Raw genomic sequence first — 126022 nt, 5'->3', positions numbered from 1 at the left:
ACTTTCTCCGGTGGGAAAAAGTGGTTGAAGGTGATGGTAAGGTAGCCCTATGTTCAAAATGTTCTTAGGCAAAAGGTGGAGCATTGCGACTCTGGTCATCAAGCAGCACGGTGTCAAGCTGTCCCTGCTTCTGGCAACACGACTCGACGGGCTTCGAGCAGTGACGGAAATCCTCTGAACCCCTGTCGACGACGATGGACTTCAATGGCCTCGATGTCTTGGTGCTTTACTTCAAGACTTCTCGGTGGAACCCGTCTCGGGTCGCCTGCCTTTCGGGACTGACTTCCACAGTGCCTTGATTAAGATCAGCTTCTGCACAATGTTCCCTCATAGCTTGGGGAGGAGGGTATCCTAGCCAGGTCCTCTCTCAGATCAGTCCTTGACAGACTCGACAGCCTTTAGATTTTGTCAAAGGAAAGCAGCAGCAATTCTTTTTCCAGCTGGGCTTCAAGGATAAGCAGCTTCAAGTTTCAACTTCAGCTTCTGAGCAAATTGGGAAGTGAGAGGTCCCCAGATATACACATCTGTCCCTCATTCACACGGCTGAGTCAAGCTCAGTTAGCCAATCAGACAGAAGGGCATTCATGCAGGCAAGCAGCCAATCAGTCTCACAGTGCATTCAGGCCATTCACTTCCACCCAGACACCCATAAAAAGGAATGTGGATTGGGGCAAGCACCTAGCCTTTCAGCACACCACACTGCATTCATGTCAGTTTCAGGCAGGGCTGTCTCATTCTTTGTGTCACACACACATATACCAGACACCCATAACATAGAATGCATATTGGTCACACGCACTATTCACACAGGTCCTACGCCAAGGGTGTACCCACAACATACAGTCACTGGGAAGGCTCCAGCCAGTCTGACCTGGACTTCCCCACAATACCATATCTGGTTCTTCCACCCAACAGCCAGTCGTGGGGAAGGGACAGAGTCAGGGCTTCCCAGAATTTTTGGAAAACAAGGTAACCGGTAATAGAAACCAAGGGGCCACAGGGGCCATCTTGCCTTCTATCAGCAATCCACTGATTCCTATGGCAGGGTCTGGGTATCCCAAAATGGAGGATACTTAGAGCACCTGTCGAATTAGCATGGAGCTGCCACCAGCCCATACCCTGTTCTGTGGGCCACACACAGGTGCTCAAAAACATAGACTAGTGGTATAGGGTTGTACCCCCACCCATGGGTGCTGTAAGGATATCCCAAGGGTCTCTGTTCACCACAACAAAAAAGAGGAAGAGCTGCACTGCCAGGAGTACCAACTGGACTCCTGTGCAGAAAACAACACAGAACACACATAATAAGGGAGTAAAGGACAAGGACTTGGACGCTCTGTCCCTCCAATGCATTTCCATCATCACACTCTGGCAGATCTGAAAAGCAAGAGGGTAGAGTGAGTTAGTAGGACTGAGCGGAAAGAGCGCAAATGAGCTGTGATGTGCTTTTGGCAGCTTTAGTTCGGTATACACTGTTCGCTGAGCCTAGGTGTACTTTTCATTCGGTAGCCGTCATGTGCTGTTGTGCGGTTTGTTTTGTTGTTGCAGTATAGTGAAGTGCGTGTGGTTTGTTGTGCTTCAGAGGTATAGTTTGAGAGGTGTATGCAGAGGGTGAGTTTTTTTTAGTAGGGTTGGTTAGTGACATCACTATCTAGATGTGACTCACGCTGTACTCTGCAATTCTATCTAGATGTGACGTAAGGATAATCTTCACAATTCTATCTAGATGTGATGCATGATTATCTTGACAATTCTGTCTAGATGTGACGCAAGGCTAATCTTCACTTTCTATCTAGATGTGACACATGATTATCTTCACAATTCTTTCTAGATGTGATGTAAAAAATGTTTGGTGTCAGAAGCGGCCTCTGTTCCTGTGTTTGTTTCTGGAGGTGCGGCTTGACATTCGCATTACGTTGCAGAGGGTCCTTTCATCTGACGCTGACCAGATTCTGTGCGGATTCGGACGAGCGCGAAACTGAGGAGGGCGGCTGTGGAGGCTGCCACACATTTTTCCGTGCTGTTGGCGTTGACTGGCGTTGACTGCTGGTACACCAAGGTCCGGAGTAGAGACCTGTCTGGTGAGTCACGGAGGGTCACAGAGTCATGGAGGGTAAGAATACTTGGAGTGTTCAGCCGTAGTGGCATAGTGCAGCCCGTGACAGGAAGCCGCAGTCCCCTCTTTCAACTTAACATTACTTAAAACATTTGACCTTATCCGCTCTTGCCCTGGACGCCAACGCTGTGAGAGAACTCTATTGAGAGATCGGGAAAAGTCTCTCGTAGCCTCAGACGGAACAGTGTGGCTAAGAACGGGAAAGAGTTTAACTCTAACTTGGCTGTTGATTTTTTTGTGATCAGGAGACTACTGGGGTTTTATCCCCTTTGATCCTTAATCACATAATCACTTGCAGAATAATACTCGAACACTGCGACCCTTGTTGCCCGCTTGGAGCCTCTGCAGAGGAACCACTATAAGTAGTGGGCTCTTGGAGTGGGCTAGAGTTTATCTCCAACTCGGCTGTTGACCTTTTTTCCGCTGTGACCGGGGGGACTGTTGGGGTCTTGAGCCCTTTATCACCTGCAACATATCATCCTGAGTACTGTGTACTGACATCCATTTTTTTCGGAGTCTTCAAAGAGGATCCATTGGAAGGAGCGTAACAAATATTTTTTTTTTTTAGAGGGGGAAAGGAACAAAAGTAAAGGCTATCATGACGGAGCCATAACCTTTGAATATAGAACTAGAACAGGCACAACTGAGCAGCGAACGAGTAGGTTCGGTAGGCTCAGGTAACCTTTTGGAGCTCACAGAGCGGGAACAGGAGCCAGAGCGGATGCAGAAGACGGACCTCCCCTCAGGGGATGTGCCTCTGACCGACGTTTCTGATGCTCTTGACGTCCTAAAAAAAGCAGCCTCTTTGAATGTGGACTTTGATTTGGGTATGGCTGTCCCTAACAGCCCGATAGAAATCCGGGTTGACATAGGTGCTAAAACGATGTTACCCGGAAATACTCTACAAAAGGCTACACCACCCAACCAGGAGAGCTATGATAACACGGTGACTCAGGACAAGACCATTAGAACACCGAGCAACATAAATAAAAGAAAGTCCCCTGCCAAAATTGCTTTGGACTCACATGATGTTGAAAACATGGAGCTTGATCCTAAAAACATGGGAATGGGTGGCCCGTCAGACGTGCTATGCCTCTCCTTTTCAGAAACACCTAATCTGAAAGTGTACAATTTTGGAAGATCGGATTCAATCAGCAGACCACGGCAAAAAAAGTGATCCGGAAACAATGGAAACCCACAACCTTTACATTAGACATACTGTTGAATAGGAGGAAAGGTCTGCCAGCGCATTACTCAGCACAAGCAGCAGAGCTAGTAGCACTCATTGAAGCACTACATGCTGCTAAGGGATGTGCAGTAACAATTTATACAGACTCAGCATACATGACCACAACAGTTCATGGGGGTTTGGCCAGGTGGGGAAGAAGGGGGTTCCACCGAGCAGACGGATCCCCAGTACAGCATGCTGAATTACTAAAGGAGTTGATAGAAGCATTAAAGGAACCTACAGTCGCGGCCATAGTGAAATGCCAGGCCCATACAAATAATAATGACGTCATCTCTTTAGGTAACGCAACAGCGCACCCTGCAGCGAAAGAAGCATCATATTTTACAAAAGGGAAAACAGGTGAGTACCTATTACAGAAACATGTGGAAGAAGATCGCCTGGATGGGTATAATTATATGCCCATCTCCCAGATACTAGAGTTACAAAGAGAGGCGTCAGATGATGAAAAAGCATTGTGGGAAAAAAGAGGGTGCAGCCAGTCGTCCACTGATCTCCTTTGGCACCAAAACAACACAGGTAAGGTGGTAATGCCCCACAAATTGCTAGATATAGCATTCCAACAGCTCCACTTCCGAGCCCACAATACAAAACAACACATCGCAGCAGAAATACTAGAAAATTGGTTCACCCCAGGGTTGCAGGAACAGATTTCAAATTGGCCATGGAATGTACAACGTGTCAGATATATAACTCAGGAATGACTTTAAGAACACTGCGAGGAACACTGCCAAAACCAACAGGCCCTTTCAGAGAACTGCATATTGATTATGCAGACATGGGAGAAAGGTGCAATTGGTCGCGGTACATGATAGTAGTGGTTTGTCCCTTTTCAAGATGGGTGGAGGCAGGACTGTGCGCCCCCCCGGATGCAAAGTGCACCACAAAGTTCTTAGTGCGGGAGGTGTTCCTGCGCTGGGGAATTTGCAATGTAATTCGCTCCGACAACGGCACACATTTTGTTAATGACTTGTTTAAAGAAGTAACAGCCATGCTGGGAATAACACATAAATTATGTACTATTTTATCACCCGCAATCGAATGGCGTAGTTGAGAAAAAAAACGCCCTTCTGAAAGGGAGATTGTCAAAATTGTGCTTCACATTAAAAAGAAACTGGGTGCACTGCTTACCCCTGGCTTTGTTAGAGCTCAAAAACCAACCCAGCAAGGACCACCACTTGTCTCCCCATGAAATAGTGACGGGAAGACGTATGCACACAGCACACTCTCCGCTCCGCAGACAATCAGATGCCCATAGAAGTGCCACAGTACAATGGGGAAGAATTTAACAAATATTTGACAAAGCTCACAAGAGTGGCTCGTATGATAGCAAGACAGCTAGCCCCACCATTTACACGTGAAGAACCATGTGACACTGTAGCACCGGCAGCAGATAGTCCAACAGGTCAGCTAATGCCAGGGGAGATGGTGTATGTGAGGAGTTCCGTTCGTCGGTGGAACTCTCCAAGATTTCATGGCTCTTAAGAAGTGGTGTATTGCACACCCACAGCCATCAAGGTAAAGGGTCTGAGATATTGTATACATTTGACAGACGTACGGAAAGCGTATGATAGCGTAATACAGGACACAGAAGAGGGGGCGAACAACGGAGAAACACAAACTGGATAAATGAAAAGCGTGAATTACATGATGCACATGTGACAGTGAAAAGGGGGGTGAAATGTGTATCAATATTCTGATGTATATAATAATGGTACTGAAATAAAGAAATTATATTGTTCTTTCCTTCTCTCTTTTTCTCTTTCTCTCTTTCAAAGTTATTTTGTTGCTTTAAAAATACACATGATCATAATATAATCGTTGTAAGAAAAAAGTGGAAGGAAAAAATAACAAAATGTATTTCTGGGTTGCTTAACTCACTTTTATGTCTCATCATGTAGGAGAAACCATGGCACCAGAGGGGGCCCCCGTCGCAAACAACGTTAGAATAGATAGGAACGGCAATATTCATTTTGACTTGCGTAGATATTCTTATGAGTGTGGTTTGGCTGTGTTTGTTATAATATTTGCTGCAATAATGTTTGGCCTAGTGATATACTGGGCAGTAGCATTTATATCTATCGATATAAATGAGGGGGGAGGGAATGGAACAAGCATGATAAACAGGGTACACACCTTATATGGGATGGCGTCAGGCTCATATGGGAGCAAGGTACCCATCATGATGGCACAAGGCAACCAAATGGCACAAGTAATAAAGAAGCTGCCCCGTACAATTCCTCTGAGTACAATGTTTATGAACTAAATGACCCAAACTCGTCTGCATTTTCCTGGCTATATGATGACACCACCACTGCAGTAACACCAACATTTGAGACACCCATAGGTTATGAATCACCTACAAGTGTAAAGGAAGAAAATGCAGAAACAGCCAGGAGATTTATGGCCTTGTATAATGAATGGGAAAAGAGGGGAGAGGGGGGAACACCTCAAATACTACAGGGTGATCAGAAAGAGAAAGAGGGCACCAGAACCAACAGAAGGAAAAGGGAGGTTGGGAGGAGGAAGTATGATGAATATTCTGGGTTAGGATTAGAGACAATAGAGGATCCCAGGCACCCCCACCAGTCCAACAAATGGCATGCAGACATGAGCTCCACTGGCAAACAAACTACAAATGAGAGCTGCTATGTGTGTTCTCTAATACCCCACGCCTCGGGCACCCCCAAGGTGCTCCTGCCACAGGAATTACCTCTTGCAGATGCCCAGTGTCTCCTTCATCTCACCTTATGCAAAATAAAGAACACCTTCCAGGCACACACAGTTTCTTTTGAAATTCTGGAAAACGAAAAAACATGCCACTCAAGAACCCAAGAAGTGGTGTGCTTGAAGGAACCATTCCTAGTAATTAAAGGGACATTGTATTCGGACAACAAATGGAAAGAAGAACACATTTCATGCAATGCAGAAGCGTTACGAGGGTTAGCTGCAGAAAAATTGCAATGGGTCCAGAAGACGTGTGCTCCAGTATGGGCCGAACACATCACAAAGCTCACGTGGGTTACAGCTCTGGAGAAGCCCATCAAACTACAAAAAGAAATCACATATGAACTATGCTTCCTTGGCGAAGGGAAAATTCACATGGGCACTGTTAGGGAGAATTCTCTGTTTAGGCTGAATTTCCTAACCTAATGAGTCCCCCAGGAGCTTTGCTGGATTTCTTGGGTTTATTTTTTTCTCCTGCCAAGAGTGAGCCTCTTTTACCCTCACTCTTGGACATGATTTGAGTGTTCCTTTGAATCTATATGTGTTTAATGGGCTATGGGGTCTTTTACTCCATAGGGCTTCATGTGTTTTTGTGATGTGTGTTACACAGCACCCTCAGTGCAGTAACACAGGAGTGTCCTAGTGACCCCCAAACATAGACTCCATACCCTGGGACTGACTACTGTCTCCCAGGGCATGTAAAGTCACCATTGACTTTACTAGTCACAAATCCTGAACAGAACCAGTACCAACCATCATATTGTGGACGTACTGGCCGGGGCAATTCGATTGCCCCGGGGTCTGTTAGTCGAGGGGGCACGTCTCCGTCCCCCCTGATCGAGTTTTGGCTGGTGGCAGTGGATATTACTTGAAATATTCCACCGCAAATATTTCTCTATGGGATTTCCCATTGTTTTTGGCTACAACCTTTATTTAATTATTTATGGTAGCCTCAAACTTACCACCGGTTTATTTATTTATTATTAATTCTCCGGTTGGTATTTTTTGCCAAGACTTGATTCGAAAATGGCGTAGATGTTCGCTTCTGTGACTCTGACCCAACGTTGAGCCCTTTGTTCCACTTTTGGCGGGCTTCTCCACAGAAGCCCTCCAAAGTGGTGCCATTCTGTCTGGGTACCACAGGGGGTGTGGGAGGGGGTTTAGGCACCCTGGACTGAGTTGCCTTGCCAACTCATGTCGCACTCTGGTGTGATTGGCCCAAGTGGTGAGCCACCCCGCTCACCACTTAGCATGTTTGAGTGACAGCTAGGCTGAATGAATGGGGGTTTGCTGCATAAAAGCAGGGTCTTTGGACTGGTTCTTCAGAAGTCGCCACTGGACCTAAGAATCCGACGAGGGAGCTGCTGAGCCGACCTGCCAAGACGACACCACCGGTGGAGCCCTGCTGAACCGACTCTTCACTCCCAACGACAGAGAAGATCTCCAATCCGGAGAGTCTTCTTCCTTTGACTGGTGGGGATAACCAGTTTCTGTCTTCCTTTTTCGCTCCTGGAACCTTTCGTGTCCGACCTACCTGTGCCAAGCACTTTTCGTAGCCGGAATACCGCATTTTACCATGACCGCGAAGAAAGGGTTGTATCCTGTGGCTGGGTAACTCCACGGCTGGCCTCATCCCTGGCAGTGCAACGACCTTCATCTTCCCTCTTCGTTGAGACCTTCTCTTCCTCGAGACGACGCTGCGACTTGCACCCACTGCCAGGAACATCTGCCCCGCTGGAGGATCCTTTCCACTTAAGGTACTGTGTTCCGCCCGGCTTCCCTTGCAACCGATTGTACGAGGTAGATTTAGGCCTCGGCTTTCGACCCTGGTTGGCCTGGAACACCCTAACTAATCTTTTTCTAAAGTTCACTTCTGTCTTTAAGAACTCTATGCAAGACTTTTGACTTTGTCTAACCGTGTGATCCTGGACACATTTGTGCCTAACTCTCTCTAAGAGCGGGCCCGGTCTATGGACTTTGGCCCACCGATAGACTCGACCTTTTCTTGCCTTGCCTTTGCGTTCTAAAGCCTGTGTGTTGTGTGCTTTCCTAAATCTCTGCCTTTTTCCCCTCCCAATTTCGTTAACATATCAGAGTGCCATCTTAAGTTAAGCGCTCACCTCTGTCTGGAAATAAGTGGTGTTAACTCAGACTTGTCTGATAGGGAATTTGTGGAGTACCTAGTAATAGTAACAGTGTTTTTTTTTAAGTGGTTCCTAATCTTGTGCTGGAGTGTTTCTCAAAGTGTGTCTTTTTAAATAAATAATTATATACCTTTTGATACCAAAAGCTCTGGTCCGTGTTTTGCTTGTGCTATTGTGTCTGAGTGCCTATTGTGTATACATTGCATACTGCCTAACTCTTCTTGAGGGAAGTCTGACTGCTCAGCCACAGCTACCAACAGTTAATCTGTGTGGTGCAGACTGCTACCAAGTGGGTTTACTGCCAACACCTGTAGTCCTAAATCTTTTGCAGTGTTCCCAAAGGGAACTGCACAGGTTTCTGCCTAACACTGGTGTACAGCGGTGGGATTTGTATTGAGTGTACATTTTAGTGTGCTTTAGGATACCTTAGTGCAACTAACCACAAAGCTTAGCACTGAAAAAGTAACCTTCTAAATCTGTTAACTATGGAAAGTTATAGTCAAGATTCCCTTGCTACAAAAACTGCTGATTGTTTAAGAGTTCTCTGTAAGCATAAGAATCTCCTGACTAAGGGCACAAAAATGGAGTTGATAGAAAGATTGTTAGCTGACAAAAGTCTGGGTGGTGGTGCAGAGGAATCTGCCCCCCCCCCCAGCAAATGTAGATCACAGTGAAGAGATTGATAATGACCCAAGTATTGATAATCTTGAATCAGGATCAGAAGGGGAGGAGAATAATGAACCTATCTCTCCAGATCCTTTATCTGCTCTACCTACTGTACCTACTGGGCCTATACCTGGTCCCACATGTGATCCTGCCTATTATGAGCTAGAAAAAATGAAGCTGGAATTAGAATACAAACGTTTTATTGCTCAATCTGAACGAAACCAAGAACTAGAGTTCAGGAGAATCAATGCACAAACTGAGCAGAAGCAAACTGAGTTGAGGCTCAGAGAAATGGAGCTAAATCATGAACTTGAAATGAAAAAGTTATCTGTGGACAATGCTTCTCTCTCCTCTGGTTCCTCTAGGAGTTCCAGTCCCAAAAGACCCCGGATGCCTAAAGAATTAGCGGGTATGTATGAACCGAAGTTGGATGTGTTGGATTGGTTGAAAATGTTTGAATATAATCATGGGCTCCAGGACATCACAGGGAATGCTTTGCTTACCTGGTTGTTCTCTAGGCTCCCCCCTGTTGCAACTGATGCGGTAATGGAGTTGGGGGAGGAGGATAGGAAGGATTATGAAAGTGTGAAACTAGCTTTAATAGCTAGGTTTGGGAAGACCCCTTCCCAGTATCTTAAGAGGTTTAGAACCCTCAAAAAGCAAGATGGTACTCCTTGGGCTACCTGGGTGAGTGAAGGGTTGAAAAACTTAGAAGGATGGATTAAGGGTTACAAAGTGAACACTTATGAAGGTATGAGACATCTGTTTATGTTGGAGTCTATTTATGATGCCTGCTCTCCTGAGCTCAGACAACACTTGGCTGATTCCAAGGAACTAGATTCCGGGAAACTAGCTAAGGCTGCTGACTTGTGGGTTGCCAACAGGGCTACTCACAAGGATTCTGGGGTAACTCAGAAAAAGGATGGGGAGAAACAGCCTAAAAGAGAATTCTAATACTGCAAATTCCAAAGAGGGCCCCAAACAAAACCATAAGGGTAAGCCACAGGGAAAACCGAATCAGGCTAGTGTACCTTCTGGTCCAAGACCAGAAGGAGGTCAGAACGAGCCTCCATTCCAGCGAGCCTTTGGCTCATGCTATGTTTGTAAGGCCACTGACCATGTGAAAGGAGATCCCAGATGTAAGGGTAAACCTTCAGGGGTCCAACTTGTCTCCTTAGCCTTCGCTCAAGAAGAGGAAGTCCAAATGGCAAGTGGAAACTTTCTATTACTGGCTGATGAACCCATTGGAGTCTCAGCCAGTGTTTCTTTAGTCTCTCTGGGGTTGTGGGAACAACAGAATTTAGATGTGTATAATTCTATCCCAGATAACACTAAAGAGTATTATAAGGACAGTGTCGAGGTGAATGGTCAGGAGACTCCTGCCATTAGGGACACTGGAGCCAGCATAACTGTGGTGGATGAATCATTTTTCAAGGCAAAGGAGGTTGCTAAGGCCCCCAAATGCCTCACCAAGTTAGCTGGAGGGCCTGTGCAGATGTGTCCCCAGTTACCAGTTCTCATCCAGTGCAATGATATGACTGTCAAGATACCTGTCAGTGTACAATGTGAGGTGCCTGAGAGGGTACTGTTGGGAAATTACTTAAAAGCTCTTGGAGTTGTGTCACATACCCCCAGACCCCCTAGTAAACGGTTAAGGGAGTTAACTCAGACTGCCAGAGAGAAAACCTTAAGAGGTTGTTCTGAGGAGATGATGAAGAGAGAGATCACTCCTTCTCCACTGGAAAAAACTTCTGCAGTCGTGACCAGATCAGGAGCCAAGGGGCAACCCAAGACTCCAAGGAAACAGCCAGCAGCAAGCACTCCAGTGCTTCCAACAAGGACTTCCCCTAGGTTGTCCACAGTTACACCAGTAACTCCCCCTCCAGCTGAGGCTGAGAGGGTGGTCCAACCTTGTGTGGTTGAACTAGACTCTGAAGAAGAGCTAGTAGGAGGCCCAGACCTTATTGGAGATTTGGATCCAGCTGACCATCCTGAGCTGCAGTCTTTACTGGCAGAAGGTGGGCCCAGCAGATCAGCTTTTCGTAAGGGGCAAAGAGAATGTCCAACTCTAGAGGGTCTCCGCCACCAAGCAGCTTCTCAGGCTGATGGGCAAGAGCCTGGGAAGTACAGGTTGCACTGGGAAGATGGCCTCTTCTACAGTGAACCAACTGAGTCTGAACCTGGAGACTACAAGCGCCTTGTAGTACCTCAAGAAAACAGACCACAGTTCTTACAACTAGCCCATGAGATACCTTTGGCTGGTCACTTAAGTTTTAAGAAGACCAAGCAAAGGATCTCACTCTACTTTTATTGGCCAAAGATGGGGGCTGAAGTAGATAAGTATTGTAAGAGCTGCCATACCTGCCGGACTTCTGGTAAGGTAGGTTCCAAGAATGTGGCACCTTTAGTGCCTCTCCCCATTGTGGGAGTCCCATTTGAGAGGGTAGGGATTGACATTGTTGGTCCCCTTGATCCTCCAACTTCCTCAGGCAACAGGTTTATACTTGTTGTAGTAGACCATGCTACTAGATACCCTGAGGCAATTCCTATGAGGACTGTTACAGCTCCGGCTGTAGCTAAGGCCCTTCTTGGTATTTTTACCAGGGTTGGGTTTCCTAAGGAAGTAATCTCTGACAGAGGATCTAACTTTATGTCCAACTACATGAAAGCCATGTGGAAAACCTGTGGAGTTACTTATAAGTTCTCAACTGCTTACCACCCTCAAACCAATGAGTTGGTTGAACGGTTCAACAGAACCATGAAGAGCATGATAGGTGCTTTAGAAGAGCCCCTCAAAAGAAAGTGGGACCTTCTACTGCCATGCCTTCTCTTTGCTTATAGAGAAGTCCCTCAGGAGGGAGTAGGTTATTCTCCCTTTGAACTTCTCTATGGTCATCCGGTCAGAGGTCCATTGGCCCTGATCAAGGAGGGGTTGGAGAGTGCTCCTTCCCCCAAGCCAGTCAGAGTGACTGACTATGTGATAGGTCTCCGGAGGAGAATGTCACACATGATGGCAGAAGCAAGTGACAACTTGAAAGCTGGACAAGCCCTGGTCAAACATTGGCATGATCAGAAGGCTAACATGGTTGAGTTTACTCAGGACCAGCTAGCTCTAGTTATGCTTCCAACAAGGCAGAGGGCCTTGCAAGATAAATGGATGGGACCCTTCAAGGTTGTGGGAAAACTTGGAGAGGTCAACTATCTGGTGGATCTGGGCAAACCCAGGGAAGCTCCCAGAGTCTTCCACACCAACCACCTCAAAGCCTATGTCTCTAGACCAGAAGTAGGAGCCTTGCTTCTAGCTTCATCGGAAGAGGAGGAGGAGAGTGAAGCTCTACCTGACCTCCTCAGAGGCTTACCTTTGGACGAAAAGGTTGAAGGAGCAAATCTCTCTTTAGATCTGACCCCTGAGCAACAAGAGGAGTGCAAATCCATGTTAAATCAGTTTGCCTCCCTGTTCTCACTATCACCAGGCTTGACCCCTAGGGGACAGCATGATATTCTCACTGGTGACTGTCTGCCAGTCAAAAGCAGAGGGTACAGGATGTCAGAACATGTCAGAACCCACATCAAAGGTGAGGTCAAGAAGATGCTTGATCTCGGGGTAATAGAGCCCTCTACTAGTCCATGGTCTAGCCCAGTGGTGTTAGTACCAAAGGCAGGATCCAAGGAGTTGAGATTCTGCGTGGACTATAGAGCTCTTAATGCAGTCACCAAGACTGATGCCCACCCTTTGCCAAGGACAGATGAGCTGGTGGATAGACCTGGCTCAGCCAAGTACCTCAGCACATTTGACCTTACATCAGGCTATTGGCAAATAGCCCTGGCCGACCATGCCAAGGAGAAAACTGCATTTTCTACCCCAGTTGGCTTATACCAATTTAAGGTAATGCCTTTTGGACTGAAGAATGCACCTGCTACATTTCAGAGGATGGTGAACCAAGTTCTAACTGGGATGGAGGACTTCTGCATGGCATACTTGGATGACATTGCAGTCTTCAGCCACTCCTGGGAGGAACATGTGAACCACCTAGGTCATGTTTTGCAGGCTCTGGAGCAGGCCCATCTGACCATAAAGGCTAGTAAATGCCAGATTGGACAGAGCAAAGTGGTCTACCTTGGGCATGAGGTAGGAGGTGGAGAAATAAGGCCTCTGCTCAGCAAGATTGAAGCTGTGCAGAATTGGACAACACCTACTACTCAAACCCAGGTGAGAGCCTTCCTAGGCCTCACTGGATACTATAGGAATTTCATAGAGAACTATGGAACCATAGCTTCTCCCCTGAATGTCATCTCCTCTCCAAAATTCCCCAAAAAGGTAAAATGGAATGAGGAATGCAAACAGGCATTTGAAAGCCTAAAGAAAGCTCTGTGCCAAGCACCAGTACTGAGAGCTCCTGACTATCACCAAACTTTCATTGTACAAACTGATGCTTCCAATGTAGGTATAGGTGCAGTCCTTAGCCAACTGGATGAGAAAGGTAGGGAGCACCCCATTTGCTTCATCAGCAGAAAGCTGAAGGATCCTGAGACAAGGTGGGCAACAATCGAAAGAGAATGCTTTGCTATTGTGTGGGCTCTGAAGAAGTTTAGGCCATACTTGTATGGTTCTACTTTTGTCATTCAGACAGACCACCAACCCTTGAGATGGTTAATGCAAATGAAGGGAGAAAATTCAAAACTATTGAGATGGTCAATCTGCCTACAAGGGTTTGATTTCACCATTGAGCACAGGTCAGGGTGTCACCACCAAAATGCTGATGGTCTCTCTAGGATGTATGTCATCGACTAGAGGTATGAGATTCATCCAGGAGTGGATTAAATCCTCCTGTCCCTTAGTCTGGGGGGGGGGCGAGTGTTAGGGAGAATTCTCTGTTTAGGCTGAATTTCCTAACCTAGTGAGTCCCCCAGCAGCTTTGCTGGATTTCTTGGGTTTATTTGTTTCTCCTGCCAAGAGTGAGCCTCTTTTACCCTCACTCTTGGACATGATTTGAGTGTTCCTTTGAATCTATATGTGTTTAATGGGCTATGGGGTCTTTTACTCCATAGGGCTTCATGTGTTTTTGTGATGTGTGTTACACAGCACCCTCAGTGCAGTAACACAGGAGTGTCCTAGTGACCCCCAAACATAGACTCCATACCCTGGGACTGACTACTGTCTCCCAGGGCATGTAAAGTCACCATTGACTTTACTAGTCACAAATCCTGAACAGAACCAGTACCAACCATCATATTGTGGACGTACTGGCCGGGGCAATTCGATTGCCCCGGGGTCTGTTAGTCGAGGGGGCACGTCTCCGTCCCCCCTGATCGAGTTTTGGCTGGTGGCAGTGGATACTACTTGAAATATTCCACCGAGAATATTTCTCTATGGGATTTCCCATTGTTTTTGGCTACAACCTTTATTTAATTATTTACGGTAGCCTCAAACTTACCGCCGGTTTATTTATTTATTATTAATTCTCCGGTTGGTATTTTTTGCCAAGACATGATTCGAAAATGCCGTAGGTGTTTGCTTCTGTGACTCTGACCCAACGTTGAGCCCTTTGTTCCACTTTTGGCGGGTTTCTCCACAGAAGCCCTCCAAAGTGGTGCCATTCTGTCTGGGTACCACAGGGGGTGTGGGAGGGGGTTTAGGCACCCTGGACTGAGTTGCCTTGCCAACTCATGTCGCACTCTGGTGTGATTGGCCCAAGTGGTGAGCCGCCCCGCTCACCACTTAGCATGTTTGAGTGACAGCTAGGCTGAATGAATGGGGGTTTGCTGCATAAAAGCAGGGTCTTTGGGACTGGTTCTTCAGAAGTCGCCACTGGACCTAAGAATCCGACGAGGGAGCTGCTGAGCCGACCTGCCAAGACGACACCACCGGTGGAGCCCTGCTGAACCGACTCTTCACTCCCAACGACTGAGAAGATCTCCAGTCCGGAGAGTCTTCTTCCTTTGACTGGTGGGGATAACCAGTTTCTGTCTTCCTTTTTCGCTCCTGGAACCTTTCGTGTCCGACCTACCTGTGCCAAGCACTTTTGGTAGCCGGAATACCGCATTTTACCACGACCGCGAAGAAAGGGTTGTACCCTGTGGCTGGGTAACTCCACGGCTGGCCTCATCCCTGGCAGTGCAACGACCTTCATCTTCCCTCTTCGTTGAGACCTTCTCTTCCTCGAGACGACGCTGCGACTTGCACCCACTGCCAGGAACATATGCCCCCGCTGGAGGATCCTTTCCACTTAAGGTACTGTGTTCCGCCCGGCTTCCCTTGCAACCGATTGTACGAGGTAGATTTAGCCCTCGGCTTTCGACCCTGGTTGGCCTGGAACACCCTAACTAATCTTTTTCTAAAGTTCACTTCTGTCTTTAAGAACTCTATGCAAGACTTTTGACTTTGTCTAACCGTATGATCCTGGACACATTTGTGCCTAACTCTCTCTAAGAGCGGGCCCGGCCTATGGACTTTGGCCCACCGATAGACTCGACCTTTTCTTGCCTTGCCTTTGCGTTCTAAAGCCTGTGTGTTGTGTGCTTTCCTAAATCTCTGCCTTTTTCACTCCCAATTTCGTTAACCTATCAGAGTGCCATCTTAAGTTAAGCGCTCACCTCTGTCTGGAAATAAGTGGTGTTAACTCAGACTTGTCTGATAGGGAATTTGCGGAGTACCTAGTAATAGTAACAGTGTTTTTTTTTAAGTGTTTCCTAATCTTGTGCTGGAGTGTTTCTCAAAGTGTGTGTTTTTAAATAAATAATTATATACCTTTTGATACCAAAAGCTCTGGTCCGTGTTTTGCTTGTGCTATTGTGTCTGAGTGCCTATTGTGTATACTTTGCATACTGCCTAACTCTTCTTGAGGGAAGTCTGACTGCTCAGCCACAGCTACCAACAGTGAATCTGTGTGGTGCAGACTGCTACCAAGTGGGTTTACTGCCAACACCTGTAGTCCTAAATCTTTTGCAGTGTTCCCAAAGGGAACTGCACAGGTTTCTGCCTAACAGGCACAAATAAGAACTGCAACAAAACGCTCATCATCCAGGCCAAGAAGAAAGGGACAGCGGCCCTAATGGACACTTACTGGGCTTGCAGCAAACAGGCATACTTGCACCTCCCACAGTCATGGAGGGGCACATGTTCTCTGGAAACGATGCACTCCGCCCTGATGGTGGTTCCAGAGAGTCATATCGAAGGGGGAAAGGGACTGCGAGCTATCCAAGATCCTGAGGACGAACAACCGACAGCCGAGACACCAGTGTATGCCTTGTACGCAGATAACTTGCAAAGTTTGCTCTCCAGAACCAGGAGATTGTCTAATTACATATCGAAAGCATCAACAGAACTTTTGGCGCAAATCCCAGACAGGTTCTGGTTGTTTAACTCTGCTGAAACATTCTTCGGCTTCCTTATCCCAAGCATCCAGGCGAGAGCAAACGCAAAATGCCTTCAGATCACACGTTGGGAGCTGATCCAACTGGCCAACGACACAGAAGAAGGATTAAACGTGATCAAGGTGGAGCTAAGGGCCCTGCGGCTAATGACAATGCAGAACAGGTATGTCCTAGACCTGTTGACGGCCATAGATGGAGGTGTTTGCCGAAAAATCGGGAGCGCATGCTGCACTTTCGTACCTTCTGCAGACGCAGACAATGGAACACTGTCCCACGTTATCACAGCCGTACACAACCTGTGCGAACGGATGAAGAAAGAAGGTGGAGTGGAGCCCAGCTTTTGGTTCGCCGAAATTCTTTCTTGGGTACCTTCCTGGCTAGGAATGACTGTCAAACTATTGATACCCATCATCGTCTTTTTACTTTTGATTTTTTGTGTGTGCCAGCTGGGTCTTCGGTGCTGCGCAAACGCAGTTCCTAATGGTGCAATGATGATGGTGACAGTGGGCAACGATAGAGGAGCGGCACAACTGACACAAGAGGCACAAGTACAAACAGGTGAGGACCCTGGCCCCAAATATAGAATGATAGCATTATACTATGATGGGGACATAGTGGACAGATTATATCACACCACAATAAAGGAACCCCGTACATTGGAATGGTATAAGGAGGTATGGGTGGATCTGGAGGGTGATGGGGGATGTATATACATGACCTGTACCCCTGATGAGTATGCTAGAGCAGGACAGAGCCTCTGGGGAGTATGTAGAGCATGGATGCCAATTAATGGGACGCCGGCCTGGGATGAAGCAGTAGCAGAGGATAAAGAACGAAGAAGGTTGGGTGAGTTACAATATTCGTTACTTAAGTAACGAAAGGGGGAATGAATGGGAGGAAAGGTCTTTAGGACCCCCCTCACCTCCGTTTCTCACCTACGTGCGGCCTATGACTCGTCCGGCAGCCACCTATGCACCTGGGGCCGGGATGCGGGATGGCTGCAGGTCGACGCATGGGGCTGCACGGCTCATCCTGTAGTCTGATACAGACTCCATTTTGTTACACATAGACTCCATTTTAGAGACACCAACTTAGGCCTCACAGGAACATACAGCCTGCAGGGCTGCAGCTCTCCCCTCCTGACCACGCACAGCAAGCCCAGCGCTTCCCTCACCCTCATCCCCTTGGCAGCACTGCTGAAGGTCTTTTCTCACGGGAGACTAGGTGCGAACAAGCTACATTATAAACATTGTATCTTTCACCTTCCGCAGTACATCATTGACCTACCCATGACCAGATCAAGAGCTGGGGTCTGAGAAAAACAATCCTGTCTCAATAAAGCATGTCCTGTCCCCTCACCGACCCCTGCATCTATAATATATGTTGTGCGGAACCTCTAACCCTGTAACCCATTTTGAATTGCCAGATAGGAATGCCAAGCCTGTGTGCCACCCCGATTCACCCATGCAGCTCAGCCACCTGAAAGAACGATAAATTCGTTTTAAGCCTATGAAATTGATTGTACAGATTCGAGCAAGATGACGTGCGCCCACCCAGATTGCACCTAGACCCACACACTGAATGTTTAAACCTTTTCATTATTGGTCAATGGTTACAGTTGTTGCACAACACATGAAACGATATATAAATTCAATGTGTATTTAACGAAGTTCTTAAGAAATAGATTATTCAAAATGCGTCCACACTGAATGTAATAGGTGCCCACTGTATAATAGAATGTCCCTATAAGTAGCCATTTGATTCCTGAGCATTGAATTATGTATTATATATTGTAAGCAAAGCATTGTCGACTACCCACACACACACACACACACACACTAACCAGTTCCTAGCTCATTTATTTGACGTAAGCTTTTATCACGTGTGTCTAGCTCTCCAATGTGAAATCGCAGTTATGTGATGCTAAACAAGAGAGCAAACGCAAAATGGCTTCAAATCACACGTTGGGAGCTGATCCAACTGGCCAACGACACAGAAGAAGGATGCTGTAAACATGGTACCCATGATAAACGAAAATATGAATTGCATAAATGTTCATACTTTTGCATAATCTTTGATGTATCTGTAACTGTGCTGGCTCGCTCCTACCCCTCGTTTATGTGATATGTATGCAACCCCATAATGCAGACAAAGTAGGAGCACCAGGGCCCTCTCTCCCCTCTCCGGCTGGACTGCATATTCAGCCCCTACCCTTTGCCCTCCACAGGCCGGGTCGACAGCTGAAGGCCAGTGCTTTACTCATGTTGGAATAATACAGATAACCCTCCTTGCCTTCCTGCCGTGCCTACACTAAGTGTTTACCTTCCCCTCTGCCCCCTGACACACGATGCCACCATAAAAACTGCTTTGGACAAAGAATCACGGGCAACGAGCCCCTCACATACCGCCGCCCTTTTGATGTACCTGCTATGTGCCCAATGACCTAGTTCACCCCAACCCGACTAACCATGCTGGTCATATATTTACTCTTGTACTAAGATACAATAAATATGTCCCCTTTAGATCTAGCAGACCCGATTGTTGGATGTATCCCAGACATGTGCCCCCTGACCGAGCACCTGAGCTCCTAAGCAGCCTCTTTATCATACAGTGTTTTTATAATGATGCATTACGAGAATTTAGAATTATGTGCCGTATTCTGTGTGATGTTAGATTAACAACCTTTATTCTTTACAGGGTAGAATAAATTAGAATGATTAGTGGATTAGTATGTGTGGCCACAAGGGCAAATGCTAGAGTAGTTCACGATGTATCAACTTGGACATCTCCTGACCGGACACTCCACCCCCATGAGCCCAGCTGACCCACACGCCTCATCTCAACACCATGCAGAGACTCACCAATCAGAGAGAGCCATCACTACATCTTCTATATGTGCCATCGTCTTTGCTCAATCCCCTTGATGCATGTAATGCCTAGTTCCCACGTCATGAATGACGTGGTTTTGTAATATAATGTAGATGGTTTCTAATTTTCATCAGAGCGCTCTCGAAGCTATGCAGAGTTCTTTGCTTGCCCTATATTGGTTTAGATAAAGACGTTTTTACTTTCACCTGCACTTAGTCTTGGTCTTGGCCTCATTCCTTTCAGGGGTGTGTCCATTATTGACTCTCATTGGGGAGTGTTAAATACCTTTTTGGGTGACGCTCACTTTCACTGTTATCGAACCAAAGGTTCTTTTTCCAAAAACAGGATCACAAACTTAATGGAAATAAGGAAATTGTGGCAGGACTGTCAAAGTTGAACTTACCTAGATCGCTCCCGGTAAATTACAACGAAAACCAACCCTCGAGGAACCGAGCAGATAGTGGGCCCCTAGTGAGGGAAAATAGGAGGGTCTCATCGCCGAAGCGGAACCCTCCTTCAAGCTTGATTGGTGTTCCTAGCACTGAAAGCATGGAAACACAAACCTCACAAGGTTTGATAGAGTGCGCCTCCAATAGAAATCCTCTCAATGAAACACCTTTAGCAGATGAGGATCTATTGGCAGCTATGGAGTCTACCAGTATGGAACAAACTTCAGATAAAAAGCCAGTCGCAATCAATACCGATCTGATTGCCGTGCTCACCCTAACTTTAACACCATACATGAAACTCCATGAAACACTTAATGATCAAAAGAGGGACCAATCAACCCTAATTGCAATGCTTCCCTCTAAGCTCATATTTATTGAAGGCTTTGTATTGTATTGTTTGTATTGTTTATTTATTTGTAGAGCGCGCCTGGCCGTTAAGCAACTGGGCGCTTGAAGTGAAATAAATCTTGGGTTACATGTACATGAATACGTTACATTTCTTAGGTTACAGGATCATATATTACAGTTACATTACATTTCTTAGGTTACAGTATCATATATTACAGGCTCATATGTCGAGCATTATTTACAGGGCATTTTTACTTACAAGAGAGATATGTTACATTTATCAGAGTCTTTTGTGTAGCACTGTCAGATGACTTACAGGGTAGATAAGTTACAGTTACAGTGTTTGCAATGAATATACATAGTTTTTGGTATAGTTGGGGTATTTAGCGGTTGTTATTTTTAAGCCAGAGTTTAGCGTTGGCTTTGAACACATGGAAGGAGGGGGTGGCTCTAAGTGCATCTGGGATGGAGTTCCAGAGCTGCACTGCTCGAACCGGGAAGCTAGACCCACCGGTTCTTTTTAGTTTAAAGTTAGGGACTTTGATGTTCAGGGTTTTGAGTTTGATACGGTCATTGATGGCCAGCCAGTTGACGGCTCTTCTGTGGGTAGATATGTGTTGTCCTTTGGGTATGCCTAGGGCTGTTCTGAGGGCATTGTTCTGCAGGGTTTGGAGTTTGTTAGTGTTATGTTTACTGGTGCCTGGGTACAGTGCATTACAGTAATCTAATTTGGAGAGGATGAGGGCTCGCGCAATGGTGGTGCAGCTATCTGTCGAAAGGTATGGTTTGCAGGCATGGATGAGTTTGCAGGTGTAGCTGGTTGCTGAGGCTGTAGCATTTACTTGCTTGTCGAGGGTGAGAGCTGAGTCTAGGTAGAAGCCTAAGGTTTTTACTTCTTTGGCTACCTTTATTTTGATGTCGTTGATCGTGATGGAATTGTAAAGCTGGGTTAGTTTGTTCAGTTTATTGGTAGAACCAATGATTAAGAGCTCGGTCTTATCATCGTTAAGACATAGGCCATGAGTGGCCATCCAGGTTTGGATGATTTGGTAATTTTTTTTTATGAGTCTGGTGTCTTTTTCATAGTCACCTTGGATTGGGATAAGGATTTGGGTATCATCGGCGTAATTGGTATATGAGACCCCTAGCTTGTCCAATATATCAAAGCGAGGCTTTGTAAAGATATTGTAAAGCGTGGGGGAAACACATGACCCTTGAGGGACTCTGCAGGTGATGGGGACTGGATCCGCTGCTGATGAAGGGGAGAAGACTCTTATAGTTCTCTGGTCCAGGAATGAATTTATCCATGCCGTGGCTTTTGTGGAGAAGTTGGCTGCCGATTTGAGGTGATTGCACAGTACCTTGTGATCTACCAGGTCGAAAGCAGCTAATAGGTCTAGGAGTAGGAGAATAGACACATCTCCTCTGTCTTTACGCTTGTCTAGCTGGTTTTTAAGATCAAGGAGAGCCGTTTCGGTTCCATGTCTAGGCCTAAATCCAGATCGTCTTGACCCTAGTAGATTGTTGCTCTCCAGATAATCTTGGATCTGAAGGTATGCGGCTTTATCTAAGATTTTAAGAAGGAACGGGACAGTTGTTATTGGCCTATAGTTAGTTGGGACGTTGGGGTCCAGGTTAACTTTTTTTAGTAGAGGTAGTATCCATGCGTCTTTAAGGTTTGTTGGCACAGAGCATGATTTAAATGGAGTTAATGAATGATGTGACGAAGGGGGCTAGTTCATGTGCAGCCTCTTTAATAATTGGGGCTGGACAGGTATCCCCGAGGCATCGGGACGGTTTCAAGGACAGGATGATGTTCTTAGTTTCTGCAGTAGAGATGGCTCTAAAGCTGAATTGGTTGGGCGGTTTAGTTTGGTTAGTGGCAAGTTCCTGGAGGATGGTTTCTTGCGTAGAGAGGGCGATGTTGTGGAGGGCAGATTTTTTAGCTCGTATTTTGTCTTGTAGCATTGTGATTTTGTTGCATAGGGCATTTTGAATGTTAGTGCACCAGACTTTGTCTTTCGTGCATGAGTCTATGGGTGCAATTGGGGATTCTAATTCTCTCAGAATGGAGAAGATTTCCCTGGTGTTCGAATTGGCTTTTTTGATTCTGTCATTGAAGGTCTCTTTTTTTAGCCTGAATGATTTGTTTTTTGTAGCTGTTAGAGAGGGCAGTGAGAAGGTCTTTGTTGTGAGAGGAGGGGTTTTTTCTTCAGCAGGCTTCTGCATGTCGTTTCTCTTTGCATAAGGCTTTTAGCGCAGGTGTGAACCAAGTGTTCACATGGGCAATAGGTTTTGATTTAGTGGGTTTCAGCGGCGCAATGGCGTCGATCGCCGAGTTGATGGTGTTATTGTACAGGTCGACTAGATCGTTAGAGAACTGGCTGGAGTGATTAGTGATGGGTTGGAGCAGGGGGAGAAGGTTAGCGAGTGTTATATTTTTTTGCAACGGGTGAGGGCAGGTGGAGCATGGAGTTTGGTAGATTTAGGTTGTGGGAGGTCCGAGATAGTCAAGGAGATCAGATGGTGATCTGTCCAGATACAGGGTTCAATTGCCGTTATGAGGGAGATGCAATTGATGTCTGCGACCCAGTCCAGTGTGCGGCCTTTAGAATGAGTAGGGCCGTTATTTCGAATAGTGAGGCCTGCCTCCTCAATAGTGTTAGCTATAGTGGAGGCATTAGAGTCGTTTGGGTCTTTGTAGCCTAAGTTGAAATCGCCTAATAGGAAGATTTGTGTTCCCGGTTTGGCATTAGTATTTAGTAGGGTGGTTAAGTCCTCTTCAAAGGTGCCTATTGGACCAGGGGGTCTGTAGATCAGGTGTATTGTGATGGTACGTGTGGCCGAGATTTCTAGTTTAAGGGAGAGTAGTTCATCTGACGGCATAGTGAGGCTGTCTATTTCTTTGGTAGTGAGATTGGCTCTGCAAATAAAAGCTATGCCTCCTCCTTTGGAGGTTTCCCTGTCTTTTCTGAAAATGGTGAAGTTAGGGGGTATGGCTATCATGAGGGCAGGGCCAGCGGCTTTGTGAAGCCATGTTTCGGTAACTGCTAGGAAGTCAAGTTGGTTACAGGTGATGATGTCAGCAATTTCCGAGGCGTGAGCTATTAGGGATCTGTCATTGATAAGACCACTCTTGAGGTTTTGAGTTATTTGCGTATTATTGCTAATGTGGACCTTGTTAGGCAGAGTTTCAGAGGAATTGGTGCAAAGGGTTAGATTGCAGCTAGGTTTCCTTGTGTGCCTGATTCGGCTGGTGTGTTTGAGCTCCTTCTTAACGTGGCTAAGGGGTATGTGAGTGCTAGGTGGTTTGGGAAGTCTGTAGCCTAGTCTGAGGTTCCGTAGTTCGGTAGGGTAGGCTTGGCTCTGTAGGGCCTGGGAGAGGGGCGCAGGCTGTTTAGGTAGTCTAGTGCCTAGTCTAGAGTTCCTTAGTGCAATACGATCAGCCTGTCTCAGTTGGGTCTGGGATAGGGGGGCAGGCTGTTTGGATAGTCTAGTACCTAGTCTAGAGTTCCTTAGTCTGGTGGGACAAGCCTGATTCAGCTGGGTCCAGGTCGGGGGAGCATACTGTTTGGGTGGTGGCTGTGTATACATCTTTCTGATAGGTTGCCTTTCTGTAGTCAGAATGTGGTGAGGAGCTGTTGTAAAAGGTAAGGCAGAGAGTGTAGAGAGTATGGCTAGGTAGCCAATGGATGTGTTGGACGTGAAGGATGTCATAACAGTGTTTGTGAGCCGGTTATCTTGTGGTAGTCAGATGTTTTAATATTCTAGAAGTCTAAAGTATAGATAGGTTCCCCTAGATTCGAGATTCACTATAATGATTAGAATACATGACTTGCGAGTTGTTAACAACTGGCATGCGACCAGAAGGTCTAGAATGGGTCACTGGTTGACCTATTAGCGACCATAAGGCACAACATAGATCAAATGTGGTCCATTGTAACAGCCATACAAACTTATTTGGACAAAAATGAGGAAAGAACTACTAATATTTTACACACCATTATTGACTCTGCTATAAAGGACAAAAACAAACGAAAAAATGAAATTGGGAAAACAGACCTTACTCTCCAGGACTCGGATCAGGTCCCGAAAGAGACAAAAAACGTAGGAACCGAGACGTCCGAGCAATGGGGAACTGTAAACATAGAAGATATCGCCACGACTAAACCCGTCCCATTTATTAAAGGGAGAGTGGACCCTAAAAATAACCATTGAGAAATGGAAGCAGAAATAGTAAACATGGAAAAATCAGGTTAAGTAAAACCGCAACTAACGCACAACCATGATGAAATAATAGAACTTTCTTGCTCTGAGTTAGTGGTGGATATCGCCCCAGCCGGATGTCCTATACAGATACAAAACAGGATAAAGATCCCAGTTCCACCGACTAAGGCAGCTGAGGATTTAGACCATGGGCCTCCAAAGAAAAGGAAATATGACATCTTTGTAAAGATGAACGAAGTAGAAAGAAATCTAAACTCTCCAAACACAAAAAGGCAGCTTTTAAAAGCTTTGTTGACAAAACAAATAAAGCAACAAAAATTACAGGATACTATTACTAGATCCTTCAACAGAATTAACACTAATGAGAACCAAATACATTTTGTCAAAAATAAAGAAACTGAGATCAGAAGGCCAGGAATAAAAGCTCCTACAGGTAATGCCACCTTGGTGACCTCGTTTTTTTGTACAAATCTACTGACAGATGATTTGGCTAAAGGTCACTGCGTTCAGGGGAAGGCTACAAAGGAACATGATGGGGACGAGGACACAGCAGTATTTCTGGACATATCTACTTACTTGATAACGGACGAAGGAGAATCGGAAGGTGAGGAAGAAGCGACCGACTACCAACTAAGAAAGTCTGTTCATATACAAGTCACCCTAGATCGAGAAGAGGAAGGCTGTTACGAGGATGCCGCGGCTGAGGATGTTATGGAGACTGGTCCAACAACTTCGGCAGACATTAACTCCTCTGAAAAGATGAGGATTATGTATCCCTTAAATGGAGAACTGAGGGAATAAATGTAGAGGACGAAGAAACCTCAGTCCCTCCCTCTGCAGGATTGTGATGCTGGAAATGCATCGGAGGGACAGGGCCTCCGTATCCTTGTCCTTTACTGGTTTTTACCGTGTGTTCTGTCGTGTCTTCCGCACAGGAGTTCATGTGGGACTCCTTGTAACGCTCACCTGATTCCCGTAGAGGCGCCGGTCTTGACTGGGCGTATACCGTAGCTGCAAAGGTGATGTGTAACACACGGCTGGCTCTTTGGGCTGGACCTCTGTGCACTGTATGTCTGACTTGAAGGGTAAGATGTCTGCAGATAGAAAATATGGGATTAAGGAACTGGGTTATTGAATGTCTCTCTCTTCTTCCCTTTCTCTTCTCCTGTAGAACCCCAAAGGTTAACGCTCTCACCTTAGGTAAGTGAACGCCGTGCTCTCCATCTGCCTCGGGGCAGGGTGCTGTAACCAGTTTCTTCACTGGATAAGGGGAGCAGGCCTCTTGACTTCAGAGGACTGCTGTCCGTCGTTCACTGCACGAACGGTAAGTTTCGAGTAATTCTAATGTCTTTAAAGTCTTTAGTAATGGTGTTTCTTGTTTTGCAGGGTTCCGGCGATGGCGGATGACGGGCTGAAGTGAGTTGAAGATGGAGCCCGTGTGATGAATAGAAGCGCCTTTAAGCACGTAAGTAAGCGCTTGTTGCCTGCTTCACGATGCGCTCTAACTGTCTTTTTATTTTGCAGGTACAAGTTCGGAGCGGCTGCAGGGTGCCGGAATACCCACTGGGTTAGATGTGGAAAGGAGTAATGGCACGTGAGTATTAAAGTTCCCCAATGTCTTTAAACGCACCTTGTTTTGTCTTTCAGATGCGGGATGCAGCGCCGAAGGCCTCCGGAGCGTGCGAAGAGTTGGTAAGCTTTTGTCTTTCAGATGCCGGAATGCAGCGCGAGGCGTTGGTAACAGCCGATGGACCAGGTAAGTGAAGAGCTGTCACTGAAGACCGTAATGCTAACCTGTTCTTTCTTGTCTTTATAGGTGTTGCTGAAGACTGGATTCAGGATGGTAAGCCTTTTCCCTTAGGCCCAGGATCAGATGCAGAAGACACGATGAGCGTTCTGCTGCAGAGGATGCAGAATAACGCAAAGCAAGATTCATCCATCGGGTGTGGTTTAAATAGCCTCCTGTAGTGCTTAGGTGTCTCCTTCCACAGCCACGCCTAGGTAAGAAAAGAGTTCCTGCTTTCCAGAAGAGTTCCAGTGTTCTGAATCTAGGGAGTGGCTCCTGCCCCACCCAACAGGAAAAGTAGTTCCAAACAGAAGAGGATCAGAGGCTCAACTGGCAGGCAAGTAAGCAGCATGGTCTGCTGCAGGTAAGTCCACCCAAGCATTATGAGCCTGGCGCTTCCAGCGCTGGGACTGGGCATATTTATGAGCCTGGTGCCACTGGCGCCAGGACTGGGTCCAAAAGGTCCCAATTGGGACTGGTTGGCACTCGGAACCTGGGCTATGGATCTGCTTCCAAGGGAGTTGGGAAAACCCTGACCTTTTGGAAGCAGAGATCATGACACTCCTGGCGGTGCAGCTCTCTTTTGGTTTGGTGTACAGACCCATGGGATACCCTTATGGCACCCATGAGTGGGGGTACAACCCTGTGCCCCTAGTGTATGTTTTTGGGCACCATTTTGGGATACCCAGGCCCTGGCATTGGAATCAGTTGATTCTTGATAGGAAACAAGATGGCCCCTGTGGCCTCTTGCTTTGTATCGTCTGTTACCTTGTTTTCCCAAAGTCCTGGGAAGCTCTGACTCTGTCCCTTCCCCCTGACTGGCTGTTTGGTGTAAATTCCATATATGGTGTTGTTGTGAAGTCCGGGCCAGACTGGCTGGAGCCTCCCCAGTGACTGTATGTTGTGGGTACACCCTGTGGGTGTGACCTGGGTGAATGCAGTGTGTGACGAATATGCACTTCTTGTTGTGGATGTCTGGTTTCTGGTGTTTGACACAATGACTGAGACAGCCCTGCCCGAAACTGGTATGAATGCAGTGTGTAGTGTTGAATGGCGGGGTACTTGTCCGAATCCACATTCTGTGTTGTGAGTGTCTGGATGGAGAAGAATGGCCTGAATGCACCGTGCGCCTGATTGGCTGACAGACTGCTGAATGCCCTTCGTAGTGATTAGATGCTCAAGTGTGACCCAGCGGAATGAATGGGAGATCAACAGTATATCTGGGGATCTCTCACTGCTAGGAATCGTGTTCAGAAGTGTTCAGTGTCTAAACTACGAAGAGTAACTGGAGTGAAACTGATGCTTAACCTTGAAGCCCTGCTGGAAGAGAAAAATTGCTGTTGCTCTTCTTCATCGATCTGAAAGCTGCTGTGTCTCCAAGGACTGACCCAGAGATGAACTGGTAAGGCGCCCTCTTCCCAAGCTACGAGGGACCATCGTGCACCAGCTGATCTTTGCCAAAGCTCCCTGGTAGACAGACCTACGACAGGCTGCCGACCGGAGACGGGGACTGCCGCGGAATCCCAAAGAGAATCGCCCGGACTGTTGTCCACCACCGTCGACGACCGCCATCACCGACCGGAGCTGCGTGCTCCCGTTGCCTAAGAACTCTTGACCCAAGGACGCTCTCGTCTGCATCATCTCCCGTCTGATCCCGCTGGAGAAGGCCAGGCCATCGACGCGCCGAGGAGTATCCGCCGGTGGGTTTCCCGCCACCCAAAGACCACAGAGACGCCGACGTCTCGACGCCCTTGCTGGGTCACAGTTCTTCAAACTCTTTGCGGTCCAGAACTATCGACATCGAGGTGCCCCGCACGCCTCTTCCTTGCAGGACGTTTACGCTTCCCCGTCGATGAGCACTACTAGGAAAGAAGCTGCCACTTCACCGCCGTAGTTCACCCTGTTCTCCATCAGACGTTCAACGCCCCTTGACTCCTGCTTTAACGGGAGGGCACTCAAGAAGGGCTGTCGATTCCCCGGCGAGAAACGCTACAACGCTACAACGCTACAACGCTAGCTATTTTGGGGTTGCTGAACTATTCAAAAGACTATTGTGAACAATATATGGACTTGGCTTGTGATATATCTTTATTCTACAGGTTGCCCAGGTGGGGGGATCTCCACACAGAACGGTGTCTAGGTAGCAGGGCCAGTATTCTGCCAATTGTTCTAACCAACTGCTTTCCTCTTATATCTATTGTTGGTTTCCCTTACAAACTTATTTGTGTGACATTTAACCGTACAGTTGATGCACTTTAAAGAGATCTAATAGTAATTGTGGTACCACGTAGAACTGTATATTTGCCATTATAGATAACTGAGTACTAAGTGAGTTATCATGATATTGTACATAACCTTGAATATTAATTATATAAAGACTGTGTTTTAACTAATACAGTGTATGGACATTCCTTTGTGGGTGCTTGGGGACTACACTGTACTTAAGAACCAGCCTGCATCACCTCCTGAGAAGCCAGGCCTTGATTGCTCGACCACGTACCAATAATAGAGAATCTTGGCTGGGGTCCTCATTGCATCTCCTCGGCCATATAGAGAGCAGAAGTACAGGCACCCCCCTCCAGTCTTTACAAAGATCAGTCACATTTAAACCCTCACTTCCTCTGCAAAACAAGGATGTACTTAGAAAAACGAAGCAAAAGTATATACCACGGAAATCACAGCTCTTAGGGTCCTACTAAGTTTCAACCTCTACCAGTAAAAGAGCCGCTGCAATTTACCTCGAGGTAGAACGATGAAATTGATATACAAGATGACGAATGGCCAGCAAACTGTGTCCCAATAAACCTAAAGCATGTTTTAAAAAAAACATAACCCTGTTTTTAACAATGGAGGAGAAAAGAGCTAATGTTGACAAAACAAACATGAAAGGCTTTAGGGAGGAGAAACGATCAAACAGAATCGAAACTACCACCGGCAAAGACAATTTCACCTATCAGTTACTATTAGAAAATGTGCACAGAAAAAAAGATAGGTTGGTGTTTAACCGAGGCAACATACTGCGATTGCTTCACTGCTTCCCGTGATTGAGATATATTGATTCCAGTGACTTCCATTTGATTGAATTTCTGGAGGAGGAGAGAGCAGATAAAGTTATAATCTATGTCACCTCTAGAGACAAAAAAAACAGAATTATGGAAGTAGCTGGTAATCTCATAACGATGGGGTTTGAGTTGTTTGAATATGATACGGAAGTGCTACCAGTGGTAAGATATAAAGAGACCCAACACTGGACGTCCAAGGCATCTAAAAGCCTAAAACATGGCTTTTGGAACCCCGAATACCATCAGAAGGCAACAGAGCCGAGGGATGAAGACCATCAACCTTGTAAAAAATGTTTTAAGAGAACAGTGGAATACAGAACAAAGAGTAGCGAAATAGAAGAGAGGAGACGCCTAGATGGTATCAAAAAAATGTAATGTTAAAATTGGTCATGATTGGCTGGGACACTGGCTGGTGGGCACTCGACCTCATAGCCAATGGCTCCCGGAGTACAAACACAAGCGACTAGCTGGAAAAAAAAGGTCTCACTTGCTTCTTGGAATATGCAAGGTTTCGCTCATTTGTTCTGCACAGGTGACTTGGACTTTAGCCTTTTTGAGATAATATGTCTCCAAGATGCATGGCTGTCAGAAGCACCATTACTAGATGGCTATGATGTCTTTATCAACTGTGCAGTAAAAGGTAACAAGGGACGCCCAATGGCGGGTCTCTTAATCACCCTGAAAAATATCTTAAAATTTAGGATGGACAAAGAGTTTTGCCCTATCTCTGGGATCCTAGCTCTCCTTATTTCGACAGGTCTAAAAGAGCAAAACCTGCTGAGGAACCTTTTACTCATCAAACTTTACTGGAACCCTGTGGGGGCCAAAGCCAAAGAGTATGTTGCAGCTGTAATGGACATTATCGATATTGCCGGGGAGGTGACTCCAAATTTTGAAATTCTTATCTGTGGTGACCTGAATATTCATTGTTTTGATGAGGAAGCTAAAATTATATTAAACCCACCAATAATACCAACTCTACAAATAGCCAGAGGATTCATCTGGAGAGATGAGATGAACGAAAGGAAAATCCACATGGCTAATGGTCATATACAGGGAGATATTCCGGCAAAACCAACCTGGAAAAGAGGCATAGAAAAACAAATCCTGGACTATCTGTTTGCCTCTGAGAATTTGTTTGGGAATCTGACAGATTTCCGGGTGAGGAAGTCGAACAGGAGTGACCATTATATATTAATCACGTCAATTGGTATCTGGCCCTTTGTCAATCAGACCATACCAAGACCCAACCTAAACATCCAGTCTGGGCATAACAGACTCGCAATTGAGGAAGAAGGTGAGATCGGTGAACGAGAGACCTGCAGATTGAAGGCGTATAAGGAAATATTCAGAGGCAACACTATACGTAGCTATAAACAAAAGCACGTATTTGATATTGAGATTATGAGGGGGGAAAAAAATCTTAAAATGGCCTTGACTAAAGCTAAGAAGGAATGTTGCGACCTGAAGATTGCCAGGAAATTGAAGAAACAATACAAAAATTGGCTAAAGAATCACAAATGGCTTTTGCATGAAAGAGACGCTCAGAGGATGTTGAGCATGATTGCCACGAAGAACACCACTGGAATATGGAAGATTTTAAATCATCTAAATGCACGACAAATCTCTATAATGCTGAATGGGGTTCCTGCAGCAGTGTGGAAAAAGCATTTCGAAAAATGGTGTAATTCCAGTGGCGTTGTGGCCTCCAAGCTCAGTCTATCTAAAACACCTTGGTAATTTTTGACAGAGAAATCTGAAATCAGGGCTCTGATACTGTCAGCGAGCAATTCAAGGGCCCTAGGGCCTGATGGCTTGTCAAATTGTAACCTGAAGGAGGACCCAGATAGATGGACAGAGGCCCTGTATTCCCTGTTCGCAAAAATTAAAAGGACTAAGCAGATTCCTGTTTCTTTTTAACTCTTCTATTGTTGTGCACATATTCAAGAAGGGCGATAGGGCTGAACCATCAAATTACAGACCTATCGCCCTTCTTGATGTTATGGGCCAGATCTTTGGCACCCTGATCTTACGAGCCCTTAACTTGTGGAGGATGAGTATGGGACATTTTGACTAGTGGCAGGCAGGGTTTGAGAAGGGAATAAGAACTGCCCTTAATCTTTTCCTAATTAGTCACATCAAGCCGCGTGCAAAAGCGCAATCACAGAACAAGGTAAAACCAGGCATCCTGAGCGGGTCCGGCGAGCGGACCTCGTAATGGAGCGGTAAGGGGTTAACGGCTCCGGCACCTTTACCAGCGCCGTTAACTCCTTACTGCCCGCCTCGTAATGAGGCCCAATGTTGCAAAAACAAAAATTCAGACATTCTCCGTGAAAATCGCCCACAAACCTTTAGGGAAACACACATGGTTTTTCAAAAGGGAAAATATTGAGGAAGTAGTAAGCCTTGTGTATCTGGGAATCTGTATTAACAACAGTGCAGTGGAAGCAGCTCAGGAGACCAGATTAAGACTAAAAATGAGAAACCTCGCAAGGAAAGATAATTGCGAAGAAATATTGCAAGTACACATTACAGCCGGTCATTGATTTTTACACCATGAAGGTCGTGCCAATCATGACCTACGACTCGGAAACTATGCTACTACTCCCAATAGACCTTGGGCCAAAACTGGAGGGTATCTACTGGAGACACATTGTGGCTCTCCCTTTGGGTACCCCTATTGATCTAGTGAGAGAAGAACTGGGAATCAATTCACTTTGGTCAATTATGCAATGGAAAATACTGTCATTCTTCCGCAAATGCCTCCTGAACACTTGAGAAGGAGGTTTTAAGGTCTTCAACCAGGCACTCGCAGAAGAACTTGATCCGAAGTTAAACACCAGGAAAAATCGTTGTCTGTCCATTCTGAAAGAACTGAACACTTCGGAAGAAACTCTAATGACCAATCCTGTCAAAGTTAAAGAAAAACCTTTGGATTTGGACTGGATTTATACTAGAGACAATGGGCCTCATTAGTAAAAGGCTGTGGCGCCGTTAACCCATTAGCGCCTAATTACAAGGTCCCTTTGCGGGACCCGACCTTAACGGCTGGTTTTACCAGCCGTTAAAGTAGGGACCCGCAAAGGGACCTTGGTGCTAAGTACGGTGCCGCAATTTGCGGCACCGTACTTACCGCCTTCCCCATTCCCATTGAGCCCTATGGGCCAAAAATGGGAATGGGGAAGGGCCATGGAGGAAGGGGGAATTACCGCCCCGCCAACCTTGTAATGGGGTGGTAATTCCCCCTTTCTCCATGGCGGAGTCGGTAAGTTAACGGCATGGACCATGGTGCTAATAGCACCATGGTTTTCCGCCAGGGTCGTAATGAGGCCCAATGTGCGATTGCTAAAGTTGTATGGTCAGAAAGACCCTAAAGAACGAGCAAGAGGAAAACCCCAGGAGTATTTGAAAAAATGTCCATGCAGCAGGCTACGGAGTTCATGAGACTACGGATGAATCTAATGCCTACCAAAGAAGTAATGGAAGCTAGAAAACCCAGAGATCAGAGAGATTACGTATGTAGGTGGTGTGGAGAGCAAATGGAAACTCTACAACACCTGATTATGTTTTGCCCTACCTTGAACAGTCAGAGGACTAGATGGATGGGAAAAGCTGTTCAAAAATCAACAGCTAGAACAGCAGTTGATTGGTGGGGAGTTATCCTTTCTCGAGAGATTATCTCTCTGATCATAGCTGTCCTCGACTTTTTAAAAGAATTAGCTATGTGGACAGACGAAGTTGCTGCAACTACCACTGGTGGAGATAACATCGTACCTCCTTAAAGACATATGACTTCTTTTCTTTATTTCAGTACCTTGATTGCTCCCTTGCTTTCTTATGTTTTCGCATATATTGTTCTTTCTGTTTCTGTTTTTATTGTTTTGCCTTTTCTTCTCTTTTTAATCTGTTCGTTTAAATGAATTGTTAGCTGTAAAACCAAATGCTAATAAAAAAAAAAAAAGGTGTGACGTATGGCTAATCTTCACAATTCTGTCTAGATGTGACGTATGGCTAATCTTCACAATTCTGTCTAGATGTGACGCATGATTATTTTCACAATTCTGTCTAGATGTGACGCAAGGCCAATCTTCACTATTCTATCTAGATGTGACGCATGATTATCTTCACAATTCTTTCTAGATGTGATGTATGGCTAATCTTCACAATTCTATCTAGATGTAACGCAAGATTATCTTCACAATTCTGTCTAGATGTGACGCAAGGCCAATCTTCACTATTCTATGTAGATGTGACGCATGATTATCTTCACAATTCTTTCTAGATGTGACACAAGGCTAATCTTCACAATTCTATCTAGATGTAACACATGATTATCTTCACAATTCTGTCTAGAGGTGACGCAAGGCTAATCTGCACTATTCTATCTAGATGTGACGCATTATTATCTTCACATTTCTGTCTAGTCGGGACGCATGTTGATCTTCACAATTCTACACCATCCATACCTGCCGAAATGCAAACTGAGGCTAACTAACACAATTGGCTTGCTGCACATTGAGGCTAGTTTCACAATGGCTGCCTTGTATAAGTGCGGTTAATGCTGACTATGGCTAATAGGCATATGTAGGCTGAGTGCCTGGGGGAGTAGGATACTGCGTAATGAGATGGGTGTGGTAGTTAATGGGTCATCCCGATATGGCTAACTAACACAAGAGGCCTCATTACGACCCTGGCGGAACGGGTTAAACGGCGCCGTAATAGGCTGTGGCGCCGTTCAACCCGTTCCGCCACATTACGAGGTCCCCTCGCGGGACACGTTAAGCACGCCTGGGAAAACCAGGCGTGCTTACCGGGTCCCGCGAGGGGACCAGGGAGCTAATAACGGGCCCGTTATTAACAGGCCCGTTATTAGCTCCCTCCCCATTCCCATTCAGCCCTATGGGGGCTGAAATGGGAATGGGGATGAACCGTGTCCGTGTCCTCGAGTGAGGAATTACCGGGCCATCCGAACTCGGAATGGCCCGGTAAGTCCTCATTCCGAGGACACGGACACGGATGCGGTTTTGCCGGCAGCCATGCCGCCAATAGCGGCATGGCTACCGGCATACCTCGTAATGAGGCCCAATGGCTTAAGTGTTAGATATGACTACCATAAAACTGTGGGTTAGGTGCATCAGACTACACAAGCTATAAGTAATAAGAGTGGTGGGATAGTTTAATAGGGAGCAGTAATGGCTGTTCCCCCTGCCCGCACCTTTCTTACCTTGTCTGACGCTGGTGGTTGACAGCTGCACGGCCTGCTCCACCGGTGAACACTAGCAAACGCGCTCTGGAGCTGCTTCTGCAGGATCTGCCTTTGCCTCGGGGCCCTTAGCCAGAGGGGATGCATGGGCAGTGGGGCTGCCCTAGAGTAATGACTTAAAGAGGCACTAGGCCCAATCAGGGGTCGGGCGGCTGTGAGGCGGAAACACGGAAGAGGGCTGGGAGCAGGGATAAGAACACACCCCGCACACTGCAAAATTAGTTCTAAAACAAACGAAAAGCACCTATTTTAGGCTCAAAGACCTGGGGACAGAGCTTACCACGAGAGAAGGCTGCAGGTGGAAAAGCGCGCTGATCCTCCAACATGCAGCAAGACTAACACAGAATTCAATGGAGGGCACCAGGCCCAATCGGGGAGGTGGAAACACAGAAAAGGGCTTGGAGCAGGGATATGCATTTGTCGTACACCGCAAAATTAGTTCCATGATAAATGAAAAGCAACTATTTTAGGCTCAGAAGCTGGGAACAGAGCTTACCACGAGAGGAGGCTGCAGGTGGAAATGCAGGCCGATCCTCCAACATGCAGCAAGAATATCAGAGAATTCAATGGAGGGCACCAGGCCCAATCAGGGGTCGGGCAGGCAGGGAAGTGGAAACACGGAAGAGGGCTGCTAGCAGGGATAGGCACACACCTTAGCCCCTTAAAAGAAAGTGGGGCCTTCTACTGCCATGCCTTCTCTTTGTTTATAGGGAAGTCCCTCAGGAGGGAGTTGGTTACAGTCCCTTCAAACTTCTCTATGGCCATCCAGTCAGAGGTCCATTGGCCCTGATTAAGGAGGGGTTGGAGAGTGCTCCTTCCCCCAAGCCAGTCAGAGTGACGGACTATGTGATATGTCTCCGGAGGAGAATGTCACACATGATGGCAGAAGCTAGTGATAACTTAAAAGCAGGTCAGGCTCTAGTCAAACATTGGCATGACCAGAAGGCCAGCATGGTTGAGTTTACTCAAGACCAGCTTGTATTAGTTATGGTGCCAACAAGTCAGAGGGCCTTGCAGGACAAATGGACAGGACCCTTCAAGGTTGTGGGCAAACATGGAGAGGTGAACTATTTGGTGGACTTAGGCAGACCTAGGGAGGCTCCCAGAGTCTTTCACACCAACCGTTTGAAGGCATATGTCTCAAGACCAGAAGTGGGAGCTTTGATTCTAGCTTCAGCTAAAGAGGAGGAGGAGAGTGTACCTCTACCTGACCTCCTCAGAGGCCAACCTTTGGATGAGAAAATAGAAGGAGTCAATGGGCCTCCATACCGTGTTCCAGCACCGGGTTCCTTCAATGAGTAATAACCGGGTCATTCCAACATTGGAGGGCCCGGTAATTCCTCCTGGAAGGAACCGATCCCCATTCGAGCCCCCATAGGGCTCAATGGGAATGGGGATGGAGCTAATAAAAAGCCCGTTAATAACGGGCCCGTTATTATCTCCTTGGTCCCCTCGCGGGACCCGGAAAGGACGTCTGCTTTTACCCGCAAGGGAACCTCGTAATTGCGCATCCCGTAATGAACGGTGCCGGTCCCGTATCGGCACCCTTCATTACGGGAGCGCAAGCCTCGTAATGAGGCCCAATCTCTCTTCTCAACTGACATCTGAACAAAAGGGGGAGTGCAAAATTCTGTTAAATCAGTTTGCCTCCCTGTTTTCACTTTCACCAGGCTTGACCCCTTGGGGCCAGCATGAAATTCTCACTGGTGACTGTTTACCTGTGAAAAGCAGAGGTTACAGAATGTCAGAACATGTGAGATTCCCACATCAGAGGAGAGGTCAACAAGATGCTTGATCTCGGGGTTATAGAGCCCTCTACAAGTCCATGGTCTAGTCCAGTTGTTCTAGTACCAAAGGCGGGATCAGGAGTTGAGATTCTGTGTGGACTATAGAGCTCTAAATGCAGTCACTAAGGGCCTCATCACGAGTTGGGCTGTATTCCCGGCTGTAATACCGCCGACTGTAATAGCCCTAGCGCCGACCGGTCCGGCGGTATTACCACCTGATCACGGGTTGGGCCTTAACGGTAAATCCCCATTCCTGAATGGGTCCATTGGATCCAATGGGGAATTTTCGGTGCTAATACTGCGGGCTAATGCAACCGGCTGTAATACAGCCGAAAACAGGGATTTTCACCTCCAGAAAAAAGCTGGAGGTAAAACAGCTGATTTAGCGCCCAACTCGTGATAGGGCCAGCCCTCACATGCGGTGGTAATACCGTTACCACCGCATTTAAGGGCTACAGCCCAACTCGTGATGAGGCCCTAAGACTGATGCCCATCCTTTGCCAAGGACAGATGAACTGGTGGATAGACTTGGTTCAGCCAAGTACCTCATTACATTTGACCTAACGTCAGGCTATTAGCAAATAGCCCTGACAGACCATGCCAAGGAGAAAACAGCATTCTCAAACCCAGCAGGCCTCTACCAGTTTAAGGTTATGCATTTTGGATTAAAGATAGCACCTGCGACATTCCAGAGGATGGTCAATCAAGTTCTGAATGGGCGGAGACTTCTGCATGGCATACTTGGATGACATTGCAGTGTTCAGCCCTACATGCAAAGAACATGTTGACCACCTAGGATATGTTTTGCAGGCTCTTGAGCAGGCCCATCCGACCATAAAGGCAAGCAAATGTCAAATTGGTAAGAGCAAAGTGGTCTACCTTGGTCATGAGGTAGGAGGAGGTGAAATAAGGCCATTGGCTAGCAAAGTACGAGCTGTACAAAACTGGGCCACCCCTACTACTCAAACCCAAGCGAGAGCTTTTCTAGGTCTAACTGGGTACTACAGGAATTTCATAGAGAACTATGGGACCATAGCTTCTCCTTTGAATGTGATCTCCTCTCCAAAATTCCCTAAAAAGTTTAGATGGAATGAGGAGTGCACTCAAGCCTTTGAAAACCTGAAGAAAGCCATTTTTCAAGCTCCAGTCCTAAGAGCTCCTGATTATCACCAACCCTTCATTGTACAGACAGATGCCTCCAATACAGGTATAGGTGCAGTCCTTAGTCAACTGGATGAGAAAGGTAGGGAGCACCCCATTTGCTTCATCAGTAGGAAACTGAAGGAACCAGAAACAAGGTGGGCAACCATAGAGCGTGAATATTTTGCTATTGTGTGGTATGATATGATATGATAGGTTATTTATAACGCGCCTAATACCCAGAGGTTTCTAAGCATGGACCCGGGGATCAAACCCGTGTTGGTCCGTGTCGTCTTGCTTCCAAGGCAAGCACGTTGCCGCTGAGCTATCCTCCCGAGACAGAAGTTTAGACCATACTTGTATGGATCTACTTTTGTGATTCAGACAGACCACCAACCCTTGAGATGGTTAATGCAAATGAAAGGTGAAAACCCAAAACTTCTGAGATGGTCAATCTGTCTGCAAGGGTTTGATTTCCCCATTGAACACAGAGCAGGATGTCACCACCAAAATGCTGATGGTCTCTCTAGGATGTTTGTAACCGACTAGAGGTAGAATTTCAGCCAGGAGTGGATTAAATTCTCCTGTCCCTTAGTCTGGGGGGGGGGGGGGGGCGGAGTGAGTGTTAGGGAGAATTTGCTGGATTTCTAGGATTTATTTTTTTCACCTGGTAAGAGTGTGAGGGCCTCATTACACGGTAGGTGGTAAGGGTTTACCGGTACCGGTAAGGGCACTGGTACCGCTAAACCCTTACCACCTTACTACGAGGTCCCTTTGCGGGACCCGACCTTAACGGCTGGTGTAGACCAGCTGTTAAAGTTGGGACCCGCAAAGGGACCATGGTGCTAATTACGGTACCGCAATTTGCGGTACCGTAATTAGCCCCTTCCCCATTCCCATTGAGCCCTATGAGGAAAAAATAGGAACGGGGAAGGGCCATGGAGGAAGGGGGAATTACCGCCCCGCCAACCTTGGAATGGGGGTGGTAATTCCCCTTTCCTCCATGGTGGTACCGGTATGGTACCGGCGGTAACCATGGTGCTAAAAGCACCATGGTTTACTTCCTACCATGTAATGAGGCCCTGAGTCTTTTTTCCACTCTTACATGTGTTTTGCTGTGTGTGTTTAACATTTTTGTGTTCATAGACTGTGGAGCCTTCAGTGCAGTGACACAGGGTTGTCTTTTAGACTTCCCAACTCAGACTCCATTTTCTGGGACTGACTACTGTCTCCCAGAACATGTAAAGTTGCCATTGACTTTATTAGTCTTTTTAAAATCCACAGACCCAGTAGAAACCATCTTCCATGGAGTACTGGAAAGGGTTAATACTTATCCCTTTTTGTCTGTTTCTCTTGGAGCATTGTTTTACTCCCTTTTCATCAAGACTTGGCTGGTTGCATTGGTAACTACCCTATTTTTCCTACCGCGGTTATCTTAAATAACCTTGGTATTGTTTTAGGCTATCTTGGTAGCCTCGAACTTAAACCCGCTAGACCATATACGTCTTTATACGGTTCCGGCTGGGTTTATTCGCCATTTCTTTTTGAAAATGTCTTTCTCGTGTTTTACTCTGTGTGCCAAACCAGGTTTGGTTCCTTTGTTCACCGTCTTTTCGCAGGCTTCTCCACAGAAGCCCTCCTTAGGCACCAGAAAGTCTGGGTAGGCAGGATGTGAGGGAGGGGTTTTAGGACCCCTGCCATGGGTTCCCTTGGTAACCCAAGTCGCACTCCTGTTTGATTGGCTAGGTGACTGTCCTGCCAGGACAGCCACCCTGCTGTGTGTTTGACAGCCAGGCTGTGTGAATGGGGGAAAACTGCATACAAAGCAGGTCTCTGGGATTGGAAAGGCAGAGTCGCCACTGGAACAAAAGAACCGATGAGGAGCTGACAGAAGAGGACCCCTACCACGACTGAACCACCCGGTGAAGCCCTGCTGCAGGTCTAAATCTTCAAACTCCAACGAGAGAGGAGATCCTCCAGGAGTCTTCTTCCCCTGAGCTGGTGGGACCAACCAGTTCACCCAAACTGCAAGCCAGGACTCCCTCCTCTGGTCGAATTTGCTGTACAGAGCTACAGTGAACCGGATAGCCAGGAAGGTCAGACCCTACTTGGGTTTTAAGGAGCACACCTTTTAATTTGTTGCTTTGCTCTGCTGCTGGTTTCTTCCCTGGGCAGTGCAGGACCCTCCAGTCTTCCTACTTCATGTCAGTCCGAAAGTCGCTTCAGGAACCGTGAGCCTGCAGGAACTACCAGGAACGTCCGCCTCAGCTACACCTTCTTCTCCATTTAAAGGTACTGTGCAAAACCGGTTGTTCGTTTCGTTCAGCCGCGGGGAAAGTGTGTGAAATCTTTCTCCAATCCGAGGGCTTGTCCTTCTCTACTCTTTGAACTAACTTTTCTGCCAACCAACCTCGTCCGGAACTCCTGGCAACGACTTAACCTCAAACTACGCTGAACTGTGTGATCTTGATCAAAAGACTTTTGTCCTATTGACTTTGGCCCTAAGCCTTTTTGATTTGATTCCACCACTGTAGTTCCTCTTTCTAGACTGCCTTGCTTACTTACCTGTTGGTGCTGCTCAATTTCTGCCTAACTTTGTCTTTCCCTCCCTTTTAAATGACTAGAGTGCCATTTTGCTCCCACTTCATTTTGTGAGCTTAACTTGTTTGGAAACTATTGGGTGTTGTGTAGTGTATTAAGAGTGTGATTTTTTAACTGCTTTACTTTAGTGAGATGTTATACAACTGATGTGTAAATAAATGTATATTCTTTTACGCAGAAACCTTGAGTCAGTGTTTGTTTGAATCATAGTAATTGCTGTCCTTTGTGTAACTATTTGATACTGCTCACTTACTCTTGAGATACGTATGGCTGCTCAGCCATCACTACCACTTTACTGTGTAGTACAGGCTTGTACCAAAGGTGAATTTGTACTGTCACTTGTAGTCTTAATTGTGTGTGGTGTTCCCAAAGGGGACTGCATATAATTCTGCCTAACAAGCTGACCTAGACAAAAAAGTAGCCTTACTCCACGCCTGGATCGTAACAACCCTAAACGACATCGCCAAAGAAAAACCTTTCACCCCCTCACGTAAAAAAACAGTAGCAAAATGGTTCACCCCGCTACTCAGCACCATGAAAAGAAAAAAAAGAAAACTAGAATTAGAATGGAGGAACAACAACACTGCAAGCAAACAGAAATTTCTGCAACAGATCCGCTCACACAAAAAGGAAATCCAAAATGTGAAGAGGAAACACTACGACAACCGAATCTTCAAAGCACCAAACACCCAAAAAGAACTCTTCATAATCATAATGTTAATGTTAATGTTAAAGGATATTTGTACCGTGCACTATCACCACCGGAGTGGTCCCCTGGCGCTCTGGCGCCTCTGAAATAAAAGCAGGGGTGGGGGGGATTAGTGGGGATGAGCTGGAGAAGTGCAAGAGAGCAGTGATGTGCTGTTGGCGACCTCAGCCCGGAATTCCGTTGGACTTGGGGTGTTATACTGTCAGAAGACGTTGTGTGCTGTTGTGCGGGTCTATGTGTGCTTTGTTTTGTTGTTGCAGTGTAGTGAAGTTTGTGCGGATTCTTGTGTTGTAGGTCTGTAGTTGTGTTTGGTTAAAATTTGAGAGGTGTATGCAGAGGGTGAAGTTGTTAGTGGGTTGGTTAATTGGCATTGCTGTCTTGAAGTGAGGCACAAAATTTCCGTATTTCTAATCAGGTGGGGTGTGTGGACGTCTCCGTGTCTACGTCCAGATCAGGGCTGTACGACAATCACGGTCCCTTTCCCATATGGTATCCGTTCATATGCATAACCTTGCCCAAGTTGGGCATCGGCTGCCTACGTGGCCCCTGTTTGTATGCAGGGCGGGAAGGCGTTTGTGAGTCCCTTGCAGTCTAGCCCAGAAAGCATTCCCAATCTAGTAGGAGGGTGGCATCGGTAAGCCCGAGTTTACTCCCTCCATGTGTTGGGGCTGCTCGGCATTCATCATCTTATTCGGTTGCTTATTCATGTTACCGCTCCAACCCCCTTTGGAATGTGGCAATGCTAAAACCTGCAATTATGTCCAGGGGCGGCATCTGCCTTCATTCACAACTCTCTTCGATTCCATGCCCCTGCCAATATCCACGCTTAGTTAGTGTGGCAAGTGCTAATTGTTAGGGAGAATTCTCAACATGTGCTAATTTCCCTTACCTTTTGAGAACCCCAGCGACTTTGCTGGATTTCTAGGATTTTATTTTTTTACCTGGGAAGAGTGTGATCCTTTTTTTCCGACTCTTCCATGTATTTTGTGTGTGTTTTACTTTTGTGTTCTTTGGTTTAAAACAACTCCATAGGCATCATCTTTTTCTGTGTGTCACACAGCACCTTCAGTGTAGTAACACAGGGATGTCTTTCAGATTTCCCAAGGTTTAAATACCTTCTCTAAGACTGGCTACCGTCTCCCAGAGCATGTAAAGTTAAATTGACTTTACTAGCCTCTTTACATTTTCTGACCCAGCACACACTGGGCCTCATTACGACCCTGGCGGTAGGGGATTAACAGGGCCGGTAGAGCTGCCGGCCCCGTTATTCCCCTACCGCCTCATTACGAGGTCTGCTCGCGGGACCCGCTAAGGACGCCTGGTAAAACCAGGCGTCCTTAGCGGGTCCTGCGAGCAGTCCAGGATGCTAACAACGGGCCCGTCATTAACGGGCCCGTTGTTAGCATCATCCCCATTCCCATTGAGCCCTATGGGGGCTGAAATGGGAATGGGGATTTACCGGGTCGAGGTTCCCCGAATGGGGAAATACCGGGCCCTCCAAGGTCGGAATGGTCCGGTATTTCCCCATTCAGGGATCCGGACCCGGTACCCGGAATGGGGGTAGCCATGCCGCAAAAAGCGGCATGGTTACCTCCAGGGTCGTAATGAGGCCCACTATTTACTATAGAGTGCTGGAGGGGTTGCCTAGCTTCCCCTGAGTAAAAACACTCATGTAACTGTCAAATGTTACCTGTTTGTACTTTAAATGGCTGGTGGCGGTGGTTTAGATCAACTACCGTGATTTTTCCTGACTGCTAACAACTGTAGCTAAAAATCGGGTCAGCCATGTTTTTCAATATGGCATCCTAGACCTGTCTGTAAAAACAGACTCTGGTCATCTTTTTTCGCCATTTCTTTTAGGAAAAGTCTGTCTTGTGTTTAACTCTGCGCGCCAAACCAGGTTTGGTCCCCTTGTTCATTGGCCTTTGGCAGGCTTCAGTGCTGAAGCCCTCCTCTGGCGCCTGAGTGACTGGGGTGGACAGGGTGTGAGGGAGGTGCCCGAAACTCCCTGTGCTTAGTCTCCTAGGAGACCTAAATGCACTCTGGCGTGATTGGCCAGCTGGCTGTCCGGCAAGGACAGCCACCCTGCTGTGTGAGTGACAGAACTACCTATCTGCACCAACTAAAGGTTCCTAAATTCAATCTAAAAACAGCAGGAGGCTCCAGTTTCCCTGTTCTTGCAGCTCAAAGCTGGAATACTCCCCTCTTGCTATCAGATCGGAAGCTTCCTTCTGGCCATCCAGAGCGATGGTGAAATCTTGGCTCTCTACCTAACATTTTGCCACCTTCTCTACGCACCATCCTTGTCTTCACCAATTTCTACCATACGACTTAACCATATTTTGAAACGGACCACTATGTAACCCGGTCCTCATGCTCTACTGTATTTGCTCCTCTCACTGTACCCCTATTTTTTACATTGAATGTATGTACCCTTTATTGTTTCGTGCAACGCTATGTAACTATGTTGTCCACATGACTATGCGCCCAGCTACCTGAGGGTTCGGCCGCGCTCTATAAATAAACAAACAAACAGCCAGGCTGAAATGAATGGGGGAAAACTGTTTAAAAGCAGGTCTCTGGGACTTGGAAAGCAGAGGCGACCACTGGAATGAAAGAATCGAAGACGAGCTGAAGGAAGAGGACTGCTGCAACTCCTGAACGACCGGTGAAGCCCTGCTGCAGATCCGAATTGCCTGAAACTCCATCGACAGAGAAGTCCTTCAAGGTTATCTTCTTCCTTTGAGTTTGGTGGGAACAACCAACTCACAAGCAACCTGGACACCGTCCCCATCTGGTCAAATTTTCATCAGAGTGCTGCTTGAAAACCGGATAGCCAGAGGGAAGGATACCAGCTTGTGGACTTTAAGGCACTCATACCTTAAACCAACGTTTTGCCAAGCTTGTGGCCTCTTCGTTGGGCAGTGCAGGAACTTCCCTACGTCCTCCTTCTTGTCCCCACGACTGAAGCTCAGGAACAGCGAGATCTGCTCGAACTGCCAGGAACAACTGCCTCAGCTACAGCTCTTCTTCATTAACAAGGTACTGTGCAAACGCGGTTCGCTAATCTTTTCGGCCATCGACAAAGTGTGTGAAACTTTGCTCAACCACAAAGGCTTGTCCTGCCCTAAACATTCATCAAACTTTTCGCCTAGCCAAATCCTTTAAAATCTGTGGCAAAGACTTACCCGTTATATACCAGAACTGTGCTATCCTATACAAAGACTCTGAAGAATTGCTGGTTATAGTTAACTGAAACCTTTTGCCCTGCCTATGAATGTATTTGGGCTGTCTATTTTTATAACCTTGTCTTTGTACCCCTTTATTAAGTATCTGAAGTGCCATTTTGCCCCCACTTCAGGGGAGCTAAACTTGCTCATTTACTTATCGGTTGTATTTTTGTGGTTTATTAGTGTGTGATATTGAGCTGCTTATGCTAGTGTAATGTTTTCTAACTGACTGAATAAATAAATGGATATTCTTTTACCAAGAAACCTTGAGTAAGTGTTTGTTTGAATCACTGTATTAGGTTGTCCTTTGTGTAACTTGCTCTACTGCTCACTTAAACTCTTGAGATAAGTCTGGCTGCTCAGCCATCGCTACCACTTTACTGTGTAGTACAGGCTTGTACCAAAGATGAAATTATGCTTACACTTGTAGTCTTAATTGCCTGTAGTGTTCCCAAAGGGTACTGCAGGTGATTATGCCTAACACCCCCCACCATGCTGACAGTTGCTCAATGTATCTTCCTACGTGAATCAGAACTTGTCGTTACTGAAGAAGACATCACATCTCTCATTGCTGAAAACTCTAAGCCTTCAGCACAAATTATTATCCTAGGTGACCTCAACCTTGGTTACAGCGACCCAAATGATGCTCCTGCTGCATCGTTAGCCAATGCACTAACAGAACATGGTTTTGCACTACTCATTGTCCTCCCCACCCACCAGAAAGGTCGAACTATCGACTGGGTAGCGACCTACAACTGCGACACAACCTGCAAGGACCCCCAACCTCTAGCCTGGACGGATCACCATCTCATACCTCTTGAGATCAACATTACTCATGTAACACCCGAAAAATGCCCTTCAGCACCAGCCTGCCCTACCAGAAACAAATGCAACATTACTGCTCAGGCCTTACTACCCTTGGTCTTACCCACCCTTAACGCACTCCCAGCCAACGCTGACTTAAACCTTCTGAATGACACCTTCAATGACTCCATGGCCAAGGCTATGGACACCATTGCCCCTCTGAAATGGCGCAAAGATAAACTAAGAGCGCACCTGAACACATGGTACACCCCCGAACTCAAGCAACTCAGAAAAAAGAAAGCTAAGGCTCAAAGCACATGGAAAACCAATCCATCTGCGGAAAACAAGCTTAACCTTACGAATATAACCACTTTATATAAAAACGAAATAATTCGCACCAAAAAAGACGCATACAACGTCAGAATCGATCAGGCAGGATCCTCCACTAAAGAATTATTTAAAATTATAAAAGAACTAGAAAATACCAATCCACCTACAGACACATGTCTGAAAGACAAACCTTGGTGCACTAGCATCCAAAAACGCCCTCAACAATAAAATCACAGGACTTCAAACTAAAATCAAGGACAAACGCCAACAACTGTCCAACAACAAGTCTACTAGCCCTGGCCCACCAAAGCCCATTAACACCAAATTAAACTTCACCTTCAAGAAAGTAACTACGGCAGAAGTTCAAAAAATCATCACCTCCTTAAAACCCTCGAACTGCAAAGGGGACAGCTGCCCCGCCCAGATCATAAAAGACGCAGCCAGAGATCTATCCCCCTTCATCACCAAACTTATTAACCTATCATTCACCAACAATTCAGTCCCCAGCAACCTAAAACAATCCTGGTTCCTCCCACTCCTGAAAAAACAATCATTAGACCCAACCATACCCACCAACTACAGACCCCTCACCACAGTCCCATTCCTATTAAAAATACTGGACAGAGTCGCCTACCTCCAAATTCAAGAATACCTGGAATCCAACCAATTGCTATGATTACGTCAATCTGGCTTTAGACCTCAACATGGTACAGAGACTGCCCTTGTTGATCTTAAAAGTCAGATTGATGAAATCAAAGACAAAGGCAAAACTGCGCTCCTACTCCTCTTAGACCTCTCAGCGGCCTTCGACCTGGTCGACCACAAAATCCTCTGCAACCACTTAGCCACCACAGCTCACTTCTCCTCCCCTGCCATCGCATGGATACAATCATTTCTGGCTAACAGAACCATGCGAGTCTTCTCTACAACAGCTGCAGCAGACCCCATTCCTATCTCATGCGGGGTCCCACAAGGCTCCCGTGTCTCCCCCACTTCGTATAACATATTTACAAAGCCACTCTTTGACCAATAGGACCGTCTGGGTGTCACCTACACAAACTACGCAGATGACACCCAGATACTCCTCACCATCACAGGCAATTACCACACAGACGTTACCCGGATTAACGAAATATTCTCCATCATTCAGGCTTGGATGGCCTCGCATGGCCTCTGCCTGAATGATGAGAAGACAGAGCTCCTCCTTGTCGGCTCTCCCGGTAACCTATCTAAACTTAATCCCGACTATAACAACATCACCATCGATGGTCATACCATCCCTATTGCCAAAAGTGTGAAAACCCTCTGCTTTTATCTCGATGCCAATTCCAACCTCTGCAAACAAACCAACATGATCGCCTCTGCCGCCGCCTACACCGGCAAACTTTTTAGGGCTAGTAGACCCTTCCTATCCACTAACAGTTGTCTCATGCTAGCCAGAGCCCTCATACAGTCTAAACTGGACTATTGCAATAGTCTTTACCTAGGTGCTAACCAAACCATAATTAACAAATTACAGGTACTTCAAAACAACGCTCTTCGTGCAGCACTCAACAGTCCCAGGCGAGAACACAACTCCAATGCTAGGAAATCATGCAAATGGCTTTCCGTTCGACAAAAAATTGACTTGAAAATCATCTGCCTCACGTACAAGGCCTTAAACCACCTAGCCCCCCCCCCTATCTCACCAACAAGTTTACCATGAAACCTGCCCCAAGAACCACCAGATCCTCCAACAATCTATGCTTAACAGTGCCTAAATTCTCATTAAAAAGAGCGGGAGGAACTAGCTTCACAGTACTTGCCTCCCAACTCTGGAACACCTTACCCCTCAACATTAAAACTATTGAGTCCTTCCAGATCTTTAGGAAACATGTTATCGGTTGGCTCCTGAACAAAGAGCAACACCCTTGATAGGAGGTCTACTTAACCATGTCCGTGAAATTTGCTAACTGCTGTATCTTGTATCTCAAAAATGGCATCAAAATGTGACACTAGTAGAGCTGTCAATCTCGAGGTTCTGAAGCACGATGTATGTTCGATGAGCCTTTTTTTGACAGGTCTCATTGTCATGCCCACATACTGCAAACTGTGACCACAAAAGTGATGGGTGGAAGGTTTCGAATGAATCTGAACCACTGGCATTGCTCTGGGCAACCTTCCACACCACCGTTTTTTAGCCCGTCTGCGCCATTGCAAAAGGGGTCCAGCCATACGCAAATCAGTCAGCTGCCGCCACCAATGGTAGCAGCCCAGCCCGAACTGCTAGGCCAGGTCCCCTCTGCACAGAAACACAAGCAACCCCAGACATGTTTCGGCCTTGTTGGACCTCCTCAGTGAGGTGCAGCTTGGTTCCCTATGGCGCAGCGAGCAAGGGACCCACGTCTGGGCATACCCTCTCTCACATGGTGAGACAAACTGTGATCACAAAAGTGGTGGATGGAAGGTTTCAAATGAATCTGAACCACTGGCATTGCTCTGGGCAACCTTCCACACCACCAATTTTTTTTCCTGTCTGTGCCATTGCAAAAGGGGTCCAGCCATATGCAAATCAGTCAGCTGCCGCCACCAATGGTAGCAGCCCAGCCCGAACTGCTAGGCCAGGTCCCCTCTGCACAGAAACACAAGCAACCCCAGACATGTTTCGGCCTTGTTGGACCTCCTCAGTGAGGTGCAGCTTGGTTCCCAATGGCGCAGCGAGCAAGGGACCCACGTGTGGGCATACCCTCTCTCACATGGTGAGACAAACTGTGACCGCAAAAGTGATGGGTGGAAGGTTTCGAATGAATCTGAACCACTGGCATTGCTCTGGGAAACCTTCCACACCACCGTTTTTTAGCCCGTCTGCGCCATTGCAAAAGGGGTCCAGCCATATGCAAATCAGTCAGCTGCCGCCACCAATGGTAGCAGCCCAGCCCGAACTGCTAGGCCAGGTCCCCTCTGCACAGAAACACAAGCAACCCCAGACATGTTTCGGCCTTGTTGGACATCCTCAATGAGGTGCAGCTTGGTTCCCTATGGCGCAGCGAGCAAGGGACCCACGTCTGGGCATACCCTCTCTCATATGGTGAGACAAACTGTGACCACAAAAGTGATGGGTAGAAGGTTTTGAATGAATCTGAACCACTGGCATTGATCTGGGCAACCTTCCACAACACCGTTTTTTAGCCCGTCTGCGCCATTGTAAAAGGGGTCCAGCCATATGCAAATCAGTCAGCTGCTGCCACCAATGGTAGCAGCCCAGCCCGAACTGCTAGGCCAGGTCCCCTCTGCACAGAAACACAAGCAACCCCAGACATGTTTCGGCCTTGTTGGACCTCCTCAGTGAGCTACAGCATACTGCAAAGAGCACGAGCAGGTTAATAAGTACACCCTTGTCAAATTAAATATGTGTTTGCTTCAGTTTGAAGTTCTCATTTAAAGTCTGTTATTGATCAATTATCCAACCGCCCTTTGGCTGTATAAGCTTGGACTGCTTTGAAAAAATTACATTAAATCTACCTACCAAGTAGTAAATTCTTTAACAGGGCGTATGCCTGCTGGGAGTGCAAGAAGGTTTCCCTGTTGGCAACAATGGGCTTTTGTGTGGTCTAGTTCTTGTTGTTGGTCTCTGGTGGCCTAGAGACATTCTCCTTCCTGCACCTGAAATACTATTTATACACCATATCAATAAGGATCATTACTGATAAAGGGTTCATGAATGAAGCCTGTAAGTACTTTATCATTAACCAGGTAGTGCCCCTCTTCCCTCTCTATCCCAGGTTAAAAAGTATACCACACACATGCTGTTACAGTTGGTAAACGTTCTTTGTTGCCAGGGTTTCTTCCATCCGACATCAATATCGGTCCTACATGTGGTTTGGGTACACATGGTACAGCTGCTCGTTGCAGCACCAAACTCTGTCATCGAGGTGCACCGCACGCCTCGTCGACGCAGGACGACCACGATCGATCGTCGACGAGCATTGCAAAATTCGAAGCTGCTGTCCCAACAACGGTGTTCACATTTTCTTCACGGAATCTTTACTACCGTGGCTCCTGCATTAAAGGGAGTCCACTCACGAGGAACCCGTCAACGAGCCATCGAAGAAACTCTGGTAAACTCGGGAACATTGGGGTAGTAGAACATTTTTGACCAGGAAAAAAGACTATTTTAAACATTAATTGACTGGGCTTGTTAATACACTTTATTACAGGTTGCCTAGTGGGCAGATCCTCACACAGAACTGTGTCTTAGTAGCTAAAGTACCATTCTGCCATTGCTTAACCCAACTTGTCTTCCTTCCCATGATCTATACTGATACACATTGATACATACTGATACACATTGTTATATGATTTGTATGCCATTATAACTGTCAATAGCTAAGTGTGGTACCACAGAGAGATTGTATATATTTGCCATATTAGAATTGCCAGAGTACAAAGGGCCTCATTACGACCCAGGCGGTAAGTTACCGCCTGGGCCGTGACTTTACCACCATGGCGTAAACTACGTTTACGCCATGGTGGTTGGCGGACTTACCGCCCCATTCCGACCTAGGCGGGGCGGTAAGTCCCCAATCCCCATTTACCCTTCCCCATTCCCATTTTTGCCCCATAGGGCATAATGGGAGTGGGGAAGGCGTTATTACGCCACCGTAAATTACGGTGGCGTAATTAACTCCATGGTCCCTTAGCGCCATGGATTTTAACACCTGCTAAAAGCAGGTGTTAAAAGCACCATGGCGCTAGGGGACCTCGTAATCAGGCGGTAAGGGTCGGCGCTGTTAACGCTGCCGTAAACCCCTTACCGCCTGAGTTGTAATGAGGCCCAAAGTGTGTTATTAATTGATGTATATATCTTGAACCTTATTTATGTAAAGAACTGTGTTAGCACATAACATAGTGTATGGACATTCCTTTGTTGGTGCTTGGGGACTACACTGTACTTAAAAACCAGCCTGCCTCACCTCCTTAGAGCTTAAGCCTTGGTTGCTCATCCACAGCTACCATATAGAGAATCTGTGCTGGGGTGCTCTGTGCTTCTGCTCTGCCATATAGAGGGCAGGAGTACAGATAACCCCTCTCCAGTCTTTACAGGAGTCACGAGTTGAGCTTTCACTCATACGCCGATGACACTCAAACCTATATTGAGGCAAATACCATCGAAGACGCGCTTAGGAGAGTTAATCAGTGTATGGCTGACATTGATAAGTGGATGGCCGATAACCAACTACAACTCAATCCAACAAAGACCAAGATTATCCTGTTTGGGCCCATGGGGAGAGTTACGGACGAGAAGCAATTATTTTTCCCACGTATTCTTGGTGAAAGGCTACAGTTTGCTCCAAAAATTAAAAACTTGGGCTGTGGCTGGCAGCAGAATCTCGGCAGTGAAGCCCAGATGGGGGCTAAGGTCAAGTCAGTGTACTACTCACTGCGGATGTTTAGGAATGTGCTTCCCTTCCTACCATCAGAAGATCATGCAGGAGTTGTAGGGGCTATGACGAACACCCACCTGGACTATTGCAGCAGCCAGATGGCAGGCATACCAACTAAACAGATATGCAGACTGTAGAAAGCCCAGAATGCAGCCGTCAGATTGGTGGGGCAGCTGGGAAAATGGGACCAGGTTTCATCGCTTCGTAGATCCCTGTACTGGCTGGCGGTCGAGGAACTAATCAAATCCAAGCCTGTTTGATCTACAAATGCAGTATTGGGCTTGCCCCAGAGTATCTCAGTGTTAAAGTCCGTCGTTACTATCCTGCAAAAGCATGGCGCTAAGGAGACAAGCATTTGCTGAAGGTACCACACTCTAAATTTTTCTCCAGAGGGGATAGGAGATTTGGAATTACAATCTCCCATGGAGATCAGAGATTGTCAGTCATTAGTCCAGTTTAGGAGGGCATTAAAAACCCACTTGTTTAATTAGACAATTTTAGCTCAGAGATAGCATGTGTTCGTGATCTGCTCAGTACCTCACTTGAGGCCTTTTATCCAACTGCGCCCGGATACAGTTAAGTGCAATATAAATAATCAAATGAAATCAAATCAAATCATTGACCTATAAATGTTCTAACAAGGACTCTGTGCAATATCTATGTGATTGGCTGACTCCTCTGGTGTCCAGGCGTCCCCTACGCTCATTTGATACTACAAAACGTACACAGCCAAGATTCAAGCTTACGAGATTTGGTGGTACAACATTTGATATACAAGCACCAGCAGCCTGGAACAAGTTACCCCTTCATCTCGGGCAGGAACCTTAACTCACCTCTTTTAAAAAGGGTGTTAAGACCTTTCTCTTTAATTTAGCTCCTGATTAAATCTTAGGTTGGCCTTTCCTCCATGCCGGTCCTGCTCTTTATGTCTTAAGTCTTGTACGTAACTATGTGCGCTTTGAGTCTCACGTGCCATTTAGCACGTTACAAAAATTATAAATACATAAAATCAAATAAATACATAAGTGCAGGAGGTGGAGAGAAAGAAGTGCGGGAGTGGGGTGCATAAAGGGAGGGGTGAGCAAGTGCTGGCGGGGGCAAGACCACAAGTTCAAGGGGAAATAGTGGGGAAGGGAGGATGAGTGCAGTGGTCAAGGTGGACCAGGTTAAGGCTAGTCTGGGGAAGGGTGCCCGAAGGCTAGTGCTGGCAAGGGATGCTGGGAGGACTGGTAGGGGGGTGGTCTGGCCCCTGTATGACTTTGAAGGGACCAGGCCCCAGTCGCAGCCGCAGGGGGAGGGGGAGAGGGAAGGAAGCAGAGAAAAGGAAAGTCTTGAAAAGTTTCCAGAACTTAAGAAGATCTGGCGCAAGTCTGAGAGGGGCAGGGAGGCCGTTCCAGAGGGAGGAACCAGCCGAGGAAAGGGATCTACCTCCCAATCTCTGCTTGAAGAAACGTTTGACCTGCAGAGCGTTGGAGCTAGAGGACGGAAGTACTCTAACTGGGCAGTATTTAGGGAGGAAAGGCTCGATGTGGAGAGGTCCCAGGCCACAGACAGCTTTGTGGATGATGCAAATGGTCTAGAATTTTATCCCTATGGTCACCGGGAGCCAGTGGATAGATTTTAGGGCTGGAGAGATGCGGTCGACTGTTGAACTTATAATGTCATGTTTCTATATTGTTGGCAGAGCGCTCTCGGAGCTGCAGAGTCCTTTGCATGTCTCGCATTACTTTTATATGAAGCATCCTTTGATTTTACTTGCAGTCTATCTCCTGGTCTCATTCCCTACTGGGGTGTGTCCATCAGTGTCAATTTATTCTAAGGTTTAATTATAATTGTGGGGAGTGACCATTTTCAGCAGCTTCTCCAAAACTATGCTGCACGGATCTGTACTGGTACCCTATGTTATGTTACTTTATTTGTATCGCGCCAAAGCCCGTAGGCATCCAGGCGCCGAGAGATAGGAGTATGAGGCTCAAACTATGGTGCCTGCAGTTCTCACTGCAATGATTCCCGGTTCTTCAACTGGTGCAATTTAAATCACTGGTCGTAATGCATCAGGCTTTTTATGGTTTGGGGGCTGGTTATCTCCAGGATAAATTCTGACCCTATGTGTTCTCCTGCAAACTGCATTTGAAGGGCTCTTGTCTTCTTGTGATTCCTCGCTATTAGTTTGAGCGGGTGGGGGGGCGCTCTTTTTCTGTGGCGGCCGCCAAATTGTGGAATTCTCTGCCAGCTCCACTTGGGGCTACGAAAAATTTCCTGGCTTTCCGTCGGCTGTTAAAAACTTACCTGTTCTAATACTTTATCTTGCTATTAGTTGGTTCCTAAATCCTTCCGGTCTACCCTAGCGCCAAGATTCTTTGGCGTACATGCGCTTTACAAAATTTAATAACATAACATAACAATTGATTATTATTTAAGATGTTCAACCCCAAAACTTAACAAATAGTTATATCAACTAAAGGTGGGAACATATCTGATCAAATGCTGCTTACATCGCACACTGAGCCGAAATCCTGGTTTAACCACTTAACCAAAGTTTGTGATCCTGGGCAAATATTTAATCTCACGGTTATCTGGCAAAATCGGCAGACCTTGGAAGTGATTCAGTTTGCAATTTTTTCTACATAAGAAAATCTGCTCTCATATTGTTTGCTAGACTTTAGAGTTGCTATATGTACAATGACAGTGACCATTTATGTATTGCGCACCAGTTGTTTGTCTCTTGGCTTACACATGGACACGTCTTTTAAATTCGCTAACATCGATGTGCTTGTGTAGTAATGAATCCCGTCCTGTTTGCGCGCTCCACTCCGCGGCATGGAGCGCAAGCGGGGCGGCACACAGAGACAGGCTGCTCCCATGCAGGTCCCCTGATGAATAAACTAATTAAATACCCCCTTGCACCCCCAGACGGGTCACTGCCATGGATATACTTTATGACAATTAATAAAGTCGAATTTCCAGATAGAATAGACTCATGACTATTCTTTAGTCCCATATTATGGCGTACAATTGAATGAATGCACTTTTCTACAGCAAGTTTATCAAAGTCTGATAAAACACCTTGGGCCTCATTACGACCCTGGCGGAGTGGGTTTACGCCAGCGTTATTCGCGGCGGACCCGTCCGCCCTACTACGAGTTCCCGTAGCGCCATGGAGCGTTTTCCGCCTGGTTTTTCCGGGCGGAGAAATCCATGGCGCTACGGGACCTTGTTGTTAATTACGCCACCGTATTTTACGGTGGCGCAATTAACGCCTTCCCCACTCCCATTATACCCTATGGGGCAAAAATGGGAATGGGGAAGGGTAAAATGGGGAATGGGGATTTACCGCCCCGCCAAGGTCGGAATGGGGCGGTAAATCCGCCAACCCCCATGGCGCTATCGGCAGCTTTCCGCCGTGCTCCATGGTGCATATTGCGCCACGATTTCCGCCAGGGTCGTAATGAGGGCCCTTGTAACGTTGAGTTCTGTAATTTCCCTTTTGATGATGTAAATACAGATGCAGAATATGGGGGTGCAGGGCTCCTGCTGCACAGAGCCTTGATGCTTCTAATCTAACAGGTCAGTTCCCTGTGTGCAGAACAGCCTTACAGGCTGGTACTAGGGTTAGTTACGTGTTGCAAGCATGCACATGTGTGTGTGTGCGTGTGTTATCATAAACGTGGAAATGGGGGGGGGACACAAGTGCGCAAAGGACGCTGCGCGGAACCAGGCAAAGCGCGAAGTGCTGTGGATGCGCGTCCACGTCTGAAGCCTCCTGGGAACTAAGGTGTAAAGTTGCGCCCCCCCGCCCCGATCTCCCCTATTCCCATTGCTTTATTGATTGCAGGGAACCCCGCAGCATTTGCTCCCACCTCCTGTGATGGTGGGGGGGCGGGGGTCAAACGTGATGTCAATTAAAGTGACATCATTAAATGTGCGCACTAGTGCACCCCTGTGTATCACGCGTCCTGATTGGTCATTACTGACGGACCGGCGCGCGCAGGAAAGCAAGCGCATGCGTAGAGTGGAGGACGGGTCTCGTAGTCTAGCAGCATGCGCAGAGTGGAGGGCGTCCTCTCTAGTCTAGGAGCATGCGCATATGCGCACAGTGGAGTCATGCCCTCTCCTGGGCTAGGAGCATGCGCAGAGTGGAGTGGTGCCCTCTCCTGGGCTAGGAGCATGCGCAGAGTGGAGTGGTGCCCTCTCTTGGGCTAGGAGCATGCGCAGAGTGGAGCCTTCTCTCGGGCTAGGAGTATGCGCAGACTAGGCGCATACGCAGAGTGGGGAGACGGCCTCTCATAGGGTAGGCGCATGCGCAGTGCGAAGTGTCAGCTTCTGAGCATTCGCACTGGAGGCTCTGCCTCGTGTCGCGCCCTTGTCCTGCGGGGGGTCAGAGGCCCGGATTCTCCTTCTCTGTGAGTCGGAGGTGTGACGTTTAATTATTCCCCGTTCTAGCGTTTATTCTTAGGTCTGGGCTAATATGTCCCCTTCCCGTTCCCCGAGGTTTAGGACAGAGGGTGTCTGCCCCACATGGCTCTTGCTCATATGTTCACACTCCTGCTCCCCCCTGGCCACTCCTGCCCCCCCACTCCTGCTGCCCCCCCCGCCGCCCCTGCTCCTCCCTGGCCACGCCTGCTCCTCCCTGCCACGCCTGCTCCCCCCTGCCACTCCTGCCACCCCATGCAAATCCTGACCCTGCCCCGGGCACTCCTGCTCTCCCCTGGCCGTGCCTGATTTCCCCTGGCACTCCTGCCCCCCCCTGGCCACTCCTGAACCCCCCCTGGCCGCTCCTGCCCCCTACCCGACAACGCCTGCTCCCCTCTGGCCACGACTGCCCCCCTGGCCGCTCCTGCCCCCTCCCTGGCCACGCCTGCTCTCCCGGCCGCTCCTGCCCCCCCCCAGCCGCCACTCCTGGCCGCTCCTGTGCCCCCTCCCCCCTCCCGGCTGCTCCTGTGCGCTCTCTCTCCCCACCCCTGGCTGCTCCTGCGCTCTCCCCTCTCCCACCCCCTCTTGGCTGCTCCTGCGCTCTCTCTCCCCTCTCCCACCCCCCCTGGCTGCTCCTGCGCTCTCTCTCCCGCCCCCCGGCTGCTCCTGCGCTCTCTCTCCCCCACCCCCCACCCCCTTGGCTGCTCCTGTGCTCTCTCTCTCCCACGCCCCCCCTCTGGCTGCTCCTGCTCTCTGTCTCCCCCGCCCTCTGGCGGCTCCTGCTCTCTCTGTCCTCCCCCCCTCTGGCTGCTCCTGCTCTGTCTCTCCCCCCCTCTGGCTGCTACTGCGCTCTCTCGCCCCTCTCCCACTCCCCCCCCCCTCTGGCTGCTCCTGCGCTCTCTCTCCCCCCTGGCTGCTCCTGCGCTCTCTCCCCCCCCCCCCTGGCTGCTACTGCACTCTCTCTCTCTTCCCCCCCCCTCTTGCTGCTCCTGCGCTCTCTCTCCCCCCCCTCTGGCTGTTCCTGTGCTCTCTCTCCCCCCCCTCTGGCTGCTCCTGCGCTCTTTCTCTCTCTCCCCCCCTCTTGCTGCTCCTGCGCTCTCTCTCTCTCCCCCCCCCTCTGGCTGCTCCTGCGCTCTCTCTCTTTCCCCCCCTCTGGCTGCTCCTGCGCTCTCTCTCTTTCCCCCCCTCTGGCTGCTCCTGCGCTCTCTCTCTTTCCCCCCCTCTGGCTGCTCCTGCGCTCTCTCTCTTTCCCCCCCTCTGGCTGCTCCTGCGCTCTCTCTCTTTCCCCCCCTCTGGCTGCTCCTGCGCTCTCTCTCTTTCCCCCCCTCTGGCTGCTCCTGCGCTCTCTCTCTCTCCCCCCCCTGGCTGCTCCTGCGCTCCCTCTCTCTCCCCCCCCCCTCTGGCCGCTCCTGCTCTCCGCCTGCCTGCTGCTGCCGCCACGCCCCCCCTGGCTGCTCCTGCGCGCTCTCTCTCCCCCCCCCGGCTGCTCCTGCGCGCTCTCTCTCTCTTCCCCCACACCCCCTGGCTGCTCCTGCGCTCTCTCTCTTCCCCCCAACCCCCCTGGCTGCTCCTGCGCTCTATCTCTCTCCTCCCCCTCTAGCTGCTCCTGCGCTCTCTCCCCTCTCCCACCCCCCCACCCCCCTCTGGCTGCTCCTGAGCTCTCTCTCCGCTCTCCCCCCCTGTCTGCTCCTGCTCTCTCCCCCTCTCCCACCCCCCCTCTGGCTGCTCCTGCTCTTGCTCTCCCACCCCCCCCGCTGCTCCTGCTCTCCCCCCACCTCTGGCTGCTCCTGCGCTCTCTCTCTCTTCCCCCCCCACCTCTGGCTGCTCCTGCTCTCCGCCTGCCCCCACGCCCACCCTGGCTGCTCCTGCGCTCTCTCTCTCTCTCTCTCCCCCCCTCTGGCTGCTCCTGCGCTCCCTCTCTCTTCCCCCCCCTGGCTGCTCCTGCTCTCCGCCTGCCCCCACGCTCCCCCTGGCTGCTCCTGCGCTCTCTTTCTCTCTTCCCCCCACCCCCTGGCTGCTCCTGCGCTGTATCTCTCCCCCCCTCTAGCTGCTCCTGCGCTCTCTCCCCTCTCCCACCCCCCCACCCCCCTCTGGCTGCTCCTGAGCTCTCTCTCCACTCCCCCCCCCTGTCTGCTCCTGCTCTCTCTCCCCCTCTCCCACCCCCCCTCTGGCTGCTCCTGCTCTTGCTCTCCCACCCCCCCTGCTGCTCCTGCTCTCCCCTCCCATCTGGCTGCTCCTGCTCTCTCCCCCCCCGCACCCCCCTCTGGCTGCTCCTGCGCTCTCTTCCCCACCCCCCCTCCCCTCTGGCTGCTCCTGCTCACACTTTCCTGCCTCTGGGCGCTCATCTGTTGCCACTTCCTGCCCATAGGAGCCATCTCTTGGGTCAATGAAGAACCCTCACATTTAAGGGGCCTGGAACCCATTTATTGCACCCATAGATGGGTGCAGCTTATTTATCATTTACCAGCGTAACTGCTTGAATATCTTGTTGTTGTTGATAAATATTCCCAGCTACATATGTTCATCTACTACTTGGAAGTGCTCTTTTCCAATTCTCCACCTGGAACTAGCAGGACCTGATCTTTATTATGGAACAGCATCATTTTTGTTTTGTGTACATGTATTTCCTTTCATTGTCAGCACTATAAGTAGACCCCGTATTCTGCCGCCACTGTAGGCGGCTCTGGGTCTAGTCCATTAGTACTAAACCCACTACATCACCCGGCAGCGCAAGGAGTGATCCCAGCTGTGGTGGAGACGCTGTGTAGCCTCCAGTCCGCCAGGTAAATATTAAATAACAGGAGCCCTAGGACACCCCCTGAGTCCATCTCAAGATTCCCAGTCCACATTTCCTCTAAATCCAAACGCACCCTCATTTTTATGATAGTAGCAGGTCCCTTAATGTTTTGCTACCATTTTAACCCAAAGGTGCCCTATCGAATGCAGACCTAAAAACTCTGAAAGCCCAGTTCTGTTTGCTAAAAATCTCAGAATCATAATGTTAGTATATTTGGATAAACCCTTTTTAAATCCAACATGACACTGGAGCAATACTTATTCTCTTTCCTCTTGATTTAATTTAGCAATTAAAATATATGCAATAATCTTGCTGGAAATGTCCAAAAGTACTTCCAGATGGTACATTGCATGGTCCAGCCACTCTCCCTTTTCTCGTATAGGGGCTTGTCTACTCTCTCGCTATCAGATGGTAGATTGCATGTGAAGGCAAGGGTCCCCAAAGTGCACCCACCCCCCAAAAGGAGAGGCAGTGAAGGACACACCCCAGAAGGAAATGAGACCAAGACAAGTGCGGGTGATAGTAAAGGGTTTTTATTTAAGTCAAAATAGGGCATGCAAAGAACTCTGCAAACTCCGAGAGCGCTCTGTCTGACAATAGCAAAGACAGTCCTACTTATTACAAAACTACGTCATACATGACTCACGCTATAGGGGGCACATAATTTCAGGGATTGGGTGGCGTCGACTAGCTACTATATAACATATAGGTTTACAGCTCCGGGATTGGCTGACGTCTGTGCAGTGCCACGAGGGGTGGATGGTCAGCTGGGCTCATCAGGGTGGAGCGCTGGGCTGGCTCTGTCTTGTAGTGATGATTGGTGCCTTGTCTAACAATTTGCCCTTGTGGCTTACACACTTTCATTCATCCACACCATCCTGTTGTTATCAACTATCTTATGACTTATGGGGGTATTACGACCTTGTTTGAAGAAGAGACAATGGGGTTGATATATACACAGTGAGGGCTGGTGCTTATCTGCCGCAATGGTACCTTGAAAATAAGATGGCCCCACAGGTTCACTCATGGGGCAGGGATGCAGGAGGCAGGAGGGGTTATCTTATTGCCCTGCCATGGTGCTGTAGAGAGGGAAGGTATTTACAATCTATTGGTACAAGGGCAGGCGCCCCCTTCATCTTAGGCCATTACTCTGGGGTTAGCGGAGATGCCAATGGGTGGTGGGGTGCCTGGGGCTGGTGCTCTGTAGTTGGTGGGATTTAGGACCAGGTGGCTCATTACTCATAAAACCGGCAGTGGCAGCCTCTTGTCATGGGGGAGGTGAATGTCTGGATCGGGTCCAGTGAGAAAGGGAGGGGAGGCCTGGCTGCACTGTTCAAGCACCAGCTATCCCTGGAGGGCCTGGGCGGGGGAAGGGAAAGATGGCCTTGTAGCTCGGGGCCTGTCTCCGCGCTTGCCCGTGTACCATGGCTGGGGTGGGGGAAGAATACCAACACGGGGATCATATACTACTTATGCATACATTTCTACAATAATGAGATTATATGTTTGAGAGTTATATCATGTTACACAAATTTACATATTGGCAGTCAACATACGAACATGAGGTAGCATTAGGCTGGCGTGTGTGCCAAGAGGCCGAGATGTAGCATATCCTAATGGGTGTAAGAGGTTTCATAAGTTTCTTGTACATTTCAAATGAACATCGAATCAAGCACTTTCTAATCAAAAGCGATCGCACAATACTCTTGGTCCACACATCTCCATTTTAGCAGCAAACGTTAGTCGACAATGCACAGGTTACAGGAGTATATATATATATATTTATATCACAGCATAGGAGGTCTGGGGGCCTATCTACGAGGGAGATGCCATATATTTTCTCTGGGCAGGGTACAGGGTCAGGTCATACAGGACTGAGCTGGTTTTCGTTTCTTGCTCACCCTGCCTGGTGACGGCTGGGACAATGATGTGCTGCGGAAGGTTAAAGAGTTACAGTGTCTATTTTGTTGTTGTTCGTGTCTAGTTTCTCGTGAGAACGGGCCTGTGGAAGATTTACCAAGGGATGGAGGCTGGGGAAGGGTGGCACGGTCAAGTAAGGGTCAGGCTGCAGTTTCATGTGTATGCGAGTTGTTCTAACTGCGGGGAATCAGAGTGCCGTTTACAAAATGGAGTCGGTTCAGTGTAAAATGGAGTCTATCCTTGCCACGTCATTCTAGGCGAGCAGCCTTATGTGTCGGTCTGCAGCGGCCCCGTCACCTGGGCCCTGGGACAGGGGGGGCCGCCGACGAGTCACAAGTCTCCTCCAAGGTGGGAGATGTGTGCGAGGGGGGGGTCTTATCGACCTGCCCTCCCCTACACATGTTCCAGCCGCTCTCCCTTTCCTTATATAGGGCCTTGTCTACTCTCTCGCTATCTCTTGGCAGTTTGCTTTGTTCGGCCGCTCTCCCTTTTCTCGTATAGGGGATTGTCTACTCTCTCGCTAGCGGATGATAGTTTGCAGGGTTGAGCTGCTCTCCCTTTTCTTGTATAGGGACTTATATACTGTCTCTCTATCAAATGGTACATTGCAGGGTTTAGCCGCTCTACCTTTTCTTGTATAGGGATTTGAATACTCTCCCAATACATAAAAAGGGTGACAGATCCAATCTGGCTAATTATAGGCCTATTGCCCTTTTGGATGCCCTTGGAAAGATTTTCAATCGAATTGTTCTTAGGGACCTAAATAAGTGGGCAAATGCTCAAGGGAAACGAGACCCATTCCAAACAGGCTTTGTCTCGGGATTGGGAACAGCTCCAAATATAATGACACTTAACATGTTAAAATTACAATTTGCCACCCGGAATCAGCCATTGTATCTTGCATTCGTTGACTTCCGGGTGGCCTTCGACTCTGTTGATCGTGAGCTGTTGTATAAAAAAAATGACTTAATACGGTTGTCCGCTTTCCTTAGTTTCTATCGTCAGACAATTACATACCAACACAACACTTCAAATCAGGCTTACGTTTGAAGGATTGCTATCTGCAAATATCTCAACTGAGCGAGGGCTTAAGCAAGGTTGCATTCTGGCGTCCTCTTTGTTCAATCTGTTTATCCTTGATTTAGGTGAACGATTCTTAAACATCATCAGTGATGCGCCAAAATTGGGTGCTCAACAGATCGCTTGGATGTTATATGCAGATGACCTAATTTTGTTATCTCAAACACCGAGTGGCCTGCAGAATCTATTGAACATTTTATCTACATACTCAATAGAAAACAATCTTCTTATCAATCTGGAAAAGACACAAATTGTCACATGCCATCGAACAAAGTCTTTATTGCAAAAAAGTTATAACTGGCACTTGCAGAATGTGGCGCTGTCTAGTGTCAGCAAATTTAAATACTTAGGGTGAATGATGTATAACTCTTTGTCTGACGTCCCATATGTTTCATCATTGAACTTGAAATTACAAACTTTAAAATCTCAAGCAAACATTCTGTCATTCAAATACGGCAAATTTTCATGCAAACACGTTATGATGTTTTATCAAGCTAAAGTAGTGCTGATTCTGTTTTATGGGGCAGAGACTAAGCTACCATTGAAATCTAACATCTGGGACCTATATGAAGGTCGTTTTTGGAAATCTGTGTTGAACCTACCATCGTGCACCACTTTACCCATCATACGTTTCGAACTGGGGTTGATATCATTACACTCACAACTTTCATGGAAAATGTGTAACCTCTTTCGTAAATGCTTGTTGGGTCTTGCGGAAAACAACATTCTAAGTGCTCTTGCTCACTATCTAGTCAATTCGGAGCAGGTGTTTCCACTTAAATGGAAACATAATTTGCTGGATGTGTTATCAGAGGCATGTATGTCAATAGAACTTTTACTAACGAATCCAACTCGAGCCAAACTAAAATTACTACAACATGACTGGATCTGTAATAGAGCTAAATGTTGCATCTACAAAGATTTCGATAGCCGATTGTTTGGGTCAAAAAAAAGTCAGGGTAATGGCAGATTACTTGTTAAAGTTCCCATCACCATATATCAGGCAACGGTATATGCGATTCAGACTCAACCTATTACCAACTGTGGAAGTTTTGGCAAGAAGGGTAATTCTTCCATATGAGTTGAGTCACTGTGGCTTTTGTCAAGATAAAGAATGTGTTGAGACACTGCAGCACCTAATTGTCGTTTGTCCAGCCTTGACGTTGAAAAGGAAAATTCATTTCTATAACCTTTTATCCATGTACACCCCAATGTCCCAAGACGAAATCTGGTTTGCAATCTTTACTAGTCAAAACACGACAATTAGGATTGCTATAATACAATATTTAGACTCCTGTTTTGTCAATGGTCGATGATCAATTGTATTAGCACGTGGGCAAAAAAAATATCACATAGTTGATGTATGTCTGCAAAAGATGTGTTTTCTTTTCCTCTTATTTTTTTAGCATGAGAATGAAATTCTATGGATGATTAATTTTGAGAAAGTATGTTGAGAAATTCTGTTAGGACATCTATCAAATTAACATTTTTTTATGTTACATTCTGACACTTATGTAAATGTTTGTATTTGTTTATGATCATGTGTAAGTATTTTCTATAAAAATATTTGAAAGGTTGTTTATCAGCCAAACAAATACATTTTTTTTTAAAAAAATACTCTCGCTATCATATGTTAGTTTGCAGGGTTCAGCCGCTCTCCCTTTTCTTGTATAGGGACTTGTATACTCTTTCGCTATTAGATGGTAGTTTGCAGGGTTCAGCCGCTCTCCCTTTTATTGTATAGGGGCTTGTATACTCTCTTGCTATCAGATGATAGTTCGCAGGGTTCAGCCGCTCTCCCTTTTCTTGTATAGGGACTTGTATACTCTCTCGCTATTAGATGGTAGTTTGCAGGGTCCAGCCGCTCTCCCTTTTATTGTATAGGGCCTTGTATACTCTCTTGCTATCAGATGATAGTTCGCAGGGTTCAGCCGCTCTCCCTTTTCTTGTATAGGGACTTGTATACTCTCTCGCTATTAGATGGTAGTTCGCAGGGTTCAGCTGCTCTCCCTTCTCTTGTATAGGGATTTATATACTGTCTCTCTACAGATGGTACATTGCAGGGTTTAGCTGCTCTACCTTTTCTTGTATAGGGATTTGAATACTCTCGCTATCATATGGTAGTTTGCAGGGTTGAGCCGCTCTCCTTTTTCTTGTATAGGGACTTGTATTCTCTCTCGCTATTAGATGGTAGTTTGCAGGGTTCGGCTGCTCTCCCTTTTCTTGTATAGGGGCTTGTATACACTCTTGCTATCAGATGGTACATTGCAGGGTTTAGCTGCTCTCCCTTTTCTTGTATAGGGACTTATATACTGTCTCTCTACAGATGGAACATTGCAGGGTTGAGCCGCTCTCCCTTTTCTTGTATAGGGGCTTGTATACCCTCTCGCTATCAGATGATAGTTCGCAGGGTTCAGCTGCTCTCCCTTTTCTTGTATAGGGACTTAAATACTGTCTCTCTACAGATGGAACATTGCAGGGTTGAGCCGCTCTCCCTTTTCTTGTATAGGGGCTTGCATACTGTTAGGGAGGATTCTCAAAATGTGCTAATTTCCCTTACCTTTGAGACCCCGAGCAACTTTGCTGGATTTCTAGGATTTGATTTTTTTTACCTGGGACGAGTGTGAGCCTTTTTCCCCACTCTTCCATGTATTTTGTGTGTGTTCTTTGGTTATGGAGTTTTAAAACAACTCCAGTGGCATCATCTTTTTCTGTTTGTCACACAGCACCTTCAGTGCAGTGGCACAGGGGTGTCTTTCAGACTCCCCAAGGTTTAAATACCTTCTCTGGGACTGACTACCGTCTCCCAGAGAGTGTAAAGTTAAATTGGCTTTACTAGTCTGTTTAAATTTACTGACCCAGCACACACTGGCCCTCATTACAACACCGGCGCTAAACCATGGCGCTATTAGCACCATGGTTGCTGCCGGTATTGTAACGAGTCCGCCATGGTGAAATGGGGAAGTACCACCCCATTCCAAGGTTGGCGGGGCGGTACTTCCCCATTTCACCATGGCCCTTCCCCATTCCCATTTTTGCCCCATAGGGCATAATGGGAATGGGGAAGGCGGTAATTACGGTACCGCAAATTGCGGTACCGTAATTAGCACCAAGGTCCCTTTGCGGGCCCATTCCTTAACGGCTGGTAAAACCAGCCGTTAAGATGGGAACCCCCAAAGGGATCTCGTAATCAGGCGCTAAGGGATTACCGGTTACGGTAGCCTTACCGGTACCGGTAATCCCTTAGTGCCAGGGTCGTAATGAGGCCCATTATCTTCCTATAGAGTGCTGGAGGGGTTGTTTAGCTTCCCCCCCGAGTCAAAACACTCACGTAATAGTAAAATGTTACCTTTTCATACTTTAAATGGCTGGTGGCAATGGTTTAGATCAACCACTGTGATTTTTCCCGACCGCTAACGACGGTAGCTAAAAATCGGGTCAGCCATGTTTTTCAATATGGCGCCCCAGACCATCTGTAAAAACAGACTCCGGTCATCTTTTTTCGCCATTTCTTTTAGGAAAAGTCCTTCTTGTGTTTGTCTCTGCGCGCCAAATCAGGTTTGGTCCCTTTGTCCGTTGGCCTTTGGCGAGCTTCAGTGCTGAAGCCCTCCTCTGGCGCCTGAGTGTCTGGGTGGACAGGATGTGAGTTAGGTGGCCGAAACTCCCTGTGCTTAGTCTCCTAGGAGACCTGAATGCACTCTGGTGTGATTGGCTGGCTGACTGTCCGGCAAGGACAGACACCCTGCTGTGTGAGTGACAGCCAGGCTGGAATGAATGGGGGAAAACTGTTGAAAAGCAGGTCTCTGGGACTTGGAAAGCACCCCCAAACTCCAGGGAAGAAGTTAACCTTGAAGGGCTTCTCTGTCATCCGAGTTTGAGGCAATTCAGACTTGCAGCAGGGCTTCACCGGACGTCCAGGAGTTGCAGCAGTCCTCTTCCTTCCTCTCCTCTTCGATTCTTTCATTCCAGTGGTCGACTCTGCTTTCCAAGTCCCAGAGACCTGCTTTTAAACAGTTTTCCCCCATTCATTCCAGCCTGGCTGCCTCTCACACAGCAGGGTGGCTGTCCTTGCCGGACAGCCAGCCTGCCAATCACGCCTGAGTGGATTCAGGTCTCCTAGGAGACTAAGCACAGGGAGTTTCGGGCACCTCCCTCACATCCTGTCCACCCCAGACAACCTGGTGCCAGAGGAGGGCTTCAGCACTGAAGCCCACCAAAGGCCAACGAACAAAAGGCCGGGTTTGGAGCACAGAGACAAACACAAGAAGGACCTTTCCTAAAAGAAATGGTGAAAAAAGATGACCAGAGTCTGTTTTTACAGATAAGTCTTGGGCGCCATATTGAAAAACATGGCTGACCCGATTTTTAGCTACCGTTGTTAGCGGTCTTGAAAAATCACGGTAGTTGCTCTAAACCACTGCCACAAGCCATTTAAAGTAGGAAAGGGTAACATTTTACTGTTACAGGAGTGTTTTGACTCGGGGGAAGCCAGGCAACCCCTCCAGCACTCTATAGGAAGATAGTGTGCGCTGGGTCAGTAAATTTAAAAAGACTAGTAAAGCCAATTTAACTGTACATACTCTGGGAGACAGTAGTCAGTCCCAGGGAAGGTATTTAAACCTTGGGGAGTCTGAAAGACACCCTGTGCCACTGCACTGAAGGTGCTGTGTGACACACAGAAAAAGATGATGCCGTGGAGTTTGTTTTAAAAACTCCATTACCAAAGAACACAAAAGTAAAAAACACACAAAATACATGGAAGAGTGGGAAAAAAAAGGCTCACACTCTTCCCAGGTGAAAAATCAAATCTTAGAAATCCAGCAAAGTTGCTGGGGGTCTCAAAAGGTAAGGGAAATTAGCACATTTGGAGAATTCTCCCTAACAACTCTGTCTTCAGTTCAAGAAGCCTCGCCTTTTATGCAGGTTTCTCCCATTCATGCACAGCCAAGCTGTCACTCGCACAGCAAGGTGGCTGTCCTGCAAGGCCCCACCCACCCACCCTCTGCTCTCTTGTTACCCGCCCACCGCTCTCTTGACCCCCACCCACCCTCCGACATTCTTGACCCCCAAGCAACCAACCGCTCTCTTGACCACCACCCCGCACCCGCCCTCTGCTCTCTTGACCCCCGCACCCACCCTCTGCTCTCTTTACCCCCACCCGCTCTCCTCTCTCTTTACCCCCACCCACCCTCCCGCTCTCCTCTCTTTACCCCCACCCGCCTTCCTCTCTCTTGACCCCCACCTGCTCTCCTCTCTCTTGACCCCCAAGCAAACAACCACCTTCTGCTCTCTTGACCCCCAAGCAACCAACCACCCTCCTCTCTCTTTACCCCCACCCGCTCTCCTCTCTCTTTACCCCCACCCGCTCTCCTCTCTCTTTACCCCCACCCGCTCTCCTCTCTCTTTACCCCCATCCGCTCTCCTCTCTTGACCCCCACCCGCCCTCTGCTCTCTTGACCCCGACCCGCTCTCCTCTCTTGACTGCTCTCTGGACCCCCATCCGCTCTCTTGACCCCCACCCACCCGCTGCTGCTCTCTTGCCACCCACCCACCTGCCCTCTGCTCTCTTGACACCCACCCACCCGCCCTCTGCTCTCTTGACACCCACCCGCCCTCTGCTCTCTTGACAACCACCCACCCACCCGCCCTCTGCTCTCTTGACAACCACCCACCCACCCGCCCTCTGCTCTCTTGACAACCACCCCCCTGCCCTCTGCTCTCTTGACACCCACCCCCCAACCCCCCGCCCTCTGCTCTCTTGACACCGACCCACCCGCCCTCCTCTCTCTTTACCCCCATCCGCTCTCCTCTCTCTTTACCACCCCACCCTCCCGCTCTCCTCTCTTGACCCCCACCTGCCCTCCGCTCTCTTGACCCCCATCCGCTCTCCTCTCTTGACCGCTCTCTGGACCCCCATCCGCTCTCTTGACCCCCACCCGCCCTCTGCTCTCTTGACAATCACCCACCCGCCCTCTGCTCTCTTGACACCCAACCACCTACCCGCCCTCTGCTCTCTTGACACCCACCCGCCCTCTGCTCTCTTGACACCCACCCACCCTCTGCTCAATTGACACCCACCCACCCTCCGCTCTCTTGACCACACCCACCCTCTGCTCTGTTCACCCACACCCGCTCTCCTCTCTTGACCCACACCCGCCCTCCGCTCTCTTGACCCCGATCCGCCATCCGTTCTCTTGGCCCCCACCCAACCGCCCTCTGCTCTCTTGACAAAACCCACCGTCTGCTCTCTTGACACCCACCCACCCGCCCTCTGCTCTCTTGACACCCACCCACCCGCCCTCTGCTCTCTTGACACCCACCCACCCACCCACCCGCCCTCTGCTCTCTTGACACCCACCCACCCACCCACCCGCCCTCTGCTCTCTTGACACCCACCCACCCACCCACCCGCCCTCTGCTCTCTTGACACCCACCCACCCACCCACCCACCCGCCCTCTGCTCTCTTGACACCCACCCACCCACCCACCCGCCCTCTGCTCTCTTGACACCCACCCACCCACCCACCCGCCCTCTGCTCTCTTGACACCCACCCACCCACCCGCCCTCTGCTCTCTTGACACCCACCCACCCACCCGCCCTCTGCTCTCTTGACACCCACCCACCCACCCGCCCTCTGCTCTCTTGACACCCACCCACCCACCCGCCCTCTGCTCTCTTGACACCCACCCACCCACCCGCCCTCTGCTCTCTTGACACCCACCCACCCACCCGCCCTCTGCTCTCTTGACACCCACCCACCCACCCGCCCTCTGCTCTCTTGACCTCCACCCACCCACCCACCCACCCGCCCTCTGCTCTCTTGACACCCACCCACCCGCCCTCTGCTCTCTTGACACCCACCCACCCACCCACCCGCCCTCTGCTCTCTTGACACCCACCCACCCACCCACCCGCCCTCTGCTCTCTTGACACCCACCCACCCACCCACCCGCCCTCTGCTCTCTTGACACCCACCCACCCACCCACCCGCCCTCTGCTCTCTTGACACCCACCCACCCACCCACCCGCCCTCTGCTCTCTTGACACCCACCCACCCACCCGCCCTCTGCTCTCTTGACACCCACCCACCCACCCGCCCTCTGCTCTCTTGACACCCACCCACCCACCCGCCCTCTGCTCTCTTGACACCCACCCACCCACCCGCCCTCTGCTCTCTTGACACCCACCCACCCACCCGCCCTCTGCTCTCTTGACACCCACCCACCCACCCGCCCTCTGCTCTCTTGACACCCACCCACCCACCCACCCGCCCTCTGCTCTCTTGACACCCACCCACCCACCCGCCCTCTGCTCTCTTGACACCCACCCACCCACCCGCCCTCTGCTCTCTTGACACCCACCCACCCACCCGCCCTCTGCTCTCTTGACACCCACCCACCCACCCGCCCTCTGCTCTCTTGACACCCACCCACCCACCCGCCCTCTGCTCTCTTGACACCCACCCACCCACCCGCCCTCTGCTCTCTTGACACCCACCCACCCACCCGCCCTCTGCTCTCTTGACACCCACCCACCCACCCGCCCTCTGCTCTCTTGACACCCACCCACCCACCCACCCGCCCTCTGCTCTCTTGACACCCACCCACCCACCCGCCCTCTGCTCTCTTGACACCCACCCACCCACCCGCCCTCTGCTCTCTTGACGCCCACCCACCCACCCGCCCTCTGCACTCTTGACGCCCACCCACCCGCCCGCCCTCTGCACTCTTGACGCCCACCCACCCGCCCGCCCTCTGCACTCTTGACGCCCACCCACCCGCCCGCCCTCTGCTCTCTTGACGCCCACCCACCCGCTCGCCCACTGCTCTCTTGACGCCCACCCACCCGCCCGCCCACTGCTCTCTTGACGCCCACCCACCCGCCCGCCCACTGCTCTCTTGACGCCCACCCACCCGCCCGCCCACTGCTCTCTTGACGCCCACCCACCCGCCCGCCCACTGCTCTCTTGACGCCCACCCACCCGCCCTCTGCTCTCTTGACACCCACCCACCCACCCGCCCTGTGCTATCTTGACCCACAGCCGCTCTCCTCTCTTGACCCACACCCGCCCTCCGCTCTCTTGACCCCCATCCGCCCTCTGCTCTCTTGGCCACCACCCAACCGCCCTCTGCTCTCTTGGACACCCACCCACCCGCCCTCTTGACACCCACCCACCCACCCTCTGCTCTCTTGACACCCACCCACCCGCCCTCTGCTCTCTTGACGCTCTCTTGACACCCACCCACCGCCCTCTGCTCTCTTGACACCCACCCGCCCTCTGCTCTCTTGACACCCGCCCACCCACCCTCTGCTCACTTGACAATCGCCCACCCACCCTCTGCTCACTTGACAACCATACACCCACCCACCCACCCGTCCTCTGCTCACTTGACACCCACCAACCCACCCGCCCTCTGCTTACTTGACACCCACCCGCCCTCTGCTCTCTTGACACCCACCCGCCCTCTGCTCTCTTGACAATCACCCACCCACCCACTCGCCCTCTGCTCTCTTGACAATCATCCCACCCACCCGCTCTCTGCTCTCTTGACAATCATCCCACCCACCCGCTGCTTACTTGACACCCACCCACCCGCCCTCTGCTCTCTTGACACCCACCCACCCACCCGCCCTCTGCTCTCTTGACAATCAAAACCCTCTGCTCTCTTGACACCCACCCACCCACCCTCTGCTCTCTTGACACCCACCCACCCGCCCTCTGCTCTCTTGACACCCACCCACCCACCCGCCCTCTGCTCTCTTGACACCCACCCACCCGCCCTCTGCTCTCTTGACACCCACCCACCAACCCACCCGCCCTCTGCTCTTTTGACATCCACCCACCCACCCGCCCTCTGCTCTCTTGACACCCACCCACCCACCCACCCGCCCTCTGCTCTCTTGACACCCACCCACCCACCCACCCGCCCTCTGCTCTCTTGACAATCACCCACCCACCCACTCGCCCTCTGCTCTCTTGACAATCACCCACCCACCCACTCGCCCTCTGCTCTCTTGACAATCATCCCACCCACCCGCCCTCTGCTCTCTTGACAATCATCCCACCCACCCGCCCTCTGCTCTCTTGACAATCATCCCACCCACCCGCCCTCAGCTCTCTTGACAATCATCCCACCCACCCGCCCTCTGCTCTCTTGACAATCATCCCACCCACCCGCCCTCTGGACAATCAACCACCCACCCTCCCTCTGCTCTCTTGACAATCACCCACCCACTCGCCCTCTGCTCTCTTGACAATCACCCACCCACTCGCCCTCTGCTCTCTTGACCCCCTCCCTCCGCCTTCTGCTGTCTCTTGACCCCATCCTCCCGCCTTCCGCTGTCTCTTGACCCCCATCCTCCCGCCTTCCGCTGTCTCTTGACCCCCATCCTCCCGCCTTCCGCTGTCTCTTGACCCCCATCCTCCTGCCCTCCGCTGTCTTGACCCTCTGCTCTCTTCCCTCCTCTGCTCTTGGACCCCCCACCCGCGGGAGGATAGCTCAGGGGCTACGCGCTCGTCTTGGAAGCAAGATAACGTGGAGCATCACAGGTTCGATTCCTGGGTCCGCGCTTAGAAACCTCTGGGTATTAAGCGTGTTATAAATAACCAATTACACCCATCCACCCCTCCTTCTGCTCTTGGAATCCCCAACCCACCCCCCTCTGCCAAAGGAATTTCCCCAGACCCACAAAAATTCAGAGACATCCAGGAGGCGGAACCACCAGAAAACGTGTAGGAGGTGTGAAGCTTTTTAGGAATGGTGACCTACTGCGGCAGGTTCATACCCAATCTGGCGACCCTTTCGGAACCCCCTCCAGAGACTGAGTAGGAAACGCACGGCCTGGGAGTGGTCCGACAATGAACAAAGAGCCTTTGATACCATCAAAAAGGCACTCTCAGGGGAGTTGCCTTTCTTTGACCCGAGGAAAGAATCGGAAATTATCGTTGACGCGAGTTCGGTCGGACTAGAAGCAGTCCTCTCACAGCCAGACGCCCAAGGACAGATGAAGCTGATTGCTTATGCCAGAAAAGCACTCACCAGCACTGAACAACGATACTCACAGATGGAGAGGGAGGCGCTGGCGGTATTATGTGGATGCCGGCACTTTTGCATATACATACTAGGAAAGCCTGCCACAGTCACAAACACTTACTCCCTATCATGGCGGGTTCATCGTCAAAACCACTCCCCAGGATTGAGCGGTGGATGCTGGCCCTGATTGAGTATGGAATTGTACTGACCTACAGACTGGGAGCCCACAATCCTGCTGACTTCTTATCGCGGCACCCCAGGTACGGCGGGGTGTTAGGCAGAATTACATGCAGTACCCTTTGGGGACACTACACACAATTAAAACTACAGGTGTAAGTACAATTTCACCTTTGGTACAAGCCTGACTACACAGTTATGTGGTAGCAGTGGCTGAGCAGCCAGACTTATCTCAAGAGGGAAGTGAGCAGTACAAGATGTTACACAAAGGGCTTGCAATTACAGTGGTTCAAACACACACTTACTCAAGGTTTCTTGGTAAAAGAAAATACATTTATTTACACAGTTGGAAAACATTCCACTAGTAAGAAGCAGCTCAATATCACACAATAATACACTACAATGTTAGGCTCCCCTGAAGTGGGAGCAAAATGGCACTTCAGTAACTTTCAAAAGGGGTAGAAAGACAAAGGTTATAAGAATCAAAACACACTTACTTTCATAGGCAGGGCAAATGGTTTCAGTTCACTACAAGAGGCAATTCAATAGGCCTGGGCCAAAGTCAATGGTTCAGTGTCTTTGATAGGATAGCACAGTTCTGGTAGTAAACGGTAAAATCTTTGCCAATGTTCGTAGAAGTAGTTTGCCGAAGAAATGTTATATGTCGGTTTAGGAGAGAACAAGCCTCCAAAGTTGGGAAAGTTTCACAAACTTTCACTGCGGCAGAAAGGATTTCTTTACCGCATTTGCACAGTACCTTGGAATGAAGAAAAGCTGTAGCTGAGGCAGTTGTTCCTGGGAGTTCCTGCAGATCTCGCTGTTCCTGAGCTTCAGTCGTGGGGACAAGAAGGACGACATCGGGAGGTTCCTGCACGGCCCAGTGAAGAGGCCACAAGCTTGGCAAAACCTCGGTTTAAGGTATGAGTGCCTTAAAGTCCACAAGCTGGCATCCTTCTCACTGGCTATCTGGTTTTCAACAGCACTCTGAAGATAATTCGACCAGTATAGAGACGGTGTCCAGGTGGCTTGCGAGTTGGTTGTTCCCACCAGCTCAAGGGAAGAAGTCGTCCTTGAAGGGCTTCCCTGTCGAGGGAGTTTCAGGCAATTCGGACCTGCAGCAGGGCTTCATCGGTGGACCAGGAGTTGCAGCAGTCGTCTTCCTTCAGCTTGTCTTCGGTTCTTTAGTTCCAGTGGTCGACTCTGCTTTCCAAGTCCCAGAGACCTGCTTTTAAACAGTTTTCTCCCATTCATTCTAGCTTAGCTGTCACTCACCCAGCAGGATGGCTGTCCTTGCCGGACAGTCAGCCAGCCAATCACGCCAGAGTGCATTCAGGCCTCCTAGAGACTAAGCACAGGGAGTTTCGGGCACCTCCCTCACATCCTGTCCACCCCAGACACTCAGGCGCCAGAGGAGGGCTTCAGCACTGAAGCCCTTCAAAGGCCAACGAACAAAGGGACCAAACCTGGTTTGGCGCAGAGAGACAAACACAAGAAGGACCTTTCCTAAAAGAAATGGCGAAAAAAGTTGACCGGAGTCTGTTTTTACAGATAGATCTTGGGCGCCATATATGGCTGACCTGATTTATTAGCTACCGGTGTTCGCGGTCGGGAAAAATCATGGTAGTTTGTTCTAAAACCACTGCCACCAGCCATTTCAAGAGGAAAGGGTAACATTTGACTGTTACATGAGTGATTAGACACAGGGGATGCTAGGTAACCCCTCTAGCATTCTATAGGAAGATAGTGTGTGCTGGGTCTATGAATTTAAAAAGACTAGTGTTAGGAAAGATTTCATATTTGAATGTAATTTTCCCTCCATGTGTCAACCCCCAAACATTTTGCTGCTGTTGTAACACCATTGACTAAACTTTGCCAGAGAAGCACAGCCCTCAGCTGCACTCCTCTGGGCTTTTGCTCACTTTTTATGGGGAAACTGACATGCCCTTAAGACAGTCAGTACTGGGAGACTTTGTTTCTTAGTCCTTTCCTCATGTTGCAGCTTTTGTGCAACATGTAACAAGTGTGCAATGTAACTTACCTTACAGCACACTTGGGTCTCTAGTCTTTCCAAAGGCCCTAGAAACTCTCGCTGGACTTTTTATGAACTGCGCAGATGTGTCACGGACAGGACTGGTGGCAGCTATCGTTTTCTTATATTTTTAACCCTTTCTTGCCATGTTAACCGCGCTTACCGTGTTTGGCACAAATAGGTGGCCTGGCTCCAAAATGGCCATCCCACAAGGTTCTTTGTCCTGTCCTTTGGCCATCTTGCCCCTTCACCTTCCCCAGGTCGAGTCGACCCGGGTCATTCTTTATTTGGTCATGCACTTTCTCGTGAAACCCAATGCTTTTGCGGGCTTCTGCATGCCTTGTGTGTGTGCCTCCAGGTGTGGGCTGGGATGTCTGTTCCCGACACACATCCTGGGTACCAGAGAGTCTGGAGTGTCTTGAATGCCTGGGACCACTGTGGTCCGTGATTGGTCCACGTATGGAGTGAGTGTTTTTGAGCAGATCTCCCATTGGGTCCTCTCCGTTTTGGCACGAAGGGAACTTTGGATAAGAGGAGGCTGAAAACACTACTACCATGTCAATCTCCTGAGTTCACACTAACAAAGGATAAGGAGCCAAGTATCCTGCAACAAGAAGCCGAGTCGAGGAACCGCTGGTGACCCGCTGGAAGGTTTGGCACCCTGAGCCCCCTGTCGTCCTGTGGGACCCCTCTGCATCTGATCGTCCTAGAAGGTCTGCGAAGACGCTTCGACCCCATTGGAATAGTGGGATCAACTATTCTCGGCACCTTCAACAAACCCTGCAAGTGAGCCTCTTCGGAAGTGTCCCTGGGCCAACCAGTGGGCTGACTAGCTTACATGGGACGTTTGCTCTGTTACCGCCGCTGTTTCGAGGAGGCCCTCGAAACCTGGTATACTGCTTGCTCTGTGTCCACGGCACCCTCACACCGAATTTCGTACACTTGGCGTTCCCAGGTCTGAAGTGAGACGAGTGCTCCCGGACCGGAGTAAACGCGGTTACCGTGTTGCCCCGCTGTGGCAACGACATGTGCAAGTTCGCTGCATCTGTGACCCTCTTGCCCCTGCTGCAGTGGAATTGGGCTGATTCCTCCACCCGGAGCGGAGAAACCGCCACTGTCCCGTTTGGGAATTCTCGCTGCATCTCGGGAACTACACAGTGTCGAGATGTCCTGATTGTCGCATTCGAACCTGCCAGCGAAGTGGACTGTACTGGCGAAGTTTGGGTCTGCCTGCGTCGGGGACCGGTGAGTAGTCCTTACCCCAGCCGGTGGCCCCTAGCACAGGAGCCCACTTTTACGCACAAAGTGGCCCCTGAGGGCCCCTTTCCTTTCCACAGCTATTGCGAAATAGCGACTCCATCCCGCACTCTCAAACTGCCTCTGCCTTCAAGTGGAGGTCCTGCTTGAATAGTGGGAACTTGTTCTTCATCGCCTTATCCACCTTCCTGAGCTGCTAGAGACCCTTGAAGAGACCCTATTTTGTCCATTGGCACAAGCGCGTGCATGTACTATTGGGCATAAGGCTCATCTCTTCGTAGGGATTGGACTGCCTCTTAGTAGGTGTATTCTTGATGTTGAACTGGGTCTAAAGATTACTTGCACTGCCTGTTTTCCTCCCCATATAGGTGGTCTACATATTTCGTGCTTTTAACCCCTTATACCCCATTGGTCTTGTATATATATATTGTATTGATTGTGATGTGTTGGTTTAATCTAGTGTTACTGTGATTCTTTGTTATGGTCTATGTTACAAAGGCCTTGTAATAAATGTGTCTATATTTTTAATATAACACCTGTCTGGAGTAATTTGTAAGTGTCCTTGCTTTGTGTGCTCATTGAGGTCTTTCAGTCACCCTCACCCCTCTTGAGACTTTGGGCCTCATCACGAGTTGGGCGGTAACCCCGGCGGTATTACCGCCGGCGGTATTAGCCCTACCGCCAACCCCCCCGGCGCTATTAGCGCCGGATCACAGGTTTGGCGGTAATGGAATTCCCCATTCCCCACTGAGCCCATTCGGGAATGCCCCATTCCACATTGGGCTCAATGGGGAATTTTCGCGCTCTTACCGCCGGCGGATTTCCCGCCGGCGGTAATAGTGCGAATTTTCGGCGGATTTCCCCCCAGCTCAGAGCTGGGGAGAAATCCGCCGAAGCCCTGATTTGGCAGACCATTAAATCCTGCGGTAATAGCGCGACCCCCGGATTTAAGGGTTACCGCCAAACTCGTGATGAGGCCCTTAGGCTTGACCGCCTGCCATAGCTACCCTGATTGGTCTGGCTTGTCCAGAGGTTACCCTGTTCCAAGAAACTAGGTTGGCCTTCTGAACCTCTGCCCCTCCAGGTCAGAGTTCAGAAATCCTTCTTAACAACTAGCAAAGTCAATTTGACTTTACATGCTCTGGGAGACAGTAGTCAGTCCCAGAGAAGGTATTGAAACCTTGGGACGTCTGAAAGGCACCCCTGTGCCACTGCATTGAAGGTGCTGTTTGACACACAAGAACAAGATGATGCCTATGGAGTTGTTTAAAACCCCATATCCAAAGAACACAAAAGTAAAACACAAAATACATGAGAGTGCGAAAAAAGGCTCACACTCTTTCCAGGTGAAAATTAAAATCCTAGAAATCCAGGAAAGTTGCTCGGGGTCTCAAAAGGTAAGGGGAAATTAGCACATTTATGATAATTCTCCCTAACACCAACCCACCCACCCCCCCTGCTCTTGGACCACTCACACCCCCCTCTGCTCTTGGACCCCCCTCTGCTCTTGGAGCACCCACCCCCTTCTGCTCTTAGACCCCCCTTTGCTCAGCTCTTGGATCCCCCCGCCCCTCTGCTCTTGGACTACCCACCACCCTCTGCTCTTGGACAAACCCACCCCCTTCTGCTCTTGAGCCACCCACCCCCCTTCTGCTCTTGGACCCACCCCACTGCCCTCTGCTCTGCTCTTGGACCCCCTCACCCCCCTTTGCTATTGGGCCACCAACACCCCCTTCTCTTGGACACCCCCCTTCTGCTCTTGGACACCCCAAGGCTCTTGGACCCCCCTCTGCTCTTGGACCCTCTGCTCTTGGACCACACCCACCCCCCCTCTGCTCTTGGACCCCCCCAGCTGCTCTTGGAACCCCTCCCACCCACCCCCCTCTTAGAAGCCCTCCACCCCCTCTGCTCTTGGACCCCCCCTCGGCTCTTGGACCCCCCCAAACTCCCTCGCCTCCCCTCTGCTCTTGGACCGCCCTCCCCCCTCTGCTCTTGGACCGCCCTCCCCCCTTCTGCTCTTGGACCGCCCTCCCCCCCTTTGCTCTTGGACCCCTCTCCCCTCTACTCTTGGACCACCCACCACCCACCCCCTGTTAGGCAGAATCACATGCAGTACCCTTTGGGAACAATACACAATTAAGACTACAAGTGTCAGTACAATTTCACCTTTGGTACAAGCCTGTACTACACAGTAATGTGGTAGCACTGGCTGAGTAGCCAGACTTATCTCAAGAGTAAAGTGAGCAGTACAAGAGGTTACGCAAAGGGCTAGCAATCACAGTGGTTCAAACAAACACTCACTCAAGGTTTCTTGGTAAAAGAATATACATTTATTTACACAGTGAGTTGGAAAACATTCCACTAGCAAGAGCAGCTCAATATCACAATCTAATACACTACAATACACAACAATCAGTTTCTCAACAAGTTCAGCTCCCCTGAAGTGGGAGCAAAATGGCACTTCAGTTACTTTAAAACTTCAAAAAGGGGTGAAAAGACAAGGTTATAAGAATCAACAGCACAAATACTTTCAGAGATAGGGCAAATAGTTTCAGTTCACTACAACCAGCAATTCAATTCAATAGGCCTGGGCCAAAGTCAATGGTTTAGAGTCTTGGATAGGATAGCACAGTTCTGGTTGTAAACAGTTAAGTCTTTGCCATGGTTTTTAGAAGTAGTTGGTCAGACGAAAAGTTAGGTGTTGGTTTAGGGAAGGACAGGCCTTCAAAGTCGGAAAAAAGTTTCACACACTTTCACCGCGGCCGAACAGAGTTCTGAACCGCACTTGCACAGTACCTTTAAAATGTAGAAGAGCTGTAGCTGAGGCAGTTGTTCCTGGCTGTACCCGCAGATCTCGCTGTTCCTGAGCTTCAGTTGTGCGCACAATAAGGAGGACGTCGGGAGGTTCCTGCACTGCTCAGGGAAGAGGCCACAAGCTTGCCAAAACGTTGGTTTAAGGTGCGAGTGCCTTCCACAAACTGGTATCCTTCCCACTGGCTATCCAGTTTTCAACAGCACTCTGAAGAAAATTCGACCAGTATAGGGACGGTGTCCAGGTGACTTGTGAGTTGGTTGTTCCCACCAAACTCAAGGGAAGAAGTCGACCTTGAAGGGCTTCTCTGTCGAGGGAGTTTCAGGCAATTCGGACCTGCAGCAGGGCTTCACCGGTGGACCAGGAGTTGCAGCAGTCGTCTTCCTTCAGCTTGTCTTCGGTTCTCTCGTTCCAGTGGTCGACTCTGCTTTCCAAGACCAAAGGCCTGCTTTTAAACAGTTTTCTCCATTCATTCCAGCCTGGCTGTCACTCACCCAGCAGGGTGGCTGTCCTTGCCGGACAGCCAGCCGGCCAATCACGCCAGAGTGCATTCAGGTCTCCTAGGAGACTAACCACAGGGAGTTTCGGGCACCTCCCTCACATCCTGTCCTCCCCAAACACTCAGGCGCCAGAGGAGGGCTTCAGCAATGAAGCCCGCCAAAGGCCAACAAACAAAGGGACCAAACCTGGTTTGGCGCGTAGTTAAACACAAGAAGGACCTTTCCAAAAAGAAACAGCGAAAAAAGTCGACCAGAGTCTGTTTTTACAGCTAGGTCTTGGGCGCCATAGTGGAAAACATGGCTGACCCGATTTTTAGCTACTGGTGTTCGCGGTCAGGAAAAATCATGGTAGTTTCTTAAAAACCACTGCCACCAGCCATTTCAAGTAGAAAAGGGTAACATTTGACTGTTACATGAGTGTTTAGACTCAGGGGATGCTAGGCAACCCCTCCAGCACTCTATAGGAAGATAGTGTGTGCTGGGTCTGTAAATTTAAAGAGACTAGTAAAGTCAATTTAACTTCACATGCCCTGGGAGACAGTAGTCAGTCCCAGGGAAGGTACTTAAACCTTGGGGAGTCTGAAAGACACCCCTGTGCCACTGCACTGAAGGTGCTGTGTGACACACAAGAAAAAGATGATGACTATGGAGTTGTTTTAAAACTCCATATCCAAAGAACACAAAAGTAAAAACACACATCAAAATACATGGAAGAGTGGGAAAAAAGGCTCACACTCTTTCCAGGTAAAAATTAAAATGCTAGAAATCCAGTAAAGTTGCTGGGGGTCTCAAAAGGTAAAGGAAATTAGGGTAGCCAGTTATAATGTCGACTGCAAAAAGTCGAATGCAAAAATATCAACAACAAAAAAAAATTCAAATGTTTTTCTTTTTATTTGTATGTGTTTTTGGGGTATAGCTAGTAAAAAATAAACGGGGCTGGGGGGGAAGCCCCCCATTAAAAAAAAAAAAACGAAAATAACACATTCGACATTTTTCTTTCCGAAATTTTTGCATTTGACTTTTTTGGAGTCGACATATTCACTATAAACCGGAAATTAGCACATTCTTGAGAATTCTCCCTAACACCCAGATCTTCTCAGCATGTCAGCGTTGCCCCCGGTCAAGCTGCCGGTGGTCGTGGATCTGCATGCCAAAGGAGGCGCAATCCTAAATCACGACCCAGGATCGCTGAACCTGAAGGCTTGGCTCCTGCAGCCTAGTTTGGAGGGTACAAGCTGCCGGCGGACTGCAGGGGAGGTCCTTGCCAGGGCCAGAGGGTCATCAACTCTTCAGTGCTACGGGCACCAGTGGAAACTTTTTGCAATGTGGTGCCGGATGCAGAAGATCAACCCTCTGAGGGTCTCAGCTCTGCAGATTCTTCCGCACTTGTTGTCCTTGGGCGGGGCTGGCACACGCCTTTATCAAGGTGCATCTGGCGGCTATCACCCGCTAAACCAGGTCTCCAGGGTGGTCTTCTCTTTTGTCCCACCGTCTAGTCAAGGAGTTCCTCAAAGGACTGTTCCGATAGTTCCCGCTGGTGAAGGCCCATGCCCCGGCGTGGGAACTCAACGTGGTGCTGACGAGGCTCATGGGGGCTCCCTTCGAGCCTATGCATCTGGCCCCTCTCAAGTTCCTTTCATGGAAGATGGCTTTTCTCGTGGCTATCACCTCTGCCAGGAGGGTAGGTGAGATCCAGGCCCTTTCCTGCAAACAGCCTTATCTGACTTTTTACAACACAAGTCTGGTGCTGCGGACGCACCCCTCCTTCATGCCAAAGGTTCAGTCGGAATTCCTCCTCAACAAGGCTTTGGTGTTGCCTGTGTTTTTTCCAAAACCTTTGTCGCCGTCTAAAAAGGACTTTGGACTCGCTGGATGTGGCTTGTGCGCTGATGGAATTTCCGGAAGACATCTCAACACTACGTGATTGCTGCAGTGAGGAGAAGGACTTTGTGCAATACGAACGCTCGGGAGTCTGCTGTCTTTATTACAGCACTGCGAGTCACCAAGGACTCTTGCTGTTCTACGTTTGCTCCTTGGAAGGGGCGGAGCCTGCTGGCGGTCACGTGAATCATCACGTGACTTCAGTCCACTTCAAAAAGCACACACATCCAGCCTCGCGGCGTTCAGCCCGGCCGCGGAGTAAAGGGCGGCGCATCTTGCATTTACAAGAACTATTTTGCTGCTGTTTGGCTCTGGTGGCTGGAGGAAATCCTGTGACTTAACCCCCAGGAGCCATATTATATATAATTGTTCGGGCACAGAGTTCAGTCCGCAGCAGTCGGAAGCAGGAAGTAGAGGTAAGATCTAGTATATGGCCGATTTTGGCCCACAGACACGTTCCAAGTTAAAACAATCCCTGCACTTGCGAGACCGTGCTGCAAATCAATATGCACCAAGGAAGGAGAGGGGTTCACATGTATTATACCATAGAACAAATCAACAGAGTAAACTGCAAACTGTACAAGAGCCAAATAAGGGGATAGATCAGGTCAAGGAGAGTAAAAATTCATCAATCTTTAATAAACACATATTCAATTACATCATACATGGTGCTGAAGGTACAATAAAAACAGCATAAAAACATACCATCGATACTCCACATTTCCTATTAAAGTGCATATTAGTCTAATAGCGATCCTAACATATTAGAGTGAATACACTGTGCATAAATAGGTGAAACTGCATATTGCATCAGAGCACAACTTGGATCGCAAATGGATGCTAAGTCTATATCCAAACTCAACCTAATGTAACCAAAATCAAGGAAAACATCAAAAAAAGGGGAAATTTATAAATAGAAAAAATATAATAATAATGTGAAATGAAATAATGAAGAAGAAAAATAAGCAAAAAAGGGAAAAGAAAAACCAGAGAAAGAGGGCACCCACCCGAGCAGGACAGAACAATCAGTGTTTCCTGCGGGGTGAATAAGGTTGTCCCCTAATCAAACCAATGAATTGTTATAGAAAACGTACAAGTGAAATTGCGTCATGACATACTAGAACAGAAGCAATACTTGTCTCCAATCTGACCATGATAGTCAACAACCAGTACCTCGTACAGCAACCAACAGTCTCATGGGCTGTACTGGTATCTAACACAGGTAGTTTCGACGACTAATTAACAATGTCTAAGCAGTCTATCTCTTGACCTAGCAAGAGAGAGAAGGCTTGACAGTCGTCTTCCTCAGGACAGGACAGATTAGATAATTAATTCTACAGTATAGACATGTCATTTCTCCACATATCAATAAACACAAAGCACTTGGTTACAAGCAATGCGAGAATAGTTTTAAAATTATTCCATGCGACCATCTTTCTTCATGTAGTTCTTCCGTAGGTCACAGAGATGACCAATATGTTCCATCTTAGTGGTACTCAAAACTGACAATATATCAAAAAAGTATACACAGGAGAAAGAAGAAAAAAGGAAAAAACGGAATAAGACAATATATGAATGAATTCAGTCATTAAAATTACTAACTAAAATGATCCCTTGACCTGATCTAGCAGCCCCATACATAACTCTATACATGCAGTTTAAAATCGTATTCCCATATGTTTCGAATCAAGGAATAACCCCACAATCTATTCTAGAAAAGAATTAGAGGTGAGCAGCTCCAGATCAATTTAAGGAGAATGTCAGGAGACAGATCGTCCCTGCATCTGTGCCGTGAATATGCAATTAAGTAAATCCAACCAGGCAGTAAGGGAGAGGGAAGCCTAAGTAAATCAGAGCATCCACTGTCATCCCATTGGTCACAGAGCTAGGGAGCAGAGTGAGTGACAACCGAACAGTTCAATATAAAGAAATAAGACCCATACCTTCAATTCGAGGGGGAAATCCTCTAGAATGTATCCAAGGAAAAGAATAGGTCTTGATAATACAGCCTCAAATTCTTATCAGGGTGCAGTAAAGGTCCAATCAGGTGAAGAGAGATATGACCACCTAGAGACCTTATATGGCCCGTATCCTACAGGAGGGAAAAGAAAGGAGAGCCACACAAGAGATGAAGGAAACGGGAAAAGAGGGACAATTCCACAGACGCTATGCCGTAGAAACCTGCACTTGAAATTCGAGTGAACAAAAGAAGGAGAGTGTGTAGCGATGCTACGGGAAATAAATAAATAAAAAAATTCTACGTAATATATATAGGACTGGGAGAAGTCCCTATCAATACAGACTTCCCCCCACTCGATGGTAATTCTCCCATTGCAGAGGAAGAGGAGGGGTGACAGCACGAGACACCTGCTCGCAATCAAAAGACCATTATATAGGAGCCTACGCTCGACTAGCGAGCGAACGCCAGACGTAACCGAAAGCAAGAGGGATAGCACCACCCACTCTTACCTGCGTACAGCGTGTTCCTCCCCAGCTGTGAAGCTGTAGCCGCTGCGGGGGCCAAAGTCGACTGACTGCTGCCGAGTACGTAAGTTCCTCCGGTGGCTTCGGCAGTAACGCCGAAAGTCAATGAGGGAGCTACTTGAACTTCCTGAAATACCGTCTCGACGTCCCATGTGACTAACGTCGATGGTCACATGACGCAAACTGGCGGATCTCGTCCTTAAAGGGACAATGCATGAGAAGTAAATTACATGCGAAGGGATCCAAAAACATCGATCCTAACTCGGTACATAAGGAAAGGGAAGCTGATGTCTGTACCGCAATTCAAGTCAACAATTCTCCCCTACACTCTTCGAGCCTATGCATCTGGCCCCTCTCAAGTTCCTTTCATGGAAGATGGCTTTTCTCGTGGCTATCACCTCTGCCAGGAGGGTAGGTGAGATCCAGGCCCTTTCCTGCAAACAGCCTTATCTGACTTTTTACAACACAAGGCTGGTGCTGCGGACGCACCCCTCCTTCATGCCAAAGGTTCAGTCGGAATTCCTCCTCAACAAGGCTTTGGTGTTGCCTGTGTTTTTTCCAAAACCTTTGTCGACGTCTAAAAAGGACTTTGGACTCGCTGGATGTGGCTTGTGCGCTGATGGAATTTCCGGAAGACATCTCAACAATACGTGTTTGCTGCAGTGAGGAGAAGGACTTTGTGCAATACGAACGCTCGGGAGTCTGCTGTCTTTATTACAGCACTGCGAGTCACCAAGGACTCTTGCTGTTCTACGTTCGCTCCCTGGAAGGGGTGGAGCCTGCTGGCGGTCAAGTGAATCATCATGTGACTTCAATCCACTTCAAAAAGCACACACATCCACCCTCGCGGCGTTAAGCCCGGCCGCGGAGTAAAGGGCGGCGCATCTTGCATTTACCAGAACTGTTTTGCTGCTGTTTGGCTCTGGTGGCTGGAGGAAATCCTGTGACTTAACCCCCAGGAGCCATATTATATATAATTGTTCGGGCGCAGAGTTCAGTCCGCAGCAGTCGAAAGCAGGAAGTAGAGGTAAGATCTAGTATATGGCCGATTTTGGCCCACAGACACGTTCCAAGTTAAAACAATCCCTGCACTTGCGAGACCGTGCTGCAAATCAAAACATGTCGCGACACCAAGGAAAAGGAGATGGGGGCGGGGGAGAGCAAATTGAGTCTTTGGGTGGTTATGACTGGTCCAGGAGAGGGACGGCAGAGCACGGGAACGTGCCAAATAGTCTGCAAAATCCCCAAAATCTTGCACAACCACAATGCTCTGAACCCCGCACCTCACCTTCAAGACCTTCTACACATACGCCCACGAGGGAGGACTTTCCATCCTTAGTGCAGATCGTGACGGACCATCTGCATACTGCAAGTCAGCACACAACGGTAGCACAGGCGGCTACAAACGTGACAAAGGAAATTAATGAGGCACCCGACACTAGCGTCGATGCCTTTGCCAACCCAGCCACAAGAGCACCGCGGGCTGAGGTGGAGGTCTCGCCCAGCGAGGCTGCTGAGGTAGTTGAGGCTGGCAGTGAAGTGAAGGGCGTCGGAAATACGAGGACGTCTGCTGATATAAACAGGGAAGCAATTCCAAATGTGATCGAAGTAAATATCACCGCCTTTCAGTCTCCATTCGATGTAACTGACATCGAGTTATTAGAGATGGAAGTGCCAACGATCGATCCTGACACAAGACTCCTAAAATTCACCTTTACAGAAAAAACAAAGGCGGACAGTTTAAGTCCTGTAAATATCACAAATAGCGCCACACTCGAGCCAATTGTCATAGAGAAACAGATGAAAATGGTGGCGCAAACAAACTCCGACAAAATAAACACTGTGTTCACAGAGAAAGGAATGAAAGGTACAAAAGGACTACCGGTGAAATTCATTACTAATGCACAGAGTGACTCATACAAAACTTCCCCACATTCGCAGTCAAAGACGCTAATAGCCCAGACAAGAGAACCAACTATACATCCCATAGAGCTTGACCTTGCTGGTCGGGAAGCTCGGCTCACAGAGCGCCTCAGAGCAGATTTCGAAATAATGAAGGAGCGTCTAGCGGAGAGCTTTGTAAACAAAAAAAAAAACAGGGTTTGGCACCCGAAAAATCGCTGATGATAGAACGACACAGCATGCTGCTAAAGCCACAACAAACTAATGCGGACCAAATCCAATATGCTGAATCGCCCCAATGCAAGGATTTGGGGCCCAGTCGACATTATGCGCAGGGTTTGAACATTAAAACAGTAAATAAGCGAGCAAACGGGCCCCTGCAAAACATCAAGGATAAAGTCGAGTCGACCCGGGTCATTCTTTATTTGGTCATGCACTTTCCCGTGAAACCCAATGCTTTTGCGGGCTTCTGCATGCCTTGTGTGTGTGCCTCCAGGTGTGGGCTGGGATGTCTGTATCCGACACACATCCTGGGTACCAGAGAGTCTGGAGTGTCTTGAATGCCTGGGACCACTGTGGTCCGTGATTGGTCCACGTATGGAGTGAGTGTTTTTGAGCAGATCTCCCATTGGGTCCTCTCCGTTTTGGCACGAAGGGAACTTTGGATAAGAGGAGGCTGAAAACACTACTACCATGTCAATCTCCTGAGTTCACACTAACAAAGGATAAGGAGCCAAGTATCCTGCAACAAGAAGCCGAGTCGAGGAACCGCTGGTGACCCGCTGGAAGGTTTGGCACCCTGAGCCCCCTGTCGTCCTGTGGGACCCCTCTGCATCTGATCGTCCTAGAAGGTCTGCGAAGACGCTTCGACCCATTGGAATAGTGGGATCAACTATTCTCGGCACCTTCAACAAACCCTGCAAGTGAGCCTCTTCGGAAGTGTCCCTGGGCCAACCAGTGGGCTGACTAGCTTACATGGGACGTTTGCTCTGTTACCGCCGCTGTTTCGAGGAGGCCCTCGAAACTTGGTATACTGCTTGCTCTGTGTCCACGGCACCCTCACACCGAATTTCGTACACTTGGCGTTCCCAGGTCTGAAGTGAGACGAGTGCTCCCGGACCGGAGTAAACGCGGTTACCGTGTTGCCCTGCTGTGGCAACGACATGTGCAAGTTCGCTGCATCTGTGACCCTCTTGCCCCTGCTGCAGTGGAATTGGGCTGATTCCTCCACCCGGAGCGGAGAAACCGCCACTGTCCCGTTTGGGAATTCTCGCTGCATCTCGGGAACTACACAGTGTCGAGATGTCCTGATTGTCGCATTCGAACCTGCCAGCGAAGTGGACTGTACTGGCGAAGTTTGGGTCTGCCTGCGTCGGGGACCGGTGAGTAGTCCTTACCCCAGCCGGTGGCCCCTAGCACAGGAGCCCACTTTTACGCACAAAGTGGCCCCTGAGGGCCCCTTTCCTTTCCACAGCTATTGCGAAATAGCGACTCCATCCCGCACTCTCAAACTGCCTCTGCCTTCAAGTGGAGGTCCTGCTTGAATAGTGGGAACTTGGTCTTCATCGCCTTATCCACCTTCCTGAGCTGCTAGAGACCCTTGAAGAGACCCTATTTTGTCCATTGGCACAAGCGCGTGCATGTACTATTGGGCATAAGGCTCATCTCTTCGTAGGGATTGGACTGCCTCTTAGTAGGTGTATTCTTGATGTTGAACTGGGTCTAAAGATTACTTGCACTGCCTGTTTTCCTCCCCATATAGGTGGTCTACATATTTCGTGCTTTTAACCCCTTATACCCCATTGGTCTTGTATATATATTGTATTGATTGTGATGTGTTGGTTTAATCTAGTGTTACTGTGATTCTTTGTTATGGTCTATGTTACAAAGGCCTTGTAATAAATGTGTCTATATTTTTAATATAACACCTGTCTGGAGTAATTTGTAAGTGTCCTTGCTTTGTGTGCTCATTGAGGTCTTTCAGTCACCCTCACCCCTCTTGAGACTTTGGGCCTCATCACGAGTTGGGCGGTAACCCCGGCGGTATTACCGCCGGCGGTATTAGCCCTACCGCCAACGCCCCCGGCGCTATTAGCGCCGGATCACAGGTTTGGCGGTAATGGAATTCCCCATTCCCCACTGAGCCCATTCGGGAATTCCCCTTTCCCCATTGGGCTCAATGGGGAATTTTCGCGCTCTTACCGCCGGCGGATTTCCCGCCGGCGGTAATAGTGCGAATTTTCGGCGGATTTCCCCCCAGCTCAGAGCTGGGGAGAAATCCGCCGAAGCCCTGATTTGGCAGACCATTAAATCCGGCGGTAATAGCGCGACCGCCGGATTTAAGGGTTACCGCCAAACTCGTGATGAGGCCCTTAGTCTTGACCGCCTGCCATAGCTACCCTAATTGGTCTGGCTTGTCCAGAGGTTACCCTGTTCCAAGAAACTAGGTTGGCCTTCTGAACCTCTGCCCCTCCAGGTCAGAGTTCAGAAATCCTTTTAACAACTAGCAAAGTCAATTTGACTTTACATGCTCTGGGAGACAGTAGTCAGTCCCAGAGAAGGTATTGAAACCTTGGGACGTCTGAAAGGCACCCCTGTGCCACTGCATTGAAGGTGCTGTTTGACACACAAGAACAAGATGATGCCTATGGAGTTGTTTAAAACTCCATATCCAAAGAACACAAAAGTAAAACACAAAATACATGAGAGTGCGAAAAAAGGCTCACACTCTTTCCAGGTGAAAATTAAAATCCTAGAAATCCAGGAAAGTTGCTCGGGGTCTCAAAAGGTAAGGGGAAATTAGCACATTTATGATAATTCTCCCTAACATGAACCCACCCACCCCCCCCTGCTCTTGGACCACTCACACCCCCCTCTGCTCTTGGACCCCCCTCTGCTCTTGGAGCACCCACCCCCTGCTGCTCTTAGACCCCCCTTTGCTCAGCTCTTGGATCCCCCCGCCCCTCTGCTCTTGGACTACCCACCACCCTCTGCTCTTGGACTACCCACCACCCTCTGCTCTTGGACAAACCCACCCCCTTCTGCTCTTGAGCCACCCACCCCCCTTCTGCTCTTGGACCCACCCCACTGCCCTCTGCTCTGCTCTTGGACCCCCCACCCCCCTTTGCTATTGGGCCACCAACACCCCCTTCTCTTGGACACCCCCCTTCTGCTCTTGGACACCCCAAGGCTCTTGGACCCCCCTCTGCTCTTGGACCCTCTGCTCTTGGACCACCCCCACCCCCCCTCTGCTCTTGGACCCCCCCAGCTGCTCTTGGAACCCCTCCCACCCACCCCCCTCTTAGAACCCCTCCACCCCCTCTGCTCTTGGACCCCCCCTCTGCTCTTGGACCCCCCCAAACTCCCTCGCCTCCCCTCTGCTCTTGGACCGCCCCCCCCCCCTCTGCTCTTGGACCTCCCTCCCCCTTTTGCTCTTGGACCCCTCACCCCTCTACTCTTGGACCACCCACCACCCACCCCCTGTTAGGCAGAATCACATGCAGTACCCTTTGGGAACAATACACAATTAAGACTACAAGTGTCAGTACAATTTCACCTTTGGTACAAGCCTGTACTACACAGTAATGTGGTAGCACTGGCTGAGTAGCCAGACTTATCTCAAGAGTAAAGTGAGCAGTACAAGAGGTTACGCAAAGGGCTAGCAATCACAGTGGTTCAAACAAACACTCACTCAAGGTTTCTTGGTAAAAGAATATACATTTATTTACACAGTGAGTTGGAAAACATTCCACTAGCAAGAGCAGCTCAATATCACAATCTAATACACTACAATACACAACAATCAGTTTCTCAACAAGTTCAGCTCCCCTGAAGTGGGAGCAAAATGGCACTTCAGTTACTTTAAAACTTCAAAAAGGGGTGAAAAGACAAGGTTATAAGAATCAACAGCACAAATACTTTCAGAGATAGGGCAAATAGTTTCAGTTCACTACAACCAGCAATTCAATTCAATAGGCCTGGGCCAAAGTCAATGGTTCAGAGTCTTGGATAGGATAGCACAGTTCTGGTTGTAAACAGTTAAGTCTTTGCCATGGTTTTTAGAAGTAGTTGGTCAGACGAAAAGTTAGGTGTTGGTTTAGGGAAGGACAGGCCTTCAAAGTCGGGAAAGTTTCACACACTTTCACCGCGGCTGAACAGAGTTCTGAACCGCACTTGCACAGTACCTTTAAAATGTAGAAGAGCTGTAGCTGAGGCAGTTGTTCCTGGCTGTACCCGCAGATCTCGCTGTTCCTGAGCTTCAGTTGTGCGCACAAGAAGGAGGACGTCGGGAGGTTCCTGCACTGCTCAGGGAAGAGGCCACAAGCTTGGCAAAACGTTGGTTTAAGGTGCGAGTGCCTTCCACAAACTGGTATCCTTCCCACTGGCTATCCGGTTTTCAACAGCACTCTGAAGAAAATTCGACCAGTATAGGGACGGTGTCCAGGTGACTTGTGAGTTGGTTGTTCCCACCAAACTCAAGGGAAGAAGTCGACCTTGAAGGGCTTCTCTGTCGAGGGAGTTTCAGGCAATTCGGACCTGCAGCAGGGCTTCACCGGTGGACCAGGAGTTGCAGCAGTAAAAACACACATCAAAATACATGGAAGAGTGGGAAAAAAGGCTCACACTCTTTCCAGGTAAAAATTAAAATGCTAGAAATCCAGTAAAGTTGCTGGGGGTCTCAAAAGGTAAAGGAAATTAGGGTAGCCAGTTATAATGTCGACTGCAAAAAGTCGAATGCAAAAATATCAACAACAAAAAAAAATTCAAATGTGTTTCTTTTTATTTGTATGTGTTTTTGGGGTATAACTAGTAAAAAATAAACAGGGGGCTGGGGGGGAAGCCCCCCATTAAAAAAAAAAAACGAAAATAACACATTCGACATTTTTCTTTCCGAAATTTTTGCATTTGACTTTTTTGGAGTCGACATATTCACTATAAACCGGAAATTAGCACATTCTTGAGAATTCTCCCTAACACCCAGATCTTCTCAGCATGTCAGCGTTGCCCCCGGTCAAGCTGCCGGTGGTCGTGGATCTGCATGCCAAAGGAGGCGCAATCCTAAATCACGACCCAGGATCGCTGAACCTGAAGGCTTGGCTCCTGCAGCCTAGTTTGGAGGGTACGAGCTGCCGGCGGACTGCAGGGGAGGTCCTTGCCAGGGCCAGAGCGTCATCAACTCTTCAGTGCTACGGGCACCAGTGGAAACGTTTTGCAATGTGGTGCCGGATGCAGAAGATCAACCCTCTGAGGGTCTCAGCTCTGCAGATTCTTCCGCACTTGTTGTCCTTGGCCAAGGCGGGGCTGGCACACGCCTTTATCAAGGTGCATCTGGTGGCTATCACCCGCTAAACCAGGTCTCCAGGGTGGTCTTCTCTTTTGTCCCACCGTCTAGTCAAGGAGTTCCTCAAAGGACTGTTCCGATAGTTCCCGCTGGTGAAGGCCCATGCCCCGGCGTGGGAACTCAACGTGGTGCTGACGAGGCTCATGGGGGCTCCCTTCGAGCCTATGCATCTGGCCCCTCTCAAGTTCCTTTCATGTAAGATGGCTTTTCTCGTGGCTATCACCTCTGCCAGGAGGGTAGGTGAGATCCAGGCCCTTTCCTGCAAACAGCCTTATCTGACTTTTTACAACACAAGTCTGGTGCTGCGGACGCACCCCTCCTTCATGCCAAAGGTTCAGTCGGAATTCCTCCTCAACAAGGCTTTGGTGTTGCCTGTGTTTTTTCCAAAACCTTTGTCGCCGTCTAAAAAGGACTTTGGACTCGCTGGATGTGGCTTGTGCGCTGATGGAATTTCCGGAAGACATCTCAACAATACGTGATTGCTGCAGTGAGGAGAAGGACTTTGTGCAATACGAACGCTCGGGAGTCTGCTGTCTTTATTACAGCACTGCGAGTCACCAAGGACTCTTGCTGTTCTACGTTTGCTCCTTGGAAGGGGCGGAGCCTGCTGGCGGTCACGTGAATCATCACGTGACTTCAATCCACTTCAAAAAGCACACACATCCAGCCTCGCGGCGTTAAGCCCGGCCGCGGAGTAAAGGGCGGCGCATCTTGCATTTACAAGAACTATTTTGCTGCTGTTTGGCTCTGGTGGCTGGAGGAAATCCTGTGACTTAACCCCCAGGAGCCATATTATATATAATTGTTCGGGCACAGAGTTCAGTCCGCAGCAGTCGGAAGCAGGAAGTAGAGGTAAGATCTAGTATATGGCCGATTTTGGCCCACAGACACGTTCCAAGTTAAAACAATCCCTGCACTTGCGAGACCGTGCTGCAAATCAATATGCACCAAGGAAGGAGAGGGGTTCACATGTATTATACCATAGAACAAATCAACGGAGTAAACTGCAAACTGTACAAGAGCCAAATAAGGGGATAGATCAGGTCAAGGAGAGTAAAAATTCATCAATCTTTAATAAACACATATTCAATTACATCATACATGGTGCTGAAGGTACAATAAAAACAGCATAAAAACATACCATCGATACTCCACATTTCCTATTAAAGTGCATATTAGTCTAATAGCGATCCTAACATATTAGAGTGAATACACTGTGCATAAATAGGTGAAACTGCATATTGCATCAGTGCACAACTTGGATCGCAAATGGATGCTTAGTCTATATCCAAACTCAACCTAATGTAACCAAAATCAAGGAAAACATCAAAAAAAGGGGAAATTTATAAATAGAAAAAAATATAATAATAATGTGAAATGAAATAATGAAGAAGAAAAATAAGCAAAAAAGGGGAAAGAAAAACCAGAGAAAGAGGGCACCCACCCGAGCAGGACAGAACAATCAGTGTTTCCTGCGGGGTGAATAAGGTTGTCCCCTAATCAAACCAATGAATTGTTATAGAAAACGTACAAGTGAAATTGCGTCATGATATACTAGAACAGAAGCAATACTTGTCTCCAATCTGACCATGATAGTCAACAACCAGTACCTCGTACAGCAACCAACAGTCTCATGGGCTGTACTGGTATCTAACACAGGTAGTTTCGACGACTAATTAACAATGTCTAAGCAGTCTATCTCTTGACCTAGCAAGAGAGAGAAGGCTTGACAGTCGTCTTCCTCAGGACAGGACAGATTAGATAATTAATTCTACAGTATAGACATGTCATTTCTCCACATATCAATAAACACAAAGCACTTGGTTACAAGCAATGCGAGAATAGTTTTAAAATTATTCCATGCGACCATCTTTCTTCATGTAGTTCTTCCGTAGGTCACAGAGATGACCAATATGTTCCATCTTAGTGGTACTCAAAACTGACAATATATCAAAAAAGTATACACAGGAGAAAGAAGAAAAAAGGAAAAAACGGAATAAGACAATATATGAATGAATTCAGTCATTAAAATTACTAACTAAAATGATCCCTTGACCTGATCTAGCAGCCCCATACATAACTCTATACATGCAGTTTAAAATCGTATTCCCATATGTTTCGAATCAAGGAATAACCCCACAATCTATTCTAGAAAAGAATTAGAGGTGAGCAGCTCCAGATCAATTTAAGGAGAATGTCAGGAGACAGATCGTCCCTGCATCTGTGCCGTGAATATGCAATTAAGTAAATCCAACCAGGCAGTAAGGGAGAGGGAAGCCTAAGTAAATCAGAGCATCCACTGTCATCCCATTGGTCACAGAGCTAGGGAGCAGAGTGAGTGACAACCGAACAGTTCAATATAAATAAATAAGACCCATACCTTCAATTCGAGGGGGAAATCCTCTAGAATGTATCCAAGGAAAAGAATAGGTCTTGATAATACAGCCTCAAGTTCTTATCAGGGTGCAGTAAAGGTCCAATCAGGTGAAGAGAGATATGACCACCTAGAGACCTTATATGGCCCGTATCCTACAGGAGGGAAAAGAAAGGAGAGCCACACAAGAGATGAAGGAAACGGGAAAAGAGGGACAATTCCACAGACGCTATGCCGTAGAAACCTGCACTTGAAATTCGAGTGAACAAAAGAAGGAGAGTGTGTAGCGATGCTACGGGAAATAAATAAATAAAAAAATTCTACGTAATATATATAGGACTGGGAGAAGTCCCTATCAATACAGACTTCCCCCCACTCAATGGTAATTCTCCCATTGCAGAGGAAGAGGAGGGGTGACAGCACGAGACACCTGCTCGCAATCAAAAGACCATTATATAGGAGCCTACGCTCGACTAGCGAGCGAACGCCAGACGAAACCGAAAGCAAGAGGGATAGCACCACCCACTCTTACCTGCGTACAGCGTGTTCCTCCCCAGCTGTGAAGCTGTAGCCGCTGCGGGGGCCAAAGTCGACTGACTGCTGCCGAGTACGTAAGTTCCTCCGGTGGCTTCGGCAGTAACGCCGAAAGTCAATGAGGGAGCTACTTGAACTTCCTGAAATACCGTCTCGACGTCCCATGTGACTAACGTCGATGGTCACATGACGCAAACTGGCGGATCTCGTCCTTAAAGGGACAATGCATGAGAAGTAAATTACATGCGAAGGGATCCAAAAACATCGATCCTAACTCGGTACATAAGGAAAGGGAAGCTGATGTCTGTACCGCAATTCAAGTCAACAATTCTCCCCTACACTCTTCGAGCCTATGCATCTGGCCCCTCTCAAGTTCCTTTCATGGAAGATGGCTTTTCTCGTGGCTATCACCTCTGCCAGGAGGGTAGGTGAGATCCAGGCCCTTTCCTGCAAACAGCCTTATCTGACTTTTTACAACACAAGGCTGGTGCTGCGGACGCACCCCTCCTTCATGCCAAAGGTTCAGTCGGAATTCCTCCTCAACAAGGCTTTGGTGTTGCCTGTGTTTTTTCCAAAACCTTTGTCGACGTCTAAAAAGGACTTTGGACTCGCTGGATGTGGCTTGTGCGCTGATGGAATTTCCGGAAGACATCTCAACAATACGTGTTTGCTGCAGTGAGGAGAAGGACTTTGTGCAATACGAACGCTCGGGAGTCTGCTGTCTTTATTACAGCACTGCGAGTCACCAAGGACTCTTGCTGTTCTACGTTCGCTCCCTGGAAGGGGTGGAGCCTGCTGGCGGTCAAGTGAATCATCATGTGACTTCAATCCACTTCAAAAAGCACACACATCCACCCTCGCGGCGTTAAGCCCGGCCGCGGAGTAAAGGGCGGCGCATCTTGCATTTACCAGAACTGTTTTGCTGCTGTTTGGCTCTGGTGGCTGGAGGAAATCCTGTGACTTAACCCCCAGGAGCCATATTATATATAATTGTTCGGGCGCAGAGTTCAGTCCGCAGCAGTCGAAAGCAGGAAGTAGAGGTAAGATCTAGTATATGGCCGATTTTGGCCCACAGACACGTTCCAAGTTAAAACAATCCCTGCACTTGCGAGACCGTGCTGCAAATCAAAACATGTCGCGACACCAAGGAAAAGGAGATGGGGGCGGGGGAGAGCAAATTGAGTCTTTGGGTGGTTATGACTGGTCCAGGAGAGGGACGGCAGAGCACGGGAACGTGCCAAATAGTCTGCAAAATCCCCAAAATCTTGCACAACCACAATGCTCTGAACCCCGCACCTCACCTTCAAGACCTTCTACACATACGCCCACGAGGGAGGACTTTCCATCCTTAGTGCAGATCGTGACGGACCATCTGCATACTGCAAGTCAGCACACAACGGTAGCACAGGCGGCTACAAACGTGACAAAGGAAATTAATGAGGCACCCGACACTAGCGTCGATGCCTTTGCCAACCCAGCCACAAGAGCACCGCGGGCTGAGGTGGAGGTCTCGCCCAGCGAGGCTGCTGAGGTAGTTGAGGCTGGCAGTGAAGTGAAGGGCGTCGGAAATACGAGGACGTCTGCTGATATAAACAGGGAAGCAATTCCAAATGTGATCGAAGTAAATATCACCGCCTTTCAGTCTCCATTCGATGTAACTGACATCGAGTTATTAGAGATGGAAGTGCCAACGATCGATCCTGACACAAGACTCCTAAAATTCACCTTTACAGAAAAAACAAAGGCGGACAGTTTAAGTCCTGTAAATATCACAAATAGCGCCACACTCGAGCCAATTGTCATAGAGAAACAGATGAAAATGGTGGCGCAAACTAACTCCGACAAAATAAACACTGTGTTCACAGAGAAAGGAATGAAAGGTACAAAAGGACTACCGGTGAAATTCATTACTAATGCACAGAGTGACTCATACAAAACTTCCCCACATTCGCAGTCAAAGACGCTAATAGCCCAGACAAGAGAACCAACTATACATCCCATAGAGCTTGACCTTGCTGGTCGGGAAGCTCGGCTCACAGAGCGCCTCAGAGCAGATTTCGAAATAATGAAGGAGCGTCTAGCGGAAAGCTTTGTAAACAAAAAAAAAACAGGGTTTGGCACCCGAAAAATCGCTGATGATAGAACGACACAGCATGCTGCTAAAGCCACAACAAACTAATGCGGACCAAATCCAATATGCTGAATCGCCCCAATGCAAGGATTTGGGGCCCAGTCGACATTATGCGCAGGGTTTGAACATTAAAACAGTAAATAAGCGAGCAAACGGGCCCCTGCAAAACATCAAGGATAAAGTCTTACCGGTAAGACCCCCTTCTCACTGCTCAACCCCGAAGACAGTCTGTTGTGAACGGTTCCAACCAGCGGCCCCAGGGACCTGCTGTCCAAACTGATCACGAATCGTGTAATATAAGCAACGAAAATGATTACACGCATGCTTCAAAAGAAGCACCCTCTGCATTCAAATCTAACTTATCTGCAGCCGCGGCCATACAGATACACAACAACGTATTAGCAGCGACATCGCTGGCGCTTATTCTATTCACCAAGCTTTATGAAAATTTACATGAAGCGATACAAAACAACGGGGCTATGTTAGGGCAAATAAATGAAAAGTTAACAAAAATGGAAAATGTGAACACTTTGCTTCAAGGACGTTTGGATCATGAAGCAGCAACATCAACATTGTGGCACAACAGACTGAATGAAATAGCTGCGAAAGACATGTCGGAAAAAATAGCACTGATCGAGTGCATGAACCAACTGACCAAAATGATGAGCCTTAATTCTACAACGGGCTTTGGGGCAAGCCTCAGCGTTACAAGCACGATAACACAGGCAAACGCGCCAATTAAGGCTCCAACGAAGAGCACGCAGAAAAATGCTGCTCAGAATGTTGATATTCTTCGAGATTCAAGGGACTCGACGCCAGAAAAATCTGTCGTCCCTTCAACAACGATGCCAAATAAGACACGGACTACTCAGAGTGCGATACCATACACGACAGATGATATCCAACCTGGAAGCGCCGAGCCTGTAACCAGCCTGTCAGCGCCTACTGACAAGGCCGTGGAAACGACAAATAATGAGCTGGCAGAAAAAGTCCCCTTACAACAATCTCCCATTATTGCACAGTGCTCGAAAATGTCCTTCGGCATATTCAGTGGGGCCGCAAAAACAGTGAAGATTGCAAACCCAAAGCAGAAAGTGCAAGAGACAGGTGTTGGTCAAACTAAAAAAAAACCGGAGAAAAGCAAAAATTGTGCACCAAACAAAACAACTAGCTATTCAAGAAAATGTATAAGAAACTTAACAACACCAGCCAAACTAAGTCTCTTTGTAAGAGGAAAAAAGGGGGAGGTGGTGAAACATATTTGTGCAAAGCACACTGATGCAACACGTTACCACCAAAATATCAAACGCAGCAGTTACTGCTTATCAATGTGTACTGGAACCCTGCCCAGATAACTTCGGAAAAATTTGTGTCATCAGTAACAGCGATTGTAGACAAACATCACCAAACCTATAGTGATCTGCTTATCATATGCGGCGACATGAACACTACTTGGTTTAATATAAATGGAGACCGAATTAAAGAGAGCAGAAAAGAAGGGCAAATCCAGCAGCCAAGAAGCGCCAAGTGGGAAACAGAAATGGAGGCACGCGACTGCGATATGGCAAATGGGCAGGTAGAGGGCGATATACCACCCCATACCACCTGGCATAACATGGGCTATGCGAAGACCTTGGATTATATTTGGGTGTCAAAACATTTTTGGCACAAAATCTTGAGACTTAGAACAATCCAGACAAGAAACAGCGATCATGCTGTCTTGGTTTTGGATATGACTTTACCCGTTAAAACAGAAAATCTGAGAATGGACCAAAATGTGGAGGTAACAAACGGGAAAAATAGACTAAGAATAACTAATAACCAAATAATCCTGCTAACCAACACATTCCAAGAGCTGGCCAAGTCTCATGAAGCAACAGTAAACTATCTTGCACTGCTGCCGCGACAAAAAGAAAGATCTTTATTGAAAAAACAAACAACTAAAACACACACTCATGAATGGAGCACGAAAGTAAAAGAAGAAAAAAAGAAGGCTCACAAAGAAATACATAAACTGAAAAGGCAGTGGAGTGGATGTCCTGGAATTGATTAAACAACGGAAGCGCACGACCAAGAACGAGGTGAAGTCATGCTGGGCCAAATAAAATCGAATAATTGTAGAGATATTTGGTGCACCCTGAATAAGTCTACTAGAAATCATGCTGATACGATGGCCAGCGGGGTGGCTGAAAGTGACTGGAAAAAACATTACAACAAAGTGTTTTCGAAAGACAAGGTCACATCGCCCCCTGCACAAGAGGAAGTGGTAGTGTGATGGGATTGTAATGAGACGGCCGAAGATATAAGTGCCGTAATAGTAAAGCTGAAAAACTCACGCGCAGCTGGACCGGACGGCATCACCAACGTCATGTTGAAAGAAAACAAACATGAATGGTCGATTTTTATTGCAAAACTATTCGCAAGAATCGCAGAGTACAAAAAAATACCACACTCGTGGACAACGGCCTTAATAGTTGCAATCTTTAAGAAGGGCAATCGGGCTGATCCAGCCAACTATCGCCCGATTGCCCTACTTGATACAATCGGCAAGATCTTTGCAAATTTTCTACAGCAGAAACTAACAGCATGGGCAACCAAGAAGAAAATTACCGATTTGTCGTCAAACCGGTTTCACCAAGGGAGTAGGGACCGAAATCAATCTGACATTGGTAAATATACTAAAATTGGAAGCCCTAGAAAAAGGAACAAAGCTGTTTATAGCTTACATTGATATGCATCAAGCTTTCGATACAATAAATCGAGAACTGCTGTGGCAGAAATTAAAACATTGGGAGTGCCCAGAAAACCTCTTACAACCTATAAAAGCCCTACATACAATGACATCAATTCAAATAAGAATAAATGAAAAAGGATAACTATCAGAGGCAATAATGACGCAAAAGAGCGTAAAACAGGGCTGCCCGATCGCTGCATGTCTGTTTAAGATGTTCATTGCTGACGTGCCTGCTGCATTGAGTGCTGTGAAAGGTTTCCCCCCAAAAATAAATGGTCAACATATTAATTGCATAACCTATGCTGATGACCTAGTCTTGGTGGACACTACACAGATAGGACTTCAAAGATTGCTGACAAATCTCCAGCTCTATATGAACGTTAATGAGCTAAAAATAAATGTCAGCAAAACAAAAATCCTGCAAATTGGGTCAGTAAAAGGTGTCAGAAACAAAAACTTCTGTTGGAGGATCGAAAACACATCTATCGCAGAAATAGTGGAAATCGGATACTTGGGCGTAATGGTCAACAAATCTATTCGTGAATGGAGCTGGGTACAGGACATTGTGCGAACAATCAAAACCTTAGCCATACAAGGTGCACGAATCCATAGTTTATATGGAAAATTCACCTTAACACCAGTGCGGATGTTCTACCGGCAAAAGGTAATACCAGCTATCACCTTTGGTTCCGAAGCTGGGTGGAACATAGATTACTGGGCAAAACTCGAAGGGATATTTTGGAAGCGAGTATTAAAATTGCCAAAATATATTTCGATCACAGTCATCAGACATGAACTGGCATTAGATGATCTTTATGTAAATGTGATCTGGAAGTCACTAGCCCTTCTAAGAAAAATGATAATCCCTAATCGAGAACCGGTTTATGAAATACTCGCCCCCACACACAGTCGACCTTAAATGGGAATACTAGCGAAATGGGTAAAAAGTCTGGAGGAGATTATGCAAGCCGCCGATATAACCAGGGAGATGTTGACGGCTCAACCCCAGATTGCAAAAAGAAAACTGCAAGAATGGGCGTGGATATTAAATCTGGCAAAGTTTGAAGAATTACCAACTGCTCCAAAACTTGGACCCACAAAGAATAAACTGAATTCAATGCTGAAGTATCTGTTGCAATTCCCGTCACAACATCATTGCTATGGATTTCTTCGTTTGAGACTGAATGCAATCAAAACTAAAGAAATGTTGCTAATGAGACATGATTCGATAACGAAGGACAATGTATGCAGATACTGTGGGATTGAAATAGAATCAATAAGGCATCTAATCACAGACTGTCATATACTCAAAGATCTGAGAACTTTGCACTTGGGAAAGTTTGCACCTATTAATATGAACATGGACGACTGGTGGTTGCGAATATTAAGTGGGAGCTGTGTGCACTTGTTCAGTTGGAAATTTCATAGATGCAATTATGTGCTGAAATGGTGGAACTCTGAAAATAGGCAAGAATGAAATGTGAAATGTGAGGATTTCTGTTGTGTATTTTTGTACCAAAAGTTTGTAATAAACTATATGTGCAATAAAAAAAATTAAAAAAAGAAAATACGTGAACTTTGGTCGTGTGAACCATGGGAAGGCCTTGTCCAAGGCTTCCATCTCCAGGTGGCTCTCCGGCTGCATCACACACTGTCATCAGCTGGCAAACCGACCACTGCCCGGCCGTCTGACAGCCCATTCGACCAGAGCGATCGCTGCGACGACGGTGTTCTGTCTGGTGTGCCCCTGCTGGACATCTGCAGGGCTTCTACGTGGAGGTCCACGCACACCTAAACAAGATTCTACTGCGTCGACAGAGATTCCAGAGAGGAGTCCAGAGTCGGCCAAGCAGTGCTACGCAACCTGTCTGCTTGAGGGCAGTCTGTTCCAGAGGTAAGATTGATTGCTTCTGTTGAGCCTTGCCAACTCCCGTGGTTGTGTAATGTTGTACTTCTATGTATTCGTTATTCATGAGCATGTGAATCCATGCCAGACCCCATGCTGGAGAATTGACCACTTACCTACCTGTAGCTGTTGTTCTCCAGCATGGGTCTGGCATGGATTCACATGCAAACACTCCCTCCGATCCCTCTGTGGCTCTTCTTGATCGTACTGCCACTTTACACGCTTACCAAATCTGAAGACGTTTGCCAGAGGAGGGGTTTAGGGTTAGGCCTGTCATTGGCTGGGGGCAGAATGACCCAGAGTTCAGTGATTGCTTTAGCGGAGAAATACAGTTTGTAAGTGAAACAGTTTTTTCTTTTACCAAGGATTCCCGGCCTGACAACAGGGAATATTCATGAGCATGTGAATCCTTGCCAGACTCATTCTGGAGAACAATAGTTACAGGTAAGTAACTTGTTCCGTTTTCGGTTTTGCTTGTAACCATAACGTCCCTTTAACAAGTTTTTTTTTCATTACATTTCATAGGTTTTTATTAGAGCAACTTAACCATGGCGTCCCTTTAACAAACCTTTTCAATGAATCTTACAGGGCCTGCGGTAGCGGCCCTGTAGTTATGGTTAAGTTGCTCAACCCATAGGAAGAGCACTTTCTGGGCGGCTTATAACTTTGCCTCCCCTTTACAAATCCTCACGAAACTTTGCAAAAAAAAGGATACGGTCCCACCAGATTGATTTTGGAAAGTTTGGTGAGGTTTCATGCAGGGGGGTAAAGTTTTATGGGGTCCCAAAATGTGTGGTTTTCCCATAGACGCAATGAAAATGTTTTTATTTGCTCGCACCTATAGCACAAACTACTGGACGGATTTCCACCAAATTTGCTGCATGAGAGGCAGCTTGGTCCCGAAAGTGTGCTTTTGTAAATTTGGTGTAAACCTGTCCAGTAGGTTTTATTTAAACGGCCGAAAAGTAGGTTAAAAAAAAGTGATATCTGGGTTCTGTCTGCAGATGGCCTCCGATTTTGTCCAGAGGATAGTGTGAATTCAGCAGACATTGGACGTGCCGGCTGATTGGATGGTAAAAAGCGTGAGGTGCATCATATTTTTGGGAAACGCCTGCCATGTTGGATTCACAGACCGCTGCCGTTGTCCGCAGACATTGTGGTAAAAACATATAAAAAAACATTGCACTAACTAATAAAACAATCTCTAGAGTGGTGAGAGGTGATGAGGATGGGATGGGATGGGCTATGGCCTTAAAAAGCCCCCAAAATAGGTGGCTTTGCAACTCTAATGTCCGTAAACGGTACGCATGTCGAGGCAGTCCTAAGACATACGCGAATATCTAAGATGTTCAGGGACATGTATGCTTATTTGTGTATTACAGGATTGGTGAAAAGCAGTTTTTGGATGGTTTATAACTTTGGCGCCACTCAATGATACTGTATGAAACATATGAATTTCATTCTAGACCTGGCTCTGAATGGTTCTGCAGTGTGGTGCTGTTATTGTTTTTTGTTATTTATATAGCGCTCTTTCCCCACTTGTGTGGCCTCAATGTGCTTTTTCCTTGGTTGAACGCCCTTGGTGACCGTAGTCGATGTTGTTGGAGTTCTAGGGGGTTAGTTTAGGAGATTCGTGTGTGCATGTTGCCATTCTAGGACTTAGGGTACTGGCAAGGCTCGACTAAGCAGCCCGAGGGAGGTCAGACACATGGGTGGGTTCTGTTGAGGGTTAGAGATAGATTGCTATTGTTGAGAGAGTGTATGTGGGTGAGCTACACCAAATTTCTTTCGGGTGGTGGTCGCTGCATGCTAGTGGTAGAGTTGTTGAGGTATGTCGGGTGTTTCAGTCTGGACAGCTATGTGTGCACTAGTCCGGATGAGCTTAGCCGTAGGCGTATTCTATCATGCATGGATTTTTGGCCATGCCTGCGGCCTATGTCCACGCTAGAGGTGTATCGTAGATTTGAGAGTCCTGTATATTGGGAGAGAGGCCTACACCCAACAATGAAATTAAGAACACTGGTGTTCTTAACAAGGCTAAGCACCGCTAGAATCAAGAGTCCTGTATAGTGGGAGAGAGACACACACCAGACAATGCAATTGAGTACAAGGCTAAACAAACTAGAGCCTATACTAACAGTGCAATTTGAGTAGAGGGCTAAGTAGCGAATCCTTGAGTAGCGAGTCCCAGGTATCCCCCTGCAGTATGTTTCATCAAATAGTAAGCCAAGAGAGGCTGCGCCTAAATTGAGAATCCTCTAAGGTCAGTAGGAGGCCCCGGTTTTGCGGTGCTGGGGATTCTCCATTTGTAATTAACAAAACGAAGGGGGCTACTCCTTGATTTGTGTAGGTGGAGGGGGGGCCTAGGCATGAAAGGCCAAAGGTTACATCCAATTGTATCCATAATGTAACAGTCATTGATGGCCTGTAGGACCTAGCTTGGGGAATAGGGTGGTGGAGGGGGGTTGCTAGTGGTGGGATCTTCCCACGGTGAGTTTTGCAGGTTAACAGTGGTAGTGAATAGTTCATGATGTGCGTGTGCTAGCCAGGGTCCTTATCTCGTTAATTGTCTCTCATGTGGACTGGTGGGCATGGTTTCGCAGTGAATGTGAGGCGATTGTATCCACAGCGAAGGCTGCTGGCTTTGCTCGGGTGATTGTAGGGTTCGAATGTTGTTGTGGGTGGGATGTTGGTGGTTCAGGAAAGCCACAACGAAAGCTGCTGGTTTACCTGGACTTCTAGACGGAAGGAAGTGTTGTTTAGCAGAGAGTGGTGGTGTGTCAGGTGAAAACTGCTGCGAGAGCTGCCGGTCCCTGAGTTATGATCGAAAAGCAGAGGAGGTTTTTAATGGTGTAATCACAGGGTGCAGTGGCTTAGAGTATTGGGAAGAGCCAGGTTTTAAGGGCCTTCCTAAAGTTCAGGTGGTTCTCGATGTTGCAAATGTGTAGGGGGATGGAATTCCAGATGATTGGTGCTTGAACGGAGAAGGAGGAGCCTTCAAGTCTTATGGAGCTATGTGGTGGGATCATTAGGCGAAATGCATTGCGCAATCTGAGGTTCCTGGACAGTTGGTAAGGGACAAGTTTGTCTCGTAGGAATTCAAGGCCAGTGTTGTGGATTGCACGATGGGTGATATACATGGCTTTGAAGGTGGTGCGTCCAGCAATAGGGAGCCAGTGGAGGACTCTCAGGGTAGGGCTGATGTGTTCTCTGGCGGGGAGATTAATGAGCAGGCATGCTGCCGCATTTTGGATTCTTTGGAGTTTCTGTAGTTGTGATGCAGGGGCCCCTAGGTAGAGGCAATTTGCATAGTCAAGGTGGGAGAGGATGATGGAGTTGATGGCCGAGAAATGGTGGGGGTAGGTGAGGTAGGGGAAAATTCGCCTGAGGATACTTAAATGGAAGAAACGGTTTTGCATACGTTGGTGGTGTGTTTGGTGAGGGATAGATCTGAGTCAAATTCACATCCAAGGTTTTTAACCACGTTTGAGGGTGCTGGTGCTTGTCCTAGTGATTCGGGGCAAGGGATAGGTTGAGGGATGAGTGATGTTTTCCTGCAGAGTAGGATTTCGGTTTTCCCAGGGTTGAGGATGAGGTGGTTGGTCGTCATCCGGTCTTAAGCTGGAAGCTTAATCCGGTCACAGGGTTATATGTACAGTTTTTGGAAGTGATTGGATGTGTGACTGTTTGAAAGCAGGCATTGAGGGAGTGTTGCAAATATAAAATTAAAAAGGGTAGAAGGGCTGCCATGTGCGTTGGTGTGCACGTGCCACCATCCAGGTGTTTTAATGATCCATGGCATGGAAAGGGAACTGTGGAGGCCCTGGTTTTTATAAAGGAACACCAATTATGGTCCTTATTGTATGCTAGAGAAGTTTTTGGGACAGGAAATTGTATTTTTCTCCGTGATCAATGTCAGAGAGGCAAAATGATATGTCCGGGCTGCCGGATCCTTTGGAATTTGGGATTTTGAGGATGATCTGGGTATCATCTGCGTAGTGGTAGCATGTCCGGTTGTATGAACGGATAATTGCGGGAATGGGTTGTATGTAGAAGTTGAAGATTAGCGGAGACGTAGATGCTACTTGGGGAACACCTTTGCAGATTGGACGTGATATGGATGTGAATTGGTCGAGGTGCATGATTTGCGACCGGTTGGCGATGAAGGAAGAGATCCACAACAGGGCTGTGTTTTTGATTCCTAGTGTTTGGAGTCGGTCTAATAGAATGATCTGATCGATGGTATCGAAAGCTGCAGACAGGTCGAGAAGGATGAGAACCGCACAGCCTTCTGCGTCGGCTGTTCTTTTTAGTTCATCCCAGATAGAGACTAGGGAGGCTTCTGTTCCCCTTAGTGGTCTGAAACCTGATTGGGTTGTGTCTAGGAGGTTATTGGATTCCGCAAATTGGCCGAGCTGTTTGTAAGCCGCGCGGTCAGTCAATTTGGCGATGAAACGCGTATTGGAGATTGGTCGGTAGTTTTGGCTAAGAAGTGGGTCAATCGTCGTTTTTTTTAGAGTGGATTTGGTATATGATGTTTTTAGGGCTTTCGGGAAGGTTCCTGAGGGGAGTGAGTGACTGAGGATTGCACAAGCGCGTTGCCTGCACAGGTGGCGCTTAGTATTTTCTTGAGCAATGTGGGTGGGCACGGGTCTTCCGGAGAGCCTGAGGGGCGGCTGGCCGCTCGCAGTGAGAGGAATTCTTGTTGTGTGATGGGAGAGAAAGAGTTGAAAGAAGTTTGGGAGTGTGGTGGGGTTTGTGTGGGGTACTGTGGGCGGGTGGACGGTTGTGGTAGGATATTTCATTTGGCGATGATGGCGTTGTGTCTATCGTTGGCAGCGTTGTAGAAGTGGAGCGAGAGGGTGTCGCATAGGGCTTGGGATGGTCAGGCGAGAACATGATGGTGATTTTAATTCTGCTATGATTTTATGCAGTTCCTTACTTGGATTGCGGGCATTTTGAAATTGGTTACCATAATATAATTTCTTTATTTTTTTTTATTTCTAATCTGTAGGTTCTGGTTGTCCTTGACAGGGCATTTTTGTTTTTGGCTGAAGGGTCGGCTCTCCAGGCCTGTTCCAGATGGTGCTTGAGAGTTTTAAGGGCTTTGTGATTGGGGGATAACCAGCTCAGCGATGGTCCGCATCTCTGCGAGGAGCGTTTTGATGGGGTGAGGGGTTTGAGGGCATTGGAAAACCAGAAGTCGAAGGAGTCAATTGCAGGTGGTACTTCCGCTAGGACGAGTGAGTTGCGGAGTGAGAGTTCAAGATCTGGGGTGCTTACCACTTTGTTCCATAATGGTAAAATGGAGGGGGCAGTTTGTGGGGGACGTGTTTGGTGTTGGCCGCTGGCCACAGTATTGAGCAGTATGGTGAAACAGAGTGCTGAGTGATCAGACCATGACAGTGGGCGCGGGAGTTGGGTGGATATGTTTGAGGTGCTGAATATTGCATCAAGGGTGTGGCCTCTTGTGTGGGAGGAAGTGTGATTTTTTTTTTTTTATATTGAGTGGGTCTAGCATGTCTGTAAGTGACCTGGTCATGGGGTTTGATGGTGAGTCGAACCATATGTTGAAATCTCCTGGCATAGTGAGATTTGGGTGTTGGATGAGATTGACGGCTTGAGCTTCACCAAATGTGTCTGCAAAGTTTTTGTTATAACGGGGAGGTCTATAGATGAGGAGGAAACTGTGTGAGGTGCATGGTGCGAGTTGGCATTTTATCAGGAGGGATTCGTAGTCAGTGGTGCAGGAGGGGGTGTCAAATGTTAATAGCTTAAATTGGTCTTTGTGTAATATTGCAAGGCCACCTCCCCTACGAGATCTATTACGAACGTTGAGAGTGTAGCCAGGTGGCAAGGACTCATGCACAAGAGATTCGTAGTCATCAGAGAACCAGGTCTCAGTAATGTAGAGGATGTCTGGGTTTTCTTCTGTGATGAGGTTGTAGGTGTGGAGTTTGTTTTTGGAAACAGACCTGGCGTTGATGAGGGTGCAGGATATTTGGAGTAGCGCCTTTGTAGGTGGAGGGTGGTTGGTGTTTATGGGGAGAGCGGGGTCTGATGTGGGGGAGAGGCAGTGAGGGCGGGAGGCGACGAGGGGGGGAGAAGGAGTGTGGGGATGAGGGGGTAGTTGGAGTGGGTGGACAAGGGAAGGAAGGGAAGAGAGCTAGGACTGGGTTGGGTGCGGGTGGTGAGGTTTCGCTCCTGTATTGTGGTGGCAGTGGTTGCAAACTGTGTCGGAGAATGGGAGATGCTAGGAGGGGCATTAGGTGTCTGTGGTCTCCCCCTTTCCTTGTATTATATGCGGTCGTGGGAGATTGTGGGTGGTTCTCTGGTGAGTGGGGAGTTGGCTAGAGCTTCTCTTGCTGCGCTAAGTGAGATGTCTGTCGTTGGTTGGGGAGGATGTGGGTGGGTTGGGTCTGGGGTTGTGTGTTCCAAGGCCGGGAGCTATTTGATCGTTCTCTCCATCTTGCTGCTCTTAATTGTGCAGAGCGGGATCTGCGAGTTGGGGAGAGAGTAACAGTCTGGAACAGGGCTAAGGTTGGGGCGGGTGAGAAAGGGGTGGTGAGGAGGGCCAGTTGGATGTGTGCTGTGGAAGGGGGGTGAGCTGTGTGGTATCGGGGGGGAAAAGAGCGACTGTGGTGGCTCTCAGTGGGGCCAGGGTTGTGCCAGGGAGCTGCACAGGTGTGGCCAGTGAATGACATGGTGCCTCTATGACTATGTTACGGATTGAGGACTAAAATTTCATGGTGCAGGTTGAGTGCAAGGTAGAACGGGACTACCTTTGTGACCCAACAATGCGATTGTGCACAAAACTAAGCACAGCGACCTAACATTGCAGTTTGTGTACAAGACTAGACACAGAGCCTCAACACGAGTCTGGCAGTAACCCTTAAATGCGGCGGTAGCGCTGTTACCGCCGCATTTAAGGGTCCGCCAGATCATGGCCTTGGTGGATTTCCCCCCAGCTCTTAGCTGGGGGGAAATCCGTGGCAAATTTGGTGATTTTCAGCGATTTTCGGCGCTATTACCGCCGGCGGGAAATCCGCTGGCGGTAATAGCGCGAATTTTTCCCATTGGGCCCAATGGGGAATGAGGAATTCCCGAAGGCGCCCAATGGGGAATGGGCACTAACCGTTCTGCCAAACCCATGATCCGGCACTAATAGCGCCGGGGGGTTTGGCAGTAGGGCTAATAGCGCCGGCGGTAATAACGCTGACGTTACCGCCCAACTCGTGATGAGGCCCACAGTGACCTAACAATGCAGTTTGTGTACAAGGAAGACTAAACACTGCTAGATTTGAGATTCCTCTATTCTCCAGCATGGGGTCTGGCATGGATTCACATGCTCATGAATATTCCCCCGTCGTCAGGCTGGGAATCATCGGTAAAGAAAAAATCAGTTTCAGTTTCACTTCTGAACTGTCTTTCTCCTAACAACCAATCACTGGCCACTGGGTCATACTGCCCCCAGCCAATGACTGCCTTCTACCTAAGCTCCTCTGGCAGCCATCTTCAGATTTTTACCGCACGTTCGCGTGGTGGGTGTCCTTGTGATTAGCTCTCGGGCTTATTACGGCATTTTGGTGCTTTTTCTTAGAGTTTTACTCAATTTTTTCGGTCAATCGAGCCTCAAGCTCCATCGATCCACCTTCCGAGTAACAGGGACCCGTTCTCGGTTTCTTCAGCGCCCCTCAAGGGCGAATTTTCATCGAGTTTACTTCTTGGAGGATTCCAGAAGCTTCTTTGAGGCCTACACTGCGTGGATATGGCGAAGGAGAAGAAGGACTCAGCGCCCCTGTTCAAAGTTTGCCCAGGCTGCGGCCTGCGGAACGTCTATTCGGACTACGGGCACTCCCTGCACATGGAGGATAACTGTGCATTTTGCCAGGAGATGGTCCCCCGCACGATGAACGATCAGTGCAGGCGTCTCGCCGAGTGGCTTCAGGCCAAGGACCCCGGATACGGGAGAGTCCCGGCAGCATGTCTCCCCTAGCCACAAGAAGAAATCTGAGCGGTCTTCTAAGACCTTTTGAGGGCGCTCCTCCCACAGGGGCCCAACATAAGGCTAAGCACTGCAAGTGCCGTTGCAACGGGCTCCCCGGCTGCCAGGGCGAGCACAGCATCTCCAGCACCTTCAACCACGAGCCAGCACTCAGGATCTTCGAAGAAGAGGAAATCAGACCACCCCGGCAAGCTCTTAAGCCCTGGACAGGCCCAACGGAGAAGGCCAAGGGGGACCAGGGCTCGGACCCTCCCCCAAGGTGAAGGCCTCAGGCTCGAGCAAGGTCGTGAAGGCCCAGATATCCCCGGCGAAGGCCCAGATTTCCATTGAAGGAGTGGTGGTGTCCCTTACGAAGGCTGCAGATGTAGGTTCACAGGGTACGACCCCTAAGGCTAGAGTTTCCCTGCCTGCCAGGAGGAAATCCTCTTTCCAGCCCATCGAGAAGACGCCGGACAAGGTGATGCCCATGATATCAACGAAACCGTCTCCCCTGGTTGCAGAGAAGGGGTGGGGGGGGGCACGATAGTTCTTCAAGGCAGGGATATCTTCTCTGAGGAGGAGCTCGATACTCTCCAAACCGTCCTGGAGGAAAGGTACGTCGAGGTCAGATCCTACGGGAAGGATCCCGACGAAGGAGATGATGAAGATGACAACGAGACTGACGAGGAGCAGCAGGGCAGCGATGAACCTACACTGCACACGCCTTCGCCTTCGCCTCATCCCCCACCTCAGCAACCACCTCTGCAACCTCCTGCAGACATCTCGGTGGACATTCTCATGGCACTAAACACCTTGTGCTCGGAGATTCGTACAAGGATACCCATTGCACCAGCCGCCCCATCCCCCCATCCCCCACGATGCCTGGACCATTGGGGGAAACTCCTGCTGTGTCTACGAGGGATCCACGTGTACCCTTACCTGGATGACTGGCTCATCCGAGGGACATTGCTGTCGGACACACAGCGAGGACCGTCCAACTACTGACGGAGCTGGTGTTTTCTCGTTCAACTATGCAAAGTCCTGCTTGGTGCCATCGCAGGACGTGCTGTTTCTGGGGTCCCGTCTCAGCACAGTGTCATGCCGGGCGTCTCCGTTCGCCATCTGGTGCCGTGCACAGAAGATCAACCCTCTACGAGTTACGGCTCCTCAAGTGCTGCCGTATTTGCTGTCGCTGGCCAAAGCAGATCTGACTCCTGATTCCATCAAAGTTCATCTGGCGGCTATCTTCCGCTACACAAGAGCTCCGGGACGGTCGTCGTTTTGGCCACACCGTCTGGTTAAGGAGTTTGTCAAAGGACTATTCTGTTTGTTCCCGCCAGTGAAGGCTCCGGCCCCGGCGTGGGAACTCAATGTGGTTCTGACTCGGCTCATGGGTTCTCCATTCAAGCCTTTGCATTCAGCACCGCTGAAGTTTTTATCATGGAAGACAGCGTTCCTCGTGGCCATCACCTCTGCACGACGAGTGGGAGAGATTCATGCCCTGTCCTGTAAGCCACCTTACTTGACGTTTCACGACACAAGGGTGGTGCTGCGGACGCACCCCTCTTCATGCCCAAGGTGCCGTCAGACTTTCATCTAAACGAGCCCTTGGTGTTACCTGTGTTCTTTTCTGACGGCTTCGTCGCCGGCTGAAAGGACTTTGCACTCGCTGGATGTGGCTAGAGCGCTGAAGTTCTATGTGGACCGCACAAAGAGTTTCCGGAAGAGGTCGCAACTTTTTGTGAACATTGGCCCTGTGAATACTGGGAAGGTCCTCTCCAAGGCTTCCATTTCCAGGTCGCTCTCCGGTTGCATCACCCATTGTCACTGGTGGGCAAACTGTCCGTTGCCTGACTGTCCGAGAGCCCATTCAACCAGAGTGATCGCTGCTACTATGGCGTTCCTGTCTGGTGTGCCCCTGCTGGACATCTGCAGGGCTGTTACGTGGAGGTCGACGTACACCTTCACGAAGTTCTACTGCGTCGACAGGGGTTCCAGGGTCGGCCAAGCAGTGCTGCGCAACCTGTTTGCTTGAAGGTGAGCCTGGTGAGGAGGTAAGAGATGCTTAATGTTGAGATGCTTAATGTTGAGCCTTACCACCTCCTGTGGTTGTGCATGTGTGTACTGCTATGTATTCTTTATTCATGAGCATGTGAATCCATGACAGACCCCATGCTGGAGAAGGAACAAGTTATTTACCTGTAACTGTTGTTCTCCAGCATGGGTCTGGCATGGATTCACATGCGAACCCTCCTGCCAACCCCTCTGCGGCTCTTCTCTTGGTCCTACTGCCGCTTTTCGTTCTACCAAATCTGAGGAGGGGCTTAGGTAGAGGGCAGTCATTGGCTGGGGGCAGTATGACCCAGTAACCAATGATTGGTTGTTACGAGAAGTTCAGAAATGAAACTGAAACTGATTTTTTCTTTACCGAGGATTCCCAGCCTGACGACGGGGAATATTCATGAGCATGTGAACCATGCCAGAGCCGTGCTTGAGAACAACAGTTACAGCAACAGTAACTTGTTCCTTACCGCACTCGCTCAGCATGGCAAATTAGTGTGCAGGCAGGCGCTTGTGCTCGCTCAACAGGCAACGGTGTGCAGAAAAGGGCCAATCAGGGTCCGGGTGGGGTGGGTTTTGGGAGGAGGGAGGGAGAGCGAAGTGAACGAGCCGGGGACTGCGAGGGGCATGGGCCGGATAAGGGGTTAAATGGAGGCAGAAAAAACAGAAGCAGGCCCAAAAGGTCGCTGGGCTTTATAACTTACCTGCACTTGCTCAGGATGGCAAATGAGCATGCAGGCAGGCGCCGGTGCTTACACCCGGCAACAGTGTGCAGGAAAGGCCCAATCAGGGTCTTGGGGTGGGGTGGGGTGGGAGGAGTGAGGGAACGAGCCGGGGACTGCGAGGGGCATGGGCTGGATAAGGGGTTACATGGAGGCAGAAAAAACAGAAGCAGGCCCAAAGGGTCGCTGGGCTAAATAACTTACCTGCACTCGCTCAGGATGGCAAAAGGGAACAACATTAGAGGGGAGAGGGGTCCCAAAATATTTTAAAGGCTTATAAATGTGGTGCCATTTGACAAATGTTTTAAAAAGATTGTCGACCTAGATAGGAGTATTTCTGCAAAATGTGGTGGGATTTTGTCAAGAGGGGGCAAAATTAGAGGCAGGGTCTCAACATTTTTAGATGGCCTGTAACTTTATTGCCATTTGACGAATGTGGGCAAAGGTTTTCAGAAAGTGTATAGACCCAACCTTGAATGTTTATGCAAAGTCTGAATAGATTCTGTCCAGTGGCTGCTAAATTATATGACTATTGTATGTATGTACATTTTGGCACTTTTGAAAAAATAAAACATGGGCAGATTTGTAGCAAACTCGTGTAAGGAGCAGTGGCAAGGACCTGAAATCATGGTTTTGCAAATGAGTCTGTGTTTTATTTTTCAAAAGTGTAAGAACGTAATGTGAGAAACCTGAGTGTGTCTCACTGTCTGAACCCTGGGACAGCCTTTCTCAGGTGGCCAAGACACAGCCATCGCTGTTGGATCCAGTTCCTGGGGGTGGACTAGTGCGGGAGGATCACCTGGGTGAGGAATCCTTGGCAGTAGGATAGGGGCACCAGATGGCGAGACGCGGTATCCCCTTTTCTTTATGACTTCTTCCCCATCCTGCTATGCAGGATTTGCTGACTTCCCAACTCCTACAATCCCCCCCCCCCCCAAACCCCTCAAACACTGAAATTACAACGACTAGGAGGAGAGGGATTGGGAGGATGAAGATTACCAACCAAGAACCACAGACACAGAAAACAGACTCTCCCCTTTCCATAGTAAACTGTCCCATTAATGAGGCCAGGCAAAGTCAGGCCTCCCTTTACAACTATGCACACCTGAACCTAATCACCACTCCCAGGAAGTTTAAAAGGCGGAGCAGGAAAGCCCATTTTGAGCGAGTCGGGAATGCTGGAAAGTGCCGGAGAGGAGGAGAAAGACATAATGAGCTGCAAAGACCCTGGGAGACCTCAAGGAGGAGAAAACCGGCCAAACACTTGCCCTGCTACTTGAAAGGAGACTGTAGTATGGAGGGGGGGAGCTGTACTTCCAGAAGGCAAGACCAAGGGCAGCTGGGGTTGCCTGGCATTACCCACAGTAGAACTCCTGCCCTGGGGCCAGACAGGCAAACCCAGGTCTATGAAGGGCAGGTGGTAAGACCCTGACCTCAATGAAACATTCCCTGTTTGGCTCCTGCACCTCCCAAAATCATGAAATGCCGTTTTGGGAAGCTGTGAAGTGGGAGCGAAATGATCACAAGTACATTCTGGGATTGGGAGTGCAAAAACATATTTTTGAAAACTGTGAATTGTGAGGGGAGACTCGAGCCCGGCGGAAGGAAGTCTTCTTTGTGAACTTTGAAATCTTGAGAGGGGTCTGAGCTCGGCAGAGGGAGATCCTTGTGAACTTTGTGATAGAGGGTCCGAACCCAGTGAAGGGAGACCCTGAAAGACTGAACTTTTGTGAGTGAAATTGGTACCAGGGCTAGAGTGGTCCGGCGCCACGTGGACACTCATTCTAAGGTCTTTGTCTGGTGCCCGTCTCCTGAACAAGGAAAGTATTGAACTGAGAAATCAAAGTAGTCCTTCAGTGGATTATGTTGAAACCTGTGCACCTTCCACAGTCTTCGATTGTTGTTTAAACTACAAGTACCAAGAAGCCTTAGGGGAGGCCGCTGTGAGAGGTCAAAGTGGTCATACGAGGGTCAAACCAAACCTCTTGTACAATCGAAAGTCTTTGACCCGTTGTGGAGGCAAATGTGAACCCAACTGAGGGATGCCTGTGAATTATGGTGACTAATAATACACCCAAGAACATTGTGATGATAGAACTGTGTGAAGCCTGACTGGAGGCTTTAGGGAAAGCCTGACTGGCGGATCGAGGGAAAGCCTGACTGTGGCCTGAGACACAAACTTCGGTAAGGGAAGAACCTAAGGGGTCTAGAATGACTTTCTTTGAACTGTGTTAAAAGGCAATGTGAACCTGACGGAGGGATGCCAGGAGAAAGCTAAGGGAAGTGAATCCTGCATTGTGATAAAACAGAATGAACTGTGTTATTTTGGCAAATGTGAACCCGGCTGAATTAGGGTCAACTGTAATACACCCGTGAACATTGTGATGACAAACGTGAACCCTACTGTGGGATGTCCACAGTGAGTAGTTGGTCTGAGCCCCACTGAGGGAGGCTAACGTTGAGAGAAGGATTGGAGCCGGTCTGAGGGGGATCTAAGGGTGAAGAGTAATTGCCCGACGTGAAGATTAGCAGAAGGAACATGATTTTTGTTGTTTATGATACATCAGGGCCTTTGAAGCAAGAGACTTTCAATAAAAGAGACTTGGGCACAAAAGGTCCTGATATTGAGAAAAGGAACTGTGACCTCGTGCTTTAGAAGACCAGGAGTGTGCTGTGCTCATGAGGCCTGCCTTGTCCTGTGCTAAAAATGTGGGGAAGGGAGACCCTGGACTTAACATCCTGACTTCTCATTTTGTGAACACTTCTTTCTTTTCTTGTCAACATTATACCACACTATTTTGTAGTATAGCGGTAAGGATTGGCATTCATTTTTTAGTATAGGCACTTTTTATTTGACTAGACTCCACTAGGACTGTATTATTATTATTTGATGGTTGTAGCTTGCTCCCATCTTAGACTTAGGTTTAGATTAGGTGTTTATCTGTCATGATCTCTGCTTCCAAAAGATCAGGACTTGCCCGACTCCCTTGGAAGCAGATCCATAACCCCGGTTCCGAGTGCCAGCCAGTCCCAATTGGGACCTTTTGGATCCTGTCCTGGCGCCAGTGGCATCAGGCTCATAAAGATGCCCAGTCACAGCGCTGGAAGACCCGGGCTCATAATGCTTGGGTGGACTTACCTGCAGCAGACCATGCTGCTTACTTAGCTGCCAGTTGAACCCCTGATCCTCTTCTGTTTGGGACTACTTTTCCTGTTGGGTGGGGCAGGAGCCACTCCCTAGGTTCAGAATACTGGAACTCTTCTGGAAAGCAGGAACTCTTTTCTTACCTAGGCGTGGCTGTGGAAGGAGACACCTAAGCACTACAGGAGGCTATTTAAACCACACCGATGGATGAATCTTGCTTTGTGTTATTCTGCATTCTCTGCAGCAGAACGCTCATCGTGTCTTCTGCTTCTGATCCTGCGCCTAAGGGAACAAAGGCTTACCATCCTGGAATCCAGTCTTCAGCAGCACCTGTAAAGACAAAGAAAGAACAGGTTAGCACTACGGTCTTCAGTGGCAGCGCATCTCTTACCTGGTCCATCGGCTGTCACCAACGCCTCGCGCTGCATTCCGACATCTGAAAGACAAAGGCTTACCTACTCTTCGCATGCTCCGGAGGTCTTCGCACTGCATTCCGGCATCTGAAAGACAAAAGCTTACCAGCTCTTCGCACGCTCCGGAGGCCTTCGGCGCTGCATCCCGCATCTGAAAGGCAAAAGAAGGTGCGTTTAAAGACATTGGGCAACTTTATTACTCACGTGCCATTACTCCTTCCCTCACCGAATCCAGTGGGTATTCCAGCACCCTTCAGTTTCTCTAAAGCTCCGAACTTGTACCTGCAAGATAAAAGGGACAGTTAGTGTGCATCGTGAAGCAGGCTACAAGCGCTTACTTACGTGCTTCCAGGCGCTTCTATTCCTCACGCGGGTTCGATCCTCAACTCTCATCAGCCCGCCATCTGCCATCGCCGGAACCCTGCAAAACAAGAGATATCATTACAAAAGACTTTTAAGACATTTGAAGTGCCCAGAACTTACCGTTCGTGCAGTTAACGACGGACAGCAGTCCTCTGAGGTCAAGAGGCCTGCACCCTTATCCAGTGAAGAAACTGGTTACGGCACCCTGCCCCGAGGCAGTTGGAGAGCTCGGCGTTCACTTACCTAAGACATCTTACTCTTCGAGTCAGACATACAGTGCATAGAGGTCCAGCCCAAAGAGCCAACCGTGTGTTACACATCACCTTTGAAGATACGGCATTCACCCAGTCAAGACCGGCGCCTCTGCGGGAATCAGGTGAGCGTTACATTATCTCAAACTTTAAAATGGGTAATAAATACCTTTGAGCTGTGATCACGTGTCTGTCTTCCTTTGATACCATGCCTTCCTTACAGTAAGTAGAAAACTAGTGATATACATTTGGTGCCTCGGTAGTGGGCCTGGCCCGTGGCAAACGCATATGTGTGCTCTGATTTTCTTATTGTGGAATGCGGCATGGCCGAAGCCTATGCCCTATGGATTTGGAGACCGGCCATGGCTGCAAGCCATGAGCACTGACCATTGGTTACATTATTAGGTTATAGCGGACACTGAGCTAGGATGCAGGGTAGCTGCAGTGAATAATAGGTCAGGTTTGGTTCGGCTGGGGTCATGGTGGAGCATTATGCTCCAAGGTGGGGAGGGAAATGAGAGAAGAGTCACCAACCACTAATATGGAGGGGCAGGTGGACACTGGAAGATGTTGCATGTGTATTACATCTAATGTAGCTATGATATGGCATTTTTAATGCGCCTGTACACAAGTGTTTCTAGGCGGGCAGTGTTTCTAATGCTCCTTGATAACAGCTTCAAACACACTTCGAAATTGCTCCCCCCTACAGAGTGGTGTGTTGCAGTTTATACAGAGTACTGCTGTCTTCAAAAGACATGGATCCACAACCTCTTTTATCGCTTGAAAGGTATCTGGTGGGATTTTGTGGCCCACAGAAGTCGGCTGTGTGGTTACAATATTGGCTGAGGAAGATGAGGTGGAGGAAGACAGCCTACTACTTGCTAAGAAAGGAACCTTTCTGAAAGCATTGCGGTGGTTGGATTTGGTGTGGCGGCGCATGGAGGTGGTCCTGTAGAAGTACTGTCCAGGTATTCCGTGACTGAGTACAACACTCAGTGGCTTTAGCCTTTGGTACATTCCCAACAGTGGTAACAAACTACCACACCCACGATTCTCTCTGGGTGCTAGAGGTAGGCACTTCCTCTACCACATCTTCTAGGTCCTGTTCATTGTCTTTGGAAGTACTGCGCTTTTCTTTTGTTGTGTAGGTCCTCCAGCTGGTGGTGGTGGCTCTTAGGGAGGAGGGATGGCATTAGCTGATGAAATTTTTAAGATAAATAGCAGTTTTGCTAATATTCTTCCAAGTATGTGCTGTGTGCTGGATTGTTAATGGATAATGAGTAAGAATAGGTCTAGGATCTGTGCAAGGGTACATTTTGAGCTAGAAAGTTCCTAAATCAGCTGAAAAGTGCAGTTCTGAACTGTTTGCAAAGCACAGTCCCATTCGCGGAGACGTGGGCATACCACACGTGTGACACTGTCCCGATGGTCCACGATGACGCCAGACTTTCATGGACGTCAACGGACAAAAAATGCTGGAAAAAATGTATAGCATTGTTAAAATGATGCTAGAAGGTGGTGAATGGCAGAGTTTTAAGGTGAAACTTTGTAAATTGGACAAAAATGTTGCTATATTGAGGTAAGTATAATATTAGTAAGTTGTAGGAAATTAGCATGCACTGGTAACAACCAATGAAATTCACTGAAAAAACTTTGTTAAAGGGAGTTTATGGTTGCAAGTAAAACCGAAAACCCCCAGAAATTCACCAGTTATGGTAAGCTAAGCAACTACAACTCGCACCACCACGTGCACTGTTCAGACTTACACCCAGGACATGGAAGATAACATCACAAATGTCATTGATGACATCACATATGAAATTCATTTTGATAAACAGACCCTGCAAGGGGTTGAGTTTATAATGTTGGAAACAAGATGTTATGGGTGATTGGGAGAACTAACATGAACTACGTAATGTATTAAATAATGTTCTCTTGTAAACAAATCATTATATTCTAGTGTTGTTGTTAGTAGAGGAACCTAAATATACATACATATAGGCAATGGTTGCAGCATGCACCATAGAAGTAAATAGTTTTAATCTGGTAATTTCCGATAGTAAAATAATGAATGCTACCTTATGAGAGTTTTGAGTAATGTTAAACATGGAATAAATAGGTAACAATTGAAAACGTACCACAAACATGTGTTAGTAGAAAAAATACATATACAAACGCATAATGCATACAAATTAGAGGCACATACAGGGACACTAAAGTAAGAAAGAAACAGCACCAAAAAATGGCAATAACATTAGAGTTAATCATCATGTACACACATACATGATCTTTGCCCCATGTATGTACACTATGAGCTCAGATTAACCTCTAAGGAAAGTACTTTAAGAACAATACAAAGGTTAATGTGTAGATATATAGCACCATTTACATTTTGGAAATTCTCATTGTCAGTAAAAACAAAAACTAGCCCAATCAGTTCAGTAAACAAAAACAAATGGCCCAGATATCTGATGTCATCAATGAGATTTGTGATGTTATCTTTCATGTCCTGGCTGTTAGTATTAGCAGTGCACAGTGGTGGGACGAGTTATGGTTGCCTAGGAAATCCTGAAAAGTAGAGAACTCTGATTCTGTGTTTGTTACTCCAGGCATTCTGCGAATATGAGACTTTTATTGTAAAAGAGACTTTGGCGCATAAGGCCTGGGTATTTGTATCCTGAACTGATTCCTCATGCTCGAGTGTGTGCTAAGCTCAAGTATCCCACCTTGCCCCGTGCAGAAAACTTGGGGAGGGAAGCTAATTATCCAGCTGTCCTGACATACTGTTTCTTGAGCCATTTCTTTTGCATCCATCATTTTCCCACACCATTTGTTATTAGAAGTAAGGATTGGCAAGAGGTTTATTAGTATTGGCCCTTTTTATTTTGACAAGACTCAACTAGGACTGCGCTATTTTTTACTTTGATGGTTGTAGCCTTTCTCCCATCCTTAGATTTACCGTTAGATAGGTGTTCATCCAACTCATTACAGTTCAATAAACACCCTTAATCCGTGTACCACTTGTGTTGGTCTTCCTTCATGATACCATGCCTTCCTTACATGTGGTGTCAGGAGTGGGATGTAACTCAATGGATATTAATAGGGGAACCCTAAGATTTCAAAAACGTAGTAATCGAGCCTCAGTCCCCTCAGTTGCAACCAAAGAATCCATTGGCTTAGACATATGTAGTAGTAGGGAAGCTGCCATCCCTCCTGGAAAGAGAGGACTAATTCCCACTGACCTGGTCCTAATACCCCTAAACTGGCTGTTACATCAGGATGTCCCCAAAATGTGGCCTTGCATGGAAATATGGTTTAGACATTTTTGCAGGAGTTATAGACCCGGACTTTATATAAAAGTTTTAATACAAAACCCTGGGGCAAATACGACCCAGAGATAAATTATCCCAGGGAATTCTTGAAAATGCTTTGTTTCCCCACTTTGAAGAGGAGAGGGAAGTTAAGGAAACAGAGAGAGTAGATCAGCGTGTTGGAGAGGCCGATAAGAAAACTGACATTAGTCCCCCCGGCACCCCTGAATGATGAGGCAACTATCCTCCCTGATTTAGCATTTGCCCAGCAAAATGATCCAATACTGGCTGAGGCCTTCTTACAGGTAATAACTGAGGGTTAAGGCCTAAGAAAAGGCAGCCCCTTTTTCTTTTTGAAACAAGGTCTCCTTTATCGGAGAGAAACGGGAAGGCTTGACTGAAACCCAGCTGGTGATACCCAAGACCCACCGGAAGATAGTGCTGGAAATAGCACACTCCCATTTGACGGGCGAGGGGCACACTTGGGGCAGTCCGACTCAAGCCCACATTAGTGGGAAGGTCTGTTGGCTTGGTTTACATGTGGATATAAAGAACTTTATCCAAACGTGTGAGATGTCAGAAAACCAGCTCACATATTACTTTACTGGCACCCTTGAACCCACTACGCATAAACAAAGTCCCCTTTTCCCAAATAGGCATGGACATCGTAGGTTCCTTAGAAACCTCGTAATTGCGGCATAAATTCATCCTGGTGATTGTGGATTATGCCACCAGATACCCTGAAGCCTTCTCCATGAGAACCAGCACTACCCTGAAGCCTTCTCCATGAGAACCAGCACTACCCAACAGATTTTAAAACATCTGCTGCCCTTCTTTTCTCGAGTAGGCTTTCCTAGGAGATTCAAACAGACCAAGGAAAGAATTTTATGAGCAAACTGATTGGAGAGATAAAAGAATCATTACATATCGCCACTCTGAGAGCCTCAGTTTACCACCCCAAGACAGACGGATAAGTGGAGAGATTTAATAAAACCCTTAAACAATCCTAAGGAAGTGAGGGGAAGGACTGGGATTGCATGATACCCTGGGCCCTATTTGCAGTAAGAAAAACTCTTCATGCATCTACCAGATTCTCTCCGTTTGAATTACTCTACTGTAGGGAGCCCCGAGATGTATTAGATAAGCTCATAGAAACCTTGGAAGAAAGAGAAGAAGCACCAATCAATACATCAGTCCCAGGCTGCCACCTGACTAAGTGATCACATGACCCTAGTTCGAACCTTGGTACAAACACATATAGAGAAAGCCCAGACCAAACAAAAACAAGACATCATCAAAAGGTGAATCTCCGCGGGTCAGAAAGTGTTGGTCCTCTTACCCACCTCTGAGAATAAACTATTCTCCGTGGCACGTACCTTCTGAGATAATGAAACTCACAGGTGAATGTACTTATAGAGTAGCCCAACCAGACAAAAGACCCATCGCTATCATATTAACCTGCTAAAGGAATGGAAGGAAAATCCAACGGCCTCCACATCTTCCATACTAGCCTGTTTGGTACCGAGGAAGTTGCTAACACAAATCGTATTCCACAGAATCTCCCAAAGGAGAAACCGAGAGACCTGGACGAGCTTGTTAGTTCTTTCCCAGATGTATTTTGCAAAAAGGCTGGTAGAGAATAGGGCAGGTACCATTGTATCAGAACCCCAAAGGGAAAGATATTCCATCTAAAACCCTATTGACTCCCAGAATCTAGGAAAAAGATAGTAATTGAAGAAGTGGAAACTATGTAAAGAGCCAACATTATAGAGCCCTCTTCTAGTCCCTGGCCCTCCCTGATCATTTTGGTAACAAAATCCGACCACTCCTAGCGGGTTTGTATCGACTTCCGACAGGTTAACACAATTTCTGCTTTTGACGCCTACCCCATGCCATGGATCGACGATTTAATCAATAAACTAGGTAGTGCAGTGTTCCTATTTACCTTAGACTTGACAAAACCAGCCATGACCGACTGACAGGTTGGCCATTTCTTAGACTTCAGTGACCACACGTCACCACATTTTGTTAATCCTGGCTGTGGGCTAGTGATTCACACCTTTATTAATGTATGTGCCATGTGATGTGGGAATTGTCAATGTGTCTCTTGGTTCTTGATTTCTGTTTTAATCTTTTCCCTGATATTGAGGGCACCTTTACTCTATTCATTTAACTCGGTGCCCATATGAAATCCTGAACTTCTACTGAAATGTCTTAAGCTGAAAAGTGCCTGTTTAATTTTTCACATTTTCTATTTAAAACAAGAAATATGTATTTATCTCTTATGGAACACTAATCCTGTTTTTCCTTTTCTTTCAAACAGGGCAACAAAGCAGGAAGCATGGAAAACGGTGAAATGGTTTTAAACGTTTTTGTTTATTAAAAAACGTTTCCTCTGATAGCTAGGGTCTTCGAAACGTGTTCTTGCTCGTGACAGTCACTCCAAGCCTCAAGTCGCTTACTGTGGGAAAAATATTTCACAGACTGAAGACATTTTACAACAAAAAAAGGTGCAATATTAATGATTTTGGAGGAAACATCTAGTGCCTATGCCCAGTCAGTACCAATCAATGGTGAGGTCCTCTGTGTTGACTACACTGATGAGAGGCTAATAAGAATTGCTGCCACTTTAAAGTAGAGGCTGGGCATTGTCATGCATTGCACCCATTCAGTAAGAGAAAGGTACTCAACACAAGATTTGGACTTTATGCTTCAGAATCAATGGCGCCCCTGCTGTGGTGTTGATGTTCCAGTGGCAGCTGCTAGGATTAAAGCCCAAAAGCACGAAAACCACAAGTCTAGAAACTACTTTGGACATGGAACGGTTGAAATCACAAGCTTTCTTTTTATTTTCAGACTTGCCTGTTCTGGCTGAGGATTGAGGTTCTGTATTGACATTCATGTGTACAAAAATGCACCTGACTTGGTGAGACCAACCGTGAGATTAACATCATTATGTCAATGTTTTGAATTGAACAAGGAGCTCCTTTTTATTCAAAGATTGACACCCTCACAATGGAGTTACCCTTAGAATTTTCTGAATGTGAAACAACTTTCAATGAAACTGGTTATTTATCGCAACATCAGAGACTTCTCACCGAAGAGAAAGAACATAAACATTTTGAATGCTGCAAGGCTTTTACAGAAACAAATAATCTATTGACAAATCAGAGAAATCTTCCTGGGGAGAAACCATATGCATGTACTGAATGTGGTAAGGCTTTCAAGCGAAAGAGTGATTTATTGATTCATCAGAGAATTCACACAGGGGAAAACCCATATACATGTTCTGGATGTGATAAGTCTTTCAAGCAAAAGAGTAATTTAACGATTCATCAGAGAATTCACACTGGGGAGAAACCATATCCGTGTTCTGAATGTGATAAGTCTTTCAGTCAAAGGGGTCAGCTATTGAGTCATCAGCGAATTCACACTGGGGAGAAACCATATACATGTTCGGAATGTGAGAAGTCTTTTGCGGAGAAGACTCATCTTTTGAGACACCAGAGAAGTCACACTGGGGAGAAACCATATGCATGTTCTGAATGTAGTAAGGCTTTCAAGGAAAAGAGTAATTTAATGATTCATCAGAGAAGTCACACTGGGGTGAAACCATATGCATGTTCTGAATGTGGTAAGGCTTTCAAGCAAAGAAGTCTGCTATTGAGTCATCAGAGAATTCACTCTGGGGAGAAACCATATACATGTTCTGAATGTGATAAGGCTTTCAAGCGAAAGAATGAACTATTGAGTCACCAGAGAATTCACACTGGGGAGAAGCCATATACATGTTCTGAATGTGATAAGGCTTTCAAGCAAAGGGGTCAGCTATTGAGTCATCAGAGAATCCACTCTGGGGAAAAACCATATACATGTTCTGAATGTGATAATTCTTTCAAGTTAAGGGGTCAGCTATTGAGTCATCAGAGAATTCACTCTGGGGAGAAACCATATACATGTTCTGAATGTGTTAAGGCTTTCAAGCGAAAGAATGAACTATTGATTCATCAGAGGATTCACTCTGGGGAGAAACCATATACGTGTTCTGAATGTGATAAGGCTTTCAAGCAAAAGATGCAACTATTGTGTCATCAGAGAATTCACACAGGGGTGAAACCATATAAATGTTCTGAATGTGATAAGTCTTTCAAGCAAAGGGATCAGCTATTGAGTCATCAGAGAATTCACTCTGGGAGGAAACCGTATACATGTTCTGAATGTGATAAGGCTTTCAAGCGAAAGAGTGAACTATTGAGTCATCGAAGAGTTCACACTGGGGAGAAACCATATACATGTTCTGAATGTGATAAGGCCTTCAAGGAAAAGATGGCACTATTGTGTCATCAGAGAATTCACACTGGGGAGAAACCATATACATGTTCTGAATGTAATAAGTCTTTCAAGCAAAGGGGTCAGCTATTGACTCATCACAGAATTCACTCTGGAGAGAAACCATATATATGTTCTGAATGTGATAAGGCTTTCAAGCTAAATGGTCAACTTGTGATACATCAGAGAATTCACACAGGGGAGAAACCACACACATGTTCTGAATGTGATAAGGCTTTCAAGCTAAATGGTCAACTTGTGATACATCAGAGAATTCACACAGGAGAGAAACCATACACATGTTCTGAATGTGATAAGGCTTTCAAGCTAAATGGTCAACTTGTGATACATCAGAGAATTCACACAGGGGTGAAACCATACACATGTTCTGAATGTGATAAGGCTTTCAAGCAAAAGAGTGAACTATTGAGTCATCAGAGAAGTCACACTGGAGAGAAACCATATGCATGCTCTGCATGTGATAAGTCTTTCAGTGTAAGGGGTAATCTATTGAGTCATCAGAGAAAGCACACCGAAGAGAAACCATATGCATGTTCTGAATGTGGTATGGCTTTCAAGCAAAATTATCAACTTGTGATGCATCAGATGAATCACACTGGGGTGAGACCATATGCATGTTCTGAATGTGATAAGGCTTTCAAGCAAAAGAGTGAACTATTGAGTCATCAGAGAATTCACACTGGGGTGAAACCATATGCATGCTCTGTATGTGATAAGTCTTTCACAGTGAATACTAATCTTTTGGCACACCAGAGAATTCACACTGGGGAGAAACCATATGCATGCTCTGAATGTGATAAGGCTTTCAGGCTAAAGAGTAGACTATTGATTCATCAGAGAATTCACACTGGGGAGAAACCATATGCATGCTCTGAATGTGATAAGGCTTTCAGGCAAAAGAGTAAACTATTGATTCATCAGAGAATTCACACTGGGGAGAAACCATATGCATGCTCTGCATGTGATAAGTCTTTCAACGTAAGGGGTAATCTATTGAGTCATCAGAAAAAGCACACTAAATCATTAGATTAAGCTTTCAAGCAAAATGATCAGATACATCAGAGACATCACACTGATGAGAAACCTTAAACATGTTGTGAATGCAATGTCTTTCAAGCAATAAGGTGAACTAGGGCTGCACCAGAGAAATCACTCTTATGATTGATTCATATTTTATTTCTATCGCGCTCGTACACAAGTGTTTCAGAGCGCGACAAGGAAAGGGAGGGGAACAGGGGAGAACAAAACAGCGATCTTACTAGGCCCAGTGACATTGAGAACGCGCAAGTGCATGGGAGAGGGGGGGAGGGGAAAAGTGCATGGAAGGGGGGAGAGGTGGAAAGTGCGAAGCAGAGGAGAAACAGATAAATAACAATAAATAAATAATAAAGGCAACAAACAGTGGTAATGCAGCCAGCAATTTGCAAGTGCTAGGTTTAAGGCATCAGACAGGGTAGGTGCAGGAAGAAAAAGGGGGGGCTGAATGGGTACAGATACAGACCCCAGTGCAAGGGGTGGCCCGGAGGCAGTGCGGGAGGGTGGCAGGATGAGCAGGTACCTGGGCCCAAAGGACAGAGGGTGGCCAGGTACCTGCTCATCCTGCATGGTGCCAAGAGAGAACAGATAAGCAGGGGAGAGGGGGAGCGAAGGCAGAAGAAAAGAGGAAGGTCTTGAGGTGCTTCCAGAACCGGAGATGGTCCTCCTCAAGTTTTAGAGTGGCAGGGAGGCTGTTCCAGAGGGAGGCCCCAGCCGAAGACAGAGATCTACCCCCAGCTCGTTTCTTAGAAAAACGACTGACCCTGAGGGAGTTGGAGGTAGAGGAGCGAAGAGCTTGAGAGGGGAGGTATTTGCGGAGGGATAGCTGAAGGTATTTTGGACCCAGGCCCCAGAAAGCCTTGTGGACAATGCAGAGGGTTTTGAATTTAATCCTTGCATCCACTGGGAGCCAGTGGAGAGATTTCAGAGCTGGAGAGATACGATCCCAGGGCTTGAGGCCAAGGACAAGTCTCGCAGTCCGGTTCTGGATTAGTTGCAGAGGGCGGAGAGTAGAGGCAGGTAGATTTAGAAAGAGGCTGTTACAATAGTCCAAGCTAGAGAGAACCAGAGCTTGGGATACCATGAGCTTCTGGGGGGAGGAGAGGAAAGGCAGAGGAGGTGCAGTCGGAAATTTGACTTTTTAGAGACCTCAGAGATGTGGGCGGAGAAGGAAAGGGTGGAGTCAAAGATGACCCAGAGGTTCTTAGCCTCGTAGGTGGGGGTAGGAGGAGGGCCAAGGGAGGCCGGCCAAAGAGTGAGGGGAAAGGATGGTGAAGGTGTGCCGATGAGGAGGATCTCCGTCTTGCTGGCATTCAGACAAAGATCATTGGCGGCACACCAATCTTGAATGGCAGTTAGGCAATCAGAGATGAGAGAGGGAGAGGAGGTGGCAGAGGGCAGCCTAAAAATGAGTTGAGTGTCGTCAGCGTAGCACTGGAAATTTGAGCAGAAAATGGCAATGCAGTGGGCGAGAGTTGCCAGGTATTGGTTGAAAAGCCAAGGCGAGAGGTTAGACCCCTGGGGAACACCACAGGTAGAGAGGAAGATAGATGAAAGGAAGGACCCAAGTTGGACCTGGGAGGGTCGATCTGAGAGGAAAGAGGTCAGCCAGAGCCTGATCAGTGATACCCAGGTTGACATGGAGACAGTTGAGCAGGGTGATATGGTTGACCGCGTCGAAGGCAGAGGAGCGATCAAGTAGGATGAGGACAGAGGGAATGTTAGAGTCAAGGTTGGAGAGCAGATCTTCACGGATATTCAGGAGAGCAGTTTCCGTGCTTCTGACAGCTCTGAAGCCAGACTGGGGGTCATGGAGACAGCCAACAGAATTGGAATGAAGGTTAAGCTGAGAGATGGCCAACTTTTCCAGGAGTTTGCCAAGAAAGGGAGTCATGGAAATTGGGTGATAGTTAGCTGGACAAGAAGGATCAGCAGTGGGTTTCTTGAGAAGAGGATGCACAAAGGAGTGCTCTTACATGTTCTCACTGTAATGAAGCTTACAAGCATACTGAAAAACCTGTGATACATCAGAGAAATTACACTATGGGTTTGCAGCAAAGCCTGACCTATTTTTACATCACAAAAAAATCACATGGGGGAGCCCTATACATGTTCTAAATGAAGACTTTCAAGGAAATCCATGAGCTCTGGCGACATTGGAAATTCATAAAAGGTGTTGACATGGACTACTCAGATGCCCTAAACATCCACAATTTACAAAGTCTCCTGGGCCCTGCTGTTTACGGAGAGTAAAGTTACTAAACCATATTATCAGACAGGCACTTTGTGAAGTATGATTTATGTATAGGATTAAAGGAAAGTGTCTTGTTATTTGGATTCATGAATAATTGATAACTCGCCAATAAAGTGATTTCTCAAAATGTGTTTTAAGCAGGGGATATTATCTCACTGTAAGATCAAACTACCAGTTATTACAAACTATTCATGATTTATGAAAGACTAAAACGGAAGCAAGCCTACAGGCCCAGTGGCTCCATGCAGGCCCATTGGCTCCCGGTCAAAGAGAGGATCATTTTTAAAACTCTCTCCCTCACACACAAATGCCTCCACGATCTTGCACCTCCGTACCTTGTCCAAAGAATCTCAAAACACACCGCCACCAGACCTCTGAGAAAGGGTTACTCCAACATGATTCTCACCCCTAAGACATGAATGGTCCGTGCTGGGGGGGTCAAGCTTCCCGACAATGGCTGCTTCACATTGGAATGCCCTTCCTCCCCACCTCAGATTGTTTGAGTCCCACCAAGTATTCCGCAAAGCAATCAAAACAAAGCTTTTTGTATGTTTTTCTGCTGTAGATGATTGACCTTGATGTAAAACCTATGTATGCACTTGTTTCATTTGTAATCATGCTATGACTAATGTACCTGTAATGAAGAGGCCTCCTTGGTCACCTGTAAACCCCTTAATCAAAATTTCTTTCAAAAATGTCATGTAACAGTGTCTCGATGCCTCTGGGCTGTAAGTGCGCTATACAAATACAAATAAATAAATAAATACACGTGCATAGGTTTCACACTTCCGGTATTTACTCAAGGGGGGAGGAATATATTATATTGTGCAAAATACTATTACTATTAAATACTTTTTAACCTGTCACTTGCAAAAGGGAAAGTACGGCGCTCATTCAAATCGGCGCACATCAAACCACTACTCAAGGACACGGGAAGGAGACCTGGAAGACCTCCCCAACTACAGACCGATTTCAAACATTTCCTACCCAGCAAAACTACTAGAAACCTACCTCTATAAACTAACACAAGAACATAGAAAAATGCCAGCATGACCGGCACTCCTAGCCATCTGGGATGACCTAGAGACAAATGTAGAATCCGGCACAAACTCTGCCCTAATTCTACTCAACCTCTCTGCAGCTTTCGACACAGTCAACAATGACATCCTCATCAAGAGAATAGAAGAAATAGGAATAACAGACTTATCCGTACTCTGGATTATATCATTCCTAGCAAATAGAACGGAAAATGTCTGGGTAAAACCCTTCAAATATGCTCCACGGGACACCGGCTGGACTACACCAAGGATCATCCCTATCCCCACTGTTCAACATCTACCTGGCTCCGCTAATCAATATCATTAAAAACCAACATTACGTGCTACAACTATGCAGACAACACACAAATCATCTATAAAATCGAAGATACACAGGAAGAGAACACAACGCTGGGAGAATACCTCAAAGAACTCTACGACTGGATGAACTCAAACAGCCTAACACTCAACCCAGGCAAGACAGAAATC

At 47.9% G+C, this 126022-nt stretch overlaps 1 protein-coding gene across 2 annotated transcripts; it reads left to right on the top strand.

The window, feature by feature from the left end:
- Positions 1-54614: 54614 nt before the first annotated feature.
- LOC138492754 (zinc finger protein 850-like) lies at positions 54615-125268 on the top strand. Of its 2 annotated transcripts, none has more exons than XM_069620134.1 (2): positions 54615-54703; positions 119181-125268. In XM_069620134.1, exon 2 carries the CDS (start codon positions 119873-119875, stop codon positions 122237-122239), a length of 2367 nt encoding a protein of 788 aa, XP_069476235.1. In that variant the 5' UTR covers positions 54615-54703; positions 119181-119872; the 3' UTR covers positions 122240-125268. The 2 variants fall into 2 exon arrangements, with proteins under 2 accessions (XP_069476235.1, XP_069476236.1); XM_069620135.1 differs by having other exon boundaries at positions 54615-54714.
- Positions 125269-126022: the final 754 nt, after the last annotated feature.

Source organism: Ambystoma mexicanum, chromosome 10, assembly GCF_040938575.1.
Source record: "Ambystoma mexicanum isolate Mex_15411 chromosome 10, UKY_AmexF1_1, whole genome shotgun sequence".
NCBI classification, from domain to species: domain Eukaryota; kingdom Metazoa; phylum Chordata; class Amphibia; order Caudata; family Ambystomatidae; genus Ambystoma; species Ambystoma mexicanum.
This window is presented reverse-complemented; position numbering and strand designations above follow the sequence as displayed.

Coding starts and splice junctions, on each gene's coding strand:
- LOC138492754 (XM_069620134.1), top strand. CDS start 119,873: ATGGAGTTACCCTTAGAATTTTCTGAATGTGAAACAACTTTCAATGAA.